Consider the following 124,005-nt stretch of genomic DNA (forward strand, 5'->3'; position numbering starts at 1 on the left):
AAACTGAGCAATAGGGGTAGAAGGCTCTTGGTCAGAGAGGTGACCAAGAACCTGATGGTCACTCAGACAGAGCTCCAGAATTACTCTGTAGAGATGGGAGAACCTTACAGAACGATAACAATCTCTGCAGCACTCCATCAAACAGGCCTTTATGGTAGAGTGGCCAGACGGAAGCCACTCCTCAGTAAAAGGTACATGACAACCAGTTTGGAGTTTGCCAAAAGGCACCTAAAGGACTCTCAGACCATGATAAACAACATCCTCTGGTCTGCTGAAACCAAGATTCAACTCTTTGGCCTGAATGTCAAGCATCACGTCTGGAGGAAACCTGGCAGCATCCCTGCGGTGAAGCATGGCGGTGGTGGCATCATGCTGTGGGGATGGTTTTCAGCGGCAGGGACTGGGGGACTAGTCAGGATCGAGGGAAAGATGAACAGAGAAAAGTACAGGGAGATCCTTGATAAAAACCTGCTCTACAGCGCTCCGGACCACAAACTGGGGGTGAAGGTTCACCTTCCAACAGGACAAATATCCTATGTTCTTGAGTGGCCCAGCCAGAGCCCGGACTTGAACCGGATCGTACATCTCTGGAGAGACCCGAAAGTAGCTCTGTAGCGACACTCCCCATTCAATCTGACAGGGTTTGAGAGGATCTGCAGAGAAGAATGGGAGAAACTCCCCAAATACAGGTGTGCCAAGCTTGTAGCGTCATACACAATAAGACTTGAGGCTGTAATCACTGCCATAGGTGATTCAACAAATTACTGAGTAAAGGGTCTGAATACTTGTGTAAATGCATTATTTCGTTTTTTTTATTTTTTGTAAATTTCCCAAAATGTTGGCTGAAATGGGGTATTGTGTGTATGATGATATATTTGGCTGTAACGTAAGAAAATATGGAAAAAGTCAAGGGGTCTGAATACTTTCCGAATGCACTGTAAATATATACTGTACCAGTCCAAAGTTTGGACACAACAAGTCATTCAAGTTTTTTTTGTATTTTTACTATTTACTACATTGTATAATAATAGAGAAGACATCAATACTATGACATAACACATATGGAATCATGTAGTAACCAAAAAAGTGTTAAACAAATTAAAATATATTTGAGATTTGACATTCTTCAAAGTAGACACCATTTGCCTTGATGACAGCTTTGCACGCACTTGGCATTCTCTCAACCAGCTTCACCTGGAATGCTTTTCCAATAATCTTGAAGGAGTTTCCACATATGCTGAGCACTTGTTGACTGCTTTTTCCTTCACTCTGCGGTCCAACTCATCCTAACCCAGCTCAATTGGGTTGTGGTCGGGTCATTGTGGAGGCCAGGTCATCTGATGCAGCACTCCATCACTCTCCCTCTTTGTCAAATAGCCATTACATCACCTGGAGGTGTGTTGGGTCAGAGTCCGGTTGAAAAACAATTGATAGTCCCACTAATCGCAAACCAGATGGGATGGCGTATCACTGCAGAATGCTGTGGTAGACATCCTGGTTAAGTATGCCTTGAATTCTAAATAAATCACTGACAGTATCACCAGCAAAGCACCCCCACACCATCACACCTCCTCCTCCATGCTTCACGGTGGAAACAGCACATGCGGAGATCATCCGTTCACCTACTCTGTGTCTCACAAAGACACGGCAGTTGGAACCAAAAATCTCAGATTTTCCATTGGTCTAATGTCCATTCCTTGTGTTTCTTGGCCCAATCAAGTCTCTTCTTCTTAAGGTATCTGTGACCAACAGATGCATGTCTGTATTCCCAGTCATGTGAAATCCATAGATTAGGGCCTAATGATTTAAATTGACTGATTTCCTTATATGAACTGTAACTCAGTAACATCTTTGAAATTGTTGCATGTTGCGGTTATATTTTTGACAGTACCAGTCAGTATTTATATTTAAGATTCTTCAAAGTAGCCACCTTTTGCCTTGATGATAGCTTTGCACACTCAACCAGCTTCATGAGGTAGTCACCTGGAATGCATTTCAATTAACAGGTGTGCCTTGTTAAAAATGTATTTGTGAAATGTCCTTCCTTCTTAAAACCTCTTTGGGATAGGCGGGATGCAAATGTCTCAACTGGACAATTGCCAGGGAAAATGCAGAGCACCAGATTCAAATAAAATACTATAAAATTCTAACTTTAAATCATCCAGCCAACATGTCCGATATGCGAAAGCATAAGAAGCTATTATCTGATGATAGCACCAGCAGTAAACAAAGGGGTTAGCATATTTCAACCCTGCAGGCGCTACAGAAAGCGATGAAATAAAATATAAAACAGGATTACCTTTGACGAGCTTCTTTTGTTGGCACTCCAATATGTCCCATAAACATCACAATTGGTCCTTTTGTTCGATTAATTTTGTCCATATATATCCAAAATGTCCATTTATAAAGCGCGTTTGATCCAGAAAAAAACAGCTTACAAAAAAACGCAACGTCACTAAAAAATATTTCAAAAGTTGCCTATAAACTTTGCCAAAATATTTCAAACTACGTTTGTAATACAACTTTTGGTATTTTTAAACGTTAATAATCGATCAAATTGTAGACTGGGCAATCTGTGTTCAATACAGGAATGAAAACAAACTAGCGCAGCTTTTCACGTCTTGCGCAACTCACAAAAGTGTTACCCAGTTCCTAGTTGGCCTACTTCTTCATTGCACAAAGGAATAACCTCAACCAAATTCCAAAGACTGGTGACATCCAGTGGAAGCGGTAGGAACTGAAAACAGGTTCCTACGAAATATCCCTTGGCAATGACAGGGCAGGGAACAGAGGCAAAAAAATCTGAACAGTTTGTCCTCAGGGTTTTGCCTGCTACATAAGTTCTGTTATACTCACAGACATGATTCAAACAGTTTTAGAAACTTGAGCGTGGTTTCTATCCAAATCTATGAATAATATGCATATCTTATATTCTTGGCATGAGTAGCAGGAAGTTGAAATTGGGCACGCTCTTTTACCAAAAGTGAACATTTTTCCCCCTAGCCCCAAGAGGTTAGAAACATTTTGTTAGTCACAATGAGCCAGAATCTAGTCAAGGTATCTCTATGCATTCAAATTGTCATCGATAAAATGCAATATTGTTCGTTGTCCGTAGCTTATGCCTGCCCATATCACAACCCCACCGCCACCATGGGGCACTCTCTTCACAACGTTGACATCAGCCAACCGCTCGCCCACACAACACTGTACATGTGATCAGCAGTTGTGATGCCGATTGGACGTATTGTATAATTCTCTAAAGCGACATTTGAGGTGGCTTATGGTAGAGAAATTAACATTAGATTGTCTGGCAAGAGCTCTGGTGGGCATTCCTGCTCCCTCAAAATGTGTGCACAACATTTGAGAGAATGTATTGAAAATTTCCGTGATCTTTTATTTCAGCTCATGAAACACGGGACCAACACTTTACATGTTGCGTTTATATTTTTGTTCAGTATATTTTGGCAACCCCACTGCAATTTGGGTTGCGACCTCGACTTTGAATATGACTGTTTTACAGGGACTATTCATTCTAGCATTATACAATACATGTACATAATCTACACGGTCAAGGAATCAAATATTTACCAAACACACACACACGCACACACACACACAAACACATACACACACACACACACACACACACACACACACACACACACACACACACACACACACACACACACACACACACACACACACACACACACACACACACACACACACACACATAAACAAATCAACACACATGCATTTCTTGTAATGGGAGAGGAGGCATGGACTGTAACTTCATAGAAGGCACCTACTGTACCAGTCACAGAATTATCCCCATTCTGTACAGTAAGAGTATCACACGCAAACACACACACACACACACACACACACACACACACACACACACACACTCCCTCTTTAGGATGGAGCCCCTGTCGATAGTATTTAAATCAGAACGTGTGCGAAGGCAACTCCATTCTCTGGCCACCATCAGAAAGAGAGGTACATCTATATGTTATCATTATAATGTTTGTTATGTTATGACCATGTACTTTTAGATTCTACATGTTATTATACTGTAATGTTAAATTATACATGTTATTATACTGTAATGTTATATTATACATGTTATTACACTGTAAGGTATTTTTTAACTGTTTAATCAAGCAAACATCATTCAGTAACTGTTATCCCTTTATTCAGGTACAAGTTAAACTTGTGTCTGGTGTATTCTCTATCATAATGATGTTGTATTCTCTATTATAATGATGTTATATTGTCTATCATAACAATGGTGTATTGTCTATCATAATTACATTTACATTTTAGCAGGCACTCTTATCCAGAGCGACTTACCGGAACAATTAGGGTTAAGTGCCTTGCTCAAGGGCACATCGACAGACGTTTCACCTAGTCAGCTAGAGGGTTCAACCCGGTAAACCTTTACGATTACTGGGACAACCTCTTAACCACTAGGCTACCTGTCGCTCCATGGCATGTTCTTTATCATAATGGAGTTGTATTGTCAATCATTCTCTCCTCAGTACATTGGTGGCAGCAGTGGGATCAGAGGCATCATAGGGGCCACAGGGCCACAGGGCACCCTCAAGATTTGTCCTGTAATAATAATTATTATAATAATTTGTGTTTTTATTCATTGTCGTGGTTGTTTCTTTTTAATACCACCGAGCCACCTACCAATGTTAGGTAGTTGGCTTTAGCTGGCTCAGATTTTCCAACCTCATAACTAGCTACCAAGAAGCCCTTTCAGGCTAATAATCCAGTTAGAGTAGCTAGCTTGTGTAACTATCTTAGCTGGCATGCCTGCTGCCAAGTGTGATAGACTTTAGAAAAGCAAGTAATAACTAAATGTGCTGAATAAGAATCACATTCCTTTCAATCTTTTACATTGATTTTTAGCAGAGATGGAAAGAAGCATATGTTGTTTCTTTATAAATATAACCACCAGTCAGGAAACAGACAGCTCAAGAGGTATGCTTAGATATGCAGAGAAATTATTATGGCTCTAGATTGTAGGAAAAAGCTGTTTCAGGTGTTTGAAAAATAAAGAAATCTAGCACCCCTCCAGACAACCCTCAAGTACTTTGTGCCCCTCAGATTTTTAGAGTGCATGGCGCCCCTGGGATCGCTCCATACTATTCTCTCCTCAGTACATTGGTGGCAGAAGTGGGATCGTCCCATACTATTCTCTCCCCATACAGTATGCTCCAAAGCAACTACACGCGTGTGTCAGTGTTTGTGATCGTGGGCTTCCCGGGGCTCCATCCATCCTTCTACCAGCTGGTGGCCTGGTTCTTCTTCTTCATCTATGTGATCACGGTGGTGGGGAACATCCTGCTAGTTGTGCTGTTTGCTCTGGAGCGCAGCCTGCAGAAACCCATGTACATCATCATGCTCAGCCTGGCTCTGTCAGATATAGGTAAGATAATTCAGCCTGGCTCTGTCAGATATAGGTAAGATACTCAGCCTGGCTCTGTCAGACATAGGTAAGATAATTCAGCCTGGCTCTGTCAGATATAGGTAAGATACTCAGCCTGGTTCTGTCAGATATAGGTAAGATACTCAGCCTGGTTCTGTCAGATATAGGTAAGATACTCAGCCTGGTTCTGTCAGATATAGGTAAGATACTCAGCCTGGTTCTGTCAGATATAGGTAAGATACTCAGCCTGGCTCTATCAGATATAGGTAAGATACTCAGCCTGGCTCTGTTAGATATAGGTAAGATACTCAGCCTGGCTCTGTCAGATATAGGTAAGATACTCAGCCTGAGGTTATCCTGTTATCCTGTTAAAATGTGTGTATGTAAGGACATGTGACCATAAAACTTCCTGTTCAAATGTGTGGCCTCTTCTTCAATCTGCATAGCACCAAAAAATGTACTAATCAATTGATTGATATTTATTTACATTCTGAAATGTTGTGCTGCTTGTCCATATCCCAGGCTTCTGCACGGTGGCCCTTCCCAAAGTGATAGCTCGGTACTGGTGGGACGACGCTGGCATCTCTTTCTTTCTGTGTCTGATACAGAAACAATTCATCCACTACTTTGGAGCACTCACCTCTCTCATCATGATGACCATGGCTATGGACAAATACCTGGCTATCTGCTACCCTCTCAGGTAACCTAGATCTACCTAACCCTAACCCTTACCCTTACCCTAACTCTCTCATCATGATGACCATGGCTATGGACATATACCTGGCTATCTGCTACCCTCTCAGGTAACATAGATCTACCTAACCCTAACCTTAACTCATAAGAGTGTAAACCCTGTCTAAGCTATGTCGAACTGTTTTAAGGTCATACCAAGGATCAATTTACTATTTGATTTAGAATTTTAAGAATTTTAAGACCCCTTGAAACATTGTAAAAGTAAAATAAATTATGTGATGAAAAACCTAGTTTTGGCCTTACTGTTATTAGCCCATACAAATGCATTGAATAACAGATTCACTGCATGGAACAACAGATAGTCCTTACTGTTATTATAATCTACAAACGCATTGAATAACATATTCACTACATGGAACAGCAGCGAGTTCCCCCCCCAAACAAAGTGTCTTAGAGATTAAAGAAAGATCAGGCAACATTTTTATATATATATATTTTTTTAACATGCATTTAAACCCTTTATTTTTGTCACTAAAAAGTTTCCATATATAATTACATAAATTGTTTGACTGGTACCAAGTGTAACGGATTTCCTCTTCTGAGGAGGAGTAGGAGAGATCGGACCAATGTGCAGCGTGGTACGTATCCATAATGTATTTTAATGAGAATGAATACAAAATACAAAAAGAACTAGAGAATCAAAATGAAAACCGAAACAGCGCCGAATGGTGCAAAGACTGAAATGGAATATCACCCACAAAACACAGGTGGGAAAAGCTACCTAAGTACGATTCTAAAACGAACGACACCTGCCTCTGATTGAGAACCATACCAGGCCAAACACATAAACACAACCTAGAAAAACGAACATAGACTGCCCACCCAACTCACGCCCTGACCATACTAAAACAAAGACATAACAAAAGAACTAAGGTCAGAACGTGACAGTACCCCCCCCCCCCCCCCCAAAGGTGCGGACTCCGGCCGCAAAACCTGAACCTATAGGGGAGGGTCTGGGTGGGCGTCTGTCTGCGGTGGCGGCTCTGGCGCGGGACATGGATCCCACTCCACCATAGTCTTTGCCCGCTTCTTTCCCCGCCTCAGTGGCGCCTTTAGAGCGCCGACCCTCGCCGCCGACCTCGGACTGGGGACCCTAGCAGTGGGACCCTAGCATTCCGGCAGCACCTGACGGACGGGAGAATCCGGCAGCTCCTCATTGGCGGGCGACTCCGGCAGCTCCTCATTGGCGGGCGACTCCGGCAGCTCCTCATTGGCGGGCGGCTCTGGCAGCTCCTGACTGGCGGGTGGCTCTGGCAGCTCCTGACAGGTGGGCGGCTCTGGCAGCTCCTGACTGGCGGGCGGCTCTGGCAGCTCTTGACTGATGGGCGGCTCTGGCAGCTCAGGACAGATGGGCGGCTCTGGCAGCTCAGGACAGACGGGCGACTCTGGAAGCTCAGAACAGACGGGCGAATCTGGCAGCTCAGGACACACAGGCGACACTGGCAGCTCAGGACAGACGGGCGACTCTGGCAGCTCAGGACAGACGGGCGACTCTGGCAGCTCAGGACAGACGGGCGACTCTGGCAGCTCAGGACAGACGGGCGACTCTGGCAGCTCAGGACAGACGGGCTACTCTGGCAGCTCAGGACAGACGGGCGACTCTGGCAGCTCAGGACAGAGGGGAGACTCTGGCAGCGCTGGACAGGAGGGAGACTCTGGAGGAAGGAGACGGAGAGACAGCCTGGTGCGTGGGGCTGCCACCAGAGGCCTGGTGCGTGGAGGAGGCACTGGATAGACTGGACCGTGGAGGCGCACTGAAGGTCTCGAGCACCGAGCCTGGTGGCGAGGTGGAACAGACCGCACTGGGCTGTGCTGGCGAACCGGGGACACCGTGCATAGGGCTGGTGCCATTTACCCCGGGCCGAGGAGATGCACTGGAGACCAGATGCGCTGAGCCGGCTTCATGTCACCTGGCTCGATGTCCACTCTAGTCCGGCCGATACGAGGCGCTGCGATGTAACGCACCGGGCTATGCCTGTGCACCGGGGACACCGTGCGCCTCATGGCATAACACGGTGCCTGCCTGGTCCACCTCTCTCCACGTTAAGCACGGGGAGTTGGCTCAGGTCTCCTACCTGAATTAGCCACACTCCCCGTGCGCCCCCTCTAATACATTTTTGGGGCTGCCTCTCGGGCTTCCTTGACCACCGTGCCAACTCCATTCTCCGGTATCCCTCCTCGCACTGTTCCAGAGAATCCCAGGCGGGCTTCGGCACTCTCCCTGGGTCGACCGACCCCCTTTCTAACTCGTCCCATGTTGTCACCTCCTCCAGATAGCGCTGCTCCTTACCACGCTGCTTGGTACTTTGGTGGTGGGTGATTCTGTAACGCTCGTTGTGGGTGGAAGAAGAGGAGGACCAATTCGCAGCGTGGTAAGTGTCCATATTGTTTTAATAAGAATACTGAACACTGAACAAAAACAATAAAACGATAAACGAACAGTCCTGTACGGTGAAGCAAAACACAGAACAGAAAATAATCACCCACAAAACACAGGTGGGAAAAGGCTACCTAAGTATGATTCTCAATCCGAGACAACGAATGACACCTGCCTCTGATTGAGAACCATACCAGGCCAAACACACAAACACAACCTAGAAAAACGAACATAGACTGCCCACCCAACTCACGCCCTGACCATACTAAAACAAAGACATATCAAAATAAATAAGGTCAGAACGTGACACCAGGGGACCTTCAGAAAGGCTTGTGAGGCCTGTGCGTGTCCTAGAGAAAACAACTGACAACTGACAACTGGTGATGCAACCTCCTGGTACAGCTGTAGAACTTTTTGACGATGTGGGGACCCAAGCCAAATCTTTTCAGTCTCCTGAAGGGGAAAAGTTGTTGGCGTGCCCTCTTCACAACTGTCTTGGTGTGTTTGGACCTTGTTAGTTTGTTGGTGATGTGGACACCACGGATCTTGTAACTTTCAACCCGCTCCACTACAGCCCCATCGATGTTAATGGGGGCCCTCCTTTTTCTGTAGTCCATGATCCACTCCTTTGTCTTGCTCATATTGAGGGATAGGTTGTTGTCTTGGCAAGACATGACCAGGTCTCTGACCTCCTCCCTATAGGCTGTCTCATCATTGTCGGTTATCAGACTTACCATTGTTGTGTCGTCAGCAAACTTAATGATCTCAGCCTCCAGTATTTATGCTGCATTAGTTTGTGTTGGGGGGCTAGGGTCAGTTTGTTATATCTGGAGTACTTCTCCTGTCCTATTCGGTGTCCTGTGTGAATTTAAGTGTGCTCTCTCTAATTCTCTCTTTCTCTCTTTTTTTCTCTCTCTCGGAGGACCTGAGCCCTAGGACCATGCCTCAAGACTACCTTACATGATGACTCCTTGCTGTCCCCAGTCCACCTGGCCGTGCTGCTGCTCCAGTTTCAACTGTTCTGCCTTATTATTATTGGACCATGCTGGTCATTTATGAACATTTGAACATCTTGGCCATGTTCTGTTATAATCTCCACCCGGCACAGCCAGAAGAGGACTGGCCACCCCACATAGCCTGGTTCCTCTCTTGGTTTCTTCCTAGGTTTTGGCCTTTCTAGGGAGTTTTTTCTAGCCACCGTGCTTCTACGCCTGCATTGCTTGCTGTTTGGGGTTTTAGGCTGGGTTTCTGTACAGCACTTTGAGATATCAGCTGATGTACGAAGGGCTATATAAATACATTTGATTTGATTTGATTTGATTTGATTTGAATGATGGTTTTCGAGTCGTGCTTGGCCATGCAGTCGTGGGTAAACAGGAGGGGACTAAGCACACACCCCTGAGGGGCCCAGTGTTGAGGATCAGCATAGCAGATGTGTTGTTGCCTACCCTTACAATCTGCGGGGCGACAGTCCAGGACACAGTTGCAGGACTAGGTATTTAGTCCCAGGGCCATTAGCTTAGTGATGTGCTTTGTGAGCACTATGGTGTTGAACACTGAGTTGTAGTCAAAGAACAACCTTCTCACATAGATGTTCCTTTGTCCAGGTAGGAAAGGGCAGTGTGGAGTGTGATTGAGATTGCGTAATCTGTGGATCTGTTGGGGCAGTACGTGAATTGGAGTGGGTCTAGGGTTTCTTAGATGATGATGTTGATGTGAGTCATGACCAGCCTTTCAAAGCACTTCATGGCTACCGACGTAAGTGCTACGGGGTGGTAGTCATTTAGGCAGGTTACATTTGCTTTCTTGATCACAGGGACTACAGTGATCTGCTTGAAACATGTAGGTATTGCAGACTCGGTCAGGGAGAGGTCGGAAATGTCAGTGAAGACACTTGCCAGTTGGTCTGTGCATGCTCTGAGTACACGTCCTGGTAATCCGTCTGGCCCCGCAGCCTTATGAATGTTGAGCTGTTTAAAGGTCTTGCTCACATCGGCTATGGAGAGCGCGCACAAAAAGCTTATCTCTCTCAGATTTTGTGCACAAATGTGTTTACATTCCATTTGGTGACCATTTCTAATTTGCAGATATAGTCCATCCACCTGACAGGTGTGGCATATCAGGAAGCTGATTAAACAGCATGATCATTACACAGGTGCATATTGTGCTGGGGACAATATAAGGCCACTCTATGATGTGCAGCTTTGTCACACAGCACAATGCCACAGATGTCTCAAGTTTTGAGGGAGTGTGCAATTGGCGTGCTTACTGCAGGAATTTCCACCAAAGCTGTTGCCAGAAAAATGATTGTTCATTTCTCTACCATAAACCACCTCCAAATATGTTTTAGAGAATTTGGCAATACGTCCAACCGTCCTCACAAACACAGACCAGGTATAACCACGCCAGCCCAGGACCTCCACATCCAGCTTCTTCACCTGCGAGATCGTCTGAGACCAGCCACCCGGACAACGGATGAAACTGAGGAGTATTTCTGTCTGTAATAAAGCCCTTTTGTGGGGAAAAAGGGCTGGGCGGACCTGGCTCCCAAATGGGTGGCCATGCCCTCCCAAGGCTGCACTCCTACCCAGACATGTGAAAAGCAGAGATTAGGGCCTAATTAATTAATTTCCTGACATGAACTAAAACTCAGTAACATTTTTGAAATGGTTGTTTTTAGCGTTTATGTTCTTGTTCAGTATACTGTCGATATATCTACCTGTAACTACCTGTATTTCCCTCTCAGGTGTTAATACGATAACGACCAACCTTTTACAGTAGGCAACTCAAAGATAACTCTCTGTCTTTTTCTCTCTTTCTCACCCCCTATCCCACCCATCTCTCCCCCTTCTCCCCCCGCTTCCACCCCTCTCACCTTCCCCATCCCTCCCTCCCTCCCTGCCTCCCTCCCTCCCTCTCTACCAGGTACAATGAGCTGATGACCAACAGGACCATGTCTCTCCTAACAGCCCTGTCCTGGGTGTTAGCCATGATATCTCCAGCCATCACCACCATCCAGTCATCCCAGATGCCTTTCTGTGGGTCCAACCGCATCAACCACTGCTACTGCGACACCACGTCTCTCAACCAGTCAGTGTCCGAATCCCAATTTGCTCCCTATTCACTTTAAAGTGCACTACTTTTGACTCCATAGTGACTTTACTGTATTATACTTGATGTGCATACAGTATATGTATTTTTTTTAAATATCAAATAAATTCAGTCAACCAATCAACCAACCTCTCACTCACTCAACAGGCTGTCGTGTGCTGACATCTCGTCCCAGAGCAGACTATCCTTCTCACTAGCCATGGTCGTTCTCTTTCTCCCCTTTGGCTTCATCGTCTTCTCCTACGTCAACATCATCTTCACAGTGATGCGCATGGCTAACGCACAGGTCAGAATTCTGGAGGTGTGGAGTGTGGGGGTGGGGTGTGCAAGGGGACTGAGTGGGAGGAGAGGTGTGGGGTGCAGGGGGGCTGATTGGGAGGAGGGGTAAGGAGGGGTGTGTGAGGAGGGGTGTGTGAGGAGGAGGGTTGTGTGACCCCACCACTAAATGTTTATGAGCATGGTCTTATTTCTATTACGAGCTCAACGTAACATCAATAGGTTTAGGCTACTACACATGATACTCTAATTCTTCCTATACCCAACAGGAGGTTGCTACCACATAGCCTATGAATGAAAGTTTACACAGGTCGAGAGAAAAATTGGGTTACCAGATGCACGTTTTCAATCACCAGGTGCACGGGTCTATTTCCTCCTCCAGCACTTGAGTAATCAAGCTGACAGTGACATTCAATACCACCTTGCACTCTTGCCTGCGTCTAGTTGATCTAGGGTGTAATCATTAGTCCAACTGTTGTAAACGAGAGTTTCTATTGGACAAATTCAGGTATGTTTATCCCCATTTCATTCTGTTTGCTTCCGTTTAATATATATTTTTCAACAGAATCGACGTGATTTAATCATCCCTGATCACACGCAGACACAGATCACTTTGACAGCAGCCACATGCAAACAGCATGATCACTTTGCTTTCAAGCCACCCTTCATTTCATAACCGCTAACTGCTACACACCGCCTGCATCCTTGTCACCATATTAGCTAATGTCATAGTCAACATAGCTACTAGATTTCACGTGTTAGTAAACCCGCTACAATCATGCACTACAGTCTACAGTCAGCAAGCAGTTTAGCAGTTACATCGGTGGAACCCTGTAGCGATAAATTAATAAGATCAAAAGGTTACCTTGACTTGGAAGAGTTCCAGTGTTGGATAGCCATAGCCAGCTAGCTAACATACCATCTCTCTTTGTTTGAGCTGGGTGTTTGAGTAGGCTAAAGTAGCTAGCTTCATTTGCTAGCTAAGTAAATGAAAGTGAAAAAAAATACAATGAAATATAGCTAGCTCTCTCTCTCTTGCTTCTCCTTCATTTGTTCAAAATTGCTCAAGATTTTTCTATCTTTCTCTTTGAGTCAACTACTCACCACATTGAATGCACTGCAGTGCTCGCTAGCTGTAGCTTATGCTTTCAGTACTAGATTCATTCTCTGATCCTTTGATTTGGTGGACAATGTCAGTTCATGCTGCAAGAGGACGTCCTCCAGGAGTTGTAATAATTACTGTGTAACTCTATGGAAGAAGGAGAGAACCATGAGCCTCCTAGATTTTATATTGAAGTCAATGTACCCCGAAGGAGGACGGAAACTAGCCGTCCTCCGGCTACACCCTGGTGCTACCCTACAAAGTGTTGTTGAGGCTACTGTAGACCTTCATTACAAAACAGTGTGCTGTAATCAAATATTTGCTGACGTGAATATATTTACGACAGTTTTATCTAAAAATTATAACTTTTTTTATGTTTCACTATATTATTTTTAGAAATTAACTGAGGGAGTATGTTCCTCCCCATCCTCATCTGAGGAGCCTCCTCTGCATTAAACCTGGACTGCCAGGTTCACCATTTCAACTTTAAATCACACATTGCTTGTCCTGTCTCTGTCCTTAATTTTAACTACTCTCTACTAACCCTAACCCACTGAGAACACTTTCCCCTCTCTAACCCAGGGCAGGCTGAAGACCTTCTCTACCTGCTCCTCATGGCTGTATCATTCTTATCTAAACTAAACCTTTCCTCTAACCCACTACTCTCCCCTCTCTAACCCAGGGCAGGGTGAAGACCTTCTCTACCTGTGCTACTCAGGGCTGTATCATTCTTATCTAAACTAAACCTTTCCTCTAAACCACTGAGAACACTTCCCTCTCTCTAACCCAGGGCAGGGTGAAGACCTTCTCTACCTGCTCCTCAGGGCTGTATCATTCTTATCTAAACTAAACCTTTCCTCTAACCCACTACTCTCCTCTCTCTAACCCAGGGCAGGCTGAAGACCTTCTCTACCTGTGCTACTCAGGGCTGTATCATTCTTATCTAAACTAAACCTTTCCTCTAACCCACTACTCTCCCCTCTCTAACCCAGGGCAGGCTGAAGACCTTCTCTACCTGCTCCTCAGGGCTGTATCATTCTTATCTAAACTAAACCTTTCCTCTAACCCACTACTCTCCCCTCTCTAACCCAGGGCAGGGTGAAGACCTTCTCTACCTGCTCCTCAGGGCTGTATCATTCTTATCTAAACTTTTCCTCTAACCCACTACTCTCCCCTCTCTAACCCAGGGCAGGCTGAAGACCTTCTCTACCTGCTCCTCAGGGCTGTATCATTCTTATCTAAACTAAACCTTTCCTCTAACCCACTACTCTCCCCTCTCTAACCCAGGGCAGGGTGAAGACCTTCTCTACCTGCTCCTCAGGGCTGTATCATTCTTATCTAAACTAAACCTTTCCTCTAACCCACTACTCTCCCCTCTCTAACCCAGGGCAGGCTGAAGACCTTCTCTACCTGCTCCTCAAGGCTGTATCATTCTTATCTAAACTAAACCTTTCCTCTAACCCACTACTCTCCCCTCTCTAACCCAGGGCAGGGTGAAGACCTTCTCTACCTGCTCCTCAGGGCTGTATCATTCTTATCTAAACTAAACCTTTCCTCTAACCCACTACTCTCCCCTCTCTAACCCAGGGCAGGCTGAAGACCTTCTCTACCTGCTCCTCAGGGCTGTATCATTCTTATCTAAACTAAACCTTTCCTCTAACCCACTACTCTCCCCTCTCTAACCCAGGGCAGGATGAAGACCTTCTCTACCTGTGCTACTCAGGGCTGTATCATCCTTATTTACTACATCCCCCGCTTCATAGTGAACGCTACACCCTACATCCCCAACCTGACCACGACCCCTGACCTCCGCATCAGCCTCGCCATTTTCTCCAGGTAGGTAGACCACAGATTAGAGAGGTGGGCTGGTAACCCAAAGGTTGCTAGTTCAAGTCCCGGGCCGGGCGATGCAAAAGTGTGTATTGATCTGGCTATTTTGTCAGATCATTACTACCACTGCCGTTGTGCCCTTGAGAAAGGCACTTATCCAAAAAACAGCTATCCATCCATCCATCCTGTCCCTGTCTTCCTTCTTCTCCCCTTCTGTCCCCCTCTCCCCCCTTCCTGTCTGTTTCTCCCCCTCCCCTTCATTCCTGTCCCTCTCTCCCTTTCTTCCCTCCCCTCCTGTCCCCCTCTCCCCTCCCGTCCTGTCCCTCTCCCTCCCTCCTGTCTATTTTTCCCGCTCCCCTTCATTCCTTTCCCTCTCTCCCTTTCTTCCCTCCCCTCCTGTCCCCCTCTCCCCTCCCGTCCTATCCCTCTCCCCCCCTGTCTGTTTCTCCCCCTCCCCTTCATTCCTGTCCCTCTCTCCCTTTCTTCCCTCCCCTCCTGTCCCCCTCTCCCCTCCCGTCTTGTCCCTCTCCCCCTCCCCTTCATTCCTGTCTCCCCTCCTATCCCTGTCCCTTTCTTGCCCTTCTCCCACCTGGCATCAAGAGTCGGTGGAAGTGTGTGTGTGTGTGTGTGTGTGTGTGTGTGTGTGTGTGTGTGTGTGTGTGTGTGTGTGTGTGTGTGTGTGTGTGTGTGTGTGTGTGTGTGTGTGTGTGTGTGTGTGTGTTAATAAAGTATTCTTCTTATTCTACAGTCTGCTGCCACCCCTACTCAACCCCTTCATCTACTGCATCCGTACCAAGGAGATCAGGGCTTTCCTGGCCAAGTGGGCCAACCGAGGGCAGTCCAACGCACATCACAAACCCTGCATCCACCCCATATCCTGCTGACAGGCACTCAGGCAGCCTGCCGCTTATAAAATCAAACATCATCTGGCCATGCAGATGTTGAGCCCCAGATCTGATATGTTTTTTACATTTCATTATTCAATATGGTAAACAATAAACTTTCACACTTGTTTTTGCTGTCTGGTAGTTTGTTGTTGTTCCCATATACTGAATGTGCTGTGAAAGAAGAGACTACACCACATTCAGACAGCAACAATCATATCTTCATTTGAAATGTCACTTCACTCAAATAAGACTGATGTCATCAAATCACATTTGATACATTTTCATACCTGCAGTTTAACCCTTTAAGGGGCCATCCAGAATTGGTACATCATTTATTTTTAACTTTAAAATGAATCATATATTAGCCATTGATTCTTAAAGAATATAATTTATAAATCTCTCATGAGCTTAGTTCAAAGGCCGTGCCCAATCAGAACCAAATTAAAAGCTTGTTTTACTGATAATTTAGTCTTCTAATTAATGAATTATTATTTTTGTTTGTTATCTGTACGAACCCAGTCTTCACTATGAGTCATCCATACATCAATTGTCTCAATCATTTATGTATTAACTAACTACATAATCACAGAAATGCACACACAAACAAACAAATAGATATGGTTACAAGGAAATGATAGGGGAATGTACCCTAGTGAGCTAAACTGGCATGGCGGGGACTGAGAAGGCCGTGAAAGACAAAAGAGTCACTACAAAGTTGATAATTATAACAATTGAAATGCTACTCCTTTGCACATGAATGCTCACTCATTCAGTAATAATTGCAATCAATATATATATATATTTACACTCAGTGTGATCTCTGTTGGAAGTTTGTTTCTGTTGGAGAGTTTGTTCGCCCTCTCTCTCTCTCTCTGTCGTGGTTAGAATGGATAGTTCAGAGTAACATTCAGCAATGTTGTTATAGAATCGATGTTTCGGTGGTTGTCGGCCTTCGCGTTCACGGGTACATAATTCCTAGCTGCAGACTAGTAATTATTTTCGAAGAGTAGCTCTTATTCTGTCGGATCGATAGTCTCAGAGTTTAACCACGTGGTATGGTTAAGATTTCAGAAATCTACTCAAACCTTAGCCCTCTCATAATTGAGGTAAGCTTGGTCTGAAGATAAATTCCCACGGTGGGGGTTATATTCGGAAGAGCAGAAAGGGGCTGTCCCATGACGCCAGATCAATGTCTGTGCTCATGGGGTGGATCAATGATTTAGTTAAACTCCAAAGGGTATTTTATACAACAATTAGAACAATCTATACAACAATTAGATGAAAGCCTCACAACTGAGACTCTTGTATAAACAGAGTTATGGTAATGTGGCTGTATTGTCTCTCATGAGTTTCACAAAATTGTACCAAATGGACCAGTTCATAGCTGACTACTTCACCAACCATTATACATTCTCCAGAACATGAATATATTTCAGTTCTCAAATTCTGTGATGTGGAAGAAATTCCTTTGTTCTCTCTATGAAAACTTACTCTGTCTCTATACTGTCTGGCCATGAGGAAGAATCTCCTCCAGGAATTTATGACCTGAGATAACAGCAGTCTGTGTGTAGGAGAGAGAGAGAGAGGGAAGGCACGCTAATACCCAAAGAGGGCCATGTCATGACGCTATGCATATATGATAAACAGAGAGTAGCAGCAGCGTAGAAAGGGGGGATGGGGGGGCACACAATGCAAATAGAGTACTTCCGTTGTGAGGTTTGCTCCTCCGTGGATAACATAGTTATGAAATAGACTTCTTCAAAATTATCGCCACATACCTATCGCCACCAAAATAGTGGAAGATGTAGTGACTTGTAGTAAAACCACAACAGACCCCCTCGACACCAATTCTGAATGACCTCAAGGCATTGACCTGAAAATGACCTGATTACATCAGACTCATTCTGAACAAGTTGTAGTCTACCCGGATACTTGGTTTTCTTCCCTTGACATGCGCTCTTGTGTAAGCATAAACACAAATGACAACGGAACATCCAATTAGGATTTATACTAGGATCACTTAAGGGTCCGAGCAAAATACCAGCCTTAGTAAAGTTGAACATTTACTTTGAGGACACTACAGCTACAGTACTCACCAGATTTCTTCCCAGAAGTCCATAGGTCATCCCTGTAGACTGTCCAAAACTAGCGCCTTATGGCTGTAGACTTATCATATAGTTATCAACTTAGTGCCTAAGCAACACACCAAGATGGAAAACCCGAGACATGACATTAAAGACAATGCCATGATAGTAATTTTGCCAGGACCTTGGTTGTATATAGAATTCAGTCCAATTAGATGATTTTGGTTGTTTATGCTTTCATTCCTATTCAGTTCAGTTTCTTTGACACTACAAACAGGACATTACATGGTCATAATTTGTATGTTGATTTGTAACTTGCAGGATAATCACAAGATCCAAACCACCAGGGGAGACTGTCATGACGTGGCCCTTCCTGTGTATAGATCATGGCGTCCCTCTCTCTCACTCGCTCTTACACCCAGGTTCTGTTATCTCAGGTTGTAAATACCTGAAGGAGACTCTCTCCTCCTGGCAATGCAGTATAGAGAGAGTGAGTTTCACAGTAGAACAAAGGAACTTCTTCTACATCACAGAATTTGAGAACTGAACAATATCCATATTCTGGAGAATGTGTAAACGGTCGGTGGAGAAGCCAGCTATGACCCGGCCCGTTTTGTTTCATTTGGTGACCTTACCGAAGGATAGGAAACACACATAACTATGTCTCTGAATGAGTACATTTCTCAATTATGGTGTTTGCATCTAATTATTGTATAAAATGAATGAGTAAAGATGAAACTATTTGTGAACTGATGTGATGTGATGTTAACCTTTAATTTTGAGAGAATTGTATTCCCTGTAAAGTTTAACTAGTCACCGGCCACGCCCCCGAGAGCACAGACATGATCTGGCATCATGGAACCACCTTTTCTATTGGTACGAATAAAACCTCTTCCTGAGGAAATCCTCTTCAGACTACGCATACCTCGGTGTCCGCCAAGGTGGCACAGGTTGAGTACAGAGACTAAAGCAAACCCACAGCTGGAGCTGTGATTGCGAAAAATGAGGTACCAAGACTCGAAAACCATACCACGTGGAGCATTGGCTACACGACTGGCAATGGTTACACTCTGAGACCATCAATCCCTATAGAATAAGAGCAATCTTAGATACTAATGACTAGTCTGCAGCTAGAAATGATTTAAACCTGGGATTGAGAATACCGACAACCGCCGAAACATTTATTCTATGAGAACATTGCTGAATGGTACTCTGAAGTATCCATCCTAACCACGAAAGACTTCAGGGAAACAGAAAGAAAGAGAGAGAGACTCGGATGAACTCTCCCGCAGACCGGATTACAACAGTGAAGACAACCATGACATACACCGTAAAGATATATATTGATTGCAGTTATTCCCAAATGAGTGAGCGTTCAATTTCCTTGTAACCATATCTACTGTTGTTTGTTATGCATTTCTGTGATTGTTTAGTTAGATAGTAAATAAATGATTAAGTCAAATGGTGTATTGATGATTCATAGTAAAGGCTAGGTTTGTGCAGATAACCAACAATTTACAACGTTTGGAATGAGACTAACGTGAGCATACCACTGCTGGCTTGCTTCTGAAGCTAAGCAAGGTTGGTCCTGGTCAGTCCCTGGATGGGAGACCAGATGCTGCTGGAAGTGGTGTTGGAGGGCCAGTAGGAGGCACTCTTTCCTCTGGGCTAAAGAATATCCCAATGCCTGAGGGCAGTGATTGTGGACACTGCCCTGTGTTGGGTGCTGTCTTTTGGATGGGATGTTAAACGGGTGTCCTGACTCCCTGAGGTCATTAAAGATCCCATGGCACTTATTGTAAGAGTAGGGGTGTTAACCCCGGTGTCCTGGCTAAATTCCCAATCTGACCATCAAACCATCACAGTCACCTAATACTCCCCCCCCAGTTTACAATTGGCTCATTCATCCCCCTCCTCTCCCCTGTAACTATTCCCCAGATCGTTGCTGCAAATGTGTTCTCAGTCAACTTACATGGTAAAATAACAGATACATTTAAAAAAGGTCTATTAATTCATTAATTAGAAGATTAATTGATCAGATATTAAAATATCTGATGAGTTATATTAGGAAAACTATAACTTTGTAATGTGAAGATTTTCCTTGGTGCCCCGACTTCCTAGTTAATTACATTTACATGATTAGTTTAATCACGTAATAATAATTACAGGGAATTGATTTGAAAAAACAAGTCTTTACTTTTAATGATGCCAAAGACACAACATGGTGGTTCCAAACTTCTTCAATTTAAGAATGATGGAGGCCATTGTGCGTCTCGGAGACCTTATATAGACAGGTGTGTTTCTTTACAAATCCTGTTTACCACAGCTGGACTCCAATCAAGTTGTAGAAACATCTCAAGGATGATCAATGGAAACAGGATGCAACTGAGCTCAATTTCGGGTCTCATAGTAAGGGGTCTGAATACAGTGCCTTGCGAAAGTATTCGGCCCCCTTGAACTTTGCGACCTTTTGCCAAAACTGTATTTTTTTGTGAAGAATCAACAACAAGTGGGACACAATCATGAAGTGGAACGACATTTATTGGATATTTCAAACTTTTTTAACAAATCAAAAACGGAAAAATTGGGTGTGCAAAATTATTCAGCCCCCTTAAGTTAATACTTTGTAGCGCCACCTTTTGCTGCGATTACAGCTGTAAGTCGCTTGGGGTATGTCTCTATCAGTTTTGCACATCGAGAGACTGACATTTTTTCCCATTCCTCCTTGCAAAACAGCTCGAGCTCAGTGAGGTTGGATGGAGAGTGAGAGAGATAAATATTGTGGTATTTGTACAGTTACTTTTTCAAGTAAGGCATCCGTTACATTCAGATTTATATCTCTACCGGTGTGTTACAGTGTTAAATCCTTGTCTCCTGCTAACAGAATTCATGCTGTAACAGCCTAAGCTGCAGTAATGAAATGTTAACTAACTGCCTGTTCCACTCCCCTGTGTTTCTTTACCTCTACTTTACTACTTTACCAGTGAAACGTCCGTGCAGAATCTGCATGTCAACCATTTGATCTCAATCAGTTTCAAGAGAATATAGATATTTTGTATTAGTCTATGTAACTAACAGTGGTGATCTGAATCGCGTATGGTGTTAACAAACTGTTGCCTACCTGGATTTTTTTTTGTTCATCTACACAGCTAGTCTACCCAGAACCATCCCACTGGGAGCACTACATCATTTCAATGTGGATGATTGGGTAACATTTAGTTGAGATGTTGATCAATGAGATTTAAACCTTGATTCGCCCCCCCAAAAAAGCCAGAATTGATTTTAAAAAGCTCAACAATGTTCAAATGGGAATACAATGTCATTTATTTTGTATTTATACAATTTAGGGCTCTATTTATTATGTAAAACTGAAGTGTTACAGATTCCACTATAGAAATATGAAGGTCATTTCAGATTGACTTCTGCAATTGTGAAGTAATTGGTGCTTGGTAATCTATATTTTCAGAGTAGCTTCCCCAACACTGTGTGTTCTATTGAACATGCTCGCTTTGATTGGTTAAGAAGACAATAATAGTTAAGGAAAGGGGATACCTGGTCATGTGCACCACTGAATGCATTCAACCGAAGTGCCTTCCGCATTTAACCCAACCCCTCTGATTCAGAGAGGGGCGGTGGGCTGACTTATCTCAGTTACCTCAGAATCTGGCAATGGATGCATTGCTAATTTTAAGGTTGAATAAATACTGTTACATTAGTTTGTAAAAATAGCCTAGACTTGAGATTATTTATTGCTTAAAGAAAAACAAAGCAACATTTGAACTGAGTTTCATCTGAGCCACTGGCTTATTAGTATTGTTTAACTTTTATTTTTGGTTTAGTTGGAGACTCCCAATATATCATGTGTTAACTTGTTGTCACTTCCGCCAAAGTCGGTCCCTCTCCTTGTTCGGGCGGCATTCGGAGGTCGACGTCACCGGCCTTCTAGCCATCGCCGATCCACTTTTCATTTTCCATTTGTTTTGTCCTTGTCTTACACACCTGGTTTCAATCCAGTTGGCACTATGCATTTGGGCAGGTAACGTTCCCCTGGCATCCACCAAACCCAGATTCGTCCATCGGACTGCCAGATGGTGAGGTGTGACTCATAACTCCAGAAAACGTGTTTCCCATGCTCCAGAGTCCAATGGCAGCGAGCTTTACAACACTCCAGCCGATGCTTGGGAATGCGGATGGTGATCTTAGGCTTGTATGCGGTGGCTGCCCAGCCATTGCAAGCTATTTCATGAAGCTACCGACAAACAGTTATTGTTCTGACGTTGCTTCCAGAGGCAGTTTTGAACTCGGTAGTGAGTGTTGCAACCAAGGACAGTCTATTTTAACGCACTTCAGCACCCGGCGGTCTGTGAGCTTGTGTGGCCGTTGTTGCTCCTAGATTTTTCCACTTCACAATAACAGCACTTACAGGTCACGGGGGCAGCTCGAGCAGGGCAGAAAGTTGACGAACTGACTTGTTGGAAAGGTAGCATCCTATGACGGTGTCACATTGAAAGTCACTGAGTTATTCAGTAAGCCAATTCTACTGTTTGTCTGTGGAGATTGCATGGCTGTGCTCGATTTTATACTCCTGTCAGCAACGGGTGTGGCTGAAATAGCCAAATCCACTAACTTGAAAGGCTGTCCACATACTTTTGTACACAAAAAAGATAGAGAGAACATGCATAGCACTAGAGAGGGGTGGCCAGGGATGAAAACGTTCTGTAATCGACATCATGAGTAATGTGACAATGATGACATCACCAGGGTGGAGGTCTCTGATTGGCTGTTGGCTGTCTTGTCAGAGGGCATGTTGGCTATAAAGTTGGGAGTTACAAAGCGACTAACATCACACACCTCTGGGGCCACTGGTTGGGAAGGAGGTAAGGATGGACAGAGAGCGAGATATTCCAGGGTCTTCAACATCTCTCTCTTTTATGTAACTCTCTCTAACTATCTCTCTATTACTCTCTCCATCTTAGGTGGAGGTAATGATGGAGAGATGGAGGGTCACCAGATTCTCTCTCTTTTATGTATATTTCTCTCTCTCTCTCTTACTCTCTCCATCTTAGGTGGAAGTAAGAATGGAGGATGTAGGGTCTCTTTATACAGCATGATGGAGAGATGGATCTCTCTCTTTGTATATACGCTGTATATATATATGTCACTTTATATGTCTCTCTCTCACTCATTATCTCTCTCTCTCTCTCTTGTGTAGCTCTCTCTCTCACTCATTATCTCTCTCTCTAACCTGGGAGGTAAGGATGAAGAGGGATCCTCCTGAGTCTTCAGCATCTCTCTCTCTCTCTTTCTCTCTCTCTCTCTCACTCATTATCTCTCTCTCTCTCGTGTAGCTCTCTATCTCTCTCTCTCTCACTCATTATCTCTCTCTCTAACTTGGGAGGTAATGATTGTAAGAGGCTCTATCTCTCCTCCACCATCCCCCCCACCTTCCCCAGTACAGTATGTTTGAGGTGAATGAGAACTACACGCGTGTGTCAGAGTTTGTGATCGTGGGCTTCCCGGGGCTCCATCCATCCTTCAACCAGCTGGTGGCCTGGTTATTCTTCTTCGTCTATGTGATCACGGTGGTGGGGAACATCCTGCTGGTGGTGCTGTTTGCCCTGGAGCGCAGCCTGCAGAAACCCATGTACATCATCATGCTCAGCCTGGCTCTGTCAGATATAGGTAAGATACTCAGCCTGGTTCTGTCAGATATAGGTAAGATAATTCAGCCTGGTTCTGTCAGATATAGGTAAGATAATCAGCCTGGTTCTGTCAGATATAGGTAAGATACTCAGCCTGGCTCTGTCAGATATAGGTAAGATACCCAGCCGGGTTCTGTTAGATATACAGTGCCTTGCGAAAGTATTCGGCCTCCTTGAACTTTGTGACCTTTTGCCACATTTCAGGCTTCAAACATAAAGATATAAACTGTATTTTTTTGTGAAGAATCAACAACAAGTGGGACACAATCATGAAGTGGAACGACATTTATTGGATATTTCAAACTTTTTTAACAAATCAAAAGCTGAAAAATTGGGCGTGCAAAATTATTCAGCCCCCTTAAGTTAATACTTTGTAGCGCCACCTTTTGCTGCGATTACAGCTGTAAGTCGCTTGGGGTATGTCTCTATCAGTTTTGCACATCGAGAGACTGACATTTTTCCCATTCCTCCTTGCAAAACAGCTCGAGCTCAGTGAGGTTGGATGGAGAGCATTTGTGAACAGCAGTTTTCAGTTCTTTCCACAGATTCTCGATTGGATTCAGGTCTGGACTTTGACTTGGCCATTCTAACACCTGGATATGTTTATTTTTGAACCATTCCATTGTAGATTTTGCTTTATGTTTTGGATCATTGTCTTGTTGGAAGACAAATCTCCATCCCAGTCTCAGGTCTTTTGCAGACTCCATCAGGTTTTCTTCCAGAATGGTCCTGCATTTGGCGCCATCCATCTTCCCATCAATTTTAACCATCTTCCCTGTCCCTGCTGAAGAAAAGCAGGCCCAAACCATGATGCTGCCACCACCATGTTTGACAGTGGGTATGGTGTGTTCAGGGTGATGAGCTGTGTTGCTTTTACGCCAAACATAACGTTTTGCATTGTTGCCAAAAAGTTCAATTTTGGTTTCATCTGACCAGAGTACCTTCTTCCACATGTTTGGTGTGTCTCCCAGGTGGCTTGTGGCAAACTTTAAACGACACTTTTTATGGATATCTTTAAGAAATGGCTTTCTTCTTGCCACTCTTCCATAAAGGCCAGATTTGTGCAATATACGACTGATTGTTGTCCTATGGACAGAGTCTCCCACCTCAGCTGTAGATCTCTGCAGTTCATCCAGAGTGATCATGGGTCTCTTGGCTGCATCTCTGATCAGTCTTCTCCTTGTATGAGCTGAAAGTTTAGAGGGACGGACAGGTCTTGGTAGATTTGCAGTGGTCTGATACTCCTTCCATTTCAATATTATCGCTTGCACAGTGCTCCTTGGGATGTTTAAAGCTTGGGAAATCTTTTTGTATCCAAATCCGGCTTTAAACTTCTTCACAACAGTATCTCGGACCTGCCTGGTGTGTTCCTTGTTCTTCATGATGCTCTCTGCGCTTTTAACGGACCTCTGAGACTATCACAGTGCAGGTGCATTTATACGGAGACTTGATTACACACAGGTGGATTGTATTTATCATCATTAGTCATTTAGGTCAACATTGGATCATTCAGAGATCCTCACTGAACTTCTGGAGAGAGTTTGCTGCACTGAAAGTAAAGGGGCTGAATAATTTTGCACGCCCAATTTTTCAGTTTTTGATTTGTTAAAAAAGTTTGAAATATCCAATAAATGTCGTTTCACTTCATGATTGTGTCCCACTTGTTGTTGATTCTTCACAAAAAAATACAGTTTTATATCTTTATGTTTGAAGCCTGAAATGTGGCAAAAGGTCACAAAGTTCAAGGGGGCCGAATACTTTCGCAAGGCACTGTAGGCAGACAGAAGAGAGAAGAGACAGAAGTCATCAAGACAGAAAGGTTATCCTGTTAAAATGTGTGTCTGTAATGACATGTTACCATGAACTTCCTGTTCAAATGTGTGTCTGTAATGACATGTTACCATGAACTTCCTGTTCAAATGTGTGGCCTGTTCTCCAATCTGCATAGCACCAAAACATTCACTAATCAATTGGTTCATGTTTCTTTAATAATGTCGATATGTTGTGGTACTTGTCCATGTCCCAGGCGTCTGCACGGTGTCCCTTCCCAAAGTGATCGCTCGGTACTGGTGGGACGACGCTGGCATCTCTTTCTATACGTGTCTGATACAGAAACAATTCATCCACTACTTTGGAACACTCACCTCTCTCATCATGATGACCATGGCTATGGACCGATACCTGGCTATCTGCTTCCCTCTCAGGTAACATAGATCTACCTAACCCTAACCCTAACCCTAACTCTCTCATCATGATGACCATGGCTTTGGATCGATACCTGGCTATCTGCTACCCTCTCAGGTAACATAGATCTATTCTACAGTGAGGGGGAAAAGTATTTGATCCCCTGCTGATTTTGTACATTTGCCCACTGACAAAGAAATTATCCTTCTATAATTTTAATTGTAGGTTTATTTGAACAGTGAGAGACAGAATAACAACCACAAAATCCAGAAAAATGCAAAAAAAATGGCATTTTGAGGGAAATAAGTATTTGACCCCCTCTCAATCAGAAATATTTCTGTCTCCCAGGTGTCTGTTATCCTCTAGTGACTCCCCATCCCGCATGAGGGAGCGTAATCATCGACTGACAATTAGCATAACGCAACAGACATAAATACTCCTAGAAAATATTCCTATTAATGAAAATCACAAGTGAAATATATTGAGACACAGCTTAGCCTTTTGTTAATCACCCTGTCGTCTCAGATTTTCAAAATATGCTTTACAGCCAAAGCTAGACAAGCATTTGTGTAAGTTTATCAATAGCCTAGGATAGCATTTTGTCCAGCTAGCAGCAGGTAACTTGGTCACGGAAATCAGAAAAGCAATCAAATTAAATAATTTACCTTTGATGAGCTTCGGATGTTTTCACTCACGAGACTCCCAGTTAGATAGCCAATGTTCCTTTTTTCCCAAAATATTATTTTTGTAGGCGAAATAGATCCGTTAGTTCTTCACGTTTGGCTGAGAAATCGCCCAGAAATTGCAGTCACGAAAACTCCCAAAAATATTCCAAATTAGCTCCATAATATCGACAAAAACATGGCAAACCTTTTTATAATCAATCCTCAAGGTGTTTTTCAAATATCTATTCGATAATATAACCACCGGGACAATTGGTTTTTCAGTAGGACCGATTGGAATAATGGCTACATCTGTATTTTACACGAGACTCACTCTGGGAGCCATCAGGTGACCAGTTGCGCAATGTAGCCGCTTACGGGTATTCTTCAACATAAATGCGTAAAACTACGTCACAATGCTGTAGACACCTTGGGGAATACGGAGAAAAAGTAATCTGGTTGATAGCCCATTTACTGCTCAATAGGGACGCATTGGAACGCAGCGCTTTCAAAACATGAGGCACTTCCGGATTGGATTTTTCTCAGGCTTTTGCCTGCAATATCAGTTCTGTTATACTCACAGACAATATTTTTACAGTTTTGGAAACTTTAGAGTGTTTTCTATCCTACGCTGTCAATTATATGCATATTCTAGCATCTTGTCCTGACAAAATATCCTGTTTACTACGGGAACTTTTTTTTTCAAAAAATGAAAATAACTGCCCCCTAGTCACAAAAGGATTTATACATGGAAACGATCTGAGAATAGGAGCCCACTCTTAAAGGGAGTGCTCCTAATCTCAGCTTGTTACCTGTATAAAAGACACCTGTCCACAGAAGCAATCAATCAATCAGATTCCAAACTCTCCAACATGGCCAAGACCAAAGAGCTCTCCAAGGATGTCAAGGCTGGAATGGGCTACAAGACCATCGCCAAGCAGCTTGGTGAGAAGGTGATTATTCGCAAATGGAAGAAACACAAAATAACTGTCAATCTCCCTCGGCCTGGGGCTCCATGCAAGATCTCACCTCGTGGAGTTGCAATGATCATGAGAACGGTGAGGAATCAGCCCAGAACTACACGGGAGGATCTTGTCAATGATCTAAAGGCAACTGGGACCATGGTCACCAAGAAAACAATTGGTAACACACTACGCCGTGAAGGACTGAAATCCTACAGCGCCCGCAAGGTCCCACTGCTCAAGAAAGCACATATACATGCCCGTCTGAAGTTTGCCAATGAACATCTGAATGATTCAGAGGACAACTGGGTGAAAGTGTTTTGGTCAGATGAGACCAAAATGGAGCTCTTTGGCATCAACTCAACTCGCCTTGTTTGGAGGAGGAGGAATGATGCCTATGACCCCAAGAACACCACCCCCACCGTCAAACATGGAGGTGGAGACATTATGCTTTGGGGGTGTTTTTCTGCTAAGGGGACAGGACAACTTCACCGCATCAAAGGAACGATGGATGGGGCCACGTACCGTCAAATCTTGGGTGAGAACCTCCTTCCCTCAGCCAGGGCATTGAAAATGGGTCGTGGATGAGTATTCCAGCATGACAATGACCCAAAACACACGGCCAAGGCAACAAAGGAGTGGCTCAAGAAGAAGCACATTAAGGTCCTGGAGTGGCCTAGCCAGTCTCTAGACTAGACCTTGATCCCATAGAAAATATGTGGAGGGAGCTGACGGTTCTAGTTGCCAAACGTCAGCCTCGAAACCTTAATGACTGGGAGAAGATCTGCAAAGAGGAGTGGGACAAAATCCCTCCTGAGATGTGTGCAAACCTGGTGGCCAACTACAAGAAACTGAGTCTGAAACATCTGACCTCTGTGATTGCTAACAAGGGTTTTGCCACCAAGTACTAAGTCATGTTTTGCAGAGGAGGTCAAATACATATTTCCCTCATTAAAATGCAAATCAATTTATAACATTTTTGACATGCGTTTTTCTGAATTTTCTGTTATTGTTATTCTGTCTCTCACTGTTCAAATAAACCTACCATTAAAATTATAGACTGATCATTTCTTTGTCAGTGGGCAAACGTACAAAATCAGCAGGGGATCAAATACTTTTTTCCCTCACTGTACCTAACCCTAACGTTGACTCATAAGAGTATAAACTCTGTCTGAGCTATATCGTATTGTTTTCAGAAGGTCATACCAAGGATCAATTTACTGTTTGATTTTGAATTTTAAGACCCCTTGAAACGTAATATTATTATCTATTTTTTTATGTGATGAAAAAATAGTTTGGGCCTTACTGTTATTAGCCCATACAAACACAATGAATAACAGATTCACTGCATGGGACAACAGCTGGTCCTTACTGTTAACCTGTTGCGACGAGCAAACCCGTATCCGGGATCGTAATTATAGCCTCAAGCTCATTACCATAACGCAACGTTAACTATTCATGAAAATCACAAATGAAATGAAATAAATATATTGGATCTCAAGCTTAGCCTTTTGTTAACAACACTGTCATCTCAGATTTTCAAAATATGCTTTTCAACCATAGCAAAACAAGCATTTGTGTAAGAGTATTGATAGCTAGCATAGCATTAAGCCTAGCATTCAGCAGGCAACATTTTCACAAAAACAAGAAAAGCATTCAAATAAAATCATTTACCTTTGAAGAACTTCGGATGTTTTCAATGAGGAGACTCTCAGTTAGATAGCAAATGTTCCGTTTTTCCAAAAAGATTATTTGTGTAGGAGAAATCACTCCGTTTTGTTCATCACGTTTGGCAAAGAAAAAACCCCGAAAATTCAGTCATCAAAACGCCAAACTTTTTTCCAAATGAACTCCATAATATCGACAGAAACATGGCAAACGTTGTTTAGAATCAATCCTCAAGGTGTTTTTCACATATCTATTCGATGATAAGTCATTCGTGGCAGTTTGGTTTGTCCTCTGAATCACATGGAAAAATACTTATGGTCAATCTTCCAATGATATGCCTACAAATACGTCACAATGCTGCAGACACCTTGGGGAAACGACAGAAAGTGTAGGCTCGTTCCTGGCGCATTCACAGCCATATAAGGAGACATTGGAACACAGCGCCGCAAAAATCTGGCTCACTTCCTGTTTGAAGTTTCATCTTGGTTTCGCCTGTAGCATTAGTTCTGTGGCACTCACAGACAATATCTTTGCAGTTTTGGAAACGTCAGAGTGTTTTCTTTCCAAAGATGTCAATTATATGCATAGTCGAGCATCTTTTCGTGACAAAATATCTTGTTTAAAACGGGAACGTTTTTCATCCAAAAATGAAATACTGCCCCCAGAGGTTCAAGAGGTTAATTCTCTATACTTTGACCATTTTCAGGGCCTTCCTCTGACACCACCTGGTATAGAGGTCCTGGATGGCAGGAAGCTTGGCCTCAGTGATGTACTGGGCCGTACGCACTACCTTCTCTAGCGCCTTATTGTCGGATGCCGAGCAGTTAACATACCAGGCAGTGATGCAACCGGTCAGGATGCTCTCGATGCTGCAGCTGTAGTACTTCTTGAGGATCTGGAGAGCCATGCCAAATCTTTTCAGTCTCCTGAGGGGGAAAAGGTGTTGTCATGCCCTCTTCAAGACTGTTTTGGTGTGTTTGGACCATGATCGTTTGTTGGTGATGTTAATGGGGGCCTGTTCAGCCCTCCTTTTACTACAGTCTATGATTAGCTCATTTGTCTTGCTCACATTTAGGGAAAGATTGTTGTCTTGGCACGACACTGCCAGGTCTCTGACCTCCTCCCTGTAGGCTGTCTCATTGTTGTCGGGGTTCAGACCACTGTTGTGTTGTCAGCAAACTTAATGATGGTGTTGGAGTCGTGCTTGGCCACGCAGTCATGGGTGAACAGGGAGTACAGGAGGGGACTGAGCATGCACCCCTGAGGGGCTCCTGAGGGGCCCCAGTGTTGAGGATCAGCAATGCAGATCTGTTGTTGCAGATGACCACCTGGGTGAGGCCAATCAGGAAGTCCAGGATCCAGTTTCAGAGTGTTGTATTTAGTCCCAGGGTACTTAGCTTAGTGATGAGCTTTGTGGGCACTATGATGTTGAACGCTTAGCTATAGTCAATGAACAGCATTCTCACAAAATGTCGGTGTTCCTTTTGTCCAGGTGGGAAAGGGCAGTGTGGAGTGCGATTGAGTTTGTGTAATCTGTGGATATGTTGGGGCGGTATGCGAATTGGAGTGGGTCTAGGGTTTCTTTGGTGGTGTTGATGTGAGTCATGACCAGCCTTTCAAAGCACTTCATGGCTACCGTCGTGTATTCTACGGGGAGGTAGTCATTTACGCTTGCTACCTTCGCTATCTTGGGCACAGGGATTATGGTGGTCTGCTTGAAACATGTAGGTAAAACAGACTCGATCAGGAGGTTGAAAATGTCAGTGAAGACACTTGCCAGTTGGTCTGAGTACACGTCCTGGTAATCCGTCTGGCCCCGCAGCCTTATGAATGTTGAGCTGTTTAAAGGTCTTGCTCACATCGGCTATGGAGAGCGCGCACAAAAAGCTTATCTCTCTCATATTTTGTGCACAAATGTGTTTATATCCCATTAGGTGAGCATTTCATCTTTGCCAAGATAATCCATCCACCTGACAGGTGTGGCATATCAGGAAGCTGATTAAACAGCATGATCATTACACAGGTGCACATTGTGCTGGGGACAATATAAGGCCACTCTATTATGATGTGCAGCTTTGTCACACAGCACAATGCCACAGATGTCTCAAGTTTTGAGGGAGTGTGCAATTGGCATCCTGACTGCAGGAATTTACACCAGAGCTGTTGCCATAGCATTGATTGTTATTTTCTCTACGATAAGGCATCTACAAAGTTGTTTTAGAGAATTTGGCATTACGTCTAACCGTCCTCACAAACACAGACCAAGTATAACCACGCCAACTCAGAACCTCCACATACGGCTTCTTCACCTGCGAGATCGTCTGAGACCAGCCACCCAGACAACTGATGAAACTGAGGAGTATTTCTGTCTGTAATAAAGCCCTTTCGTGAGGAAAAACATATTCTGATTGGCTGGGCCTGCCTCCCCAGTAGGTGGACCTGGCTCCCAAGTGGGTGGGCCAATGCCCTCCTATGCCCACCCGTGGCTGTGCCCCTGCCCAGTCATGTGAAAAGAAGAGATTAGGGCCAAATTAATTTATTTCAATTGATTAATTTCCTTATATGAACTGTAACATTTTTGAAATTGTTGCATTTTGCATTTATATTCTTGTTCAGTCTCCTGTAGATATATCTACCTGTAACTACCTGTATTTCCCTCTCAGGTGTTCATATGATAACGACCAACCTTTTACAGAAGGCAACTAACAGATAACTCTGTCTGTTTCTCTCTTTCTCATCCCCTATCCCACCCATCTCTCCCCCCTCGCCCCCCTCTCCCACCCATCTCTTCCCCCTCTCCCACCACTCTGCCCCCTCGCCCCCCTCTCCCACCCATCTCTCCCCCCTCCCTCCCTCCCTCTCTACCAGGTACACAGAGCTGATGACCAACAGGACCATGTCTCTCCTAACAGCCCTGTCCTGGGTGTCAGCCATGATAGTACCAGGCATCACCACCATCCAGACATCCCAGATGCCTTTCTGTGGGCCCAATCGCATCATCCACTTCTACTGCAACACCGTGTCAATGAACCAGTCAGTGCCCGCATCCCAAATTACTCCCTATTCTCTTTAAAGTGCACTACTTTTGACTCCTAGTGACTTTACTGTTATACTTGATGTATATACACTATATGTATTTTTTTTAAATGATCAAATAAATTCAGTCAACCATCCAATCAACCAACCAACCACTCACTCACTCAACAGGCTGTCGTGTGCTGACATCTCGTCCCAGAGCACAGTATCCGTCTCACTATCCATGTTCGTCCTCTTCCTCCCCTTCAGCTTCATCGTCTTCTCATATGTCAACATCATCGTCAGCGTGATGCGCATGGCTAACGCACAGGTCAGAATTCTGGAGGTGTGGAGTGTGAGGGTGGGGTGTGCATGGCTAACGCACAGGTCAGAATTCAGGATGTGTGGAGTGTGAGGGTGGGGTGTGCATGGCTAACGCACAGGTCAGAATTCAGGAGGTGTGGAGTGTGAGGGTGGGGTGTGCATGGCTAACGCACAGGTCAGAATTCAGGGGGTGTGGAGTGTGAGGGTGGGGTGTGCATGGCTAACGCACAGGTCAGAATTCTGGAGGTGTGGAGTGTGAGGGTGGGGTGTGCATGGCTAACGCACAGGTCAGAATTCAGGAGGTGTGGAGTGTGAGGGTGGGGTGTGCATGGCTAACGCACAGGTCAGAATTCCGGAGGTGTGGAGTGTGAGGGTGGGGTGTGCATGGGGAGGAGGGGTGGGTGATGCAGGGGGGCTGGGTGGGAGAAGGGGTGGGGAGTGCAGGGGGGCTGGGTGGGAGGAGGGGTGGGGAGTGCAGGGGGGCTGATTGGGAGAAGGGGTAAGGAGGGGTGTGTGAGGAGGGGTGTGTGAGGAGGGGTAAGGAGGGGTGTGGGGTGCAGGGTGCAGGGGAGGCTGGTTGGGAGGAGGGGTAAGGAGGGGTATGTAGGGAGGGGTGTGTGAGGAGGGGTAAGGAGGGGTGTGGGGTGCAGGGGGGCTGGTTTGGAGGAGGGGTAAGGAGGGGTGTGTGAGGAGGGGTGTGTGAAGAGGGGTGTGTGGTCTTATTTCTATTACGAGCTCAACGTAACATCAATAGGTTTAGGCTACACACATGATACTCTAATTTTCCCTATACCCAACAGGAGGTTGCTCCTATGAATGGAAGTTTACACAGGTCGAGAGAAAAATTGGAGTAATCAAGCTGACAGTGACATTCAATACCACCTTGCACTCTTGCCTGCGTCTAGTTGATCTAGGGTGTAATCATTAGTCCAACAATTGTAAACAAGAGTTTATATTGGACAAGTTCAGCCATGTTTATCCCCATTTCGTTCCGTTTACTTCCTTTTAATAAATGTTTTTCAACAGAATCTACGTAATGAATACATCCCTGATCACACGCAAACACAGATCACTTTCATAGCAGCCACATACAAACAGCATGATCACTTTGCTTGTTGTATAATTCCTTCTCGCATCTACATGCTCTCTTCCTCTCACCTTTTTCCTTCACTTGCACAACACATCAGCTGTCTGTGACCAGACGGGGAAAAAAAATCCTGGCCACCCTTCATTTGATAACCATTAACTGCTACACACCGCCTACATAATTGTCACCATATTAGCTAATGTCATAGTCAACATAGCTACTAGATTTCACACGCTAGTAAACCCGCTACAATCATGCACTACAGTCTACAGTCAGCAAGCAGTTTAGCAGTTACATCGGAGGGACCCGGTGGCAATAAATTAATAAGATCAAAAGGTTACATTGACTTGGAAGAGTGCCAGTGTTGGATAGCCATAGCCAGCTAGCTAACATAGCAACTCTCTTTGTTTGAGCTGGGTGTTTGAGTAGGCTAAACTAGCTAAACGCATTTGCTAGCTAAGTAAGTGAAAGTGAAAAAAATACAATGAAATATAGTTTGCTCTCTCTCTTGCTTCTCCTTCATTTGTTGAAAACTGCTCAAATATTGTCTATCTTTCTCTTTGAGTCAACTACTCACCACATTTTATGCACTGCAGCGCTCGCTAGCAGTAGCTTATGCTTTCAGTACTAGATTCATTCTCTGATCCTTTGATTTGGTGGACAATGTCAGTTCATGCTGCAAGAGGACTTCCTCCAGGAGTTGTCATAATTACTGTAACTCTATGGAAGGAGGTGAGAACCATGAGCCTCCTAGATTTTGTACTGAAGTCAATGTACCCAAAGGAGGACGGAAACTAGCCGGCTACACCCTGGTGCTACCCTACAAAGTGTTGTTGAGGCTACTGTAGACCTTCATTACAAAACAGTGTGCTGTAATCAAATATTTGCTGACGTGAATATATTTACGACAGTTTTATCTAAAAATTATAACTTCAGGGCTGTATCATTCTTATCTAAACTAAACCTTTCCTCTAACCCACTACTCTCCCCTCTCTAACCCAGGGCAGGCTGAAGACCTTCTCTACCTGCTCTTCAGGGCTGTATCATTCTTATCTAAACTAAATCTTTCCTCTAACCCACTACTCTCCCCTCTCTAACCCAGGGCAGGATGAAGACCTTCTCTACCTGTGCTACTCAGGGCTGTATCATCCTTATTTACTACATCCCCCGCTTCGTAGTGAACGCTACACCCATCAACCCCAACCTGACCATGACCCCTGACCTCCGCATCGGCCTCACCCTTTTACACAGGTAGGTAGACCACAGATTAGAGAGTTGGGCTGGGAACCCAAAAGTTGCTAGTTCAAGTCCCGGGCCGGGCGATGCAGAAGTGTGGAATGATCTGGCTATTTTTTCAGATCATTACTACCACTGCCGTTGTGCACTTATCCCAAAAACAGCTATCCATCCAGGCGCTCCCCCGTCTGAAATAAACCCCTTCTGTCCCTCTCTCCCCCTCCTGTCTATTTCTCCCGCTCCCCTTCATTCCTGTCTCCCCTCCTATCCCTGTCCCTTTCTTGCCCTCTCCCTTCTCCCCCTGCCATCCAGAGTCGGTGGAAGACCTTCTCCACCTGTAGTTCCCAGCTGTGTATCATCTCTCTGTACTACGTCCCCCGGTGCTGTGTCTATACCAGCAGCGTCATCAACTTCTCCATCAGCCAGGACTTAGTTCTCGGCCTAACCCTGCTCTACAGGCAGGTAGCTTAGAGGTTAGAGAAGCGGGCCAGCAACCAGAAGGTTGTCAGTTTGAATCCCATGTTTGCCAGGGAAAAATGTGGTTGGGAGTGGTGGGTTGCTGGCGTCTGTGTCCTAGATGCCATCACCTGCTGTTGTGCCTTTGAGCAAGGCAATTAACCCCTAAATGCCTCACTGGGCACTACACTAGTAGCTTCCCATTGCTCCAGCCCATGTGTGTGTGTGTGTGTGTGTGTGTGTGTGTGTGAATAAAGTATTCTTCTTATTCTACAGTCTGCTGCCACCCCTAGTCAACCCCTTCATCTACTGCATCCGTACCAAGGAGATCAGGGCTTTCCTGGCCAAGTGGACCAACCGAGGGCAGTCCAACGCACATCACAAACCCTGCATCCACCCCATAGCCTGCTGACAGGCACTCAGGCAGCCTGCCGCTTATAAAATCACACAGGGGGCATTATTACTGCATACATCTCCTGTTCTCTCACCTATGAAGGAAGCCATTGGCCGAAACGTCATCTGGTCATGCAGATGTTGAGCCCCAGATCTGATATGTTTTCATTATTATTATTCAATATGCTAAACAATAAACTTTCACACTTGTTTTTGCTGTCTGGTCGTTTGTTGTTGTTCCCATATACTGAATGTCCTGTGAAAGAAGAGACTACACCACATTCAGACAGCAACAATCATACCTTCATTTGAAATGTCACTTCACTCAAATAAGACTGATGTCATCAAATCACATTTCCTTAATCAAGCTTTCCTTAATCCTCCACCCCATCACCCTCCCTCCTTCCTCTCTGCGGATGACTTTGTCAACCACTTTGAAAAATACGTTTGAAGACATCCGCTCCTTATTCACTCAGCCTATTGAGTACACTGGTCTCAGTCACACAGAACTTCCCTACGCCTTGACCTCTTTCTCTTTTCTCTCTCCAGATAAAACCCTGCGATTAGTAAGATCTGGCCGTCTGACAAGCTGCCCACTAGACCCCATCCCAAATCAAATCAAATGGTGTTGGTCACATACACATGGTTAGCAGATGTTATTGCAAGTGTAGCGAAATGCTTGTGCTTCTAGCTCAGACAGTGCAGCAAAATCGAACATGTAATCTAACAGTTCCACAACAACTACTTGATACACACAAATCTAAGTAAAGGAATGGAATAAGAATATATATACATATAAATATATGGATGAGCGATGACAGAGCGGCATAGGCAAGATGCAATAGATGGTATAAAATACAATATCTTTTCACCCTTCTCCAGACCATCTCTGGAGACCATCTGAGATTCCTCACTTCCCTCATTAACTCATCCCTGACCACTGGCTGCATCCCCTCAGACTTCAAAATGGCCAGAGTCACTCTCCTCCTCAAGAAACCAACACTTGACTCATCTGAAGTCAAACTACAGACCTGTATACCTTCTTTCTTTTCTTTCCAAAACACTTGAGCGTGTCGTCTCTGATCAACTCACTCATTATCTCTCTCAGAACGATCTTCTTGGCCCTAACCAGTTGAGGCTCGCATCCACTAGAAGTGGATGTAGTGGATGTCTCTGGTCTCTTGGCCCTTCCAACCTTACAGGAGGGCAGCTCTCGCTCAGCCCACTCCAAGCTCTTCTCTGTCCTGGAACCCCAATGGTGGAACTAGGTTCCCCTTTAAGTTAGGACAGCAGAGTCCCTGCCCATCTTTTAAAAGCATCTGAAACCCTACCTCTTCAGAGTATCTTAAATAATCCCCCTCCTCACCTCAATCCCCCCTCCCTCCCTTTCCTGACTCAACACTTGACCCCCTTGCCCTTTCTATCTCTGACTAGCTACTTTATTGAGGAAAAGTGTACTTACTATGCCTGTGATATGTGGTTGTCCCACCTAGCTATGTATCTTAAGATAAATACACTAAGTCGCTCTGGATAAGAGGGTCTGCTAAATGACACAAATGTAATTTAGTAGTGTAATATAACATGCAGTGTCTTTGGAAAGTATTCAGACCCCTTGACTTTTTCCAAATGTTGTTAGGTTACAGCCTTATTCTAAAATGTATCAAATGGGTGTTCGTTTCTCATCAATCTACACAAAATACCCAATAATGACAAAGCACAAACAGGTTTCAGACATTTTTGCTAACTTATTAAAAAATGAAAAACGGACATTTTACATTTACATAAGTATTCAGACCCTTTATTCAGTACTTTGTTGAAGCACCTTTGGCAGCAATTACAGCCTTGAGTCTTCTTGGGTACGCTACAAGCTTGGCACACATGTATTTGAGGAGTTTCTCCCATTCTTCTCTGCAGATCCTCTCAGGCTCTGTCAGGTTGGATGGCTCACAACACTGTACAGCTATTTTCAGGTCTCTCCAGAGATGTTCGATCGGGTTCAAGCATGCTCTGGCTTGGCCACTCAAGGACATGCAGAGACTTGACACGAAGCCCCTTCTGCGTTGTCTTGGCTGTGTGCTTTGGGTCATTGTCCTGTTGAAAGGTGAACCTTCGCCCCAGTCTTCATCAAAGATCTCTCTGTACTTTGCTCCGTTCATTTTTGCCTCGATCCTGACTAGTCTCTCAGTCCCTGCTGAATAAAAACATCCCCACAGCATGATTCTGCCACCACCGTGTTTCACCGGAGGGATAGTGCCAGGTTTCCTACAAACGTTACGCTTGAAATTCAGGCCAAAGAGTTCAATCTTGGTTTCATCTGACCAGAGTTTCTCGTGGTCTGAGAGTCTTTAAGTGCCTTTTGGCAAACTCCAAGTGGACTGTCATGTGTCTTTTACTGAGGAGTGGCTCCCATCTGGCCACTCTAACATAAAGGCTTGATTGGTGGAGTGCTGCAGAGATGGTTGTCCTTCTGGAAGGTTCTCCAATCTCCACGGAGGAACTCTGGATCTCTGTCAGAGTGACCATCGAGTTCTTGGTCAAACCAAGGCCCTTCTCCCTCAATTACGCAGTTTGTCCGGGTGGCCAGCTCTAGGAAGAATGATGGAGGCCACTGTGTTCTTGGGGTCCTTTAATGCTGTCTCGGAGACCTTATATAGACAGGTGTGTGTCTTTACAAATCATGTTACCACAGGTGGACTCCAATCCAAGTTGTAGAAACATCTCAAGGATGATCAATGGAAACAAGATGCACCTGAGCTCAATTTAGGGTCTCATAGCAAAGGGTCTGAATACTTATGTAAAGAAGGTACTACTGTTTTTTATTTTTAATACATTTGCAAAAATGTTTTTTTTTAAACTGTTTTCACTTTGTCATTATGTGTGTAGATTGCTGTGGATTTGTATTCATTAAATCAATTTTTAAATGTCTGTAGTGTAACAAAATGTGGAAAGAGTCAAGGGGTCTGAATACTTTCCGAATGCGGTGTACGTAGTCATATAACGAGTGTTCAAATATTGTGGTATTTGTACAGTTACTTTTTCAAGTAAGGCATCCGTTACATTCAGATTTATATCTCTACCGGTGTGTTACAGTGTTAAATCCTTGTCTCCTGCTAACAGAATTCATGCTGTAACTGCATGAAATTAAATGTTAACGAATTGCCTTTTAACTAATTGCCTGTTTCATTTTTGTGCTCAACCTCCATTTACATTTATCACTGTCAATCGTAAACGATAGGTGGATTCTTCAAGTTTTACCAGTGAAACTTCAGTGCAGAATCTGCATGTCAACCATTTGATCTCAATCAGTTTCAAGAGAATATAGATATTTTGTATTAGTCTATGTAACTAACAGTGGTGATGTGAATTATGTAAGCTTACAGCGAGCGAATTTTAGAGCAAATGGTGTTAACAAACTGTAGCCTACGTGGTTTTTTTTTATCTACCCAGCAAGTCTACCCAGAACCATCCCACTGGGAACACTACGTCATTTCAATGTGAATCAGAGAGGTGCAGGGGGGGCTGACTTAACCGACATCCACGTCATCAGCAACCGGGAGCAGTTGTTGTTGGGGGTAGCACCGGAGTAACGGACGACTCTGGCAGCTCCTGACTGACAGGCGGCTTTGGCAGCTCCTGACTGACCGGCGGCTCTGGCAGCTCCTGACTGGTGGGCGGTTCTGGCAGCTCCTGACTGACAGGCGACTCTGGCAGCTCAGGACAGACGGGCGACTCTGGCAGCTCAGGACAGACGGGCGACTCTGGCAGCTCAGGACAGACGGGCGACTCTGGCAGCTCAGGACAGACGGGCGACTCTGGCAGCTAAGGACAGACGGGCGACTCTGGCAGCTCAGGCCAGACGGGCGACTCTGGCAGCTCAGGACAGACGGGCGACTCTGGCAGCTCAGGACAGACGGGCGACACTGGCAGCTCAGGACAGATGGGAGACTCTGGCAGCGCTGGACAGGCTGGAGACTATGGCAGCTCAGGACAGACAGGAGACTCTGGCAGCGCTGGACAGGCTGGAGACTCTGGTAGCGGTGCGGGGGGCTGCCACCGGAGGTCTGGTGCGTGGAGGAGGCACCGGATAGACCGGACCGTGGAGGCGCACTGGGGGTCTCGAGCATCGAGCCTGCACAACCCTACCTGGCTGAATACTCCCCGTAGCCAGGCCAGTGCGGCAAGGTAGAATAGACCGCACTGGGCTCTGCTGGCGAACCGGGGACACCATGCGTAGGGCTGGTGCCATGTACCCCGGCCCAACGAGACGCACTGGAGACCAGATGTGCTGAGCCGGCTTCATGGCACCTGGCTCGATGCCCACCCTAGCCCGTCGATACGAGGCGCTGCGATGTAACGCACCGGGCTATGCCTGCGCACCGGGGACACCGTGTGCCTCACGGCATAACACGGTGCCTGCCCAGTCCACCTCTCTCCACGGTAAGCACGGGGAGTTGGCTCAGGTCTCCTACGTGACTTAGCCACACCCCCCGTGGCCCTCCCCCCAATACATTTTTGGGGCTGCCTCTCGTCCCAGCCGCGCTGCCATGTTGCCTCCTCATACCACCGCCGCTCAGCTTTCACTGCCTCCAGCTCTGCTTTGGGGCGGAGATATTCCCCAGCCTGTGCCCAGGGTCCCTTGCCGTCCAGAATCTCCTCCCATGTCCATGAGTCCCGAGATTTCTGCTGCTGCCCGATACCACGCTGCTGGTGGGTGATTCTGTAATGTGCGTTGTCCTCGTCTGAGGAGTATGAAGGATCGGAGGACCAATGCGCAGCATGGTATGTGTTCATGATGAATTTATTAAACACAGAACACTAAAACCAAAATAACAAAGAGAATGACATGAAACGAAACAGTCCTGGTGACATACACAAAGACAGAAAACAATCACCCACGAAACACAGGTGGGAAAAAGGCTACCTAAGTATGATTCTCAATCAGAGACAACTAACGACACCTGCCTCTGATTGAGAACCATACCAGGCCAAATGCAAATCACAACATAGAAAAACGAACATAGACAACCCACCCCTACTTACGCCCTGACCAACCTAAAACAAAGACATAAGAAAAGAACTAAGGTCAGACGTGACACTTAGCTTGTGTCCCATGACCAATTAAGATTTCCCACGGGACTATGCAAGGCAAGGGCGTCCTCTTCCCTGAGCCAGCCCTACAGCTGACCTCATACCTCATATGCCCTCCTCAAGTTGGAGGGATCTAAATTGGGTTCTCAGGTGGGGGTGGGGGGTCATGAAATTATAGGCAAGCAAGGCAAGCCTTCCGTTTGATCCAGATCCACTGGCTGCCTCTTTCAGCTGCTTGAGAAACTGCTCTGACGGTCTGCCGCAGAGCCTGTCCATGGATTCCAAGTTCTTTCAGCAACGATGGTGGAAGAAGCCACGAATCCTCTGCATCCCACTTCAACTGGCCAGACTTTTGCATTCCAGCCACGCTGAGTTGCGTCTGCTGCCAACTCTGTGTAACGCAGTTTCTTACGCTCGTAGGCCTCTTCAACAGAGTTTTCCCACTGGACTGTGAGCTCTATGATGTACACAGCCTTTCGTGAAAGGGACCAGAGTACCATGTCTGGCCTAAGGTTGGTAGGAGCAATCTCAGGTGGAAAAATGAGTCGCTGGCCAATATCGACAAGCATCTTCCAGTCCCGGGCCATGGCTAGGTGTCCAGTTTCTGGCTTCGTAGGAGGATGTGTGGGCCTTTTCTGTCCCTCCCGGATGAATGTTGTTGTTTTGACGGGATTACTTGTTTTTTGGAGGTAATGAATTGGTTGCACTCCTCTTGGTCTCAAGTGCTGCAGCCAGGCTCTTGAGGACCTGATTGTGCCTCCAGGTGTAGCGGCCTTGTGATAGGCTGGTCTTGCAACCTGTCATTATATGCCTGAGAGTCGCTGGAGCTGGGCAGAGGGGGCAGGTCGGGTCCTCGCCATACCATTGATGTAGGTTTTTTGGTGATGGAAGCGCATCATAAACAGCTCTTATGATGAAGCTGATGTTGCTTGCCTCCATTTGCCAAAGCTCACTCCAGTTGATCTTTCTCTTCTCCAGGCCTTCCCACCGCATCCATTGCCCTTGTTTAGCAAGAAAGACAGCCTTTGCACTCTATTGCAGTCTCCTCCTGTCTGCGCACCTCCTCGGCCACCAGCTTCCTGCATTCAGATGTTGTTGCCTTATGGAACGTTGGATTGCTTGCTGCCAGGCCAAAGCCTCCTCTTCCATGCTGGATATTCCCCACAATGTCTTGGTGCCTATGCTGATGTTGCTTCCTGCACAGCCTTGTATGATGTCCATTTCCATCCAGTTTGTAGGGGAGGTGCAGCCATGCTAATGGTCTGGTCTTTGGATTCCTTCAATGTCATACTTACTTTAGAGCACTTGTACTCCTCCGTTAGACTTGTAAGAGGTAGTTCAAGGACCCCTTTGCCATAGAGGCCGATGTTACTCAGGCATCGTGGGACACCCAGCCGTTTCTTCACTTATGAGGTAATGGTTTGCTCCATCTTCTCCACTGTTGTTATTGGGACCTCATAGACTGTGAGTGTCCACATTACCCGGGGGAGAAGTCCAAACTGTAGGCACCAAAGCTTGAGCTTCCCAGGCAGTAGGGTTTTGTTGATGTTCTCAAGACCGTTGGCGATGTCCTACCTTACTTGCTGCACTTGATCTTTATCCCAGAGGCTTTCATTGTACCATCTACCCAGGCTCTTGACGGGTGGCTCAGACACCGTTGGTATCGGGTCATCTCCAATGCAGAACCTCACATCTTTAAGCTGTCCCTTGACTATGGAGATGCTTCGATATTTGCTTGGCTTGATTTTCATCCGGGCCCACTTGATGTTATCCTGCAGTTTTGCAAGTAGCCACCTGGTGCGTGCTGCAGTGGTGGTCAGTGTAGTCATGCCATCCATGTATGCTCGGGAGACGGAGCCCTTCCTTAGTTCTCTCACCACCGACCACCCATCTCGATGCCCTGATGATGACTTCCATGGCCATAGTGAAGGCCAGAGAAGAAATTGTACAGCCTGCCATTATGCCTACTTCCAAGCGCTGCCATGTTGTTGTGAAGTCAGGTGTTGTGAAACACAATTGCAGGTCTTGGAAATAGGCCTTTACCAGTGTAGTGATGGGTTCTGGTACATGGAAAATGTTGAAGGATTCTCAGAGGAGTTCATGGGGAACTGAGCCAAAGGCATTGGCCAGGTCAAGGAAGATGACATAGAGGTCTCTCTTGTCCTTCTTAGCTGTTTGGATCTGGTGCCAAATCATACTAGTATGTTCCAGGCAACCAGAGAAACCAGGAATGCCTGCTTTCTGTACAGATGTATCATTGTACTTGTTCCTTTCCAGGTAAGTGGACAGCCTCTGTGCTATTATACTGAAAAAGATCTTCCCTTCAGCATTGAGAAGGGAGATTGGTCGGAATTTACTGATGTCTGTCGCATCCTTCTCTTTCGGGATTAGCACACCACCAGCCCTTCGCCATGCCTTTGGTATTATTTCCTTCTGCCACACTATCCTCCAAAGAAAGCGTAGAACATCCAGGGCGTTCTTGTAGAGCTTGTATGGTACTCCATTAGGCCCAGGAGCTGAGACCGCTCTTGCTCGTCGGACAACATTCTCTACTTCCTTCCATTTTGGAGGGTCAGTGTCCAGATTGAATTCTGGTGGTTGAATAGGTGGGATGTCATGTGGGATGATTATCTGCTCATGCCTTTTCGTGTCCTGGTGGACATTTCCAGGTGTTCTTCCAGTTCAGGCTTTGGAGTTTCTAGGATTCCGCACTTTTCCTTTGCGAAGAGGTCTTTGACAAATTTAAAGGGGTTTTTATAGAACCGTGTTCTTGAGTGTTCCTTCTTCCTACGAAGTTTCCTTAAGTTTTCCACTCTTCACAAGGTTGCCATTTGAAGTCTGCTTGAAGTAGCATGAGACCTTCTCTCTCTGCATCAGAGGCCTTCTTCCACTGCTTTCTCAGCTGCCTTCTCTCTCTGACAAGTATCTCGATCTCTTGCTGCCTCCTAGATTTGGCTGGCGCGGGTGGTGTCTTGCCACTTCTCCTTTCGTTTACTCCAAAGCGCTCTTCTCCGTAGTGGTAGATAATGTCTCCCATCCTTTCAAGCTTTTTCTCTGCTGTTCCTACCTTCCAAGATTTTTGTCAGGTCGTTGTTGATTGTTTCCCACTCTCTCTTTTCAACAGCTTTTGGGCCACTTCACACTCGGTCTGTGCCCTTTGATCTTTTCCTCTTTTAGAGGTCTCTGTGGTTGGGTGAGTTTATCCACCGGCATTTCTGTGCTTGTGTTATCCTCCTCCGTTACAGGGGTGCTGATGCTCTGAGAACTCAGCGTCCCGTCGCTGTGTTTCATTCGACTGATTTGACTGGCTGCTTCGTAAGAAGTACTGGTCAACGCGAGGTCCCTGTCTCTGCTCTCCTAACCACCTTTTCCACCCTTGATGGATCCTTAACCCCCTTGCCGATGTTACTCTCTCCCAACCACAGCTGCACACCTGAAGTGTGTGTCCTGCTGCTGTTATGTTTGTCTCATGTGCTGTGTTCCTACTCATAGTCGTTTCCGTTCCTGGGTCCGTAGCTCTCGCAGGCTCTAGGGGTATGTTCCTTTGTTGACTTTCAGTAGCACTTAGCGGGTGTCTCCAACATACTGAAGCAGTGTCGGAGACTGCCAACATGGGTAGCTAGCCCAGGACAGCCCCAGTGGGGTCTATTCCCTCCGGTCAGCTGTCTCTCCAAGCTGTCACACAGACTTTCCTATGTTGTCAGCTGTCCTTTCACAGCAGTCACTGGACTGGTCCAGATGATCAGAATCATAAAACACGGGACGAGATGTTAAAAACTGTCCATTGTGCCAATAGATGGTATGCACACACATGTGATTTGCCGTGAATTTGACAGAGTGGCATGGGAGGTTTATTTCTTAGACTGGGTTAAGATGTCAATTTTGGGACACATCCCAAAAATGACACAGCCCAAAAAGGACACATGATGGAGGTGCTCTTCACCAGGGAGGAGATGGCGGTGTCCTCCGTGTCGGGCAGGAAATCAAAACATTGTTCAAGATTCTGTGGCAAAGCCAGCTTTGTCAAGCAACAAAGTGCTCGCTCTTTTTGATATGATTATAATTATCTATGTCTTAAAATCAATACATCATTTTTTATTCCAGTTTTGATGTAGACCTTTCTAATAACATTTCTTTCATAGATTATGAATTTAAGAGTGTGAATGTAAATCATTCAAATAAAATGTCATTATTAATGTTTGTTTTATTTTACTTTCAGCTAATGTTCAGAGATGTTTTGAGGGGGTGGACAAGGCCTCATTAAGGGCTACCATGGCCTACAAGCTAAAGGACGTCGTCACCCAAATGAAGCCAAAAGCAGAATAAAATTAAAAATAAGTCATTTTTATGCTAGATTATCTTTTCTAATCTAATGTCAATGTTAAATAAATAACATGAAATACCCACAGAAATTAAATGAATAACCAATTAACATCCAATGGGAATATGGGATAATCCTATGAAGGGCTTTCTTGTTAACAGTTTAACAGTTTAACAGTTGACACTATGCATAGGGGAAGGTAGCGTTCTTCTGGCATCCGCCAAACCCAGATTCGTCCGTCAGACTGCCAGTTGGTGAAGGATGGTTCATAACTCCAGAAAACGTGTTTCCACTGCTCCAATCGTCCAATCGCTGTGAGCTTTACACCATTCAAGCTGTTGATGCTCCTATATGTTTCCACTTCTCAATAACAGCACTTACAGTTCACCAGGGCAGCTCGAGGAGTGCATAAAGTTGACAAACTGACTTGTTGGAAAGGTAGCATCCTATGACGGTGCCATGTTGAAAGTCACTGAGCTCTTCAGTAAGGCCATTCTACTAACAATGTTTGTCTGTGGAGATTGCATGGCTGTGCTCGATTTTATACTTCTGTCAGCAACGGTGTGGCTGAAATTGCCCAATTCACTAACTTGAAGGGGTGTGCACTTACATTTCGACAAAAAAAGATAGAGAGAACTTGAGAGATGGCCAGGGATGAAAACTTTCTGTGATCGACATCATGAGTGAGGTGAGAATGATGACATCACCAGGGTGGAGATCTCTGATTGGCTGTTGGCTGTCTTGTCAGAGGGCATGTTGCGTATAAAGTTGGGAGGTACAGAACGGCTAACGCCACACACCTCTGGGGCCACTGGTTGGAAAGGAGGTAAGGATGGAGAGAGGGAGAGAGCGAGAGGGAAAGAGAGAGAGAGAGAAAGAGAGAGAGAGAGAGGAGTCAAGGATGGAGAGAGAGAGTTCATCCAGGGTCTTCAACATCTCTATGCATAAGGATTTGCTGGGAATATAACTAAACATAGACATAGAATGAATAGATTATATGTCCATGGAATTAAACATGGCTTGTTCGTCTTGTCTGTCTCTGTTCTCTTTTATGTAACTCTCTCACTATCTCTCTATTACTCTCTCCATCTTAGGAGTCAAGGAAGGAGAGAGAGACTTCATCCAGGGTCTTCAACATCTCTCTCTTTTATGTAACTCTCTCACTATCTCTCTATTACTCTCTCCATCTTAGGAGTCAAGGAAGGAGAGAGAGACTTCATCCAGGGTCTTCAACATCTCTCTCTTTTATGTAACTCTCTCACTATCTCTCTATTACTCTCTCCATCTTAGGAGTCAAGGAAGGAGAGAGAGACTTCATCCAGGGTCTTCAACATCTCTCTCTTTTATGTAACTCTCTCACTATCTCTCTATTACTCTCTCCATCTTAGGAGTCAAGGAAGGAGAGAGAGACTTCATCCAGGGTCTTCAACATCTCTCTCTTTTATGTAACTCTCTCACTATCTCTCTATTACTCTCTCCATCTTAGGAGTCAAGGAAGGAGAGAGAGACTTCATCCAGGGTCTTCAACATCTCTCTCTTTTATGTAACTCTCTCACTATCTCTCTATTACTCTCTCCATCTTAGGAGTCAAGGAAGGAGAGAGAGACTTCATCCAGGGTCTTCAACATCTCTCTCTTTTATGTAACTCTCTCACTATCTCTCTATTACTCTCTCCATCTTAGGAGTCAAGGAAGGAGAGAGAGACTTCATCCAAGGTCTTCAACATCTCTCTCTTTTATGTAACTCTCTCACTATCTCTCTATTACTCTCTCCATCTTAGGAGTCAAGGAAGGAGAGAGAGACTTCATCCAGGGTCTTCAACATCTCTCTCTTTTATGTAACTCTCTCACTATCTCTCTATTACTCTCTCCATCTTAGGAGTCAAGGAAGGAGAGAGAGACTTCATCCAGGGTCTTCAACATCTCTCTCTTTTATGTAACTCTCTCACTATCTCTCTATTACTCTCTCCATCTTAGGAGTCAAGGAAGGAGAGAGAGACTTCATCCAGGGTCTTCAACATCTCTCTCTTTTATGTAACTCTCTCACTATCTCTCTATTACTCTCTCCATCTTAGGAGTCAAGGAAGGAGAGAGAGACTTCATCCAGGGTCTTCAACATCTCTCTCTTTTATGTAACTCTCTCACTATCTCTCTATTACTCTCTCCATCTTAGGAGTCAAGGAAGGAGAGAGAGACTTCATCCAGGGTCTTCAACATCTCTCTCTTTTATGTAACTCTCTCTCTCTCACTATCTCTATATTACTCCCTGGAGGTAAGGATGGAGGTTGTAGGGTCTTCAGGATCTCTCTTTTAAGTAAATGTTCCTCTCTCTCTCTCTCTCTCTCATTATCTCTCTCTCTCTCACTCATTATCTCTCTCTCTAACTTGGGAGGTATTGATTGTAATATCCCCATCCCATCCCATCCCCCCCACCTTCCCCAGTACAGTATGTTTGAGGTGAATGAGAACTACACGCGTGTGTCAGAGTTTGTGATCGTGGGCTTCCCGGGGCTCCATCCATCCTTCTACCAGCTGGTGGCCTGGTTCTTCTTCTTCGTCTATGTGATCACGGTGGTGGGGAACCTTCTTCTGGTTGTGCTGTTTGCCCTGGAGCACAGCCTGCAGAAACCCATGTACATCATCATGCTCAGCCTGGCTCTGTCAGATATAGGTAAGATACTCAGCCTGGTTCTGTCAGATATAGGTAAGATACTGAGCCTGGTTCTGTCAGATATAGGTAAGATACTCAGCCTGGTTCTGTCAGATATAGGTAAGATACTCAGCCTGGTTCTGTCAGATATAGGTAAGATGCTCAGCCTGGTTCTGTCAGATATAGGTAAGATACTCAGCCTGGCTCTGTCAGATATAGGTAAGATACTCAGCCTGGTTCTGTCAGATATAGGTAAGATACTCAGCCTGGTTCTGTCAGATATAGGTAAGATACTCAGCCTGGTTCTGTCAGATATAGGTAAGATACTGAGCCTGGTTCTGTCAGATATAGGTAAGATACTCAGCCTGGTTCTGTCAGATATAGGTAAGATACTCAGCCTGGTTCTGTCAGATATAGGTAAGATACTGAGCCTGGTTCTGTCAGATATAGGTAAGATACTCAGCCTGGTTCTGTCAGATATAGGTAAGATACTCAGCCTGGTTCTGTCAGATATAGGTAAGATACTCAGCCTGGTTCTGTCAGATATAGGTAAGATACTCAGCCTGGTTCTGTCAGATATAGGTAAGATACTCAGCCTGGTTCTGTCAGATATAGGTAAGATACTCAGCCTGGTTCTGTCAGATATAGGTAAGATACTCAGCCTGGTTCTGTCAGATACAGGTAAGGGGTCGTGGTAGAATATTCAAATGTGTACACTATCTCTTTCTTTCTCTCCTTCCCCAATGTGACTGCCAATGGAGTTTAAATGTGTCTTGCTGGTGCTCAGGCATTAATGAGAGAGGAGAGGTCATGAGAGAAAGTGTGTCCTGTTAAAATGTGTCTCATATGTGTCCTTCCTTCTTTAATCATGTGGAGAGTCCCTCTATGACATCAGACAGTCATGTACAGATCTGTAATCAATCAGTGATTACTTACAAAAAAGGATGAGCATTTAAACAGAGCCGCTGTGTTCCGTTTCCCTCTCAGAGACAGAGGCTAGAACAAGGGGCCCAGAATGTTTCCACAGTGGCCCTGCCCTAGGTGATAGCCTGGTGCTGGTGGGACAACAGGATGATTTCATTCCATGCCTGTCTGTCTCAATAGTCTAACATGGTCTCCACTCACATCTTCCTCTCTCATCCCCTCTCTCCTCTCCTCTCCTCTCCTCTCCTCTCTATGCTCTTTCTCTGCTCTGCTCTCCTCTCCTCTCCTCTCCTCTCCTCTCCTCTCCTCTCCTCTCCTCTCCTCTCCTCTCCTCTCCTCTCCTCTCCTCTCCTCTCCTCTCCTCTCCTCTCCTCTCCTCTCCTCTCCTCTCCTCTCCTCTCCTCTCCTCTCCTCTCCTCTCCTCTCCCTTCCCTTCCCTTCCCTTCCCTTCCCTTCCCTTCCCTTCCCTTCCCTCATCCCCTCTCTCCTCCTCTCTCAACTCTTCTTCTCTCTCTGCTGCTCTTTTCTCTGCTCTCCTCTGTCCTCTCTTCCTCCTCTCTTCAACCCTCTCCTCTCTCTCCTCTCTTCTCCTCTCTCCTCTCTCTGCTCCTCTTTTCTCCGCACTCCTCTTGTCTCCGTTCCCTTCCCCTCCCTTCCAGGTTTTGCCACAGTGGCCCTTCCCAAAGTGATTGCTCGGTGGTGGTGGGACGACGGGAGGATCTCCTTCCATACGTGTCTGTTCCAGGAACAAATGATCCACTACTTTGGAACACTCAACTCTCTCATCATGTTGACTATGGCTATGGACCGATACCTGGCTATCTGTCACCCTCTCAGGTAACAACGACAACAGCACATATTATGCATTATGATTTTATTGATGCAAAATAAATGAAGTGTGTTTGGGGGGAAAGTGTTTCATAATTTTTTGGGGTCCTCTCCCACTCTTCCTCCACCCCCTCTCCCTCTGTCTCCCTCCCTCCCTCCATCACCCTCTCTAGATACCCTATGTTGATGACCAACCAGATAATGAGTGGTCTAACAGTCTTCTCCTGGATGTCAGCCACAGTCTCACCTGCCATCGGCACCATAGACTTCACTAGGGTACTGTATTGATAAAATAATGTATAATGATAGTAGTGTTACTACAGCCATTAGAGGGCCTAACAGCCCGAGAATGTTTGCTGCAAAGAGTTCACATCACAAAACACAAAACAATATTCCAGGGCACTATGTTATATTTTTAAAAAGTCTAGGCAAATCAAATTGGCATATCTTTATCACAATTGGTCCAGCATCGTCCGGGTTTGGCCGGGGTAGGCCGTCATGGGGAGTCCCATTGGCCCAGCATCGTCCGGGTTTGGCCGGGGTAGGCCGTCATGGGGAGTCCCATTGGCCCAGCATCGTCCGGGTTTGGCCGGGGTAGGCCGTCATTGGAAATAAAAATGTGTTCTTAACTGGCTTGCTTAGTTAAATAAAGGTTAAATATACATGTTTTTTAAGTACCCCCTCCACCAAAAAAATACATTATAATAATAATAAATAAACAAACGAACGTAGGCATTTTTTTGCCGAAGTACAAACCTTGGTATTTTATTATTTTCTCTATAGCCAATCACAGGAGTACACACTCACACACACTCCAACAGACACATAATATGCACACATACATAGTACACACACACGTCAAATCAAATACACTGCTGCTACTATGTTTATCATATATCCTGATGCCACCTTACCTCTATACATATCTAACCCCAGGATCCCTGCACATTGGAAATATGGTATGGAAGGGATATGTAGTTTATTATATTATTGTCTTCATATTTCTTGTGCTTATATCTCCTGTGTTTTTGTTCTACCTTGTTATTTTTAGTGTTACATTGATATTGATGACTGCATTGTTGGGTTTGTGCTGTAGCTTGCAAGAAAGGCATTTCACTGTACTTGTGCACGTGACATTTAAACTTGACATTTGTACAATAAAACCTATGCTGCAGCCAGAAGAGAATGGGCCTATGGTCCTTTGACCATTGTCCTCCTTTGAGGGAGTTTTCCCCTTTTCCCTTGCCATTCGGATTCAGTTTTCTCTTTGTCGTCTAGGTTACTGTTTAAAGGACATTGCTGAAGTAAAAAAGGACCCTTTATAAATAAATGATATTGATTGAGAATTACACAGCATCTACTCTAAACGTATCCTTGCTTCACCTCCCAGAATGTAGCTTTTGGTGTGGCCAACCTGCTCCTTCACATGAACTGTGACGCTCTTTGGGGTCTAGGCCGGGGTTACGTACTGCTAATGTAAAAAGGGCTTTCTGAATACATTTGACAAATTGACAATTACTTTTTGTGTGTGTGTGTGTGTGTGTGTTTTATCTCCCAGAAAGTAGCATTCTGTGGTCCCAACCGAATTCTCCATGCCTACTGTGACGCTCTTTGGGGTCTAGGCCGGGGTTACGTACTGCTAATGTAAAAAGGGCTTTCTGAATACATTTGACAAATTGACAATTACTTTTTTTTGTGTGTGTGTGTGTTTTATCTCCCAGAAAGTAGCATTCTGTGGTCCCAACCGAATTCTCCATGCCTACTGTGACGCTCTGTCCCTGACTAAACTTTCCTGCTCCGACACGGCGGCGATCCAGGGCAGCTCCATTGGCCTGGCCTATTTTGTGCTCCTCGTCCCCTTCTCCTTCATCGTCTTCTCCTATATCAACATCATCGTCACCGTGATGCGCATGGCTAACGTACAGGTCAGAATTCAGGGGGTGGGGGTGCAGGGGGGCTGGGTGGGAGGAGGGGTTGCGAGTGCAGGGGGTCTGGGTGGATGGGGGATGCAGGGGGTCTGGGTGGGAGGAGTGGCGGGGTATGTGTGTTTCCTGTCCTGTCCGTGTCGCTAATTTTATTAACTACTCTCTACTAACCCTAACCCACTGAGAACATTTCTCCATCTCTCCCCTCTCTAACCCAGGGCAGGCTGAAGACCTTCTCTACCTGTGCTACTCAGGGCTGTATCATCCTTATTTACTACATCCCCCGCTTCATAGTGTATGCTACACCCTACATCCCCAACCTGATCATGACCCCTGACCTCCGCATCGGCCTCACCATTTTCTACAGGTAGGTAAACCACAGGTTAGAGAGGTGGACCAGGATCCCAAAGGTTACTAGTCAAGTCCCGGGCCGGCGATGAAAAAGTGTGGAATGAACCACTACTTGTTGTGCCCTTAAGGATTGGACCCCTTTTTTTAAATGTCTTGCCTAAAATGACATCCAAATCTAACTGCCTGTAGCTCAGGACCTGAAGCATGGATATGCATATTCTTGATACCATTTGAAAGGAAACACTGAAGTTTGTGGAAATGTGAAATTAATGTAGGAGAATATAACACTTTAGATCTGGTAAAATATGTTTGGTTTTTGTTCCATTGTCTTTGAAATGCAAGAGAAAGGCCATAATGTACTATTCCTGTTTAGGCGAAATTTAGATTTTGGTCGCTAGATAGCAGCAGTGTATGTGAAAAGTTTTAGACTGATTCAATGAACCACTGCATTTCTGTTCAAAATGTTGTATCATGACTGCCCAAATGTGCCTAATAGGTTTATTAATAACTTTTCAAGTTCATAACTGTGCACTCTCCTCAAACAATAGCATGGTATTATTTTCGTTGTAATAGCTACTGCAAATTGGACATTGCCGTTAGATAAACAAGAATTTAAGCCTTCTGCCCATATCAGATATGTCTATGTCCTGGGAAATGTTCTTGTTACTTACAACCTCATGCTAATCACATTAGCTTATGTTAGCTCAACCATCCCGCAGTGGGGGACACCGATCCTGTAGAGATTTTAAAGGGAAAATATTTCTGTGTTTCTGTGACAACCGACAAAGTAAAGTAATCTTCTTCTAAAGTACCTATTCTATTCTACAGCCTGTTCCCCCCGGTGGCCAACCCGTTCATCTATAGCTTCAGGACCAAGGAGATCAGAGCCGTCCTGGGGCGCTGGAGACAGGGCTGGAGGAACAGCCAGACAGAACCGAGTATACCCAAAACTGTGGCAGTTATCACTAAATGAAGGGTTAGGTTATAACATGTTAATTCCGGGTTATAACATGTTAATTCGGGTTATAACATGTTAATTCAGGGCTATAACAGTTTAATTCAGGGCTATAACATGTTAATTCGGGGCTATAACATGTTAATTCAGGGCTATAACATGTTAATTCAGGGCTATAACATGTTAATTCAGGGCTATAACATGTTAATTCAGGGCTATAACATAACACACTAAACCCAACACTGTCTGTTATCACTCGATGACAATCGCACACAATTGGACCTGTAACAGTGTAAAATATATGTTTCCACTTACAAATAGGCTACAGAGTCGTCTAATCGCTCTGGCTTTGTTAGATACTACTATTCTCCAAGAATATGATGGAGATGAGACTAGACATTCAAATAGCATCTTTATAAATCTCATTCTCAAAAAGCTCTCTGCTTGTGTTGTCTGTCTCAACCAGTATTGATGTATTTATTTTTTAACATTGATCATGTCCAATGAACAGGGGAGGCTACCCTGTACCTTTATGTTGACTATCAACCAGTATTGATAATGTCTAATGAACAGGGGAGGCTACCTCTATAAAACTCATTACAAAAAGCGCTCTGCTGGTCTTTTACTTAATTCTCAACCAGAGTCATACTATGTTCTAGCCAGAAGATGGCGCCGGATACTAATGCATGCATTACCTGCCAGTATGAATCCTGTGATCACTGCTGATGAAGACAGAGCATATTAGCTTGAGTTTGGTGATACCATCTACCAACAACATTATAGTGTGTGTAGGCTTAAAGTACGTCTGGAATTCAGCCGGATGCCCGATCTAAAAAGTCATATCAGACAGATGCAGTGTTTATTGTGAATGTGGCCCACGCTATAACTCGGGAACGTTGCTTTTAAAAGCTGCGCTGAGCTGAGGTTGAATCCTGGCCTGAGTATAAACCACTGGAACATGAAAGTGGTCCAGATGGCCTCATAGAGTCAATTCAAGTCAAATGGATGAATCCCTTCTGGGACAATCAGGAAGAGTATGTCAGGTTACAAATACCAGTCAATAGCCCTATGTGTTCACTGCTTTGGATATAAACACCTACACAATGATTACATTATTATCAGCAGCACAATGGAGGTTTGTTCACAGGAGGGGGTGTCACTAGCTGACCTTAAAAAACACTATGGTGTTTCAGCACCGCCATAAATAAACACAATGTGATAATAACATCAGGGACCACACACCCAGTCCCAGTCATCCAATGCCAGCTTCTCCACACGATTAGTGACGCTTAAATGAAATCACAGCGGCATAGTGAAACAACTGGTTACAAAACGACAAGACCGGGTACATTATGACAGGGAGGCCAGCATACTAACAGTGTGAGGTACGTTACGACAGGAAGGCCAGCATACTAACAGTGTGAGGTACGTTACGATAGGAAGGCCAGCATACTAACAGTGTGAGGTACGTTACGACAGGAAGGACAACAGACTAGTGTGAGGTACGTTATAACAACGAGGACAACAGACTACTGACAGTGTGAGGTACGTTATGACAACGAGGACAACAGACTACTGACAGTGTGACGTACGTTATGACAGGAAGGACAACAGACTACTAACAGTGTGAGGTACGTTATAACAACGAGGACAACAGACTACTAACAGTGTGAGGTGCATTATAACAACGAGGACAACAGACTACTGACACCTTTATTTAACCAGGTAGGCTAGTTGAGAACAAGTTCTCATTTATAACTGCGACCTGGCCAATATAAAGCAAAGCAGTGTGAACAGACAACACAGAGTTACACATGGAATAAACAATAAACAAGCTATAACGTTATAACAACGAGGACAACAGACTACTAACAGTGTGAGGTACGCTATGACAGGGAGGACAACAGACTACTAACAGTGTGAGGTATGCTATGACAGGGAGGACAACAGACTACTAACAGTGTGAGGTATGCTATGACAGGGAGGACAACAGACTACTAACAGTGTGAGGTATGCTATGACAACGAGGACAACAGACTACTGACAGTGTGAGGTACGTTATGACAGGGAGGACAACAGACTACTAACAGTGTGAGGTATGCTATGACAGGGAGGACAACAGACTACTAACAGTGTGAGGTATGCTATGACAGGGAGGACAACAGACTACTAACAGTGTGAGGTACGCTATGACAACGAGGACAACAGACTACTGACAGTGTGAGGTACGTTATGACAGGGAGGACAACAGACTACTAACAGTGTGAGGTATGCTATGACAGGGAGGACAACAGACTACTAACAGTGTGAGGTATGCTATGACAGGGAGGACAATAGACTACTAACAGTGTGAGGTATGCTATGACAGGGAGGACAATAGACTACTAACAGTGTGAGGTATGCTATGACAGGGAGGACAACAGACTACTAAGTGTGAGGTATGCTATGACAGGGAGGACAACAGACTACTAACAGTGTGAGGTATGCTATGACAGGGAGGACAATAGACTATTGCAGACTCTCTCCAAAATATATGTGCCCCAAATGCCACCCACTTCCCTATCTAGTGCACTACTTTTGACCAGGTCCACAGGGGTATTTCGATGACGATGCACTTGGCGACATCACGCCTTTGATTTAATCTGCTTGGTTTGGCCCTCTGTGGATAACGTGAGCCACCCCTGGTGTAGGGACAACTACTATTCAAAGATAAACATTGAGCTAATAGAGTAGGCCTGGAGAGAGTTTTCAGTGTCCCCGTGTTGAGGGTCAGCATGGCAGATGTGTTGTTACCTACCCTTACCACCTTGGGGTAGTCCGTCAGGAAGTCCAGGATCCAGTTGCAGAGGGAGGTGTTAAGTCCCAGGATCCTTCGCTTAGTGACGAGCTTTGAGGGCACTATGGTGTTGAATGCTGAGGTGTAGTCAATGAATAACATTCTCACATAGGTGTTCCTTTTGTCCAGGTGGGAAAGGGCAGTGTAGAGTGCAATATAGATTGAATCATCTGTGGATCTGTTTAAAGCGGTATGCAAATTGGTGTGGGTCTAGAGTTTCTGGGATAATGGTGTTAATGTGAGCCATTACCAGCCTTTCAAAGCACTTCATGGCTACGGACGTGAGTGCTACGGGTCTGTAGCCATTTAGGCAGGTTGCCTTAGTGCTCTTGCGCACAGGGAATATGGTGATCTGCTTGAAGCATGTAGATATTACAGACTCAATCAGGGACATGTTGAAAATGTCAGTGATGACACCTGCCAGTTGATCAGCACATGCCCGGAGCACACGTCCTGGTAATCCGTCTGGCCCTACGGCCTTGTGAATGTTGACCTGTTTAAAGGTCTTACTCACATTGGCTACGGAGCGTGTGATCACACAGTCGTCCGGAACAGCTGATGCTCTCATGCATGCCTCAGTGTTGCTTGCCTCGAAGCGAGCATAGAAGTTATTAAGCTCATCTGGTAGACTCGTGTCACTGAGCAGCTCACGGCTGTGCTTCCCTTTGTAGTCTGTAATAGTTTGCAGGCCCTGCCACATCTGACGAGCGTCGGAGCCGTTGTAGTACGATTCAATCTTAGTCCTGTGTTGGTGGTTCATCGGAGGGCATAGCAGAATTTCTTATTAGCTTCCGGGTTAGAGTCCCACACCTTGAAAGATGCCCTTTTAGCTCAGTGCGAATGTTGCCTGTAATCCATGGTTTCTGGTTGGGGTATGTACAGTGGCTTGTGAAAGTATTCACCCCCCTTGGCATTTTTCCTATTTTGTTGCCTTGCAACCTGGAATTAAAATAGTTTTTTTTGGGGGGGGGGGGGGGGGTTGTATATCATTTGATTTACACACAATATTTTTTATTGTGAAACAAACAAGAAAACTTGAGCGTGCATAACTATTCTCACCCCCCCCCCCCCCCCAAAAGTCAATATTTTGTAGAGCCACCTTTTGAAGCAATTACACCTGCAAGTCTCTTGGGCTATGTCTCTATAAGCTTGGCACATCTAATCACTGGGGTTTTTGCCCATTCTTCAAGGCAAAACTGCTCCAGCTCCTTCAAGTTGGATGGGTTCTGCTGGTGTACAGTAATCTTTAAGTCATACCACAGATTCTCAATTTGATTGAAGTCTGGGCTTTGACTAGGCCATTCCAAGACATTTAAATGTTCCCCTTAAACCACTCTAATGTTGCTTTAGCAGTATGCTTAGGGTCATTGTCCTGCTGGAAGGTGAACCTCCTTCCCAGTCTCAAATCTCTGGAAGACAAACATGTTTCCCTCAAGAATTTCCATGGATTTAGCACCATCCATCATTACTTCAATTCTGACCAGTTCCCCAGTCCCTGCCGATGAAAAACATCCCCACAGCATGATGCTGCCACCACAATGCTTCACTGTGGGGATAGAATCTCAGTGTGATGAGAGGTGTTGGGTTTGCGCCAGATATAGCGCTTTCCTTGAAGCTCAATTTTAGTCTCATCAAACCAGAGTACCTTCTTCCATATGTTTGGGGAGTCTCCCACATGCCTTTTGGCAAACACCAAATGTGATTGCTTATTTTTTTATTTAAGCAATGGATTTTTCTGGCCACTCTTCTGTAAAGCCCTAGCTCTGTGGAGTATACGGCTTAAAGTGGTCCTATGGACAGATACTCCAATCTTCGCTGCTGAGCTTTGCAGCTCCTTCAGGGTTATCTTTGGTCTATGTTTCCTCTCTGATTAATGCCCTCCTTGCCTGGTCTGTGAGTTTTGGTGGACTGCCCTCTATTGGCAGGTTTGTTGTGGTGCCACATTCTTCCATTTTTTCTCCGTGGGTTGTTCAAAGTTCCAAATATTTTTTTAGAACCAAACCCTGATCTGTACTTCATGACTTTGTCCCTGAACTGTTTCGAGAGCTCCTTGGTCTTCATGGTGCCCCTTGCTTAGTGATGTTGCAGACTCTGGGGCCTTTCAGAACAGGTGTATATATACTGACATCATGTGACAGGTCATGTGACACTTAAATAAAGTCCACCTGTGTGCAATTTAACTAATTATGTGACTTCTCAAGGTAATTGGTTGCACCAGATCTTTTTAGGGGCTTCATAGCAAAGGGAGTGAATACAAATGCAAGCACCAGTTCTCCGTTTTTTATTTTGTATAATTGTAAGTTGTTTTTTTTTTCATTTCACTTCACCAATTTGGACTATTTGGTGTATGTCCATTATATGAAATCCAAGTAAAAATCCATTTAAATTACACGTTGTAATGCAAAAAAATATGAAAAATGACAAGAGGGTGAATACTTTTGCAAGGCACTGTACGTACAGTCACTGTTGGGACGACGTCCTCGGTGCACTTATTGATAAACAGACTACAGACTAACAGACTACAGCAGGCCAGTATTTGGGTTCTATAACAGACTACAGCAGGCCAGTATTTGGGTTCTATAACAGACTACAGCAGGCCAGTATTTGGGTTCTATAACAGACTACAGCAGGCCAGTATTTGGGTTCTCTAACAGACTACAGCAGGCCAGTATTTGGGTTCTATAACAGACTACAGCAGGCCAGTATTTGGGTTCTATAACAGACTACAGCAGGCCAGTATTTGGGTTCTCTAACAGACTACAGCAGGCCAGTATTTGGGTTCTCTAACAGACTACAGTAGGCCAGTATTTGGGTTCTACAACAGACTACAGTAGGCCAGTATTTGGGTTCTACAACAGGCCAGTATTTGGGCTGAGTGAGTCAGTGAGTGGTGTAATATCACTAACAGTCCTGTGTTGTGCTTGGTGTAATGAAACACACTGGTGTGTTGAGTGGAGGTCCTGTTACTGTAAGAGATTACACCTTTGTCTGTCTGTCTGTTTGCCCCCCGAGTGGCACTACAGAGGACAAAGGGCAGTCTGTGTGTGTGTGTGTGTGTGTGTGTGTGTGTGTGTGTGTGTGTGTGTGTGTGTGTGTGTGTAATGGCTCCTACAAGAAGACAGGGACAAGTAATAATGATTGTTTAATGAGAGTAATGATCACATAAGTCAATGGCTGCATTTCAATAATCTATATTTAGTTAATAGATGGATCAAGTCATAAATCAATGGCAGCACTTCAATAATCTTTATTTAGTTGACAGATGGATTTATTCCATTTGAAGTTTGGAAGAGGGGTATAGGGGATAAGCATTAGATTAGTGCTATTTACAATCATTTAGAAAATGCTTTTCAATATTATCACTGTACAGCCTGAAACCCTGATCACTGAGCAATATAAACTATAATATTTGGCTACATCCCAAATAGCCTCCTATTTCCTTTCGTAGTGAACTACCTCTTGGCCCAGAGCCTTATTTATGGGCCCTGGTCAAAAGAAGTACAACATATAGGGAATAAGGTGCCATTTGGGACAGAACCTTTAAGACCTAGTGCTGTTACAAAGCAAAATAAAACACACAGAGAGAGAAAGAAAAAAAGGATTATATTAAACTATGAACAGTTGAAATAGAAATACAGAAAATAAAAGTACATTTAAAAAAACTGTTTCAAATAGTTCTGTTGTGCTGCTTAAAGGACAACAAGTTGACTATGCCCTAAATGGCACACTATATAGTGCACTACTTTGGACCAGGGCCCTATTCCCTATATAGTGCACTACTTTGGACCAGGGCCCTATTCCCTATATAGTGCACTACTTTGGACCAGGGCCCTATTCCCTATATAGTGCACTACTTTGGACCAGGGCCCTATTCCCTATATAGTGCACTACTTTGGACCAGGGCCCTATTCCCTATATAGTGCACTACTTTGGACCAGGGCCCTATTCCTTATATAGTGCACTACTTTGGACCAGGGCCCTATTCCTTATATAGTGCACTACTTTGGACCAGGGCCCTATTCCCTATATAGTGCACTACTTTGGACCAGGACCCTGCATAAGTAAGTAGCCTTGTCTGAGCAGGAGCCCATCTCCTGTTTCTTTAGCTGAAGGCAGCTTGATGTACAAGTACACCTCCCGCGCTAGTCTTTCGCAGGTCCTATTGGCCTTGGTCAAAAGTATCACACTAGATCTGAAATAGGGTGTCCTTTGGGACGTACTGTAGCGTCATCAGCAAGGTGACAGTTTGAACTTCTGTCTAGGAAGCTAGCTAGTTAATGATGGTGCACACAGAGACACTAAAAACATCAATATACTGGCATCAACAGGATCTAGAGGCATCATCATGTTCTAGAGAATATTTATATTCAATATATTCTACACATATGTTACCTTAGTTTATTTTTTTAAAATATTATTCCCATTGGAAAAATACTAAGTAAAATAAGAAACTCTTTTTACAGGTCGTTCGGTGGTGGTGGGGGCTGGGGGGGGGCACATGCGTTCATTGTTGTGCAAAAAATCCAAGCCTTTATCTTTCTTTAAGTGAAGAAGAAAGAGATTTGAAAGAAAATAACACTTAATTCCAGATTGGTTCTTCCCCTTGGCTTGGATTGGCAAGCAGACCCGACCCATCACAACACTATTCAACAGATCTGTCTGTCTTTCTGGTGAGGAGGAACGGGGAATAAGGGAAATTTGTCTGTCTTTCTGGTGGGGAGGGAGTTCTGTCTGTCTTTCTGGTGAGGAGGAACGGGGAAGAAGGGAGATCTGTCTGTCTTTCTGGTGAGGAGGAACGGGGAAGAAGGGAGATCTGTCTGTCTTTCTGGTGAGGAGGAACGGGGAAGAAGGGAGATCTGTCTGTCTTTCTGGTGAGGAGGAACGGGGAAGAAGGGAGATCTGTCTGTCTTTCTTCCCCTTGTTCAGTTTCTTTCTCCTCGTTCAGGTGAAAAGGGGGGGATGAGGGTTCTGACAGAGGAATGATCTAAAACACTGACTGGTCAGAAAGGAGGAGAGGACCGACTGTCAAAACACAGTCAACAACATGATATTACGGTCAAATAACACAGTTTGTTTGTGTGTTTGTTAGTAATTGGCTAGAACCATCATGAGTGAATAAAAGACTGTATTGGTCTGTCAATGCACTAGTGTAAGATTTAAGGGCATATACACAAGTGATAGAGGGGGAGGTAAAATGGACACAGGCGTGTGTGTGTGTGTTCTGATCAGGCACGTCAATGCTTTGCTGCACTATGGGAGACAGACAGCACATCTAGATAAGTGGGTGGTCAACGGGGGTGTGTGTGTTGGGGGGGGGCAGATGGGAGCGTGGGTTTATTTAGTGGTTAAGTCTGAGTGAGAGAGACCGGCCCACACACACAGTTTATGAGCAAGTGCACTGTATTGCTATGAGGAACACAATGTTTTGTGTGTGTGTGTGTGTGTGTGTGTGTGTGTGTGTGTGTGTGTGTGTGTGTGTGTGTGTGTGTGTGTGTGTGTGTGTGTGTGCAGCAGCAGAATTCTAGAGAGACTGCAGGACAGGACAGTGTGTTGGTTGGATCCAAGATAGGGGCGATGGAGAGAGGGATGAAGGTGGGTGTGTGAGGGAGGGAGGGATGAAGGTGGGTGGGTGAGGGAGGGGGGTGTGGGAGGGAGGGAGGGGGGTGTGGGAGGGAGGGATGGAGGTGGGTGGGTGGGTGAGGGAGGGATGGAGGTGGGTGGGTGGGTGTGGGATGGATGGAGGTGGGTGGGTGTGGGATGGATGGAGGTGGGTGGGTGTGGGATGGACGGAGGTGGGTGGGTGAGGGAGGGATGGAGGTGGGTGGGTGGGTGTGGGATGGATGGAGGTGGGTGGGTGGGTGAGGGAGGGATGGCGGTGGGTGTGGGAGGGAGGGATGGATGTGGGTATTTACAGGATGACACAGCAGTTACTCTCTCCAGTTTTCTCTCTGTTCCTCTGACCTGAGAAGGAACACAACACACAGTCAAACACAGTAGGAATGTGGTCAGCACCCTGTCAAACACAGTCAGGATGCGGTCAGAAAATGGTCAGAAAGTCACATGGTCACGATGCGGTCAGGACGCGGTCAGGACACTGTCAGGAGGCGGTCAGGACACTATCAGGACACGGTCAGGAGGCGGTCAGGACACTGTCAGGAGGCGGTCAGGACACTGTCAGGAGGCGGTCAGGACACTGTCAGGAGGCGGTCAGGACACTGTCAGGACACGGTAAGGAGGCGGTCAGGACACTGTCAGGACACTGTCAGGAGGCGGTCAGGACACTTTCAGGAGGCGTTCAGGACACTGTCAGGAGGCGGTCAGGACACTGTCAGGAGGCGGTCAGGACACTGTCAGGAGGCGGTCAAGGACACTGTCAGGAGGCGGTCAAGGACACTGTCAGGAGGCGGTCAGGACACTTTCAGGAGGCGGTCAGGACACTATCAGGACACGGTCAGGAGGCGGTAAGGAGGCGGTCAGGAGGCGGTCAGGACACTGTCAGAACACTGTCAGGAGGCGGTCAGGACACTGTTAGGAGGCGGTCAGGAGGCGGTCAGGACACTGTCAGGAGGCGGTCAGGACACTGTCAGGAGGCGGTCAGGACACTGTCAGGACACGGTCAGGAGGCGGTAAGGAGGCGGTCAGGACACTGTCAGGACACTGTCAGGAGGCGGTCAGGACACTGTTAGGAGGCGGTCAGGAGGCGTTCAGGACACTGTCAGGAGGCGGTCAGGACACTGTCAGGAGGCGGTCAAGGACACTGTCAGGAGGTGGTCAGGACACTTTCAGGAGGCGGTCAGGACACTATCAGGACACGGTCAGGAGGCGGTAAGGAGGCGGTCAGGAGGCGGTCAGGACACTGTCAGAACACTGTCAGGAGGCGGTCAGGACACTGTTAGGAGGCGGTCAGGAGGCGGTCAGGACACTGTCAGGAGGCGGTCAGGACACTGTCAGGAGGCGGTCAGGACACTGTCAGGAGGCGGTCAGGACACTGTCAGGACACGGTCAGGAGGCGGTAAGGAGGCGGTCAGGACACTGTCAGGACACTGTCAGGAGGCGGTCAGGACACTGTTAGGAGGCGGTCAGGAGGCGTTCAGAACACTGTCAGGAGGCGGTCAGGACACTGTCAGGAGGCGGTCAAGGACACTGTCAGGAGGTGGTCAGGACACTTTCAGGAGGCGGTCAGGACACTATCAGGACACGGTCAGGAGGCGGTAAGGAGGCGGTCAGGAGGCGGTCAGGACACTGTCAGAACACTGTCAGGAGGCGGTCAGGACACTGTTAGGAGGCGGTCAGGACACTGTCAGGAGGCGGTCAGGACGCAGTCAGGACGCAGTCAGGACACTGTCAGGATACTGTCAGGATACTGTCAGGATACTGTCAGGATACTGTCAGGATACTGTCAGGACACTGTCAGGACACTGTTTAGTAGCAAAGTTGTTGAGAAATCTACCTTTTTTCAAAAAAAGAGTTATCATTGAAACAAAAACAACCATCTGTCATTATTTAAATAGTGTTGCATACGCTTACTGAAACACACATCTTATTACACTGTATAGGACTGGGATAAGGTTAGAAATACTCATCATGGATCATTAGCTGTTCCTAAACAAACAGAAATAACTACTACCATCATCTACAGTAAAGGCATCATCTATTATTGTGTTTTAGTGTGAGGGGGAGGAACAAGGGATAAGCGGGTTACCTTGGGAGTTTGGCTCAGGCAACGTCTCTCTGGCAACTAAATGCATCACTGTGGTTTTCCCCAGAGGCAGTTTGAGAGCTGAGAGAAGGGGAGGAGGAGGGGAGGGAGGAGGAGGAGGAGGAGGAGAGGAGGAGGGTGCGAGTGAAAGAGTAGAACAGCGTTAACAGACAAAGACTTGTTACAAAGACAATATATCATCATAACTATCATCATTTAACTGATCTAACATAGAATACACAACCAAGAGAGAGGAGAGACAGGAGCCAGACAGAGAAACAGAGACGGAGCTGTACTGAACAAAAAATATAAACGCAACATGTAAAGTGTTGGTCCCATTTTTTATGAGCTGAAATAAAGATCCCAGAAATTTTCCATAAGCACAAAAAGATTCTCTCTCTCAAATTCTGTGCACACATTTGTTTACATCCCAGTTAGTGAGCATTTCTCCTTTGCCAAAATAATCCATCCACCTGACAGGTGTAGCATATCAAGAAGCTGATTAAAACAGAGTGATCATTACATAGGTGCACCTTGTGCTGTGGACAATAAAAGGCCACTCTAAAAATGTGCAATTTTGTCACACAACACAATACTACAGATGTCTCAAGTTTTGAGGGAGCGTGCAATTGGCATGCTGACTGCAGGAATGTCCACCAGAGCTGTTGCCAGAGAATTTAATGTTAATAGCTCTACCATAAGCTGCCTCCAATGTCGTTTAGAGAATTTGGCAGTACGTCCAACCGGCCTCACAACCGCAGACCACGTGTAAGGACCTCCACATCTGGCTTCTTCACCGAGCAGCTGATGAAACCTGTGGGTGTCATGCTACTCATCTGGCTTCTTCACCGAGCAGCTGATGAAACCTGTGGGTGTCATGCTACTCATCTGGCTTCTTCACCGAGCAGCTGATGAAACCTATGGGTGTCATGCTACTCATCTGGCTTCTTCACCGAGCAGCTGATGAAACCTGTGGGTGTCATGCTACTCATCTGGCTTCTTCACCGAGCAGCTGATGAAACCTGTGGGTGTCATGCTACTCATCTGCCACCATCACCTCATGTTTCAGCATGATAATGCATGGATCCATGTCACAAGGATCTGTACGCCAATATCCAGCAACTTCTCACAAGAGGAGAGGAGTGGAACAACATTCCACAGGCCACAATCAACAGCCTGTGTCGTGAGCCAAATGGTGGTCACACCAGATATGGGACTGGTTTCTGATCCAGAAAAGGTATCTGTGACCAACATATACAAATCTGTATTCCCAGTCATGTGAAATCCATTGATTAGGGCCTAATGAATTGATTTCAATTGACTGATTTTGACTGTGTGTGTGTGTGTGTGTTTCCGGTGTGTGTGTGTTTCCGGTGTGTGTGTGTGTGTGTTTCCGGTGTGTGTGTGTTTCCGGGTGCGTGTGTGTGTTTCCGGGTGCGTGTGTGTGTTTCCGGGTGCGTGTGTGTGTTTCCGGGTGCGTGTGTGTGTGTGTGTTTCCGGTGTGTGTGTGTGTGTGTGTGTGTTTCCGGTGTGTGTGTTTCCGGTGTGTGTGTGTGTGTTTCCGGGTGTGTGTGTGTGTTTCCGGTGTGTGTGTGTGTGTTTCCGGTGTGTGTGTTTGTGTTTCCGGTGTGTGTGTGTGTGTGTGTTTCCGGTGTGTGTGTGTGTTTCTCCGGTGTGTGTGTGTGTTTCCGGTGTGTTCTCACCTCCTAGCGTGACGTTTCCATGTAGAAAGCGACCCTGGTAGATGAGCCTCAGGATGTTAGGACTGCTGACCTGTTCCTCCTCCCAGTCTGAAGAGAGATGAAGATCACCATCACCACCATCATCAACAACATTATCATCGCCATCAACAGAAGAAGAGACAGATAGAAAGAAGGAAGACAGAGAAAGGACACTTCTCATACTGCATGAAGTATCATACAGTGCATTCAGACCCTTGGAGTTTTTCAACATTTTGTCACGTTACAGCCTTATTCAAATCAAATCAAATTGTATTTGTCACATACACATGGTTAGCAGATGTTAATGCGAGTGTAGCGAAATGCTTGTGCTTCTAGTTCCGACAATGCAGTAATAACCAACGAGTAATCTAACCTAACAATTCCACAACTACTTACTACCTTATACACACAAGTGTAAAGGGATAAAGAATATGTACATAAAGATATATGAATGAGTGATGGTACAGAACGGCATAGGCAAGATGCAGTAGATGGTATCGAGTACAGTATTTACATATGAGATGAGTAACGTAGGGTATGTAAACAAAGTGGCATAGTTTAAAGTGGCTAGTGATACATGTATTAGATAAAGATGGCAAGATGCAGTAGATGATATAGAGTACAGTATTTACAAATGAGATGAGTAACGTAGGGTATGTCAACATTATATTAAGTGGCATTGTTTAAAGTGGCTAGTGATATATGTATTAGATAAAGATGGCAAGATGCAGTAGATGGTATAGAGTACAGTATTTACAAATGAGATGAGTAACGTAGGGTATGTCAACATTATATTAAGTGGCATTGTTTAAAGTGGCTAGTGATACATTTTTTACATACATTTTTCATTATTAAAGTGGCTAGAGATTTGAGTCAGCATGTTGGCTCAATGTTAGTGGTGGCTGTTTAAAGGTCTGATGGCCTCGAGATAGAAGCTGTTTTCCAGTCTCTCGGTCCCAGCTTTGATGCACTTGTACTGACCTCGCCTTCTGGATGATAGCGGGGTGAACAGGCAGTGGCTCAGGTGGATGTTGTCCTTGATGATCTTTATGGCCTTCCTGTGACATCGGGTGGTGTAGGTGTCCTGGAGGGCAGGTAGTTTGCCCCCGGTGACGCGTTGTGCAGACCTCACGACCCTCTGGAGAGCCTTACGGTTGTGGGCGGAGCAGTTGCCGTACCAGGCGGTGACACAGCCCAACAGGATGCTCTCGATTGTGCATCTGTAAAAGTTTGTGAGTGCTTCTGGTGAGAAGCCAAATTTCTTCAGCCTCCTGAGGTTGAAGAGGCGCTGCTGCACCTTCTTCACCACGCTGTCTGTGTGGGTGGACCATTTCAGTTTGTCCGTGATGTGTACGCAGAGGAACTTAAAACTTACTACCCTCTCCACTACTGTCCTGTTGATGTGGATAGGGGGGTGCTCCCTCTGCTGTTTCCTGAAGTCCACGATCATCTCCTTTGTTTTGTTGACGTTGAGTGTGAGGTTATTTTACTGACACCACACTCCGAGGGCCCTCACCTCCTCCCTGTAGGCCGTCTCGTCGTTGTTGATAATCAAGCATACCACTGTAGTGTCGTCTGCAAACTTGATGATTGAGTTGGAGGCGTGCATGGCCACACAGTCATGGGTGAACAGGGAGTACAGGAGAGGGTTGAGAACGCACCCTTGTGTGGCCCCAGTGTTGAGGATCAGCGGGGTGGTTGTTTCCTACCCTCACCACCTGGGGGCGGCCCATCAGAATGTCCAGGACCCAGTTGCACAGGGTGGGGTCGAGACCCAGGATCTCAAGCTTAATGACGAGTTTGGAGGGTACTATGGTGTTAAATGCTGAGCTGTAGTCGATGAACAGCATTCTTACATAGGTATTCCTCTTGTCCAGATGGGTTAGGGCAGTGTGATTGCGATTGCGTCGTCTGTGGACCTATTGGGGCGGCCATTGCAGTGGGTCTAGGGTGTCAGGTAAGGTGGAGGTGAAATGATCCTTGACTAGTCTCTCAAAGCACTTCATGATGACGGAAGTGAGTGCTACGGGGCGATAGCCGTTAAGTTACCTTAGCTTTCTTGGGACAGGAACAATGGTGGTCCTCTTGAAGCATGTGGGAACAGCAGACTGGGATAAGGATTGATTGAATATGTCCGTAAACACACCAGCCAGCTGGTCTGCGCATGCTCTGAGGACGCGGCTAGGGATGCCGTCTGGGCCGGCAGCCTTTCGAGGGTTAACACTTTAAATGTTTTACTCACATTGGCTGCGGTGAAGGAGAGTTTGCAGGTTTTGGTAGCGGGCCGTGTCGGTGGCACTGTATTGTCCTCAAAGCGAGCAAAGAAGCTGTTTAGTTTGTCTGGGAGCAAGACATCAGGGTCCACGACGGGGCTGGTTTTCTTTTTGTAATCCGTGATTGACTGTAGACCCTGCCACATACCTCTCATGTCTGAGCTATTGAATTGCGACTCTACTTTGTCTCTATACTGACGCTTAGCTTGTTTGATTGCCTTGCGGAGGGAATAGCTACACTGTTTATATTCGGTCATGTTTCCGGTCAACTTGCCCTGGTTAAAAGCAGAGGTTTGTGCTTTCAGTTTTGCGCAAATGCTGCCATCAATCCACGGTTTCTGTTTTGGGAATGTTTTAATAGTTGCTGTGGGTACGACATTGCCGATGCACTTGCTAATAAACTCGCTCACCGAATCAGCGTATTCGTCAATGTTGTTGTTTGACGCAATGCAGAACGTATCCCAGTCCACGTGATCGTAGCAATCTTGAAGCGTGGAATCAGATTGGTCGGACCAGCGTTGAACAGACCTGAGTGCGGGAGCTTCCTGTTTTAGTGTCTGTCTATAGGCTGGAAGCAACAAAATGGAGTCGTGGTCAGTTTTTCCAAAAGGAGGGCGGGGGAGGGCCTTATATGCGTCGCGGAAGTTAGAATAACAATGATCCAGGGTTTTACCAGCCCTGGTAGCACAATCGATATGCTGATAGAATTTAGGGAGCCTTGTTTTCAGATTAGCCTTGTTAAAATCCCCAGCTACAATGAATGCAGCCTCAGGATATGTGGTTTCCAGTTTACATAGAGTCAAATAAAAAGTTAGTTCAGGGCCATCGATGTGTCTGCTTGGGGGGAATATACAGTGCCTTGCGAAAGTAATTTTGCACGCCCAATTTTTCAGTTTTTGATTTGTTAAAAATGTTTGAAATATCCAATAAATGTCGTTCCACTTCATGATTGTGTCCCACTTGTTGTTGATTCTTCACAAAAAAATACAGTTTTATATCTTTATGTTTGAAGCCTGAAATGTGTCAAAAGGTCGCAAAGTTCAAGGGGGCCGAATACTTTCGCAAGGCACTGTATACGGCTGTGATTATAATCTAAGAGAATTCTCTTGGTAGATAATGCGGCCGACATTTGATTGTGAGGAATTCTAAGTCAGGTGAACAGAAGGACTTGAGTTCCTGTATGTTGTTATGATCACACCACGTCTCGTTAATCATAAGGCATACACTCCCCGCCCCTCTTCTTACCAGAAAGATGGCTGGGCCACCCATGGACATTCAGAGACTTGTCCCGAAGCCACTCCTGCTTTGTCTTGGCTGTGTGCTTAGGGTCGTTGTCCTGTTTGAAGGTGAACCTTCACCTCAGTCTGAGGTCCTGAGCAGATTTCATCAAGGATCTCTCTGTACTTCGCATTGTTCATATTTTGTTCGGTCCTGACTAGTCTCCCAGTCCCTGCCGCTGAAAAACAACCACAGCATGATAATGCCACCACCATGCTTAACCGTAGGGAAGGTTTCCTCCAGATGTGACGCTTGGCATTCAGGTAAAAGAGTTCAATCTTGGTTTCAGCGGACTAGAGAATCTTGTTTCTCATGGTCTTAGAGTCTTTAGGTGCCTTTTGGCAAAATCCAAGCGGGCTGTCATGTGCCTTTTACTGAAGACTGGCTTCCGTCTGGCCACTCTACCATAAAGGCCGGATTGGTGAAGTGCTGCAGAGATGGGAGAACCTTCCAGAAGGACAACTATCTCCACAGAGAAATTCTGGAGCTCTGTCAGAGTGACCATCAGGTTCTTGGTCACCTTCCTGACCAAGGCCCTTTTCCCCCCGATTGCTCAGTTTGGCCGGGCGGCCAGCTCTAGGAAGAGTCTTGGTGGTTCCAAACTTCTTCCATTTAAGAATGATGGAGGCTACTGTGTCCTTGGGGACCTTCAATGCTGCAGAAGTGTTTTGGTTCCCTTCCCCAGATCTGTGCCTCGACACAATCCTGTCTCTGAGCTCTACGGACAATTCCTTCAACCTCATGGCTTGGTTTAGGCGCTAACATGCACTGCCAACTGTGGGACCTTATATAGACAAGCATGTGCCTTTCCAAATCATATCCAATCAATTGAATTTACCACAGGTGGACTCCAATAAAGTTCTAGAAACATCTCAAGGATGATTAATGGAAACAGGCTGTACCTGAGCTCAATTTCGAGTATCATAGCAAAGGGTCTGAATACTTATGTAGATAAGGTATTTTGTTTTTTTATTTTTTATAAAATTTGCTAAACTTTCTTCAAACCTGTTTTCACTTTGTCATTATGGGGTATTGTGCGTAGATTGATAAGGATTTTTTAAATTGAATACATTTGATAATAATGATGTAAAGTAACAAAATGTGGAAAAAGTCAAGGGGTCTGAATACTTTCCAAATGCACCAGCAGTGGCAGTAAATCGCATGACAGGCTCATTGTAATGGCTGGAATTGAATAATATCATCCTCCCTCCACCAGCCTCCACTGATATTTATGCATTTGGTGTCACTCACCCATTGGCCAGTTGTAATGTGTGTCTGTGAGGTGTCACTCACCCATTGGCCAGTTATCGTAGACGTGTTTGGCAATGTCTGCGGCCGAGTCATTGGGAGAAAACAGGAACTCTTTCGTCTTCCCACTGACCAGGATGAGACGCAGGTTAATCTGAAACACACAAAGGGAGAGGAGGAGATTAGAAGCTGACAGACACATAAAAAACAAGACAGTGTCAGAAGTGGGATGGCGCCCGTGAGACCATCAGAGAGGCCGTGGGGAAAAGCTCTCCCAAAGGAAGGGGATAGCGTAGCGACCTTAACCCAACACCTAGCAACCGCGTCAAAAGGTTTGCATAAAGTTAGGGAAAAACAGAAGAGGGGTAAGGACGATCGATGGGAAGAAATTCTTAGAGCATATTTTGGTCAAAGCCTTCCCTTTAATGTGTGTATGAACACATCACACACTAGTGACACACGGGCGGTTATATCCGTGGGGCAGGCGGGTTCAGGGTCATGAAATATTTTGTGGGTGAATGGCAGGAGGCAGGTTGGTTGAATAAAGAGAAAACAACGCATAAGAAAATCCATACATGTATAATTCTCGTGCAATTCAGTCAAACTGGTTGTAGTTTTTCCCAGCCACCGTGCTTCTACATCTGCATTACTTGCTCTTTGGACTTTTAGGCCGGGTTTCTGTACAGCACTTTGTGTCATCTGCAGATGTAAAAAGGGCTTTATAAATACATTTGATTGATTGATTTATGAAAAAAAGGCTAATTTTCTATCTTCCTAAAAACTCAAGGACAATATGGACAGAGATTTAAAACAATTTCCATTGAACATTTTACAAAATACATTTTTTACTTGAAGAACAGTGCAGATGCAAAGTTTGGTAAGAGAATGACGGAGCCAACAGCATTAACACATGTAAATGCGTTATTGTAAAGAAATGTCACTTTCTTTTCTGTCTTAAGTGCACCTTCAATTACAGTGATGTTCCTACACCCCAAATTATATAGGCGACCAGTAGCAGTGGTTGGTGCCTTAATGGTGCAGATGATGCTTGGTTTTAGTAGATAACATGTGTCCTCTCTGTTTGGCCAAAAATATGACCTTGCTGGATAACTTGGATGAATATCCCCTTTTATGTCCACGTTTTCTTCATCCACAGCATCCGCAATTGTAATCCAGCACTCATCATCATAGCAGCAAAGTAGAAAAATCAAAGGCTCGCACAATCACCATTGTATGCTCATCCATAGGTTTCCCCAGGACCAAGTCAAACTTAATGGCATAATGTGGGTAGTACCCAACTTCAACTGTGGCCAATTAACATGTTGATTGGTACATTCTGAATCTAAACCATATTGGTGAATTTGTATTGGATATGCAACAGGCAACCTCTAACTGGATGATAGAGTGAGCCAGTATAGCAGAAACAGCACCATCAAGTGGTCAGAACGTGGTAACATCAAGCGTATGCCCCATCGCATTACCTTACCTTCTCTGAACAGGGGGTGAAAAACACATCACCATATTCACAGAGAATACAAAACATAGGTTGAATAAACAATTATCTAAAGGCGCAGCTGTATACTACTTGTCAAACTTATAGAACTGATACTATATATATTATATATTGATATTGGGGGGGGGCTTGATGTGAGGTTTGGGGGCTCCGTAGATTCCTTTTGATCATCTTAATCAAATCGACATTGGAGGCGGCTTACAGTAGAGAAATTAACATCAAATGCTATGGCAACAGCTCTGGTGGACATTCCTGCAGTCAGGATGCCAATTGCACACTCCCTCAAAACTTGAGACATCTGTGGCATTGTGTTGTGTGATAAAACTGCACATGTAAGAGTGGCAATTTATTGTCCCCCACACAAGGTGCACCTGTGTAATGATCGTGCTGTTTAATCAGCTTCTTGGTATGTCACACCTGTCAGGTGGATGGATTATCTTGGCAAAGGAGAAATGCTCACTAGCAGTGATGTAAACACATTTGAGAAAAATAAGTATTTTGTACATATGGAACATTTCTAGGATATTTTATTTCAGTTCGTGAAACATGGGACCAACACTTTACATGTTGCATTATATTTTTGCACAGTATAGGTAAATGGATATCAGGTAGTAGTTAATAGTTAAATGGGTTTAAGGTAGGAGTTAATAGTTACATGTGTTTAAGGTAGGAGATAATGGTTAATTGGATATCAGGTAGTAGTTAATAGTTAAATGGGTTTAAGGTAGGAGTTAATAGATACATGAAGACAGATGTTGGCCTACCTTATCACTAACTTAGTATCTTAATATGGTACAGCTAGGTTGTTTTACTTTGGTGTTGTTGTGACCCAGCTAGAGGTGCTGAACATCATACCTACTCTTAAAAACAACACTGAAGCTGATAGAAGAGGGCAGGCTGGCAGACATGATTTAACCATCATAATAATGATCTTCTGTGTGTCGGTAGGGTTCCCAGTTCATGAATTCGCTGGCAATTTATTACCTTTCCTATCTATTTCCTCTAGATATTCACCAACCAGGGTTTCTGAAAAGTTTCTGGAATTTTCCAACCCTGTGATTCATTCACACCATTAAGTCAGAAATACAGAGAGACTGGACACCAACCAAAGGGGAAAGGGAAATTAGGGAACTTTTTCTCATCTTTCATCTTCCCTTCTTTAATCCACTCATCCATCCATCTGTCCATTCTCTATCACCTCACACAGGAAAGTCATCCCTCATCATAATTCTCTCTCATCTCTGACAGAAAGCAGTAATTCCTTCTTCATCCTCATCCTCTGATAGCCCTCTCTCAGACACAGGCTAGTTGAGTTTAACCCTGACTGACTGGGACACAAACAGGAATATCATACATCCTTTTGGGAGGGCAGGGTAGCCTAGTGGTTAGAGCGTTGGACTAGTAACCGAAAGGTTGCAATCCCCCAGCCGACAAGGTACAAATCTGTCATTCTGCCCCTGAACAAGGCAGTTCCTAGGCTGTCATTGAAAATAAGATTTTGTTCTTAACTGACTTGCCTAGTTAAATAAAAAGGTAAAATAAACATCCTACTGCACTGGGACACAAACAGCTCTACAGCAAGCAGTCAAATGTCACACACTTGTGGATTGCACTGAAAACACACACCCTGACACACCCACCCTCAGGCCTGTATTGATTGTGTAGCATTAGGGCTAAAACCCATAAGGAAATGTTGTGGTTACTAGCCTGATGACTTACACTAAACACTACTGCTGCTCTGTTGTTCGCTACATACTTTAATCTGAGAATGACATCATTGTTGTTCGAGGGGCAAAAGGGGTGTTGTTCAAAAGAAAGTAATCAGCGATTGGATGATCTTTAACCAGAGTATAAAAGCCAATGACAAAATATTCAAACCACTGCTTTACCCATGTGTTCTGGCTCTGGCCAACCCAGCGGTTTCTGAACCAATCAGACAGCCGCGAATGTATTCACATCCAAACTCACTGCGGAGAAGAAACTAACATGCTCCGGCAAATGCTACACCACGCAAGGAATGATTGGGTGGCCATTGTGGTATGAGGGACATGGGGGAAACATCCCTATTCGTGCCATGGGATCTTTAGTGACCACAGAGAGTCAGGACACCCGTTTAATGTCCCATCCGAAAGACAGCACCCTACAAAGGGCAATGTCCCCAATCACTGCCCTGGGGCATTAGAATATATGTATTTTAGAACAGAGGAAATATTGCCTCCTACTAGCCCTCCAACACCACTTCCAGCAGCATCTGGTCTCCCATCCAGGGACTGACCAGGAACAACCCTGCATAGATTCAGTACCACCCTACAGTGGGATGCAGGGTGGTATGCTGCAGGCTGAATTATAATAATATCATTCTACATTCTATAAAAAAAAATATTTTACTATTTCACCTTTATTTAAGCAGGTAGGCCAGTTGAGAACAAGTTCTCATTTACAACTGTGATCTGGCCCAGATCAAGCAAAGAAGTGCAACATAAACAACACAGAGTTACACATACACAAACATCCAGTCAATAACACAAAATAAAACAATCTATGTACAGTGTGTGCAAATGTAGAAGAGTAGGGAGGTATGGCAATAAATAGGCCATAAAAGGCAAAAAAAAATACAATTTAGCATTAATACTGAACTGATATATGTGCAGATGATGATGTGCAAGTAGAGATACTGGGGTGCAAAAAGATCCTGGTTTGAGATCCTGGTTGAAGACAGCAGAGGTGTATTTAGAGGGCAAGTTGGTCAGGATGATAGGGTGCCCATGGTTACCGATTTGGGGTTGTACCTGGTAGATTCGTTGACAATTTGTGTGAGATTGAGGGCATCTAGCTTAGATTGTAGGACGGCCGGGGTGTTAAGCATGTCCCAATTTAGGTCACCTAACAGTACAAACTGTGAAGATAGATGGAGGGTAATCAATTCACATATGGTGTCCAGGGCACAGCTGGGGTCTGAAGATTCTATAGCAACGGTAACGGTGAGAGACTTGTTTCTGGAGAGGTGGATTTTTAAAAGTAGAAGCTCGAATTGTTTGGGCTCAGACCTGGATAGTACGACAGAACTCTTCAGGCTATCCCTGCAGTTGATTGCAACTCTGTCCCCTTTGGCAGTTCTATCTTATCGGAAAATGTTATAGTTAGGGATGGAAATTTCAGGATTTTTGGTGGCCTTCCTAAGCCAGGATTCAGACACGGCTAGGACATCCGGGTTGGTAGAGTGTGCTAAAGCAGTGAATAAAACAAACCTTGCATGAAAACAAGCCTTTTACGGTTACAGAAGTCAACAAATGAGAGCACCTGGGGAATGGGAGTGGTGATGGGGGCTGCAGGGCCGAGGTTGGGGGCTGCAGGGTCGAGGTTAACCTCTACATCACCAGAAGAACAGATGAGGAGTAGGATAAGGGTACGGCTAAAGTCTATAAGAACTGGTCGTCTAGTGCGTTCGGAACAGAGAGTAAAAGGAACAGATTTCTGGGCACGGAAAAATAGATTCAAGGCATAATGTAGAGACAAGGGTATGGTAGGATGTGAGTACAGTGGAGGTAAACCTAGGCATTGAGTGACGATGAGAGAGGTTTTGTCTCGAGAGGCACAATTTAAGCCAGGTGAGGTAACCGCATGTGCGGAGGGTGGAACAGAAGGGCTAGCTAAGGCATATTGAGCAGGGCTGGACGCTCTACAGTGAAATAAGACAATAATCACTAACCAAAACAGCAATGGACAAGGCATATTGACATTAGGGGGAGGCATGTGTAGCCGAGTGATCATAGGGTCCAGTGAGTAGCTAGGCGAGCTGGAGACACAACGATTCAGACAGCTAGCGGGCGGGCCTAGCAGGCTAGCAGATAGGCCTCCAGGGGACGTCGCAACGGAAGAGCCTATTGAAACCCCCTCGGACGGTTACGTCGGAAGACCAGCCATGATGGATCGGCAGGGCTCCGTGTGGACAGTAAAAGGGTCCAGGCCAATTGGCAAAATAGGTATTGTAGCCCAGGAATTGACTGAAGGACCTCTTCGGCTAGCCGGGAGGGGGCCTAGCTTGAGGTTAGCTCCAGGCTAACTGGTGCTTGCTTCGGGACAGAGACGTTAGCCAGGAGTAGCGACCCGGATAGCAGCTAGCTAGCTGCGATGTTCCGGTGTAAAGGTTCAGAGCTTGCGGTAGGAATCCGGAGATGTGGTAGAGAAAAAGCAGTCCGATATGCTTAGGGCGGATATCGCATAAGGTGGGAGGGGGGTCTGAAATCTGACCATCGTGTAGTGTAATTAATATATGTATGCACATAATGCATAATATGTCAAGAGCACTGTATGTGCAGTGTATAGTGTATGGTATGTATAATGTACATTATTTTATATATTATTTTTAATGTAACCTTAGTTTAACTAGGCAAGTCAGTTAAGAACCAATTCTTATTTACAATCACAGCCTACCCCTGCCAAACTCGGACAATGCTGGGCCACTTGTGCGCCACCCTATGGAACTCCCAATCACAGCCGGATGTGATGCAGCCTGGATTCGAACTAGGGACGGCAGTGACACCTCTTGCACTGAGATGCAGTGCCTTAGACCTCTGTACCACTCGGGAGTTCTTATGTTTGGTGTATAGTATGGTGTTTAGTATGTATAGTGTAGTGTTTAGTATAGTATGTGTAGTGTAATATAGTGTAATAGTATAGTGTAGCGTATAGTGTAGTGTAGTGTAGTGTGAAGTGTATAGTACGGTGTATAGTACAGTATGTATAGAGTAGTGTATAGTATGTATAGTGTAGTGTATAGTATGTATAGTGTAGTGTATAGTATGTGTAGTGTATAGTATGTATAGTGTAGTGTATAGTATAGTGTATAGTCGTGGCCAAAAGTTTTGAGAATGACACAAATCTTAAAGTCTGCTGCCTCAGTTTGTATGATGGCAATTTGCAAATACTCCAGAATGTTATGAAGAGTTATCAGATGAATTGCAATTAATTGCAAAGTCCCTCTTTGCCATGCAAATGAACTGAATCCCCGGCAAAAGAATTCAGCTGCATTTCAGCCCTGCCAGAAAAGGACAAGCTGACATCATGTCAGTGATTCTCTCGTTAACACAGATGTGAGTGTTGACGAGGACAAGGCCGGAGATCACTCTGTCATGCTGATTGAGGTCGAATAACAGGCTGGAAGCTTCAAAAGGATGAAGGTGGTGCTTGGAATCATTGTTATTCCTCTGTCAACCATGGTTACCTGTAAGAAAACACATGCAGTCATCATTGCTTTGCACAAAAAGGGCTTCACGTGAAAGAATATTGCTGCCAGTAAGATCACACCTAAATCAACCATTTATCGGATCATCAAAAATTCAAGGAGAGCAGTTCAATTGTAGTGAAGAAGGCTTCAGGGCCCCCAAGAAAGTCCAGCAAGGGCCAGGACCGTCTCCTAAAGTTGATTCAGCTGCGGGATTGGGGCACCACCAGTACAGAGTTTGACTTTTGAGACTTTTGGAGGATGGCCTGGTGTCAAGAAGGGCAGCAAAGAAGCCACTTTGCTCCAGGAAAAACATCAGGGACAGACTGATATTCTACAAAAAAGGTACATGGATTGGACTGCTGAGGACTGGGGTAAAGTCATTTTCTCTGATGAATCCCCTTTCCAATTGTTTGGGGCATCCGGAAAAAAGCTTGTCCGGAGAAGACAAGGTGAGCGCTACCATCAGTCCTGTGTCATGCCAGCAGTAAAGCATCCTGAGACCATTCATGTGTGGGGTTGCTTCTCAGCCAAGGGAGTGGGCTCAATCACAATTTAGCCTAAGAACACAACCATGAATAAAGAATGGTAACAACACATCCTCCGAGAGCAACTTCTCCCAACCATCCAGGAACAGTTTGGTGACTAACAATGCCTTTTCCAGCATGATGGAGCACCTTGCCATAAGGCAAAAGTGATAACTAAGTGGCTCGGGGAACAAAACATAGATATTTTGGGTCCATGGCCAGGAAAGTCCCCAGACCTTAATCCCATTGAGAACTTGTGGTCAATCCTCAAGAGGCGGGTGGACAAACAAAAACCCACAAATTCTGACAAACTCCAAGCATTGATTATGCAAGAATGGGCTGCCATCAGTCAGGATGTGGCCCAGAAGTTAATTGACAAACAGCATGCCAGGGCGGATTGCAGAGGTCTTGAAAAAGAAGGGTCAACACTGCAAATATTGACTCTTTGCATCAACTTCATGTAGTTGTCAAAAAAAGCCTTTGACACTTATGAAATGCTTGTAATTATACTTCAGTATCCATAGTAACATCTGACAAAAATATCTAATGACAATGAAGCAGCAAACTTTGTGGAAATTAATATTTGTGTCATTCTCAAAACTTTTGGCCACGACTGTATAGTGTAGAGTACAGTGTAGTGTATAGTATGCATAGTGTAGTGTATAGTATTTATAGTGTAGTGTTTAGTGTAATGTATAGTATAGTTTTGAGCTTCTAGTCATGAAATCTATGCAGCCTACTCAATCACTTTTTATAGCTACTGTTTACAGGCCTCCTGGGCCATATACAGCATTCCTCACTGAGTTCCCTGAATACCTATCGGACTTTGTAGTCATAGCAGATAACATTCAATTTTTGGTGACTAATATTCACATGGAAAAGTCCACAGACCCACTCCAAAAGGCTTTCGGAGCCATCATCGACTCAGTGGGTTTTGTCCAACATGTCTCCGGACCTACTCACTGCCACAGTCATACTCTGGACGTAGTTTTGTCCCATGAAATAAATGTTGTGGATCTTAATATTTTTCCTCATAATCCTGGACTATTGGACCACCATTTTATTACATTTGTAACCGCAACAAATAATCTGCTCAGACCCCAACCAAGGAGCATCAAAAGTTGTGCTATAAATTCTCAGACAACACAAAGATTCCTTGATGCCCTTCCAGACTCCCTCTGCCTACCCAAGGACGTTAGAGGACAAAAATCAGTTAACCACCTAACTGAGGAACTCAATTTAACCTTGCGCAATACCCTAGATGCAGTTGCACCCCTAAAAACATTTGTCATAAGAAACTAGCTCCCTGGTACACAGAAAATACCTGAGCTCTGAAGCAAGCTTCCAGAAAATTGTAACGGAAATGGCGCCACACCAAATTGGAAGTCTTCCGACTAGCTTGGAAAGACAGTACCGTGCAGTACCGAAGAGCCCTCACTGCTGCTTGATCATCCTATTTTTCCAAACTAATTAAGGAAAGTAAGAACAATCCGAAATGTCTTTTTGATACTGTCGCAAAGCTAACTAAAAAGCAGCATTCCCCAAGAGAGGATGGCTTTCACTTCAGCAGTAATACATTCACGAACTTCTTTGAGGAAAATATTATGATCATTAGAAAGCAAATTACAGACTCGTTAAATCTGCGTATTCCTCCAAAGCTCAGTTATGCTGAGTCTGCACAACTCTGCCAGGACCTAGGATTAAGAGAGAAGTGTTTTAGTACTATATCTCTTGACACAATGATGAAAATAATCATGGCCTCTAAACCTTCAAGCTGCATACTGGACCCTATTCCAACTAAACTACTGAAAGAGCTGCTTCCTGTGCTTGGCCCTCCTATGTTGAACATAATAAACGGCTCTCTATCCACCGGATGTGTACCAAACTCACTAAAAGTGGCAGTAATAAAGCCTCTCTTGAAAAAGCCAAACCTTGACCCAGAAAATATAAAAAACGATCACCTATATCGAATCTCCCACTCTTCTCAAAAAAAATGAAAAAGCTGTTGCACAGCAACTCACTGCCTCCTAAAGACAAACAATGTATACGAAATGCTTCAGTCTGGTTTTAGACCCCATCATAGCAATGAGACTGCACTTGTGAAGGTGGTAAATTACCTTTTAATGGCGTCAGTTAAGAACACATTCTTATTTTCAATGATGGCCTAGGAACGGTGAGTTAACTGCCTTGTTCATTGGCAGAATGACAGATTTTCACCTTGTCAGCTCGGGGGATCCAATCTTGCAACCTTACAGTTAACTAGTCCAACGCAATAACGACCTGCATCTCTCTCGTTGCACTCCAAAAGGAGACTGTTATGCGAATGCAGTAGGCCAAGGTAAGTTGCTAGCTAGCATTAAACTTATCTTATAAAAAACAATCAATCATAATCACTAGTTAACTACACATGGTTGATGATATTACTAGATATTATCTAGCGTGTCCTGCGTTGCATATAATCTGACTGAGCATACAAGTATCTGACTGAGCGGTGGTAGGCAGAAGCAGGCACGTAAACATTCATTCAAACAGCACTTTTGTGCATTTTGCCAGCAGCTCTTCGTTGTGTGTCAAGCATTGCGCTGTTTATGACTTCAAGCCTATCAACTCCCGAGATGAGGCTGGTGTAACCGAAGTGAAATGGCTGGCTAGTTAGCGCGGCTAACTAGAGGGACGGAAGCTATACTGTTACACTGGCAATACTAAAGTGCCTATAAGAACATCCAAGAACATCCAATAGTCAAAGGTATATGAAATACAAATGGTATAGAGAGAAATAGTCCTATAAATACTATATTAACTACAACCTAAAACCTCTTATCTTGGAATATTGAAGTCTCATGTTAAAAGGAACCACCAACTTTCATATGTTCTCATGTTCTGAGCAAGGAACTGAAACGTTAGCTTTCTTACATGGCACATATTCAACTTTTACTCCTCCAACACTTTGTTTTTGCATTATTTAAACCAAATTGAACATGTTTCATTATTTATTTGAGGCTAAATGGATTTTTATTGATGAATTATATTAAGTTAAAATAAGTGTTCATTCAGTTTTGTTGTAATTGTCATTATTACAAATTTAAAAAAATGATTTTTTTAAATATTTTTTTTATTTTAAAAATCGGCCGATTAATGGGTATTGGTGATGAAAAGTCAATCGTTCCACCTCTAGTGTATAGTATATAGTGTATAGTGTATAGTATATAGTGTATAGTATATAGTGTACTGTGTGAGTCAGAGGTATGTTTCTGACACAGGAAGGAGCTTTAAATGTCATTACGAGACATGAGAGCTGCCTCATAGATGACACTTTACTAATGATCTGGGGAAATTAGATTAGAGTGTGAGTGTGTGTGTGTGTGCATGAGCGAAAGAGAGAAGAGGTTGACAGGAAGAAGAGAAGATAAAAAGCAATGTGGAAGAGACGAAGAGTGAGACGCTGATATTTCCGGAGTGTGTCGCCTCAGAGGCCTGTAACAGAATCGTCTGTAAGAGGTTATCTACTCAGGACCATCTGTAAGAGGTTATCTACTCAGGACATCTGGGTGGTTAAGACCAGCCAGCTCAACAGAGAAAGGATGAATTCAATCCACATCACATAAAACAGACGGGTGGAGAAGAAAAGAGAGAGGAGAGGGTGATGGGAGGGAGAAGAGCCACTGGAAACCATTTGCACCAGTACTTTACAATCTGATGTGGCGCCGGAAAAGAAAGCAGACATTTCTTATTGGACAAGTTGACATCGTACCGCCCCCAATTTCAGCCTATTTGCCTCCGTTTTGTCTAGTGAATTCAACCCTGTCCATGGGATCTTGCGCAGTAACCCCCAAGCTCAATGCGACATTTAAATTCACTTGTCAGTCACAGTGCTCTCCTAGCTACATCCCACAGAGCCTTATCAACCACACCTCTCACAAACTACAGTACCAGTCAAAAGTTTGGACAAACCTACTCATTCAAGGGTTTTTCTTTATTTTTACTATTTTCTACATTGTAGAATAGTGAAGACATCACAACTATGAAATAACACACATGGAATCATGTACTAACCAAAAGAAAGTGCTAAATCCAAATATATTTTATATTTGAGATTCTTCATAGCCACCCTTTGACTTGATGATAGCTTTACAGATCAGTCCGTTATATCTGGACAACTTGTCCTGTCTTATACAGTGTCCTGCGTGAATTTAAGTTCTCTCTCTCTCTCAGAGGACCTGAGCCCTAGGACCATGCATCAGGAGTACCTGGCATGGTGACTCCTTGCTGTCCCCAGTCCACCTGGCCATGCTGCTGCTCCAGTTTCAACTGTTCTGCCTGCGGCTATGGAACCAGAACCTGTTCACCGGACGTGCTACCTGTCCCAGACCTGCTGTTTTCAACTCTCTAGAGACAGCAGGAGTGGTAGAGATACTCTCAATGATTGGCTATGAAAAGCCAACTGACATTTATTCCTGAGGTGCTGATCTGTTGCACCCTCAATAACCCCTGTGATTATTATTATTTGACCATGCTGGTCATTTATGAACATTTAAACATCTTGGCCATGTTCTGTTATAATCTCCACCCGGCACAGCCAGAAGAGGTGGCCAACATTCATAGCCTGGTTCCTCTCTAGGTTTCTTCCTAGGTTTTGGCATTTCAGGGAGTTTTTCCTAGCCACAGTGCTTCTACACCTGCATTGCTTGCTGTTTGGGGTTTTAGGCTGGGTTTCTGTACAGCACTTTGAGATATCAGCTGATGTAAGAAGGGCTTAAAAAATACATTTGATTGATTGAATTTGATTGTATCTGTAATACTCCTACAGTCATTAATACAACAGTGCATCTGTAATACTCCTACAGTCATTAATACAACAGTGTATCTGTAATACTCTACAGTCATTAATACAACAGTGTATCTGTAATACTCCTACAGTCATTAATACAACAGTGTATCTGTAATACTCCTACAGTCATTAATACAACAGTGTATCTGTAATACTCCTACAGTCATTAATACAACAGTGTATCTGTAATACTCCTACAGTCATTAATACAACAGTGCATCTGTAATACTCCTACAGTCATTAATACAACAGTGTATCTGTAATACTCCTACAGTCATTAATACAACAGTGTATCTGTAATACTCCTACAGTCATTAATACAACAGTGTATCTGTAATACTCCTACAGTCATTAATACAACAGTGTATCTGTAATACTCCTACAGTCATTAATACAACAGTGTATCTGTAATACTCCTACAGTCATTAATACAACAGTGTATCTGTAATACTCCTACAGTCATTAATACAACAGTGTATCTGTAATACTCCTACAGTCATTAATACAACAGTGTATCTGTAATACTCCTACAGTCATTAATACAACAGTGTATCTGTAATACTCCTACAGTCATTAATACAACAGTGTATCTGTAATACTCCTACAGTCATTAATACAACAGTGTATCTGTAATACTCCTACAGTCATTAATACAACAGTGTATCTGTAATACTCCTACAGTCATTAATACAACAGTGTATCTGTAATACTCCTACAGTCATTAATACAACAGTGTATCTGTAATACTCCTACAGTCATTAATACAACAGTGTATCTGTAATACTCCTACAGTCATTAATACAACAGTGTATCTGCAATATTGTTAACAATAATGCTACTGCCACAGATTTTCCACAGATGGAAAATCTCCTCTACAAGAATCAAGTCACTGACACAAACTCAACCTCTAAATACCTGTAAGATCATACAGACAGACACGTTGTGGGCGTGGGGTATGTAAGAAGATCACACAACAAGTTGATAAAAGGGCTTAACCTTGCCCCCGACCGCCTCATTCCCCCGTCCCCTCCTCCCTAACCCCCGACCACCTCATTCCCCCGTCCCCTCCTCCCTAAACCCCGACCACCTCATTCCCCCGTCCCCTCCTCCCTAAACCCCGACCACCTCATTCCCCCGTCCCCTCCTCCCTAACCCCCGACCACCCCATTCCCCCGTCCCCTCCTCCCTAAACCCCGACCACCTCATTCCCCCGTCCCCTCCTCCCTAAACCCCGACCACCTCATTCCCCCGTCCCCTCCTCCCTAACCCCCAACCGCCTCATAACCCCCTCCCTAACCCCCGACCACCTCCTCTCCCTCACCTCCTCCATTAATCCCTGACTACCTCCTCTCCCTCACCTCCTCCCTAACCCCCGACCACCTCCTCCCTTAACCCCCGACCACCTCCTCTTCCTAACCCCCGACCACCTCCTCTCCCTCACCTCCTCCCTTAACCCCCAACCACCTCCTCTCCCTCACCTCCTCCCTTAATCCCACAGACTACTATCCTCTCCCTCACCTCCTCCCTAACCCCCGACCACCTCCTCTTCCTCACCTCCTCGCTAACCCCCGACCACCTCCTCTCCCTCATCTCCTCCCTTAATCCCAGACTACTATCCTCTCCCTCACCTCCTCCCTTAATCCCAGACTACTATCCTCTCCCTCACCTCCTCCCTTAATCCCAGACTACTATCCTCTCCCTCACCTCCTACCTTAATCCCACAGACTACTATCCTCTCCCTCACCTCCTCCCTTAATCCCAGACTACTATCCTCTCCCTCACCTACTCCCTTAATCCCAGACTACTATCCTCTCCCTCACCTCCTCCCTTAATCCCACAGACTACTATCCTCTCCCTCACCTCCTCCCTTAATCCCAGACTACTATCCTCTCCCTCACCTCCTCCCTTAATCCCAGACTACTATCCTCTCCCTCACCTCCTCCCTTAATCCCAGACTACTATCCTCTCCCTCACCTCCTCCCTTAATCCCAGACTACTATCCTCTCCCTCACCTCCTCCCTTAATCCCAGACTACTATCCTCTCCCTCACGTCCTCCCTTAATCCCAGACTACTATCCTCTCCCTCACCTCTTCCCTTAATCCCAGACTACTATCCTCTCCTTCTGTAACCTTCTCTCCCTCTCTACTATTTTGGTTATTTCCTTCTCCTCTCTCCACTCTCTGTAGATAGCGTGAGAGGAGTGAGGTTTCAAATGAGACTGAAGGAATAAGAAGAGAGACTCTCTCTCTCTCTCTCTAATGTATTGCCCTGCAGTCAGAGCCTGCATGCATGCGGGGACCAGAGATCTGAAATGCTCTCTGTCCTGGATTTACCAGATGGCATTGGAAACATCCATTGGCATCCCTTCACGTACGCACACGGACAAGCCATAATGCAGTCTCTGTGCCAGACAATGTTGTCCACTATCAGACAGTGTAGTAGATGATTAAATAAACATGCTATAAATAACTTCATTTGCTGGATTTGTTCTGTGACTGTCACACCCTCTACCCCAGGGCAGATGAGCAAAACCAACACACACAGACATCTGGCCCTCACACACACACACACACACAGACATCTATAGACACACACACACTCTGATGTGACCCTGCCTCAATCTGTAACACACACACACGTGACCCTGCCTCAATCTGTCCCTAACACACACACAAGCTGTCACACGTTGTTTACGTCCATATAAATGTGTCTCTGCCCTGCCCCGCACTGTCAGTTATCTGTCTGCAAATCTGTGTGTGTGTGTGTGTGTGTGTGTGTGTGTCGGTGTGTGTGTCTGTCTGTGTGTGTGTGTCTGTGTGTGTGTGTCTGTGTGTGTGTGTCTGTGTGTGTGTGTGTCTGTCTGTGTCTGTGTGTGTGTGTGTGGTGTGTGTGTCTGTCTGTCTGTCTGTGTGTGGTCTGTCTGTCTGTCTGTCTGTGTGTGTGTGTGTGGTGTGTGTGTCTGTCTGTCTGTCTGTGTGTGTCTGTGTGTGTGTGTGTGTGTGTGTGTGTGTGTGTGTGTGTGTGTGTGTGTGTGTGTGTGGTGTGTGGTGTGTGGTGTGTCTGTCTGTCTGTCTGTCTGTGTGTGTGTCTGTGTGTCTGTGTGTCTGTGTCTGTGTGTGTGTTAGCAGATCTACAGAAACTGGCTATACGGAAGCGGAAGCTGTACAGCGGAAGCTGTACATAAATTGGTGAGGCCATCATATTGCTTACAATCATCTTCAGCTATGCACACACAAGAAATGTGTTAGTGATTGTCTATTACACCAGGCTGTGGCCTACAGTATGGAATGTCTAGACACCATGATCAGGATATCACTATTAGACCATGAGGACAGACAGGATATCACTATTTGACCATGAGGACAGACAAAGAAAGGATATCACTAATTGACCATGAGGACAGACAGGATATCACTATTTGACCATGAGGACAGACAAAGAAAGGATATCACTAATTGACCATGAGGACAGACAGGATATCACTATTTGACCATGAGGACAGACAAAGAAAGGATTTCACTATTTGACCATGAGGACAGACAAAGAAAGGATATCACTATTTGACCATGAGGACAGGCAGACAGGATATCACTATTTGACCATGAGGACAGACAAAGAAAGGATATCACTAATTGACCATGAGGACAGGCAGACAGGATATCACTAATTGACCATGAGGACAGGCAGACAGGATATCACTAATTGACCATGAGAACAGGCAGACAGGATATCACTAATTGACCATGAGGACAGGCAGACAGGATATCACTAATTGACCATGAGGACAGGCAGACAGGATATCACTAATTGACCATGAGGACAGGCAGAGAGGATATCACTAATTGACCATGAGGACAGACAGGATATCACTATTTGACCATGAGGTCAGACAAAGAAAGGATATCACTAATTGACCATGAGGACAGGCAGACAGGATATCACTAATTGACCATGAGGACAGACAGGATATCACTGTTTGACCATGAGGACAGACAGGATATCACTATTTGACCATGAGGACAGACAGGATATCACTATTTGAACATGAGGACAGACAGGATATCACTATTTGACCACGAGGACAAACAGACAGGATATCACTATTTGACCACGAGGACAGACAGTCAGGATATCACTATTTGACCATGAGGACATACAGGGTATCACTATTTGACCACAAGGACAAACAGACAGGATATCACTATTTGACCATGAGGACAGACAGGATATCACTGTTTGACCATGAGGACAGACAGGATATCACTATTTGACCATGAGGACAGACAGGATATCACTATTTGAACATGAGGACAGACAGGATATCACTATTTGACCACGAGGACAAACAGACAGGATATCACTATTTGACCACGAGGACAGACAGGATATCACTATTTGACCATGAGGACATACAGGGTATCACTATTTGACCACAAGGACAAACAGACAGGATATCACTATTTGACCATGAGGACAGACAGGATATCACTATTTGACCATGAGGACAGACAGGATATCACTATTTGACCATGAGGACAGAGAGGATATCACTATTTGACCACGAGGACAGACAGGATACCACTATACGACCATGAGGACAGACAGAAAGGATTTCACCATTTGACCATGAGGACAGACGGACAGGATATCACTATTTGACCATGAGGACAGACAGGATATCACTATTTGACCATGAGGACAGACAGGATATCACAATTCGACCATGAAGACAGACAGGATATCACTATTTGACCATGAGGACAGACAGGATATCACTATTTGACCATGAGGACAGACGGGATATCACTATTTGACTGTGCTAGAAAGGACTGATACAAACAAGATTGTAACCACAAACACCAGTGCTCTGATCCTCTGTGTCGACAAGAGCTATATAAATCCAATCAATCAATTAGTTAGTTAATCAAGTAATCCTTAACCTTGCCGACCTCTCTCCCTGCCCTCTCCATCGGCCTCACTCTCTACATCTCTACCTCTCCATCCCCCTCTCTCTCTACATCTCTACCTCTCCATCCCCCTCTCTCTACATCTCTACCTCTCCATCCCCCTCTCTCTCTACATCTCTACCTCTGCATCCCTCTCTCTCTCTACATCTCCATCCCCCTCTCTCTCTACATCTCTACCTCTCCATCCCCCTCTCTCTCTCTACATCTCTACCTCTCCATCCCTCTCTCTACAACTCTACCTCTCCATCCCCCCTCTCCCTCTACATCTCTCCCTCTCCATCCCCTCTCTCTCTACATCTCTACCTCTCCACCCCCTCTCTCTCTACATCTCTACCTCTCCATCCCCCTCTCTCTCTACATCTCCATCCCCCTCTCTCTCTACATCTCCATCCCCCTCTCTCTCTACATCCCCCTCTCTCTCTACATCTCTACCTCTCCATCCCCCCTCTCCCTCTCTACCTCTCCATCCCCATCTCTCTCTACATCCCCCTCTCTCTCTACATCCCCCTCCCTCTCTACATCTCTACCTCTCCATCCCCCTCTCCCTCTCTACCTCTCCATCCCCATCTCTCTCTCCAACCCCCCTCTCTCTCTACCTCTCCATCCCCCCCTCTCTCTACCTCTCCACCCCCCCCCTCTCTCTCTACCTCTCCATCCCCCCCTCTCTCTCTACCTCTCCATCCCCCCTCTCTCTCTACATCTCTACCTCTCCATCCCCCCTCTCTCTCTACATCTCTACCTCTCCATCCCCCCCCCTCTCTCTCTACATCTCTACCTCTCCATCCCCCTCTCTCTCTCTCTACATCTCTACCTCTCCATCCCCCTCTCTCTCTCTCTACATCTCTACCTCTCCATCCCCCTCTCTCTCTACCTCTCCATCCCCCTCTCTCTCTACCTCTCCATCCCCCTCTCGCTCTACCTCTCCATCCCCCTCTCGCTCTACCTCTCCATCCCCCTCTCGCTCTACCTCTCCATCCCCCTCTCGCTCTACCTCTCCATCCCCCTCTCGCTCTACCTCTCCATCCCCCTCTCGCTCTACCTCTCCATCCCCCTCTCGCTCTACCTCTCCATCCCCCTCTCGCTCTAACCTCTCCATCCCCCTCTCGCTCTACCTCTCCATCCCCCTCTCGCTCTACCTCTCCATCCCCCTCTCGCTCTACCTCTCCATCCCCCTCTCGCTCTACCTCTCCATCCCCCTCTCGCTCTACCTCTCCATCCCCCTCTCGCTCTACCTCTCCATCCCCCTCTCGCTCTACCTCTCCATCCCCCTCTCGCTCTACCTCTCCATCCCCCTCTCGCTCTACCTCTCCATCCCCCTCCCTCTCTACCTCTCCATCCCCCTCTCGCTCTACCTCTCCATCCCCCTCTCGCTCTACCTCTCCATCCCCCTCTCGCTCTACCTCTCCATCCCCCTCTCGCTCTACCTCTCCATCCCCCTCTCGCTCTACCTCTCCATCCCCCTCTCGCTCTACCTCTCCATCCCCCTCTCGCTCTACCTCTCCATCCCCCTCTCGCTCTACCTCTCCATCCCCCTCCCTCTCTACCTCTCCATCCCCCTCTCGCTCTACCTCTCCATCCCCCTCTCGCTCTACCTCTCCATCCCCCTCTCTCTCTACCTCTCCATTATATCAACATCTACAGTCTACCTATAAGTAACTTTCATTTACATGAACATTGTAGTAATTTATCAGACACTCTTATCCAGAGCGACTTACAGTAAGTAGTGAGTGGATACATTTTCACATAACCAAGCCGCAATGCTACCTAAAGGTATGACTGCCTGTTAAGGGAGGTCATGGGTTCGGTATAGGGTCACGGTATAGTGGTTGGAAGTTAGGATTAAGGTTACAGCTCATGGGGTTAGAGGTTGGGGTTGTATCAGTCTTGATCCTGTTTAGGAGGTTAAAGATATCTGGCGTGACCCTTGGCTGACTGCTCTACTCACTGCTGCTACTGCTTAGTCCAACTGTGTGTACCAACCTCAAGGTCTTCTGTTGATCAGTGAACTGAATGACATCAGGATAACGTGAGAATGCCATGTACTGTCCTTTTTAAATGGTACAGTTTATTTCATCTATACAGGACATGGTGTAACAATGTAATCCAATAAGCATCATATGGTTGTTGATGTCTGTGTTCCGAAAGCCATGTGTATGTCTGTCTCCGTGTCTACACTAGACATACTGGCTTTCACACAGCACAGACACACAGGCAGGCTGTCTGTCTGAAAGGCTGTGTGTCTGCTGCTGATCTAATTTCCCCTTCTCTAGATCAATATCGTATTCATTTCAGAATATGATTAAATTCAATGTCATCTACTGGATTACAACATTACTGGTCTGGTCTCTAAGGCAGTAGCCATAGTAATGCATTTCCCTCTCTCTCAGTCTGTCCCTCTCTCCATCTGCCTCCGTCTGTCCCCCTCTGCCTCCGTCTGTCCCCCTCTGCCCCAGTCTCCCCCACTCCCTGACCCTCCGTCTCCCCCACTCCCTGACCCTCCGTCTGTCCCCCTCTGCCTCCGTCTCCCCCACTCCCTGACCCTCCGTCTCCCCCACTCCCTGACCCTCCGTCTGTCCCCCTCTGCCTCCATCTGTCCCCCTCTGCCTCCGTTTCCCCCACTCCCTGACCCTCCGTCTGTCCCTCTGCCTCCCTTCTCTCTCCGTCTGTCCCCCTCTGCCTCCGTCTGTCCCCCTCTGCCCCCGTCTGTCCCACTCCCTGACCCTCCGTCTGTCCCCTTCTGCCTCCGTCTGTCCCCCTCTGCCTCCGTCTGTCCCCCTCTGCCTCCGTCTGTCCCCCTCTGCCCCCGTCTGTCCCCCTCTGCCTCCGTCTGTCCCCCTCTGCCTCCGTCTGTCCCCCTCTGCCTCCGTCTGCCCCCCTCTGCCTCCGTCTGCCCCAGTCTCCCCCACTCCCTGACCCTCCGTCTGTCCCCCTCTGCTTCAGTCTCCCCCACTCCCTGACCCTCCATCTGTCCCTCTGCCTCCCTTCTCTCTCAGTCTGTCCCCGACCCTCCGTCTGTCCCTCTGCCTCCCTTCTCTCTCCGTCTGTCCCCCTCTGCCTCCATCTCCCCCCACTCCCTGACCCTCCTTCTGTCCCCATCTGCTTCCGTCTCCCCCACTCCCTGACCCTCCGTCTGTCCCCCTCTGCTTCAGTCTCCCCCACTCCCTGACCCTCCGTCTGTCCCTCTGCCTCCCTTCTCTCTCCGTCTGTCCCCCTCTGCCTCCGTCTGTCCCCCTCTGCCTCAGTTTCCCCCACTCCCTGACCCTCCGTCTGTCCCTTTGGCTCCCTTCTCTCTCCGTCTGTCCCCCTCTGCCTCAGTCTGTCCCCCTCTGCCTCCCCCACCCTCACTCCCTCCCCCACTCTCCGTCTGTCCCACTCCCCCACCCTCACTCCCTCCCCCACCCTCCGTCTGTCCCACACCCTCACTCCCCCACTCTCCGTCTGTCCCACTCCCTCCCTCACTCTCCCACTCTCCCACTCCCTCCCTCACTCTCCCACTCTCCGTCTGTCCCACTCCCTCAATCTCCCACCCTCCGTCTGTCCCACTCTCACACCCTCACTCCCCCATCCTCACTCTCCCACCCTCCGTCTGTCCCACTCCCACTCCCTCCCTCACTCTCCCACTCTCCGTCTGTCCCACTCCCTCAATCTCCCACCCTCCGTCTGTCCCACTCTCACACCCTCACTCCCCCATCCTCACTCTCCCACCCTCCGTCTGTCCCACTCCCACACCCTCACTCCCCCACTCTCCGTCTGTCCCACTCCCTCCCTCACTCTCCCACCCTCCGTCTGTCCCACTCCCACCCTCCGTCTGTCCCACTCCCCCACCCTCACTCCCTCCCTCACCTCTCCCACCCTCCGTCTGTCCCACTCTCCGTCTGTCCCACTCCCTCCCTCCGTCTGTCCCTCTCTCCATCTGTCCCACTCCCTCCCTCACTCTCCCACCCTCCGTCTGTCCCACTCCCTCCCTCCGTCTGTCCCTCTCTCCATCTGTCCCACTCCCTCCCTCACTCTCCCACCCTCCGTCTGTCCCACTCCCTCGCTCTCCCTCCCTCTGTCTGTCCCACTCCCTCCCTCACTCCCCAACCCTCCGTCTGTCCCACTCCCCCACCGTCCCACTCTCCGTCTGTCCGACTCTGCCTCTGTCTGCCCCCCTCTGCCTCCGTCTCCCCCACTCCCTGACCCTCCGTCTGTCCCCCTCTGCCTCCCTTCTCTCTCAGTCTGTCCCCGACCCGCCGTCTGTCCCTCTGCCTCCCTTCTCTCTCCGTCTGTCCCCCTCTGCCTCCATCTCCCCCACTCCCTGACCCTCCTTCTGTCCCCATCTGCTTCCGTCTCCCCCACTCCCTGACCCTCCGTCTGTCCCCCTCTGCATCCGTCTCCCCCACTCCCTGACCCTCCGTCTGTCCCTCTGCCTCCCTTCTCTCCCAGTCTGTCCCCGACCCTCCGTCTGTCCCTCTGCCTCCCTTCTCTCTCCGTCTGTCCCCCTCTGCCTCCATCTCCCCCACTCCCTGACCCTCCTTCTGTCCCCATCTGCTTCCATCTCCCCCACTCCCTGACCCTCCGTCTGTCCCCCTCTGCTTCAGTCTCCCCCACTCCCTGACCCTCCGTCTGTCCCTCTGCCTCCCTTCTCTCTCCGTCTGTCCCCCTCTGCCTCCGTCTGTCCCCCTCTGCCTCCGTCTGTCCCCTCTCTGCCTCCGTCTCCCCCACCCTCACTCCCTCCCCCACTCTCCGTCTGTCCCACTCCCCCACCCTCACTCCCTCCCTCCCTCCCCCACCCTCCGTCTGTCCCACTCCCACACCCCCTCCCTCCCCCACCCTCCGTCTGTCCCACTCCCACACCCTCCCTCACTCCCCCACCCTCCGTCTGTCCCACTCCCTCCCTCTCCCACTCTCCGTCTGTCCCACTCCCTCAATCTCCCACCCTCCGTCTGTCCCACTCCCTCCCTCACTCTCCCACCCTCCGTCTGTCCCACTCCCTCCCTCCGTCTGTCCTACTCCCTCCCTCACTCTCCCACCCTCAGTCTGTCCCACTCCCCCACCCTCCGTCTGTCCCACTCCCCCACCCTCCGTCTGTCCCACTCCCACCCTCCGTCTGTCCCACTCCCACCCTCCGTCTGTCCCACTCCCACCCTCCGTCTGTCCCACTCCCACCCTCCGTCTGTCCCACCCTCACTCCCTCCCTCACTCTCCCACCCTCCGTCTGTCCCACTCTCCGTCTGTCCCACTCCCTCCCTCCGTCCCACTCTCCATCTGTCCCACTCCCTCCCACCCTCCCACTCTCCATCTGTCCCACTCCCTCCCACCCTCCGTCTGTCCCACTCCCTCCCTCACTCTCCCACCCTCCGTCTGTCCCACTCCCTCCCTCACTCTCCCACCCTCCGTCTGTCCCACTCCCTCCCTCCCTCCCTCCGTCTGTCCCACTCCCTCCCTCACTCACTCTCCCACCCTCCGTCTATCCCACTCTCCGTCTGTCCCACTCCCTCCCTCAGTCTGTCCCACTCCCTCCCTCAGTCTGTCCCACTCTCCCACCCTCACTCCCCCACCCTCCGTCTGTCTCACTCCCCCACCCTCCGTCTGTCCCACTCCCCCACCGTCCCACTCTCCCACTCTCCGTCTGTCCCACTCCCCCACCGTCCCACTCTCCGTCTGTCCCACTCCCCCACCGTCCCACTCTCTCCCTCCCTTCGTTATTCACTGTGTATTTATTCCTCATGTCATTAATTATATTTTTTATTTTATTCTTTCTTATCTTTAACTCTGTTAACTCTTGAAAAGGCAGTAAGTCAGCATTTCACTGTTAGTCTACGAAGCATGTGGGGAAAAAAGTTGATTTGATTTTGTGGTGAATGTAATTCTGTCCCGCTTGCTCCCTCCCTCTTTTTTTCAGCAGTAGTGAATGTATTCTCTCTCTTCCTGTCTGTCCCCCCCTCAGTAGCTGTAGTGGTGATGTAACCGTGCTCCTCTCTCTCTAACAGGACAGAGCTGTTGGATGGAAACTGTTCCCAGCTGAAAGGTTTATTTCTTAAACCAATCCATCACTTCCTCTCTCTTTAACCCCTACTATGCCAATCCCTCACTTCCTCCCTCTTTAAACCATAATTTGCCAGTCCCTCACTTACTCCCTTTTTAAACCATACTATGCCAATACCTCACTTCCTCCCTCTTTAAACCATAATTTGCCAGTCCCTCACTTACTCCCTTTTTAAACCATACTATGCCAATCCCTCACTTCCTCTCTCTTTAACCCCTACTATGCCAATCCCTCACTTCCTCTCTCTTTAACCCCTACTATGCCAATCCCTCACTTCCTCTCTCTTTAACCCCTACTATGCCAATCCCTCACTTCCTCTCTCTTTAACCCCTACTATGCCAATCCCTCACTTCCTCTCTCTTTAACCCCTACTATGCCAATCCCTCACTTCCTCTCTCTTTAACCCCTACTATGCCAATCCCTCACTTCCTCTCTCTTAACCCCTACTATGCCAATCCCTCACTTCCTCTCTCTTTAACCCCTACTATGCCAATCCCTCACTTCCTCTCTCTTTAACCCCTACTATGCCAATCCCTCACTTCCTCTCTCTTTAACCCCTACTATGCCAATCCCTCACTTCCTCTCTCTTTAACCCCTACTATGCCAATCCCTCACTTCCTCTCTTTAACCCCTACTATGCCAATCCCTCACTTCCTCTCTCTTTAACCCCTACTATGCCAATCCCTCACTTCCTCTCTCTTTAACCCCTACTATGCCAATCCCTCACTTCCTCTCTCTTTAACCCCTACTATGCCAATCCCTCACTTCCTCTCTCTTTAACCCCTACTATGCCAATCCCTCACTTCCTTTCCTCTCTCTTTAACCCCTACTATGCCAATCCCTCACTTCCTCTCTCTTTAACCCCTACTATGCCAATCCCTCACTTCCTCTCTCTTTAACCCCTACTATGCCAATCCCTCACTTCCTCCCTCTTTCTAAAAACGTCCACACAATCCTTCTCAAACTCTTTCTCTCTTTAACCCAGACTACTTGAACTAAGGATGGACATTTGTTTATGTTTTAATATTCAAACAACGCCAGGGGATTTTTTTTCGGGTAACCAGATATCCGAGGTTGTCTCAAGGGGAGTGGGATATGCAAAAAAACAACATTTCTATTTCACCAAAAACCTTTGAGGGTTAAATGTAAAGCAGTAGATCAAAACATCATTATAAAAAGAAATAAAAAAAATCGCAAAGAAAGTTGATTTCTTTTTGACAAAGCTTTTTTCATTGTTAAAATAGCCCAGAAGAAATGTCTTCAAAAATTAACACTCACTAAAGTAGTCAAATATTAACGTCCCGTTCGGATATCCAGATTTTCAATTAACTGTGCCAGTCCCTAATGCCAGCCTCTGTCCCCTTTTCACTGCCTCGGTCACCCTTTTCACTGCCTCGGTCACCCTTTTCTCAAATACACTGGGATTTTACTGTGGTCTGAGAGAGGTGTTAGTGGGCTGACTGTGAAAGCTCTGAGGGAAACTGGGTTGAGGTCGGTGATAAATTAGTCTGTCTCTCTCTCTCTCCACCCACACATAAAAGTGCATTTGGGAAGTCTTCCGACCCCTAGACTTTTTCCACATTTTGTTACATTACAGCCTTATTATCAAATTGATTAAATACATTTTTCCCCCTCATAAATCTTCACAAAATAACACATAATGACAAAGCAAAAGACAGGTTTTTAGAAATTGTATCAAATCTATAAAAAATAACTCATATCACACTGACATAAGTATTCAGACCCTTTACTCAGTACTTCGTTGAACAACATTTGGCAGCAATTACAGCCCGAGTCTTCTTGGGTAATGGCGCTACAAGCTTGGCACACCTGTATTGGGGGGGGGGGGGGGTTCTCCCATTTATCTCTGCAGATCCTCTCAAGCGTTGTCAGGTTGGATGGACAGCTATTTTAAAGGTCTCTCCAGAGATGTTCAATCAGGTTCAAGTCCGAGCTCTGGCTGGGCCACTTCAAGGACATTGAGACTTGTCCCGGAGCCCGTCGGAGGTCCTGTGCTCTCTGAAGCAGGTTTTCATCAAGGATCACTCTGTACATTGCTCCGTTCATCTTTCCTTCGATCCTGACTAGTCTCCCAGTCCTAGCCGCTGAAAAACATTCCCACAGCATGATGCTGCCACCACCATGCTTCACAGTAGGGATGGTGCCAGGTTTCCTCCAGCTGTGACCCTTGGCATTTAAGGCAAAGAGTTCAATCTTGGTTTCATCAGACCAAAGAATCTTGTTTCTCATGTTCGGAGAGTCCTTTAGGAGCCTTTTGGCAAACTCCAACCGGGCTGTCGTGTGCCTTTTACAGAGGAACGGCTTCTGCCTGGCCACGCTACCATAAAGGCTTGATTGGTGAAGTGCTGCAGAGATGATTGTCCTTCTGGAAGCTTCTCCCATCTCCACAGAGGAACTCTGGAGAGAGTCACACTGTCAGGGAGACCATTGGGTTCTTGGTCACTTCCCTGACCAAGGCCCTTCACCCCGATTGCTCAGTTTGCCCGGGCGGCCAGCTCTGGGAAGAGTCTTGGTGGTTCCAAACATCTTTCATTTAATAATGGAGGCCAATGTGTTCTTGGGGACTTTCAATGCTGCAGAACTTTTATACTTTTCCCAAGATCTGTGCCTCGACAATCTATACAGATAATTCCTTCAGCCTCATGGCTTGGTTTTTGTCTGACATTTATTGACAGGTGTGTGCAATTCCAAATCACGGCCAATCAATTGAATTTAAAACACAGGTGGACTCCAATCAGGTTGTAGAAACATCTCAAGGATGATCAACGGAAACAGGATGCACCTGAACTCAATTTTCAGTCTCATTGCAAAAAGGTCTGAATACTTATGTAAATAAGGTATTTGATTTTCATTTTTAATCCATTTGTAGAAATGTCTAAAAACCTGTTTTCACTTTGTCGTTATGGGGTTTTGTGTGAATATCAATGAGGGAAAAAAGGTAATTTAATCTTTAGTAGAATAAGGCTGTAATGCAACAAAACATGGGAAAGGTCAAGGGGTCTGAATACTTTTCTAATGCACTATTTATATGTATATTAGCTAATCCAAGTTCATCATTTTAAAAGGCTAATTGATCATTAGAAAACCCTTTTGCAATTACATTAGCACCGCTGAAAACTGTTGTTCTGATTAAAGAAACAACTGGCCTTCTTTAGACTAGTTGACCATCTGGAGCGTCAGCATTTGTGTGTTTGATTACAGGCTAGAAATGGTTAAAAAAACAAAACTTTCTTCTGAAACTTGTCAGTCTATTCTTGTTCTGAGAAATTAAGGCTATTCCATGCCAGAAATTGCCAAGAAACTGAAGATCTTGTACAACGCTGTGTACTACGCCCTTCACAGAACAGAGCAAACTAGCTCTAACCAGAATAGAAAGAGGAGTGGGAGGCCCCGGTGCACAACTAAGCTAGAGGACAAATGCATTAGTGTGTCTAGTTTGAGAGGCAGATGCCTCACAAGTCTTCAACTGGCAGCTTCATTAAATAGTACCCGCAAAACACCAGTCTCAACGTCAACAGTGAAGAGGCGACTCTGGGATGCTGGCCTTCTAGGCAGCAGAGTTGCAAAGAAAAATATATATCTCAGACTGGCCAATAAAAAGAAAAGATTATGATGGGCAAAAGAACACAGACACTGGACAGAGGAACTTTGCCTAGAAGGCCAGCATCCTGGAGTCGCCTCTTCATTGTTGATGTTGAGACTTGTTTCGCGGGTACTATTTAATGTTTAATTTGAGAAACATACGACTCACAAGTCCTCAACTGGCAGCTTCATTAAATAGTACCCGCAAAACACCAGTCTCAACGTCAACAATGAAGAGGCGACTCCGGGATGCTGGCCGACACCATTCCCTCTTTCCATTTTCTTGTCTACTCTCTGGTGAAGGTCCTCCCAGAGTTATACCAGAGCCTTGTCCCTTTGTGTATACCAGAGCCTTGTCCCTTTGTGTATACCAGAGCCTTGTCCCTTTGTGTATACCAGAGCCTTGTCCCTTTCCTTCCTCACTGTGCTAGGTCAGAGCTCCACTTCCTGGTTCGTCTCACAGTGACAGCATTCTGAACAGGTCAGACAGGTTACAGCTGGTTTCATAATACATACACCTGTTTAACACCTACCTGTCTCTCTTCTTGTCTTCCTAATACATACACCTGTTTAACACCTACCTGTCTCTCTTATTGTCTTCCTAATACATACACCTGTTTAACACCTACCTGTCTCTCTTCTTGTCTTCCTAATACATACACCTGTTTAACACCTACCTGTCTCTCTTATTGTCTTCCTAATACATACACCTGTCTGTCCATGTTTGTTCAGCTTAACTCACCAGGTCTCATAAACTGGGTTTATTAGTAATACAAAATATTTGTTTAAATATTAATAAATATATATTAATACATATAGTTGAAGTCAGAAGTTTACATACACCTTAGCCAAATACATTTAAACTCCGTTTTTCACAATTCCTGACATTTAATCCTAGTAAGAAATAAAAAAAACTTGAAAGTTTCCAAAATTGTTAAAATAATGTCTGTGAGTATAACAGAACTGATATGGCTGGCGAAAACCTGAGGAAAATCCATCCAGGAAGTGCTATTATTTTGAAATGGCCTGCTGTGACCGTGCTTTGGGCCAATGGATGACTGAACAAAACGCACCAACAAAACAGAGGTTTTTGGACATAAACAGGGACTTTACCGAACAAAACAAACATTTATTGTGTAACATGGAGTCTTGTGAGTGCAACCATCCGAAGATCATCAAAGGTAAGTGATACATTTTATCGCTATTTCTGACTTTTGTAACTCCTCTGCTTGGCTGTTTACTGTTTGTAATGATTTGTCGGCTGGGCGCTGTTCTCAGATAATAGCATGGTTTCCTTTCGCCGTAAAGCCTTCTTGAAATCTGACACCGTGGTTGGATTAACAAGAAGTTCATCTTTAAACCGATGTATAACACTTGTATGTTTTATGAATTTTTATAGTATTTCTGTTTTTGAATTTGGCGCTCTGCAATTTCACTGGATGTTGGCCAGGTGGGACACTACCGTTCCACACCCCCTAGAGAGGTTAAACATCTGCTCAGAACGAAGATTCAAAAGATGTCTGCAGAAAGAATGGGGTGTCAGCTATGACATCACACCTAGACTTTGAAAACATCTATTTTGATTATTGAACTACAGTGAGTGAAGTGGATTTACATCCAGTAACAGAATGATAACTGTACTATAAAGAAATGCATAATTATAGATATGAATGTCATTCTCTTCATGGTGATGTATCCTGAATAGGTACACAAAAAGGTGGAAATATGCAATATTCTTCTTTTGTATATTTGGGTATTATTATTGGCTATTATTGTAACAAGCCCAATCCCCAAACAAGACCACATTTTGTTTGGGCAGGACCAGACCAAATCTGAACCAATCACAGACGCCTATGCTTCACAAGTTTGAACATCACAGTCCCACACAGTATATTAGAGTAGAGTATAGTAGACATTTTGAGTACAGCACCCTTCTCTACGGCACGGCACCCTTCTCTACGGCACGGCACCCTTCTCTACGGCACGGCACCCTTCTCTACGGCACGGCACCCTTCTCTACTGTACTGTCCGAACTTGTGAAGCATAGACGTCTATGATTGGTTCAGATTTGGTCCAGCCAGGGCGGACTGACCAAAATGACAAAACTCCTTTTCAACGTCCACGGACGTCCGGTGCTTGTTACAGTAAATGGAAAGACGGTGGGTGTCATGTTAGGTGTCTGTCTGAGCCGGGGCGAGGTGACATTAACTGGAGACAGAGATGAGAGAGAGAGAGAGCGACTGAGAGGAAAGTGAGTGGGACGGAGGGGTTGTCCAGACAGTTTTCACAGTCTTGCTTTGACCACCACATGACAGAAAGAGAAGGAAAAAACTGAGCTGAACATTAACAGTATGCCAGTGGAAGAGAGGACAGTAGTACTGAACATTAACAGTGTGCAGGTGGAAGGGAGGACAGTAGTACTGAACATTAACAGTATGCCAGTGGAAGGGAGGACAGTAGTACTGAACATTAACAGTATACCAGTGGAAGGGAGGACAGTAGTACTGAACATTAACAGTATGCCAGTGGAAGGGAGGACAGTAGTACTGAACATTAACAGTATACCAGTGGAAGGGAGGACAGTAGTACTGAACATTAACAGTATACCAGTGGAAGGGAGGACAGTAGCAGGTGACCCAACTGTGGTTTGTGACTACTATGATTTTCCCATTGTAGCCAATTCAAAATGTCAATAATTCCATTACTGATTTCGGTAACAGAATGAGTTTTAATCACTTAATAATTCAGAAACAAAGTTGATAACAAAAAAAAATACACTAATTAATAGATAGGTCTACTTTTACTTGTTACTTCTGCGAACTTTCATTATCCTCTCTCCTCATGAGGGAGAGAAATTAGAAAAAATATCTTCAAGATATGTGGTAACAGAATTATAAGGCACAAGGCAATGTTTTTTAAACTTACAAAAGGCAAATCATTTCAGCAAAACTAAACATAAGTGTTGATATTAGTGTGCAGGGGTCTTTACTTCCACATTACAGTGTTTTGATGCATTTCTAATTTTGTTTAAGACTTCTTCTGGTAGATGTTTTCTAAGAACCACTTTTCCATCCGTTTGACTAGAAATCAAAGCTTATTCCTCATTTTTCTGTATGTAAAATTGTTGAAACATGTACATTTGGGCAAAAAAGTATTTAGTCAGCCACCAATTGTGCAAGTTCTCCCACTTAAAAAGATGAGAGGCCTGTAATGTTCATCATAGGTACACTTCAACTATGACAGACAAAATGAGAAGAAAAAAATCCAGAAAATCACATTGTAGGATTTTTAATGAATTTATTTGCAGATTATGGTGGAATATAAGTATTTGGTCACCTACAAACAAGCAAGATTTCTGGCTCTCACAGACCTGTAAATTCTTCTTTAAGAGGCTCCTCTGTCCTCCACCCGTTACCTGTATTAATGGCACCTGTTTGAACTTGTTATCGGTATAAAAGACACCTGTCCACAACTTCAAACAGTCACACTCCAAACTCCACTATGGCCAAGACCAAAGAGCTGTCAACGGACACCAGAAACAAAATTGTAGACCTGCACCAGGCTGGGAAGACTGGATCTGCAATAGGTAAGCAGCTTGGTTTGAAGAAATCAACTGTGGGAGCAATTATTAGGAAATGGAAGACATACAAGACCACTGATAATCTCCCTCTATCTGGGGCTCCACGCAAGATCTCACCCCATGGGGTCAAAATGATCACAAGAACGGTGAGCAAAAATCCCAGAACCACACGGGGGGACCTAATGAATGACCTGCAGAGAGCTGGGACCAAAGTAACAACACACTACGCCGCCATGGACTCAAATCCTGCAGTGCCAGACGTGTCCCCCTGCTTAAGCCAGTACATATCCAGGCCCGTCTGAAGTTTGCTAGAGAGCATTTGGATGATCCAGAAGAAGATTGGGAGAATGTCATATGGTCAGATGAAACCAAAATATAACTTTTTGGTAAAAACTCAACTCGTCGTGTTTGGAGGACAAAGAATGCTGAGTTGCATCCAAAGAACACCATACCTACTGTGAAGCATGGGGGTGGAAACATCATGCTTTGGGGCTGTTTTTCTGCAAAAGGACCAGTACGACTGATCCCTGTAAAGGAAAGAATGAATGGGGCCATGTATCGTGAGATTTTGAGTGAAAACCTCCTTCCATCAGCAAGGGCATTGAAGATGTAATGTGGCTGGGTCTCTCAGCATGACAATGATCCCAAACACACCGCCCGGGCAACGAAGGAGTGGCTTCATAAGAAGCATTTCAAGGTCCTGGAGTGGCCTAGCCAGTCTCCAGATCTCAACCCCATAGAAAATCTTTGGAGGGAGTTGAAAGTCCGTGTTGCCCAGCAACAGCCCCAAAACATCACTGCTCTAGAGGAGCTCTGCACGGAGGAATGGGCCAAAATACCAGCAACAGTGTGTGAAAACCTTGTGAAGACTTACAGAAAACGTTTGACCTCTGTTATATACCCCTTGTTGGCAATGACAAAGTATTGAGATAAACTTTTGTTATTGACCAAATACTTATTTTCCACCATAATTTGCAAATAAATTCATAAAAAATCCTACAATGTGATTTTCTGGATTTTTTCTTCTCATTTTGTCTGTCATGGTTGAAGTGTACCTATGATGAAAATTACAGGCCTCTCATCTTTTTAAGTGGGAGAATTTGCACAATTGGTGGCTGACTAAATACTTTTTTGCCCCACTGTATCTATACCTTCATTTCAAAACAATTTTAGCTTTCATTTGATATTATCCTAGGAAACTTCACATGTTGGTGCTCAGGGGTCCTTTTAGATGGTAATGCCAGGAATGTGTGCGTGTGACTAATACTGAGACAGGCTAGTGAGAGGTGATACAGGATGGGCTTTTCAACCACAAGAAACCCACTCCATCCCTCTTTCCTCTTTCTCTTTCACCCCCAGCCCACACACACCTCTCACCTTTAACCCCTGCTACATCCAACTGTGTGTGGTAGCTAGAACAGAAGGGTATTCAACCTTTTGTGGAGTACGGAATGACCCAGTCCATTGTGACCATTCTAATTGATTCTACGTAATAACCTCACAATGGGCTCCTAAACTCAGTCCTTCTAGAACCTTAGAACACTGGAACAGAACACTGAGGCACACACACACTCCCATTGTTATGACGTTCCTGCCCCACACCTCCACACTTCACAGGTGAGGACCACACAGCGATGAGACGCCTTCTTGATTCCTCTGTGTGTTATCCACGCTCTCTCTTTATTTCCCCTCCTCTGTTCCTACCTTCCTCTTCCTCTCCTTTAACCAAAAATCTCATTCTCTCTTGGTTAAAAAGTGGATGTATTCATAGGCTTTATTCTACAGTTCCGTCTTCACCTCCAACTCTGACCCTCTCTCTCATCCAGCTGAACACTTATCGCTGCCACACACACACAATCAGACCTTTTCTTTACTATGACTGAATTACAGTACTGTCGCAGGGAGAGAGAGTGAGAGAGCGCAAGAGAGATTGTGAGAGTTCCTAGGGTAGTCAGCGTACTTTAATTACTAGCCTATGGCAGACCTCCAAGCCCTGGGCATTCATACCTCGTCTATGGTTGGACAGGTCATAGCATTCCTCATGTGGTATGAGGTAGAACAAAACAAACACACACAACCCCTCAGAGTTAGGCCACAGTCAGACACAATCCCAACTGAACTCATTATCCCAACATTATTACAACGTTAGCCTACCATGGCCTACGTGGAATAGTCCAGGGATCTAATGCACCAGCGACACTCCCCATCCAACCTAACAGAGCTTGAGAGGATCTGCAGATAAGAATGGGGAGAAACTCCCCAAATACAGGTGTGCCAAGCTTGTAGCGTCACACCCAAGAAGACTCAAGGCTGTAATTGCTACCAAAGGGTCTGAATAGTTTCGGAAATGTGTCTTGGCATTAAGGGGTATTGGAATGAATGGAATTCTACAGTAATTCAATTCAATGTTTCAAGGATAAAATGACATCATTTTTTTGTTATAGCTGGGACAGAAACATTCGTAAAAAAAAATGTAAATAATACACTTCCGGTCAAAAGTTAGAACACCTACTCATTCAAAATAGCCAACCTTTGTCTTGATGACAGCACTAACCCCCCCCCCTTCTAACTCTGACTCTATTAATAGCTACTTCACTGAGGAAGATTGGAAGGAAGATACTTTCCATGCCTGTGATATGTGGTTGTCCCACCTAGCGATCTTAAGATGAATGCCTTAACTATACGTGTCTCTTGATAAGAGTCTGCTAAATGACTCACTAACTATACGTGTCTCTGGATAAGAGTCTGCTAAATGACTCACTAACTATACGTGTCCCTGGATAAGAGTCTGGTAAATGACTCACTAACTATACGTGTATCTTGATAAGAGTCTGGTAAATGACTCACTAACTCTTCGTGTCTCTTGATAAGAGTCTGCTAAATGACTCACTAACTATACGTGTCCCTGGATAAGAGTCTGGTAAATGACTCACTAACTATACGTGTCTCTTGATAAGAGTCTGCTAAATGACTCACTAACTATACGTGTCCCTGGATAAGAGTCTGCTAAATGACTCACTAACTCTTCGTGTCTCTGGATAAGAGTCTGCTAAATGACTCACTAACTATACGTGTCTCTGGATAAGAGTCTGCTAAATGACTCACTAACTATATGTGTCTCTTGATAAGAGTCTGCTAAATGACTAACTCTTCGTGTCTCTGGATAAGAGTCTGCTAAATGACTCACTAACTCTTCGTGTCTCTGGATAAGAGTCTGCTAAATGACTCACTAACTCTTCGTGTCTCTGGATAAGAGTCTGCTAAATGACTCAGATGTCATATGATCGTGGCAGGGATCAAAGACAGGCAATAGAGAGAGTGAGATGTTGAGGCGAGGCAAGGCAAGGAGTGGAGGAACTGGTCAATACAATGTGTGTTATAAGACACTATCAGTTCACCTCCTCAAACATTTAAACAAAGTTGGAATCTTTAACATTCAGAAAAATCCCTAACCCGAAACACTATGTTTTTTTCACCACTTAATTAAAATCACAGTGCAGTTATCATAAAACACAGCATTTTCGGTGTTATAGTCGATAGGCCTGGGAAAGTTGTGTAATTCAGATAAATACAGAGAGGCAGAGGTGAACTTTAGACTACTTTGGTGAATTTGCAATGCATGCAAGACAAGACATTGCGAGATGCAGATTACCAAAACATGGCCTGCCTGCTCTGTCTCTTGGCTAATGATGCAAGTGTGTGTTCAGTCTTCAGTCTGTTGCGTGTAGAATATCCTATCCTACTCATGGCACTGATGTCGCCAGGATACAGAGGTATCTTCGGGCCAGTCTTGCGAGCATGGGGTAGCCTACTATTCATTTTAGCCTCATAATATGAAATTACAGTAGGCTTTATCCGTTATCCTTTTCAGACATAATGGAATGTGGGCCCTTGAAAGCGCCTCGGCTTCAGCATGTTTATTAGGGTAGACTTACACAAAACATTTTTAAATGCCAACACGAAACCTTCCCTGGAGATTTGAATGGGTATTTTACTTGTCTGTAAAGGAATGAGGCTTCTGAAGCAGGACTAAAGTCCATCACTAGGCAACCAGAACTGGAAATCAAATAATCTTGATCTGCTGCGCGGCAGCCAGGAACATCTCTCCTTAAAGAAGTACTTTAAAGTTTGTTAAATACCGTGATTTACCAAAACATTTAGTAGAAATAAAACATCTAGCTACCATACCATAAAAACACAGCATAAAAAACAACAGCAGTACATCAAAATCAGCTACTTTTATTGTTTTTAGGGGAAAAATATAGAACATTTTATGCCAGAGCAGAATTCCACAGTCACTTTTTTTATTGTCTGAAAAAGTTCTGTCTGTGAAGGGTTCTCTCTCTCTAAAGGGTTCTCTGTCTCTAAAGGGTTCTCTGTCTCTAAAGGGTTCTCTGTCTCTAAAGGGTTCTCTGTCTCTAAAGGGTTCTCTGTCTCTAAAGGGTTCTCTGTCTCTAAAGGGTTCTCTCTCTCTAAAGGGTTCTCGGTCTCTAAAGGGTTCTCGGTCTCTAAAGGGTTCTCGGTCTCTAAAGGGTTCTCGGTCTCTAAAGGGTTCTCGGTCTCTAAAGGGTTCTCGGTCTCTAAAGGGTTCTCAGTCTCTAAAGGGTTCTCGGTCTTGTAAAGGTGTTGCTGTAGATTGCCCGCACTAGTGGTCATACATAGATAATAGGACCATTATTCTGCATTGTAAATTGGTGTGAAATTGTATGATTTTCTGATCATTTTAACAGACACACTTTTAGCAAAATGGACACTTTCCCTAGAAGAGAGAGCACTGCCCATGTGGAGGCAGGGAGAGGACGAACAGATCATCAGGTGAGACTTTGGGTGTGTTTTCCCTTCAAAATTCACCAGAAACAACCATTTCACAGCTATTTTTTATTGTATTATTCTCCTGGGGGGAGGGGGACACCGGAACCCATTAACCCTGACCCCCCCCACATATAACCCAAAGTTATGCCTTTGCCTATATGACTGAGGACTGCAAGGGCACCCCACACAGACAGCAGCTAAATGTAAACAGTAGCCCCACTGTGCCAAATGTTATAGTTACTGCTGCTATCTGTGCTTCTCGTCCTTTTCCTTATTTAATATTTTTTTAAATCTCTTAATCATTAACATTTTATTTAATTAAAAAAAAATGATAGCCATCTGACCAGCCAAAATATCATTATTTGATTGACCAATTTCGTTATCTAGTCATCTTCAAGTTTGTCTACAGGCTGAAGAATAGACCGAGTTTAATCACACTAATAAGAATTTATTATAGACCTATTCACAATGTGAATATTCACAATATGAATTTGACGTTGGAGGACACCGAACTGGTTACATTTTTCTTCTGAAACATTTGGCAAAATTTCTCACCATGTCTGCCGGGGTAGAGCCCGTCATCTTTGGAATCCGCTCACCGTAGGGCTTCAAGGAAGGAAATAATAGTATTTCCCCTATCGTCGTCTTTAATATCTCGTAGACGGCAAATGATGAGTCTTTGATAATCAATTAAACGTCCAAAACACCAATTAAATCCCGTTAGTATCGATAGTCATCCTTTCAGAGTCACGAACGAATGTTGGAATGTGTTTTTCTTCTATTTCACACAAATTAGACATTTACTCCGTGTATTTTTTCGGTTAAAAAACAGGTTTTTAAAAACAGACTAGGATGTGCTTATAGATTCGACCGGAGGCGACCCTCCGACCCCCAAATGTGTAAAAAGAGCAGCCTTTATATAAAGGTGCCTACGCCATAGGAAAATAAAATATATCGCGCTGTAACATCCGGACACGCCGATTTCTCTGTAAATCCGAACGGCTCTTCTGTTGCAAAAAAAAAATTTTTACGGAAAACTTCCACCGTTCTAAACGTTCAGTTGCGTTAAAATATCTCTCTCATACTCCGAAAAGCTGAGTTAAACCGTCGTTTTAGTCACAGACTATGTCCCTGTCTCTCTTCCTCCCGTCTGACTGTCATACTGGCTCAGAAGAACATGGCGGCAGTTCACTTCACGGTAGGAAGAAAAAAAAGCGCTGAACTGAAAAGAGAGAGGGAGGAGGGGGAGACTACTGTTGCGAGTTGGAAAGATAAAACGGTCTCGGTGTCGTTTGGTGGGGGGAAAGCTTGCTTGCATAGGCCTCCGTGTCGAGAAAGGGGCGGAAAGTGGGGGGGTTTTCTTTTCACGTGAATGAACACAGACACACTCACACTCCCAGAGGGTTCGAGTCAAAGTGACCCTAGACACACCAAGGTGACCAGTCTATAAAAAGACTAAAGATATCTACATGATTAACAGAAGGTCATTCTTCACTGTGTCACTAAACTATGATTCATGCTTTCCTAATAGGTTTACTCTAATTTGAATTAGATTAATCAGGATGTTTAGGCAGCACCCATATTTTATAACCTATTATATGAGTCATAAGGGTTAATTGTAATTAAATCATTATACTTGCCTGGTACATTATAAATAATATAGTATTAATAATTGATATATTCACAAACCGATGTTTTTATGTTTCGGAACATTAAAAAAGGAAATTCATTATTATGCATAATATTCTAGGCCTATAATGCATGTCTGACGCTTTGGTCAGTGAGGTATAGAAGATCTAACCGATGGTTGAGGTCCTGACTGGGGAAGAGGAGATCTGGGCCCGTATCTCTGGTTCTGAGAGCAGCCGGTGACTGGGAGGGTAAGAGAGGGGAGTGCCTGGGTTTAGGGGTTCATCTTGGAACAAGGGTGAACATTTCAAGTCAAGTACGTTAAACCTTCAGACAGGGCCTGCCTGTCTGTCTGTGTGTGTGTGTGTGTGTGTCTGTGTGAGTGTGTGTCTGTGTGAGTGTGTATGTGTGTCTGTGTATGTGTGTCTGTGTATGTGTGTCTGTGTGAGTGTGTGTCTGTGTGAGTGTGTGTCTGTGTGTATACGTGTCTGTGTGAGTGTGTGTCTATGTGTCTGTGTGAGTGTGTGTCTGTCTGTGTGTGTGAGTGTCTGTCTGTGTGTGTATGTGTGAGTGTGTGTGTCTCTGTGAGTGTGTGTCTGTGTGAGTGTGTATGTGTGAGTGTCTGTGTGAGTGTGAGTGTATATGTGTCTGTGTGAGTGTGTGTATATGTGTCTGTGTGAGTGTGTATGTGTGAGTGTGTGTCTGTCTGTGTGTGTGTGTGAGTGTGTGTGTGTGTCTGTGTGAGTGTGTATGTGTGAGTGTGTGTGTCTGTGTGAGTGTGTGAGTGTGTGTGTCTGTGTGAGTGTGTATGTGTGAGTGTGTGTGTCTGTGTGAGTGTGTGAGTGTGTGTGTCTGTGTGATAGTGTGTCTGTGAGTGTGTGAGGGGCCCTCTGAACTCGTCAGCCTGTAAGCCAAGACTCTCAATACGTCACCAGATCAACTCTGTCAATTCAATTCTAAAGGGGCTGAGATATGATGGATGTGTGTGTGTGTGTTTTCCCTAATCTGCGCAATGGAAGTGTTTCAGTGTGTTCGTTGTCTTGCTACCCAGAGCCAAAGTCCAAGACACTCTAAAAATCTTAATTTGGAGGTCTTTGATACACACACACAAACACACACACACACACACACAGGTCGTTGATGCACACACACACACGCACGCACAAAAACACATATACAGACACACACACAAAGAAGGTGTGTCCAACTGGCAAGGTTGGACTAACATGGTCCAAGAACACCAAGACAGTCGTGAAAAGGGCACGACACAACCTATTCCTCCTCAGGAGACTGAAAAGATTTGGTATGGGTCCTCAGATCCTCAAAAGGTTCTACAGCTGCACCATCGAGAGCATCCTGCTGACTGGTTGCATCACTGCCTGGTAAGCAAGCTTCCTGCCATCCAGGACCTCTATCTTAGACTGTAAGGTTTAGCTAGCTAGCCGGCTTGAGAAGTGTGGGTCAGTGCAAACCTTAAACCCTACCCTTAACCTAACCCTTACCTTAACCTAACCCTACCCTTAACCTTAAACCCTACCCTTAACCTAACCCTACCCTTAACCTTAAACCCTACCCTTAACTGTTTCCTTAACCATTTTACATCCAAACTTCAATGGGGTAGGGATGTCCTAAAGATTTCAGATAGGCGATACCCAGCAGCTTGATAACCAAATACATTTAAATTGAGTTGAGTGAAATCTACTTGCCAAAGTAAGCTAGCTAATTACTTGTTAGCCGGCGACGTTCGTCTGTAAAACCAAAAGCAGACAGTCAGCTCTAGCAAACACCATAATGTAAGCCGATATTTAGGGTATTAAGCCCAAGGAGACACAGAGACACAGAGACACACACAGAGAGAGAGAGACTCTGTGCCACATACATTCCCCCCTCAGAGTCACCCTACTTCAATGACGAGAGTTTCTCCATTCTAGAGGGGGAAATTAGTCACTTTCAGGCCCAAGGCAACGTACTGGTCTGTGGAGACCTGAATGCTAGAACAGCAGAAGAACAAGACACTACTAACAGTCATGGGGATAAACACCTACCAGGAAGCAACAACCTTTCCCTCCCCACATACCCCCACAGAAACAGCTATGACAAAGTGAAAAACAAAATGGAGTACAGCTCGTGAAGCTCTGTCGAACACTGGGTCTGTACATAGTCAATGGTAGGCTGAGAGGGGACTCTTTTGGTAGGTACACCTACAGCTCATCCCTTGGCAGTAGTACTGTAGACTATTTCCTCACCGACCTCCCTTCACAGTCAGCCCACTAACACCTCTCTCAGACCAACCCAGAGTCTCAGAGCCTTCACAGTCAGCCCACTAACACCTCGCTCAGACCACAGTAAAATCACAGTGAATCTGAGAAGAGCAGAACCCAACCATGAAGCATCACGGCCCAATAAATTACATGGTACTAAACAGGCCTATAGATGGAGTGCAAACAGTACAGACATCTTCCCACAAGCAATTAGTAGCCAAAAAATACAATCTCTCCTGGACAACTTTTTAGCCTTAACATTCTCCTGCAGCAATGAAGGTGTAAATGTGGCTGTTTGGAACATAAACTTTATATTTGACAAATTAGCCTCCTTGGCTCATTTAAAGAAGCATAAGAGCAAACCAGGAATAACAGATAATGAAAGATGGTTTGATAATGATTGCAAAAATCTAAGAAAATCATTGAGAAATATATCTAATCAAACAACACAGAGAATCGGACAACAAAAATATACATCTTTAATATGGGGAAACACTGAAGCAATACAAGCACACCCTAAGAACAGAGGAACAGAACATTAGAAATCAGCTGGATGGAATTGAGGAATCCATCAAATCAAACCACCTCTGGGAGAATTGGAATAAATTAAACAAACCTCATCAGGAGGAACTGGCTATCCAAAATGGGAATATGTGGAGAAATCATTTTGCAAACCTCTACAGAAATATAACAAAGAGACCAGAACAAAAAGATATACAAGAAATATTACAAATCCTTGAATCAGCAGTCAAAGACTATCAGAATCATGTAGATACCCCAATTACAGAAGAATAATTATTGGAAAAACGATGTACTCTCCAACCCAAAAAGGCCTGTGGTGCTGATGGTATTTTAAATGAAATGATCAAATATACAGACCACAAATTCAAATTGGCTATACTCAAACTCTTCAACATTATCCTCACTGCAGGTATTTTCCCTGATATTTGGAACCAGGGATTGATCACATCAATCTATAAAAATGGAGACAAATTTGACCCAAATAATTACAGAGGAATTTGCGTTAACAGCAACTTGGGGAAAATTCTCTGCAGTATTATAAATAGCAGACTACATAATTTCCTTGACGAACACAATGTCCTGAGCAGAAGCCAGATTGGATTTCTAAAAAACTATCATACAACAGACCACATTTACACCCTCCACACTCTAATTGATAAAGAAGTAAGCCAAAACAAAGGCAAAATCTGCTCGTGTTTTGTAGATTTCAAGAAAGCATTTGATTCAATTTGGCACTAAGGTATTTTTTTAATAAACTAAGTATTGGAGGGAAAACATGTGATTTTATTAAATCAATGTACACGTAGTGTAATCAATGTACACTAAAAACAAATGTGTGGTTAAAATTGGCAACAAGCAAACAGACTTCTTCTCTCAGGGACGGGGAGTGAAACAGGGCTGACCAATAAATCCAACACTATTTAACATCTACATTAATGAATTGGCAAAAACATTAGAAGAATCGGCAGCACCTGGTATCACCCTACACAACACTGAAATCAAGTGTCTGCTGTACGCAGATGACCTGGTGCTGCTGTCTCCCACTAATGAGGGGTTACAGCAGCACCTAGATCATCTTCACAGGTTCTGTCAGACCTGGGCTCTGACCGTTAACCTAAAAAAAAACAAATATAAAGATATTCCAAAAAAGGTCCGGAAATAAGGATGACAGATAAAAATTCTATTTGAACACAGTTCTATTGGAACACACCAAAAACGACACATATCTAGGACTAGATATCAGCAACACAGGTAGCTTTCACATGGCTGTGAACGAGCTGAGAGACAAAGCAAGAAGAGCATTCTATGCCATTAAAGGGAACATCAAAATCGAAATCAGTTATAGAACCAATTGTTCTATATGGCAGTGAAGTATGGGGTCCAATCTCTAATAATGAATATACCAAATGGGACAAACATCCAATCAAAATACTCCATGCAGAATTTTGCAAGACTGTATTGTGCAAAGAAAAACTCCAAATAACGCATGTAGAGCAGAATTGGGCCAATACCCCCTCCTCATTCGAATAGAAAAAAGAGCCATCAAATTTTACAACCATCTAAAAACAAGTGACCCCAAAACATTCCATCACACAGCTCTGCAATGTCAATAGATTAAACAAGAGAAGAGTCCCCTCATCCAGCTGGTCTGAGGCTCAGTTCACCAACCCAAACCAACCCCATAGAGCCTCAGGACAGCACTCAGAACATCTGGCCCAACCAAATCATCAGAAACAAAAATAAAAATATATCACCTATTTGAAGGACACCACAAAAAATCAAAGTAAACTTCAATGCTATTTGGCTCTAAACAGACAGTACATGGTGGCAGACTATCTGACCACTCTGACTGATAGAAAACCGAGGAAAACATTGACTAGGTACAGACTCAGTGAGCACAGTCTGGCTATAGAGAACTGTCGTCACAGACAAACCTGGCTGCCCAGAGAGGACAGGCTGTGCTCAATCTGCTCCAGGGGAGAGGTAGAGACAGAGCTGCATTTACTATTACACTGTGACAAATACTCAGACCTAAGAGAATATTTCTTTCCCAAAATTATAATTCAATACAAAGAATTTGAAACTATAAAAGATGAAGAAAAATCAAATATTTATTTGGTGAAAAGCCAAAATGTGCAGTTTTGGCAGCCAAATATGTGTCCTCCTGTCACAACCTGAGGGACACAACCTGAGGGCCACAACCTGAGGGCCACAACCTGAGGGCCACAACCTGAGGGACACAACCTGAGGGACACAACCTGAGGGACACAACCTGAGGGACACAACCTGAGGGCCAAAACCTGAGGGCCACAACCTGAGGGCCACAACCTGAGGGACACAACCTGAGGGACACAACCTGAGGGACACAACCTGAGGGACACAACCTGAGGGACAGCCAGTGAAAAGTGCAAATAATGTCGATAATATTTCCCATTTTGTTTTGTTTTGTTTTTCATACCACATCATGTGTCTTCTCAGTCATGTTGACACTGGTCCACTACCAGGTCATGTGTCTTCTCTGTCATGTTGACACTGGTCCACTACCAGGTCATGTGTCTTCTCAGTCATGTTGACACTAGTCTACTACCAGGTCATGTGTCTTCTCAGTCATGTTGACACTGGTCTACTACCAGGTCATGTGTCTTCTCAGTCATGTTGACACTGGTCCACTACCAGGTCATGTGTCTTCTCAGTCATGTTGACACTGGTCTACTACCAGGTCATGTGTCTTCTCAGTCATGTTGACACTGGTCTACTCCCAGGTCATGTGTCTTCTCAGTCATGTTGACACTGGTCCACTACCAGGTCATGTGTCTTCTCAGTCATGTTGACACTGGTCTACTACCAGGTCATGTGTCTTCTCAGTCATGTTGACACTGGTCTACTCCCAGGTCATGTGTCTTCTCAGTCATGTTGACTCTGGTCTACTACCAGGTCATGTGTCTTCTCAGTCATGTTGACACTGGTCTACTACCAGGTCATGTGTTTTCTCAGTCATGTTGACACTGGTCTACTACCAGGTCATGTGTCTTCTCAGTCATGTTGACACTGGTCTACTCCCAGGTCATGTGTCTTCTCAGTCATGTTGACACTGGTCCACTACCAGGTTATGTGTCTTCTCAGTCATGTTGACACTGGTCTACTACCAGGTCATGTGTCTTCTCAGTCATGTTGACACTGGTCTACTACCAGGTCATGTGTCTTCTCAGTCATGTTGACACTGGTCCACTACCAGGTCATGTGTCTTCTCAGTCATGTTGACTCTGGTCTACTACCAGGTCATGTGTCTTCTCAGTCATGTTGACACTGGTCTACTACCAGGTCATGTGTTTTCTCAGTCATGTTGACACTGGTCTACTACCAGGTCATGTGTCTTCTCAGTCATGTTGACACTGGTCTACTACCAGGTCATGTGTCTTCTCAGTCATGTTGACACTGGTCCACTACCAGGTCATGTGTCTTCTCAGTCATGTTGACACTGGTCTACTACCAGGTCATGTGTCTTCTCAGTCATGTTGACTCTGGTCTACTACCAGGTCATGTGTCTTCTCAGTCATGTTGACTCTGGTCTACTACCAGGTCATGTGTCTTCTCAGTCATGTTGACACTGGTCCACTACCAGGTCATGTGTCTTCTCAGTCATGTTGACACTGGTCTACTACCAGGTCATGTGTCTTCTCAGTCATGTTGACACTGGTCTACTACCAGGTCATGTGTCTTCTCAGTCATGTTGACACTGGTCTACTCCCAGGTCATGTGTCTTCTCAGTCATGTTGACACTGGTCCACTACCAGGTCATGTGTCTTCTCAGTCATGTTGACACTGGTCTACTACCAGGTCATGTGTCTTCTCAGTCATGTTGACACTGGTCCACTACCAGGTCATGTGTCTTCTCAGTCATGTTGACACTGGTCTACTACCAGGTCATGTGTCTTCTCAGTCATGTTGACACTGGTCTACTACCAGGTCATGTGTCTTTTCAGTCATGTTGACACTGGTCTACTCCCATTGCTTTAATGTATTGTTGTTCTCATTAATATTGTTGTTGTAGTTGTTGTTAATGGTAATCCCATGTCCACTACTACTATTATTATTGCTGTTGTAGTTGTTGTTAATGGTAATCCCATGTCCACTACTACTATTATTATTGCTGTTGTAGTTGTTGTTAATGGTAATCCCATGTCCACTACTACTATTATTATTGCTGTTGTAGTTGTTGTTAATGGTAATCCCATGTCCACTACTACTATTATTATTGCTGTTGTAGTTGTTGTTAATGGTAATCCCATGTCCACTACTACTATTATTATTGCTGTTGTAGTTGTTGTTAATGGTAATCCCATGTCCACTACTACTATTATTATTGCTGTTGTAGTTGTTGTTAATGGTAATCCCATGTCCACTACTACTATTATTATTGTTGTTGTAGTTGTTGTTAATGGTAATCCCATGTCCACTACTACTATTATTATTGCTGTTGTAGTTGTTGTTAATGGTAATCCCATGTCCACTACTACTATTATTATTGCTGTTGTAGTTGTTGTTAATGGTAATCCCATGTCCACTACTACTATTATTATTGCTGTTGTAGTTGTTGTTAATGGTAATCCCATGTCCACTACTACTATTATTATTGCTGTTGGTCTCATCATTTACTTACATATAAATATATATATTTTATATAGAAATATATATTTAAATGTTTTGATATGTATACTTTGACAATGTAAGTAATAATGAACTTGCCATGTCAATAAAGTCAATTGAATTGAATTGAGAGAGAGAGAGCGAGACCGAGAGAAAAACAGAGAGAGAGAGAGACAGAGAGAGAGAGAGAGACAGACAGACAGACAGACAGACAGACAGACAGACAGACAGACAGACAGACAGACAGACAGACAGACAGACAGACAGACAGACAGACAGACAGACAGACAGACAGACAGACAGACAGACAGACAGACAGACAGACAGAGAAACAGAGAGAAACAGAGAGAGAGAGAGAGCGAGAGAGACAAAGAGAGAAAGAGAGAAACAGAGAGAGAGAGAGCGAGACAAAGAGAGAGACAGAGAGAGAAAGAGAGAAACAGAGAGAGAGAGAGAAAGAGAGAGCACATGGGGATTTAGGATTATATGAAGACACAAAGGGGAGAAACTGCTACCGTTCATCCAGTACATAACCAGTCCCAAATAATAGAATGTAAACTGACATGATAGGTTAACGTCAGAATCAGCTTTATTCGCCAAATACATTTTCATGTAGAGTAGTTTGATTCAGAAAAAATGGTTCTGTCACATGAACTCAATATACAGACGATAAACAGAATATACATGCAAGACATGCAGAATTTCTACAGACTACTCTATAACCACTATAAACTATTTATACTACACTATGAACTCTATAAACTATATAGACTACTCTATAACCACTATAAACTAAATAGACTAGACTATGAACATTTAAAACGATATAGACTACACTATGAACACTATAAGCTAAAAACTATGTAGACTACACTATGAATTTAAAACTATATAGACTACACTATGAACACTATAAACTATATAGACTACCCTATGAAGTCTATAAACTATATAGACTACACTATGAACTACATTATAAATGATTCCTGTAAGAGATGTGCATAGAGTAATGTGCAGTTCTGGGATGAATAGTGCAGAGTGCCTTGTCTGTGGATGAATAGTGCAGAGGGCCTAGTCTGTGGATGAATAGTGCAGAGTGCCTAGTCTTTAGTTTTTTTATTTTACCTTTATTTTACTAGGTAAGTCAGTTAAGAACAAATTCTTATTTTCAATGACGGCCTAGGAACAGTGGGTTAACTGCCTGTTCAGGGGCAGAATGACAGATTTGTACCTTGTCAGCTCGGGGATTTGAACTTGCTAGTCCAACGCTCTAACCACTAGGCTACCCTGGCGCCCCACAGGATGTGGATGAATAGTGCAGAGTGCCTAGTCTGTGGATGAATAGTGCAGAGTGCTTAGTCTGTGGATGAATAGTGCAGAGGGCCTAGTCTGTGGATGAATAGTGCAGAGGACCTAGTCTGTGGATGAATAGTGCAGAGGGCCTAGTCTGTGGATGAATAGTGCAGAGTGACTAGTCTGCAGATGGATAGTGCAAGTCTGTGGATGAATAGTGCAGAGTGCCTAGTCTGTGGATGAATAGTGCAGAGTGCCTAGTCTGTGGATGAATAGTGCAGAGTGCCTAGTCTGCAGATGAATAGTGCAGAGGGCCTAGTCTGTGGATGAATAGTGCAGAGTGCCTAGTCTGTGGATGAATAGTGCAGAGTGCCTAGTCTGCAGATGAATAGTGCAGAGGGCCTAGTCTGCGGATGAATAGTGCAGAGTGCCTAGTCTGTGGATGAATAGTGCAGAGTGCCTAGTCTGTGGATGAATAGTGCAGAGTGCCTAGTCTGCAGATGAATAGTGCAGAGTGCCTAGTCTGTGGATGAATAGTACAGAGTGCCTAGTCTGTGGATGAATAGCGCAGAGTGCCTAGTCTGCAGATGAATAGTGCAGAGTGCCTAGTCTGTGGATGAATAGTGCAGAGTGCCTAGTCTGCAGATTAATAGTGCAGAGTGCCTAGTCTGTGGATGAATAGTGCAGAGTGCCTAGTCTGCAGATGAATAGTGCAGAGGGCCTAGTCTGCGGATGAATAGTACAGAGTGCCTAGTCTGTGGATGAATAGTACAGAGTGCCTAGTCTGTGGATGAATAGTGCAGAGTGCCTAGTCTGTGGATGAGAGGATCATCTTGGACCAGGTGACTGGTTGTTGATGGCCAAGGAACAGTTCAGGTGGCTGGAGGTTTTGGTCATGATTTACCTGAACCATTTACTAGAGGGGAGTCTTTGAAAGAGTGGGTGGGATTTTGTCAGCGATGATCTTTCCTGCACGTTTCCTTGCCCCCGGTGTTGTGTAGGACCTCGATGCAAAAGGCAGGTGGAAGCCAAGGACCTGCTCTCAGCAGAGCAGACAATCCATTGCAGTGATGGAGGACTCTCGTTTAGAACTGAATCAGTAGACACACAGCATTCTAAGGAGGAGTGAGGACAAAACAACACCATGCACTCTCCAACATTGCACCGAGGAACACAGATTTGTGTTATAGTCAGTAGCGGATTTAGATATAGGCGACATGGGCAGCCACGCAGAGTGGCATCTTGCCGGGGGTGGTACGGGGCACACACAAAAAAAAATGGAATGGTGACATTTGCGCAATCGGTTTTCTATCTTTCATTTGCGCAATCGGTTTTCCATCTTTCATGGGAGGTAAGAAACTAGAGTGGTGGTGGGGGTGAAGGCAAACTTTAATGAGAAGGCCTCTCTTCCCCCTTGTTGCGAGGAGTGCAGCGGGCTCAGGCTTGTTCTTTCTAACTGTGCCAACCATGGTGATCTTCCTCTTCAGGAGCTGCTGGCTGAGTTCAATTAGTAGCACACATAATCTCAATTTCTCATTGTGTGTGTGTGTGTGTGTGTGTGGTGTGTAAATGATTTTATAACTGCCAGGTAAAAAATGACCCTAAGACAATCTTTGTACCCTGGTGGTGTACAGCTTTCATGGAAATATAAACAACGGTTGCACTTTTTCTAATGTTGGGGTCACTCTAGGAAAGTCATCAAATTTCAGGTTTAAAAAAGATCATTAAGGGGTTTTCTCTGCTGTTAAACATAGTGGCGGGTAATCATGGCCAAGAGTGGCCTAATATCATTGGTTAATTCTCAAATATTAAAATGGCATACAAAGAACAGCATACAAACAACAAATGGATAGCATATGATCATAAATTAATTTTCAACTACACAAGCTTACAAACAATTACAATGGCAAAGTCACAATAATCACAAGAATGGCTTCAGATCAAAGTCTACATTGTTTGTATGCTGTTCTTTGTATGCCATTTTAATATGGAATATTGTTTATTGACAACATTTGACATGTCCATGCTCAGCCATAATGCAATTTACATTAGGTCTAGCCCCTATATCAGTGTGAATGCTATACTGTATATTTAATTTCACAACCCACAAATTCATCAAAACCAAGCACTTTCGCACAAACTCCAGCAACTGTGCAGATAACTGGGGTTGTGAAAATAGCTCAAATATTTCTGACACCCCCCCCCCCGAACTAATAGCGCTACCACGAGCGGTTAGATTTACCATTGCATTAGGTTTGTGGATCAGACCCTTTTTTTCAATTTTCCCCTAAAATGACACCCAAATCTAACTCCCCGTAGCTCAAGACCTGAAGCAAGGATATGCATATTCTTGATACCATTTGAAAGGAAACACTTTTGAAATGTGTGGAAATGTGACATTAATGTAGGAGAATAGAACACATTACATCTGGTAAAAGATAATACAATGAAAAAACGTGCGTTTTATTTAAATTTTATTTTGTCATCTTTGAAATGCAAGAGAAAGGCCTTAATGTATTATTGCAGTTTAGGCACAATTTATATTTTGGCCACTAGATGGCAGCAGTGTACGTGCACATTTTTAGACTGATCCAATGAACCATAGCATTACTGTTCAAAATGTTGTCTCAAGTCTGCCCAAATGTGCCTAATTGGTATATTGATACATGATACAAAAGTATCATTCAACATACTTCCACCAAAAACAATGATATGAGCTCTGTCCCAATCATCTCTGCTTAACTCCTCACTTCCTCTCCACTCACATCCTTCTCAAATCAAATCAAAATGTATTTGTCACATACACATGGTTAGCAGATGTTAATGCGAGTGTAGCGAAATGCTTGTGCTTCTAGTTCCGACAATGCAGTAATAGCCAACGAGTAATCTAACCTAACAATTCCACAACTACTACCTTATACACACAAGTGTAAAGGGATAAAGAATATGTACATAAAGATATATGAATGAGTGATGGTACAGAACGGCATAGGCAAGATGCAGTAGATGGTATAGAGTTCAGTATATACATATGAGATGAGTAACATAGGGTATGTCAACATTATATTAAGTGGCATTGTTTAAGTGGCTAGTGATACATGTATTAGATAAAGATGGCAAGATGCAGTAGATGATATAGAGTACAGTATTTACATATGAGATGAGTAACGTAGGGTATGTAAACATTATATTAAGTGGCATTGTTTAAAGTGGCTAGTGATATATGTATTAGATAAAGATGGCAAGATGCAGTAGATGGTATAGAGTACAGTATATACATATGAGATGAGTAATGTAGGGTATATAAACATAAAGTGGCATCGTGTAAAGTGGCTAGTGATACATGTATTGCATAAAGATGGCAAGATGCAGTAGATGATATAGAGTACAGTATATACATACAGGTATACATATGAGATGAGTAATGTAGAGTATGTAAATATTATATTAAGTGGCATTGTTTAAAGTGCCTAGTGATACATTTTTTACATCAATTCCATCAATTTCCATTATTAAAGTGGCAATATGAGTCAATATGTTGGCAGCAACCACTCAATGTTAGTGGTGGCTGTTTACCAGTCTGATGGCCTCGAGATAGAAGCTGTTTTTCAGTCTCTCGGTCCCTGCTTTGATGCACCTGTACTGACCTCGCCTTCTGGATGATAGCGGGGTGAACAGGCAGTGGCTCGGGTGGTTGTTGTCCTGATGATTTTTATGGCCTTCCTGTAACATTGGGTGGTGTAGGTGTCCTGGAGGGCAGGTAGTTTGCCCCCAGTGATGCGTTGTGCAGACCTCACTACCCTCTGGAGAGCCTTACGGTTGTGGGCGGAGCAGTTGCCGTACCTCCTTTGGAGGAGGTCTGATGGTCAGTCCTTGCATTCATAGACATTGGTTAAAAGCTCAATAGGAGTTTGACGAAGGCGGAGCGATACATATGTGCCGAGTTGTGTAAGGCGTAAGATGAGTTGGTGACTCACTGGTCCAAACTTGAGGTCCTCTGCCTCGTTTGTGTAGTGGTCCAGGACTCCACCTGGTCAAATGTGTTATCGCTACACACACTGACTTGTCTCCTGAGAACAACTAGTGTTGTTCAACCACACAAGATGACCCAAAGAAGACAAGGCTGACAGTCTGATGTCTTGCTCCCAGACAAACTAAACAGCTTCTTTGCTTGCTTTTGAGGACAATATAGTGCCACCGACACGGCCCGCTACCAAAACCTGCAGACTCTCCTTCACTGCAGCCAACGTGAGTAAAACATTTTAAGTGTTAACCCTCGCAAGGCTGCAGGCCCAGACGGCATCCCTAGCCGTGCCCTCAGAGCATGCGCAGACCAGCTGGCTGGTGTGTTTACGGACATATTCAATCAATCCTTATACCAGTCTACTATTCCCACATGCTTCAAGAGGGCCACCATTGTTCCTGTCCCAAGAAAGCTTAGGTAACTGAGATAAACGACTATCGCCCCGTAGCATTCACCTCCGTCATCATGAAGTGCTTTGAGAGACTAGTCAAGGATCATTTCACCTCCACCCTCCCTGACACCCTAGACCCACTGCAATTTGCTGACCGCCCCAATAGGTCCACAGACGACGCTATCACACTGCACACTGCCCTAACCCAGGTGATGAGGGTAGGAAACAACATCTCCACCCCGCTGATCCTCAACACTGGGGCCCCACAAGGGTGCGTTCTCAGCCCTCTCCTGAGCACCGCACTATCCACATCAACGGGACAGTAGTGGAGAAGGTGGAAAGTTAAGTTCCTCGGCGTACACATCACAGACAAACTGAAATGGTCCACCCACACAGACAGCATGGTGAAGAAGGCGCAACAGCGCCTCTTCAACCTCAGGAGGCTGAAGAAATTTGGCTTGTCACCAAAAACACTCACAAACTTCTACAGATGCACAATTGAGAGCATCCTGTCGGGCTGTATCACCGCCTGATACCACAACCACAAGGCTCTCCAGCGGGTAGTGAGGTCTGCACAACGCATCACCGGGGGCAAACTACCTGCCCTCCAGGACACCTACACTGAAAAACAGCTTCTATCTCAAGGCCATCAGACTGTTAAACAGCTATCACTAACATTGAGTTGCTGCTGCCAACATACTGACTCAAATCTCTAGCCACTTTAATAATTCAAAATTGGATGTAATAAATGTATCACTAGTCACTTTAAACAATGCCATTTCATTTAATGTTTACATACCCTACATTACTCATCTCATATGTATATACTGTACTCTATACCATCGACTGCATCTTGCCTATGGCATTCGGCCATCGCTCATCTATATATTTACATGTACATATTCTTATTCATTCCTTTACACTTGTGTGTATAAGGTAGTTGTTGTGAAATTGTTAGATTACTTGTTAGATGTTACTGCATGGTGTGAACTAGAAGCACAAGCATTTCGCTACACTCGCATTAACATCGGCTAACCATGCATATGTGACAAATAACATTTGATTTGACCTCTATACCAGGCAGTGTCAGAGGAAGGCCCTCAAGTCATAGACTGCTCTCTCTGCTACCGCATGGCAAACAATACCAATGCACCAAGTCTGGAACCCTAAACAGCCTCTACCCCCAAGCCATAAGACTGCTAAATAGTTAGTCCGGGGTAGCTATTTGGTTAACTATTTAACTATCTGCATTGACCCGTTTTGCACAAACTTTTTTTACTCCTCACATACGCTGCAGTTACTGTTTATTATCTATCCTGTCGCCTAGTCACCTTATCCCTATCTACAGTGCATTCGGAAAGTATTCAGACCACTTGACTTTTTCCACATTTTGTTACGTTACAGCCTTATTCTAAAATTGATTAAATAAAAACATGTTCTCAACAATCTCCACACAACACCCCATAATGACAAAGAGGAAAACTGTTTTTTTCCCCTCAATTTTTGCAATGTATAACAAATTAAAAACAGAAACACCTTATTTACATAAGTATTCAGACCCTTTGCTATGAGACCTAAATTTGAGCTCCTGTGCATCCTGTTTCCATTTATCATCCTTGAGATGTTTCTACAACTTGATTGGAGTCCACCTGTGGTAAATTCAATTGATTGAACATGATTTGGAAGGGCACACACCTGTCTATATAAGGTCCCAAAGTTGAGATTGCATGTCAGAGCAAAAACCAAGCCATGAGGTTGAAGGAACTGTCCGTAGAGCTCCGAGACAGGATTGTGCCTTTTCGAGACGGATCTGGAGAAGGGTACCAAAAAATGTCTGCAGCATTGAAGGTCCCCAAGAACACAGTGGCCTCCATCATTCTTAAATGGAAGAAGTTTGGAACCACCAAGACTCTTCCTAGAGCTGGCTGCCCGGTCAAACTGAGCAATCAGGGGAGAAGGGCCTTGGTCAGGGAGGTGACCAAGAACCCGATGGTCACTCTGACAGAGCTCCAGAGTTCCTCTGTGGAGATGGGAGAACCTTCCAGAAGGACAACCCTCTCTGCAGCACTCCATCAATCCGGCCTTTATGGCCAGACGGAAGCCACTCCTCAGTAAAATGCACAAGACAGTCCACTTGGAGTTTGCCAAAAGGCACCTAAAGACTATCAGACCATGAGAAACGAGATTCTCTGGTCTGATGAAACCAAGATTGAACTCTTTGGCCTGAATGCCAAGAGTCACGTCTGGAGGAAACCTTGCAACATCCCTACGGTGAAGCATGGTGGTGGCAGCATCATGTGGTGGGGATATTTTTCAGCGGCAGGGTGACTAGTCAGGATCTAGGGAAAGATGAACAGAGCAAAGTACAGAGAGATCATTGATGAAAACCGTCTCCAGAGCACTCAGGACCTCACCTTCCAATAGGACAACAACCTAAGTCTCTGAATGTCCTTGAGTGGTCCAGCCAAAGGCAGGACTTGAACCTGTTCAAACATCTCTGGAGAGACCTGAAAATAGCTGTGCACCAACACTCCCCATCCAACCTGACAGAGCTTGAGAGGATCTGCAGAGAAGAATGGGAGAAACTCTTCAAATACAGGTGTGCCAAGCTTGTAGCGTCATACCCAAGAAGACTTGAGTTGGTAATCGCTGCCAAAGGTGCTTCAACAACTGATTAAAGGGTCTGAATACTTACGTAAATGTGATATTTCAACAAAAATTATATATGTTTTCAAACTTTTCGAAAATCCTGTTTTTGCTTTGTTATTATGAGGTATGGGGTGTGTAGATTGATTTCATCCAGTTTAGAAAAAGGCTGTAACGTAACAAAATGTGGAAAATTGAAGGGGTCTGAACACTTTCCGAATGCACTGTATAAGTACCTATCTACCTCAATTACATCATAGCACTGCACATCGATTCGGTCCTGGTACCCCTTTCATAAAGTTATCGTTACTCATTTTGTATTTATTATTACATGTTTACTTTTCTATTATTTCTCTATTTTATTTCTCTCTGCATTGCTGAACAGAGCGGCGGGGTTTGTTTCATGATTACCAACTCATGGTGTGATTGTGGTAACGAACAGGAACTCAAGGCATTTGTTATTCCTATTTTGAATACCTCACCATCAAATGCCGATTGCATTACCTCCTGATAGAATTTTCTTTGGTCATCGTCACTGCCCTGTATATTCCCCCCCCAAGCCGACATCTCAAACGAGCCGACGCCGCAACGGGCCGACACAGCAACGGGCCGACACAGCTCGTTGCCGTGTCGACCCATTGCGGTGTCGGCTCGTTGCGGTGTCGACCCATTGCAGTGTCGGCTCGTTGCAGTGTCGGCTCGTTGCAGTGTCGGCTCGTTGCAGTGTTATTGTAGCTGGGGACTTTAATAAAGGAAATCTTTTTAAAAACGTGACCGAAATTCGATCAACACATTTTGACATGTAGTAAACCTTCTTTAGGGAAACAAATCGCTGCTCTCACATGAATTTACTGCTCAAAGTTGTAAACTCTTGTCACAGTCGTGTGTACAGCTCAAGTGTTTGCTCATGCATTGATGTTTGATCTTGCTTGCGCAAGCCATCATGCGCCCGTTTGACTTTTTAATAGAATTTGACTCCACAGGTGTCGCATCCCTTCAATAGAGTTCCAGACCTTTGTAGAATCTCTGCCAAGGCGCATTGAAGTTTTTGTGGTGTCTTGTGGTGGCCCAACGCCCAACACCCTGTTAAGATGTTGGTGTTTCCTTTATTTTGGCAGTTACCTGTACGTCAATGCCTACGTCACTTCCTTATCCACGTTGTCTGTCTGATCAGGTACAATTAATTTTCCCTTACCAAAAGAGTGTGTGTGTGTGTGTGTGTGTGTGTGTGTGTGTGTGTGTGTGTGTGTGTGTGTGTGTGACACCCACTACACATACATATACACACACTCACTCCACTCCTTCAAAGACAATGTAGCATTGTAATCCCCTTATCCACTTAGTAATGTCCCTGGTGGAGTATTAGCTGAAACAACAAGCAGTGTCTGCATCGGGACAATGAAGCAAATGACTGTAGCTGGACCACACACACACACACACACACATATATGTTCATACACTCACACACGCATACACTCACACACAAACACACGCACACACGCACACACACACGCAAACCTCCACACACACACATTCACAAACACACACAGACTTTCATACAGACTCACACACACACACACGTTCATACAGACTCACACACACTCACACCCACACATTCACAAACACACACACACGTTCATACAGACTCACAGGCACACACACACACGTTCATACAGACTCACAAACACACACACACACGTTCATACAGACTCACACACCCACACACACACACACATTCATACAGACCCACACACACCCACACACACTCATACAGACTCACACACACCCACATTCATACAGACTCACACACACACTAACACACGCCCACCTCATGAGTGCTGCTGATTAGTAATGTTTTCAGTGTCAG

At 45.0% G+C, this 124,005-nt stretch overlaps 3 protein-coding genes across 3 annotated transcripts; 2 read left to right on the forward strand and 1 right to left on the reverse strand.

Moving 5' to 3' along the window:
- Window positions 1-5,166: 5,166 nt before the first annotated feature.
- Window positions 5,167-35,757, forward strand: LOC109873898 (uncharacterized). Its single transcript, XM_031809083.1, has 13 exons — window positions 5,167-5,437; window positions 5,960-6,137; window positions 11,493-11,657; window positions 11,826-11,964; window positions 14,744-14,892; window positions 15,635-15,765; window positions 22,706-22,734; window positions 23,311-23,539; window positions 25,586-25,763; window positions 31,904-32,068; window positions 32,243-32,381; window positions 35,010-35,164; window positions 35,430-35,757. The coding sequence occupies exons 1-13, from the start codon at window positions 5,221-5,223 to the stop codon at window positions 35,563-35,565; spliced, it is 2,010 nt and encodes a 669-aa protein (XP_031664943.1). The 5' UTR covers window positions 5,167-5,220; the 3' UTR covers window positions 35,566-35,757.
- An 11,643-nt stretch (window positions 35,758-47,400) lies between these two features.
- LOC109873897 (olfactory receptor 10A4-like) lies at window positions 47,401-53,189 on the forward strand. The gene is made up of 6 exons (XM_031809431.1): window positions 47,401-47,625; window positions 49,188-49,365; window positions 49,530-49,632; window positions 51,078-51,281; window positions 51,500-51,648; window positions 52,461-53,189. The coding sequence occupies exons 1-6, from the start codon at window positions 47,403-47,405 to the stop codon at window positions 52,603-52,605; spliced, it is 1,002 nt and encodes a 333-aa protein (XP_031665291.1). The 5' UTR covers window positions 47,401-47,402; the 3' UTR covers window positions 52,606-53,189.
- Window positions 53,190-58,552: 5,363 nt separating this feature from the next.
- On the reverse strand, window positions 58,553-106,148 carry ubl3a (ubiquitin-like 3a). The gene is made up of 5 exons (XM_031808952.1): window positions 105,281-106,148; window positions 69,688-69,796; window positions 64,826-64,912; window positions 63,126-63,203; window positions 58,553-61,384 (listed from the first exon to the last, which is right to left on the reverse strand). Exons 1-5 carry the CDS (start codon window positions 105,305-105,307, stop codon window positions 61,332-61,334), a joined length of 354 nt encoding a protein of 117 aa, XP_031664812.1. The 5' UTR covers window positions 105,308-106,148; the 3' UTR covers window positions 58,553-61,331.
- Between the last annotated feature and the right edge of the window lie 17,857 nt (window positions 106,149-124,005).

The sequence above is a fragment of the Oncorhynchus kisutch genome, linkage group LG29, assembly GCF_002021735.2.
Source record: "Oncorhynchus kisutch isolate 150728-3 linkage group LG29, Okis_V2, whole genome shotgun sequence".
In the NCBI taxonomy this organism is placed as follows: domain Eukaryota; kingdom Metazoa; phylum Chordata; class Actinopteri; order Salmoniformes; family Salmonidae; genus Oncorhynchus; species Oncorhynchus kisutch.

Excerpts from the sequence above, each read along its gene's own strand:
- LOC109873898 (XM_031809083.1), top strand. The coding sequence starts at position 5,221 with ATGCTCCAAAGCAACTACACGCGTGTGTCAGTGTTTGTGATCGTGGGC. Across the intron at positions 14,893-15,634 it reads AGCCTCGCCATTTTCTCCAG|TCTGCTGCCACCCCTACTCA; the intron begins GTAGGTAGACCA and ends CTTATTCTACAG. Across the intron at positions 32,382-35,009 it reads TGCGCATGGCTAACGCACAG|AGTCGGTGGAAGACCTTCTC; the intron begins GTCAGAATTCTG and ends CCTGCCATCCAG.
- ubl3a (XM_031808952.1), bottom strand. The coding sequence starts at position 105,307 with ATGACGGGCTCTACCCCGGCAGACATG. Across the intron at positions 69,797-105,280 it reads GCTCTACCCCGGCAGACATG|ATTAACCTGCGTCTCATCCT; the intron begins GTGAGAAATTTT and ends TGTGTGTTTCAG. Across the intron at positions 63,204-64,825 it reads TGGAAACGTCACGCTAGGAG|CTCTCAAACTGCCTCTGGGG; the intron begins GTGAGAACACAC and ends CCCTTCTCTCAG.
- LOC109873897 (XM_031809431.1), top strand. The coding sequence starts at position 47,403 with ATGTTTGAGGTGAATGAGAACTACACGCGTGTGTCAGAGTTTGTGATC. Across the intron at positions 51,282-51,499 it reads TGCGCATGGCTAACGTACAG|GGCAGGCTGAAGACCTTCTC; the intron begins GTCAGAATTCAG and ends TCTCTAACCCAG. Across the intron at positions 51,649-52,460 it reads GGCCTCACCATTTTCTACAG|CCTGTTCCCCCCGGTGGCCA; the intron begins GTAGGTAAACCA and ends TCTATTCTACAG.